The following is a 144,179-nucleotide window of genomic DNA, read 5'->3' on the forward strand; positions in this document are numbered from 1 at the left end:
ATAACTTTACAGGACCATTACAGTGTTTTGTATGTTTTATCCTGTTGTAGCCTCCATTAGATACCATTTTCCAAACTGCCATTCATTTCTGCATTGTACATGAATGGGAGCATGAATCTCATTTAGGATAGGTCACATGTGTTGAAAATCTAATTCATCTGTTAATTTCTGTTAATGCAGTGAAGAAATCTGCATTTCTGCATTACCATGAAGTAACAATATTGGGTAACGCTTTATATTAAGGTCCTTGTAATAACCATTAATTAACAAGTAATAAGGCCCTTGTAAGTCCTTACAAGATGCTTATTAACATTATTGTGTATATAAGCTTATATAAGTGTTAATAATGGCATTACGAACACCCATAACCCACCCATTATGTCTTTGCCATGCCTTTATTAATCTTATTTTGTTTCCTTATTGATATTACAATATACTTTATTGCTCATCTATTATAAGTTAACTATAAGTTAACTGCTTTTTCAACTACTGGATCTAAAGTGAGAACAATGCCTTATTACTTGTTAATTAATGGTTATTAAGGACCTTTTTATAAACAGGACAAGCAGACACAGTAATGGATTACTTTACTCAAGCAAGTTTCTGATCTAATAAATGGAAATCTGTTTAGTATTTTATTTTGCCTTCATGTGTTTCCTGTTTTATTTTGATTACTCACCCCTTTTTCTGGTCCAGGTTCCTGCCCTGATTGTGTCTCCCACACCTGTTTCCCATCACTCCCCATTAGCCCTGTATGTAACCCCCTTTGTTTCGTGTTTTGTTGCCAGTTCATTGTTCTTCATAGTTCACTTACCCGCATTCTTCACAGTCATAGTCATGCCGTTTTTTGATACCTTGCTTGTCTTTGGATTCTGCCTTTTTGCCTGTTGTTTTTTGGATACCTTTGCCTGTTTGACTGTCTGCCTGTGTACCGACCTCACTTCTTAATAAACGCCTTTTGATTATTGGAACCTTTTCTCAGTCGTGCATTTGAGTCCTCCTTTCTTTCTTCACGTCCCTTGACAGGTTCCACACATACAGAAAAAACAACAACTGGAAAACTATAAAACACTATAGTATGTTTTGGAAAAGCAGTTAGTAGAGGTGTAGTGTATGTTCATTTTAGTAAGTGGTCTTAAATGTGCAAATATATATAGATGTATATATGCTATTACAATTCACTGCCACTTCCATATGCTTGAACTATTAGTTTTGGCATACCACTAGTGGGTCTTTGTTGTTATTTTTATTCTATTCTATTTATTTATATTTTAATTTTTTTTTTTTTCTATTCTAATTTATCTTAATCTGTTTACTCTGTACTTGTTGCTGCTGCAACACATGAATTTCCCCGATGGGGATCAATAAAGGAATATCTTATCTTAAAAAAACAGCAGAATGCTCCTTCAATACCAAAGCAGAACAAGATCATTTTGGAGGATTCTTTCTTTATTGTTTCTGCTATTTATCAAAATAGAAAATAAATTAGACACAGATGAAAGTAAAAGAAACATTGGTGATTTATCATATAAATTCCTTATTGTCTTTCCCTGTCACTGGCACACCACCTTATTTATTTCCATGTTCACACTCGATCTGTCTGTGTGTATTTGCATAATACGGAGGACAGACACACTGCTCCTCCTGCAAAGATGAGATGCATTTATGTGAAATCTTCTGACTCCAGTGGATACATGACTGGAGGGTCTGACGTCACTCTGCTCTTTGACGCCGCTGTCGCAGGGAAGATCTCTGTAAATCTCAATCTTCTATGGTCACTGGTGTCAGCTGGAGCCCACACGGAGCTACCACGATTACATAATGCCCCTTATTCTTTCTCTGCAATCAACATTGCTGTCTTCTTGAAAGCTCGATGGGCAGTTTTCAATGCCCAATCACCTCATCTCCCACACCTCGTGCCCCTTTATGGGCCTCAGATCAGCCTGATTGTGGCTGCTATAAGGGAGCAAGACGGATTACGGTTTCAAACATGCATGGCTGCTTAATCCATGCCTTCTGCTGTTTCTCACACCTGATGCCAGACTGTAGTATTTCAAAAAAAGATTTCAGAAAGATTCTCACACTGTCAACAAGAAAAACCCCTGCAATCCATAACTGCTGCAGCTTCTTTTGCACCTGATTCTGTCTTATTTACACCACTGACTCCATGTGAGCTCTGTAAGGTGAAGGGGAATGAATTCTCCTCCTAATTGGCACCTGACATTATACTGACCTTAAGTTAGAAGACTGCAGGGTTTTTTTTCCAGATTTGCTCTCTGCACTGTAGTTTTGCTCTACTTAATTATTACATATGCAGCAAGCCGACAAGAGGAAACCTTTGAAAAGCATTTTGTATCTGTGTGCTTTTGCTGTATGCTTTATTAGTTGTGTGCTTCCCTCTTTCCTGTGTAAAACAATCATTTATTTGCAAGAAACCCAAGAATCGTGCAAAGATTCTCGAGGAAGTGATGAAAAATAAAGTTCACTTAAACCCTTGAATGAAGCATACAGTTTTACTTTCTTATAGGCTTAAACATGGTCATTTAAATGCACCACTTTGTAGAAATACCAGACCATATCATTGGGTTTTTTTCTTGCTCTTAGGCCATTTTTGTGAAAAGATGTGATAAAATATTTTCAGACATACAGTGCAAAACAATAGAAAGATATTAGCTGAAGGAACCAAGGTTAGAGATGGGGAGGTGTAATAATAACTAGAGGACTGATACAAATAACAATAGAAAAAAATACAGCGACTGATTGAAATTATATAGCTGGACTGTTTGGTCAAGCATATACTGTTTGAGTCGGCTCTGAAATTATCAATGACGTTGGTAAGGTAAGAAAGCAAGTCCTGGACAGTTAATTATAGTGCTTTTATAATCACAGTGTGTTAAATACCATATTTAATAAGTTTTCCACTGCTGTTAAATGGCAAATTACCATATGAATAGTGAAATTACTGAAACTCTGGAATAGTTTGTATTCTCATATACATGCAGCCTATTGTTCCACAGTGATATTATATTTCGGTGCTACGTTAAAGTTGACATGCATTGTGTAACAAATTTTGTGAACATCTATCTAATAGTTGTTTCACTGAAAGCCATAAATGTTAACTTCATGGTGGCATTAGAGGAAGGGTCAGGGGATCACAGGCAAAAAGTTAGAAGAAGTTATTATCTGTGGACGTTTGTACAAAATTTCAAGTCAATCCGTAATTCACCGATTCAGAATATTGTGCTGGCAGATGAGGAGAGTGCTGTGATTGCACTAATTCCCACATCAGAAGGAGAAATCTCAACGACACAGTGGCAGACAAGATCAGAATGGATCACTTGAACCAGCACACCAGGTCAGCGATCAAAATTTGAGTTGTTGAATGATTTTAAAGGTCACATATTCAGGGGTTTCATATGATTGCCTTAAATCCTTTGCAGTGTGGTTCATGTGATATCCTACAAAAATGCGATGTGTGACGTTCACTTCATGTTCACGATGTTTTAAACATTACAGTTGCTGTTTTAAACACGTTGATGGCGTTAAACAGTTGTGATGGGAATTTACCTCTTATGCAGTGGCGGTTCTACACAGGGGCCTCCAGGGGCCACTGCCCCTGTGAAGAAGCCCTTGGCCCCTGCTGAGGCCCCTGTGTCAAATTAATATTTAAATGATCAATTTATAACGATAAACGACGGAACAATTATCACCTATTTCATGTTCAAACAATATCTCATTGTACACAAAAGGAACCCAGAATGTTACATTGTATAATAGTTTAATTGTGCAATAAAAGCTTGTGTATACATATAAAAAAAGATAATTCTCACTATACTGCACTTTCAAAATAAAAAAAAGTAACTGTGCACAAAAATGAGAAATGTCATTGAAGTGCAAAAATAATTATTGTTGGTAAGTCTCATTCTTTCAGTCAGTGTATTTGCATCTTCCAAATATACTTAAATGAGATTTTTAAATGAGCTAAAATAAAGGTTTTGAATGCTTAAATATAATCTTTGCCGTTTTTTAATGGGCCCCTCTGATTAAACACTGGCCCCTGCTTGGCCCCTGCTTGGCCCCCACAGTAAAACTGGTCTAGAACCGCCACTGCTCTTATGATTTCAAACCATCTGATAAGTTTAAAGTCACATGTGTATGTTAACCCACAGCAGGTTTCCCCAATTCACGTATACCTCCCTTTGATGATGGTCACAACTTCAACTTCTTGACCCTAAATCTGTTTTGGCCTTCGGGGTGGGGTGAGTCAGGTGTCATGTGATGTTTTATGACTTACAGCTGTGTAATCTTAGAGTGAGCATGTATTGTAAAAAAGGATGCCAGAGAAGAGACTTTTTAGGCAACTCTCAGTCTGCTGGTTGTTGTGTCCACTTGAACAAGTTTTGTTGTTTTTTTTCAATGAGGAGCAGAATTTAATGTTTTTAACAGGAATCTAGTTATTACAAACGGTTTATTTTTGGTGACATTTTAAACTTTGTTAAATTTTCAGTGAAAAAACAAAACACAAACATATAATTATACGCACAGAACAGGTACATCAGACAGGGTCATCCATAGCAAAATACAATGGCAGGTTTTGTTCTAAACAAAGGGCTGGCAGAAATCAGGCTGATGAATCGGGTCTAGAGGCTTTAAGGCACCCACAGTTCTTTAGTCTCTCTCGGTCCAGGAGACAAAATACCTCCGTCTGTGCTGTCCACAAGGTCACCGGTACAAAAAATAAAATATAAAAGAACCCCATAACAAGCGGAAATGGAATATATATATATATACATATTTATACTAGGGGAGAAATGCTCCTGACCCAGGGGAAAAATACAATAATATAAAATAAAAATATTTTCCCACACAGAATATGCAATCACCTATCATATATGTAGTCCGTCCATTTCTTCCAGTATTGGTCATCCTTTTCAGTACTGTATCTCAGGGAAAATGTTAACCTTTCCATATTATAGATTTCTTCAACTATTCCTATCCAGTCTGAAATTGTCAGACACTCCTTGCTTAGCCATTTCCTGGTTATTGCCTTTTTGCTACTAGCCAATAATAGTTGTAATAGGTATCGGTCCTGTTTATTTATCTCAGTTGGTATGTTTCCTAACACTTGAACAAGTTTTAATGAACCACAAAGACTGCTCTCTTGTTATCAGTCCTGAGTTCTTCACAAATTGCAGCTGCACAGTTTTAAGGTTAGGAGAGAAGAATAGGTTTTGGCCTAAAAAAAAACAAAAAACAATGGGCTGGGCGTCCCGGTGGCTCACACCAGTAGATCGCTTACCATGTAGGCTGAGTCCTTGCTGCGGCGGAGCTGGGTTCGAATCCGGCCTGAGCTCCCTTTGCCGCATGTCTTCCCCTCTATCACCCCCTTTCACTCTATCACTTTCAATAAAGCAAAAAATGCCAAAAAAAAAACAATGGGCTACCAACACAGTTCTCCTGGTTGAAAGCCTGAAGTTTTGGCTGTCCTGCCCACCTGAAAGTCAAGCTTCATGGATTTGAACATACCTATAGATTCCAGTGCATTCACTTTTCGTAAGAAATGTTAAGAATGGGTTGTCCTGGTGGCTCCCTTGTAGAGTGCATAAGACTGAGACTGAGTCCCTGTCGCAGCGGTCCTAGGTTCGAATCTTGTGCAAGGTCCCTTTGCTGCATGTCTTCCCCTCTATCTCCCCCCTTCATTCTCTCTGTCACTGTCAAATAAAGCATGAAAACACATCATATGAACTGATCATGCGGAGAGCCTGGTTGAGGAGATCAAAGGACCTTTGGAGCCAACTGGTGACTGGCATTTTGGATCCATGGGTGCTAACTGCTTAGACAGTAAAACCCAATAAAGAAACAGCAGAGAGAGGGACTTTTAAAGCCTTTGCAAAGCCAGTTCTCACAATACCTCTGCAAAATTATCATTCAAATTCCAGAGGAAGTTATTGATGAGCCTGGATACCTGTGATGCTAAAAGTCGTAAGCAGATACCTGAAGTTATTATTAGGCTTGTAAGCCTTTTTTTGTCTCATCTCATTTGCTTATGTAGACCAGGTGGTAGATGTGTTAATGAGTTGATGTCGTGCAGCTCCAGCATGGGAGAAGATGTAAATATGTATTCTACAGCGTGTAGAAATAAATCTATATATAGACTGTGTAGGCATCCACATAATGTGTTTGTGATTATTTTTTCAAATGTGTTACATGAGTGATGAGAGTTGTTGGCAGTGTTCCAGCCGCTCTGGCATTGTCTCATTTTTAACACAACCTTGGTCTGATACATGAAAGGTGCCTTATTCCACCAGTACATGCACCTGGCTCTGGGTCCATGGCCCCTTGGGAACAGTGGCCATTGCGCCCATTTGATAGCCCACCCATGGTAAATGCAGTACCAGATGGGAGGAAACTATTATTTGCACAGCATCATCAAAAATCCTCCGTCTTCATGTAGCTATGAATGGTGTCTGTAGTGAAATGTGGAGACTGCTATCATGAATCTCACTATGAAAGAACATATCAGACTCTTTGACTTAACGCATGTTGCAGATGCATAATCTTAGTGTCATTTTAGGGAGAATCGGATATAAATGAGCTGAGGCTGCACTGTAAACAATTGTCTTGTAAATTAACAGTAAAATACTGGCAGCAGGGTTGCCAGCATTCTAGTGTTAATTCTACAGTTCCCTTACTGTTATCTACTTTAAATCCACATAGTGAATTACAGAAAAATGCTGCATTTCATTGATTTTTACAGTAGACTAAAACACAGTATAGTCCTGAAGCTAGTTGAAATAGTGTTGCAGTATACAATGCAGTCATTTTTTGTAAATAGAGCATATTACTGTCTGAAAGCCAATTACTATGAAATGAGCGCTGTCTTCACTGTAACCTCAGTAATTTTAATATATATATATATATATATATATATATATATATATATATATGTATATATATATTTAATATATCATATACTGAATGAGCTAGAATGAGACTTAGAAAATATAAAATATGTATATCACATATTTTATGGGAAATAGCAAGCTACCTACAATCATTGCCCAGAATGCATTGTTTTCTACAGTATAATACCTTTTTAATGGAAAACAGTATGTAACTGTCACAATTTGGCTGTTTTCTTACAGCTATCTGTAACAGTGTGGCCTACTTTTCATGTCAAAATGGTCCAAAGCAAAAAATAAAGCTTTGTATTTTATTCCTCCCTGTTTAAAACCTTTCAATAGATGTGTAAGGAGTTCACCCTTCATGTATCCAAATTTACCTTTTCAAGCACTTACATGTGCAAAAAAATATTTAATAAGCGGATTGTTCAAAACTTGGTTTATAGCTAAATATTATCTAAAAACGTTCCCATCATTCTCAGCTGTACTTCGTTTTAGTGGTAATATAGCATCTGTTAGCATTCTAACACGCTAAATTTCGATGGTGAATATATAGATCCGGACATTTCTCAAAGACACATAATACACAACTACACAGTTGGAACGACTACATACTCAATTTTACTTAAGTAAGTATGCAATTTTGAACAAGCCCTCTGTTTATTGTCTCAACACCAGGATAAAAAGGTGTGATTCTTTTTTTCTTTTTTTTCCCCAATAATGATTTAATCCAGAGAAATCTATCATTTTAGTCAAGGTTACGCTCTGTGTATTTTTGGTCAACTGTCATTATTTCCTTTTTCATTGTCTATTTGCTTTAACTTTTTTTTTTTTTTTGTCAATTTTATTAATGCAAAGTTTTGCCACATATATATTCAGACACATACAGTACAAGAAACATAGAAAAACCCAACAGAGAAAAAAATAAATAAAATAAAAGTAAACAAACAGATAAAACAAAACAGAAGCAACAGACAGCCAGCCACCACTTATCATTAATTTTAAAAGAAAAAGAAGGTATGATTCTTAACTTTATCTTGTCTGAAGTTTAAATAAACTTCAACTTTCTTGTCTACTTCAAATATTAACACCTTTCAAAAAAGGCCATCTCGGTAATAAACCTCATCACAAAGACTCAACAAGCCGAACTCAAGGTGTGAACATGCTCCAGTAGTGACGACACACCACCATTGTCCTTACGTTTATAATTAGCCTGCTCAGGCAGCATCTTTTTCTTTTGCAACTAAATGAAATATGGATGTGTGAAGATATAAAGGTACGAAGATGAATAGAGCTGAGGAAATTACGGGTGATGATGACAATAATAAACATTATGTGTCTACAAAAAACAGCTTGTATTTGCAGCTCATCTTGGCCTCACATTTCCTGGTGCTAACATTTTCCATTAGTTAATTTACTATCTGAGTGGCACTCAAGTGTCGCTCTAATGGGTTTGCTCCATAGACCCTGCACAGCAGCAAATCTCCATTCAAATACTTTGTGGGAGAAAATGTTAATTTAAGTGCTCCTATTGAATTAATCTACAGGACATATAATAAGTAATCATTGGGATAAATACAGACCAGATATAGTGTATTAATGACATTGTGAAAGTCCTTTTCATTTTATTCTGAGTTGGTTTTGTAAATATTCTCATTTATCCAAAAGACACCATTTTTACAAAAGACCATTTGTATTTCTTCAGGTGATTATTCATTTTTTTTTATAGATGTATAATTTAATATTGAACACAGGTTTTGTTATCAATAACTAAAGGTAATAAATGGTACGCAGTGGTGGAAGAACTATTCAAATAATTTACTTCAGTAAAAGTAACAATAAAACACTTTAAATATACAGTGCTGCTCATAAAGTTGTAATAAAATATTTTTTTTATATCTTCCCATGAAATGATTTTGACAATGTGATTTATTGTTGACATATAAAGTGTATATCTTCTCAAAACTTAATTAATCAAACTCTTTTAAACAAATCACAATGAAAATGAAATCACAATTAACAGAGGATTGTGTCTGAAAACAAAATTATTCCAACTTTATAGGCAGCAGTGTTCTTCATTGAAAGTAAAAGTTCTGCATTTAAAAGGTTTCTTTAAACATGTAGATTTATGTTGATCATATGATTTAGATAACTATTAATCTGAAAAAGTGTAGGACTAACTTCAAGGAGGAATATGTAACATTATGGTCAAAACGTAGGGAAACGAAATAATAAATTATCGAAAAACCCCACTTTGTATAGAGAGAGAGCAAAAACTGCTCAGTGTTGACCAATTATTCCTAAACATTTAATCCAAATGGCTATAATTTTATGGTTTGATTCTGCAAACTGTCTTTTTAATTTAGAATTTCCTGAAATTTGTGTTCTATACAGCTTAGATTACATTTGATCTATCTGATTACAATAAGCTATTGAAGATAAAGATATTAGTAAATGTTCAGAATACTTAATTGCATGTACATGCAAGAATTGCATGATTAACTAATTGCAGTCACTGTGTAATGTTATTGTTGGAAATGCAATAAACTTCAAAATGTCCTCAGAAATGTTTAGCAAACTTTTCAAACTAAAAGGAAAACCTACACCTGAACTGAGATTCTGTTCTATTCTCTCCTATTATCAGGGAGAGTCTAGCTCAGGGGTGGGCAATTAATTTCCCCAAGGGGCCACATGACCAATACCACGAAGGTTGCAGGGGCCGGACCAAAACTCTGAACTAAATTCTGCTCAATATTAATTTAATCGTTTTATAAAATACAGTAAATTATCTGGTTTTGGGCTGCTACTGATGTTATGATAAGACTGTTTATAATGTGGAGTAAATGACCTTTAGCAAGGTTCCTATTGGTGTTTTTGTGTTATATAGCATATAACATATATTCAAACCACAAAAGCAATATAGAGCATGTATGTTATGCAGTAAACCAGTAATTTATTAACTGTATGCAAAAAGCAATACGTGTTTTTGACAAGGTACCGAGGTAACTCGGGTAACTCAGATATACGTAAATCGCCTTCAAATCTGGGCAGAGAGGACGCAGACAGGTGTCAGAGCACGCCAGGACTGGACCAAAGGAAGGAAGTGAACCCAAACACAATGCATTCTGGGTCGCATTGGGCAGACGTTCAGAATCAACATCAGGCAAGGTGGTAGCAGGCTTGAAAAATGTCACATGGACAGATGTGGTCTAATGGTGAAGTAAAGGCCCCTATCCATATATGGTCAGACGATCACAGAACACACAAAAACAACAAAATCCTCAAATCTTTTAGCAACAGAATGGTGGCGAATGGTTTCAAATACAAAGTGGATCAATGCAGAATAAAAGTGAAAAAGACCACACCAACAATACATTAAAGTGGGAAAGTGAACTAAGTGAACCAAACTAAATAAAAAATGTAACAATGTTGTAACTGCTTCACAGCGTCCTCCAGACTTTACTTACTACTTCTCAGTAGCAGAAATGTTTTTAAATCCCACTTAAAAACCCACCTCTTTTCTCTTGCCTTCTATTAAAGCTTTTTCCTCCGGCAAGTGCTAGGGAATGGTGTCCCCTAGTAATCCCACAGTGCTTTTAAAAATATCCCATCTTCTTTTAATTTATTTTTAATTTAATTTTGTTTTGTTTTTGTCTTTTTTTTACCTTTGTCAATTCTGTATTTTATTGCACTTTTTGCACTTTTATGTGAAGCACTTTGGTGCGGCTCAGCCATCTGTAAATGCGCTACATAAATAAATTTGACTTTGACTTTGAAAACAACCTTAAACGCAGAATCTCAGTTCGGGTGTAGGCCTTAACTTTAGTTTTAGGTGTAATGGAGTAGCTGTATCTACTTCTTCATACTCAATAAGTATAATAATTATAATAATAAGTTCTATTACAAGAGAGGATGGGTCGGGGCTAGCTGGTTAGCGTGCTAATTTCAGTAGATTTCTCTGCTACACAACACATGGACATCTTTGACATAACATCAAAAAACTGTTTTTATTTTTTTAAACGTTTTATGCCATATTCTACACATTGCACCTTTAAGTTGTCGGATAAATATAGTCAAGTAAAAAGTACAATATTTCCAGTAGAAGTAGAAAGTAACAAAAATGATATACTTGTCCTTTATGTATTTTGGGTGGTTTTCTGACTAATGCTGATTACTTTATTTCACATCATGTAAAGTAGCTTTGTGTGTGTGTGTGTGTGTGTGTGTGTGTGAATGATATTTGAGATTTTTGTTCGTCTGCTTGGATATTTATTAAAGTTTGCATACGAATGCATTTTTGTACAGTGCATGATATAAGTTTAATATTACAGAAAACAAGTAATTTACATCACTATCCTTCATTTATTTTGTTTTTCACATAGAAGCTAATATGGGATAACTGTTGACAGATATTAACATCAATATTTATAAACTCACAAATGTTCACACTTTAACTTACTGTAATACTAGTCTATTTACAAGTGTTGGCCTACTGAGAGAAATGCCCTTCATCCACCGGGAGCAATACAGTGCTTTAAAAATTTACAAGAGGACAGACAGAGTTGAAGAACAGGTTTGTCAGAGAGTGTTCTCTGTCAAAGGTTGTTCCAGTTGGTGCATGCTGATGCACTGAGGTCATTTCCCTTAGAAGTGGAGAGAAGGGAATGGAAGCGCCACAGTACTTCTTCTTCTGTGTGTTATGACACTCAGTGAGGCCTGTTTGACGAGAAAACATCTGACAGCTTAACAGAAAGCCGAGCGGCCACAGGTATGTGGCTGTGGAAAGCCATTCCCTTTCTCTGCTGCTCCGGCCACTCGCTCCTCAATACCAGTACAAGTCCTTCTTGTCCAGACGGCGTCCTGACAGAGAGGAGACACAATTATTTTAGGCAGCTGTAATGGATGTACAAGAACATGTTTGCAATCAAGCATTCTGAGTAAAAAATATGTCAATATCCATTTGTTTACTATGTCATTAGATGCACAAATTCCTGAGTAGGTAACAAGAAAAGAGTCAGGAAGTAGAACAGGTAATTAACAAATTCCTTACAAAAAGTTCCTTAATAAGTCTAAATAGCATTAGATGATAAGAGGTTGTCTTTAATGTAATTAAAGACTCCTACTAATTTGTAAACCTGACACGCAATCACTCTACTAACTACTATTTTCAGATTTTCAGGTCAGGAGTGAAAATATAAATATAGCTGTGCTCTGAATATGACAACTAAAGTTAATTAAAAAGTATTTAAAAGAAGTAAGTAAAGAAGACTTTTGATTAATTTGTAATTGTTGCCTTTACCTGAAGGGACACAAAATAGAAACTCATACTACAGAACTGGGAAGTAATGGTTAGTTATTGATTATAAGTCGGTGGATAAAATAGTCACAGAAGGTTAAAAGTGATACAGTAGAAGCTGACATATATTTTAGCCTCTGGTATGTGTCCAGATCCAAAAATGCTCTGAACTGAATTTCCCATTAAGCAAATCTGTACCGTCAATTTATTTGCCTACATCCAAACTGCATGGTTTGTTGGTGATACATGCTATAGTTCATAGCTATCCCCATTAAATTCCATCTGCAAACGAGGCAATGTAAGTGAAAAGCCATATGGAAATCCTTTTAAAGTGGGTAGCATGGCCCAAAAAAAATTTGCGACTTTTAACTAAAAATCATTTTAAAAAAAAACCCATTCATGAGAAGTCATTTAATAATTTGACATTTCCAAGTCCAAGTCAAGATGACCCTGATGACATCACCAGGGGCATTTTCAGACTTTTGAAAGCTTATTCAGAGCCATTAGCATACTATCTTATAGTTTATTTATCAATAACCCTATAATTCTATGCTAGACTTTTATTTTTATTTTAATTTTTAAACATTTTTATATTGCAGCTGAAGGCCTACCAGGTTCAAATCCTACACCAGGGTCCACGGAGTCTCTAAATCCTTGAGGCACTGTCCAGTTGGGATGCAGCTCCGGCTTGGAGCTTGAGGCCATGCTGGGTCCCACCTCCCCTCGGTCACTGTGCAGTAGGTTGAGCAGGGACGTGGCGTATTGCTGTCCGGTAAGACTCAACCCTTCTGGGGACAGAGAGTAGGTGATGGACGGCAACCCCGGGCCCTCTCCGGCCCTGGAAGTGAATGAGTGCCAGGGGCCAGGAGCGTTGTCTGCAGGGCTGAAGTTCAGGAGACATCCTGCTACAGGAGGGACCTGCGGCTCTGAGTAACAGTCAACAGGTGTCCCCTGACAGGGGCTGCTGTCCTCTGCAGGGACAAAGAAAGAAGCCACATAATGAGTATTCAAAGGACTCATGTTTTAGCTCATACACTCAATGCAAAAAAGCCGACTTGTATTTTTTGGCCTAAAACAGTGATTTAAGTTGGTAAAACTTGGAAATATAAATTACTGACATTTAGGGCAATAATGTAAGTTAGCACAACAAAGGAAGCCAGTTGTCTGCTCAAAAACAAGTTGGTGAGTTGTTGTTACTTATATCTTTAAGTTGGGGTACACAACAAGGGACAATAGTTCTGCTAACTCTTATTTCTTTGGTGTGAAATTTGGTCATTAGCGAAAGCTAGCGGTTAACTGATGCTAGCGGCTAACTGATGCTAGCGGCGCTGCTTGTTACAGCTACAAGAGTAGCCATTAGCGTATCAATGCTAACTCAAAATTGTGGTCACAACATTAGCTGACATTTCATAGCGGCGTTACAATCGTGCCAGAGAAATTCAGAGTTGAGCAAACTCAAAAACAAAACTTAAAATATTTAGTTTAATTGTCCAACTTAAAATTTTATCGAAGTTTGTTGCCTTGAAATTTTGAGTTCACCCAACGTTTATTTTTTTGCAGTGCTCTTGATTTTGTGCGCTTACCCATTTTAATAGTTTTACGGGTTTTCTTTGTCTTTGCTGGTGCCTTGGCCTTGCAGACTTTGCTGAGAGCTCGGCTGAAGTGAGCGTCCACCATGCTGTTGATGTCTCCCTGGAAGTAGGTCAGGATGACACACCGAGAGTGCTCCTCCACCTTGACTGCTATGTTGTCTGTTCCGTCCTCCATGGGTCAGCTGTGACTGAGACAAAACAGGTTGTTTACTCAACAACAAACATGAACCAACAGATTTTATAGTTCTGTGATATTTATTTCACACAGAAGACAATCAATTATGCAGCACTAAGTCTTTCTCTCTATAAAGTGGTGTTTTTTTCTTGGATTCAAGCTATTGGAAGCAATTTAAACTTAATTTGCCCTGGATGACTCACTGCTAACACGTCCTTGAGTCATACTGATTGTAATTTCCCATAAAATATACAACCAATTCACACCAGTCATTGTGGTCCATTTTATGGCTCAGTATTACCATAATACACCCACAATGCATGAAAATCACTTGATGGTGCACACTACCTCGATCCCAGCACCAAGTGATCAATTAAGGGAAACATGTAAACATCTGGAAGACATCTAAGTCTGTTATTTGACAGAAAATGTACACTTAAAAAAAAAACAAAAAAAAAGCCTAAGAGTTTATTTACAAAATGGGATAAAATCCAACATCATTTTAATTGATTTTCCCTTAATTGCACAACAAAAATACACAATTTAACAAAATGAAAAAAGTTTGAGATGCCTTATTGAAACAACCCAATGGCAGTTTGATTGATGTTTCATGGATTAATTATTTATTATTTATCAATTAAATCTAAACGGGGAAATCTGTTTTTGCCAAATTAACTCTTTAAATATATAGCATGGAATAACAGGGATGAACTGCAAAGAGAAAAACATTTTGTCAGCCACTGTAACTGAAAACTATTTCAAGGAGTGTAAATAATCAGATTACATCGACCCTGAGGTGAAAAAGAAAAAACCTCAACTGAACTGTTGTCTGTGGATAATGAACCAAAACACTGTGTCGGTTATATTTTAAATAGCTTGCTCCTCTTACCTGACCTGATGACTGATTAAAGATGACCACAGAGTGCGTCCTTGCATTGACTGGATGATCAAAGCTGATGTGTTCACCTACATGAGCAGCCGCCGAAATTGTTGGAAAAAATGTCCCTGGGCTCAAGTTTAAACATCAGAGACATCGATTAGATTCGAAGACACCAGTGTCAACATTTGTCTCCTGTTCGGACAAAATACTTTGTGAGCTTCCAAAGTAACATGGTGTGTTAACTGGGAGGGTGTGTGGTGCTTCCTGAAGGCAGACAGATATGAACAGAATGTCATCCAGCGAGTTCGTCCAGAACTTCGACTGAACTTATTAAAACATTCCTCAGTCGCACTGTTGAAAAGTTAGACGCAGTTTAACAACAGCACTGAAGTCAGAGCATCTAATTCTCATCTTCATAATAGACCCCCACATCTGAAGAACACATGACCTTTAAGGCTTCTGTGGTTGACTTGTGCTTCACTTTGTTCCCACTGCAATGTTTCAGTGCTAGACCCTGATAGTTTCGGTCGGTACATGCTCTGGCTCTATTAATACCTGCTGTTAAAACAAAAGATCAAGCTGTGTTGCACAGAAGAGCTGTTTGGTGTCTGTGGCTGCCACTTAAACCTGAGGGGAGAAAACTAAATCAAATTTGTGTTAAGTTAATTATTTACATCAATACAATTATTTTTTGTAGCACGAGTTGTCTAAAATGTGTAATTGTGCTGTGTGTGAGTCTGAGTGTGTGTTTGTGTGCGTGCATGACTAAATGCGTGTATGTGTGTGTGTGCATGTTTGTGTGTATATACTTACGGATGTGTATGTGGGGGAGGGAGGGGTGGGTTTTGTCTTTTTTATTGTTTGTTTTTATTCTTATTTTTTTGTAAAGCACTTTGTGTGCTGCATTTTTATGTATGAAAAGAGCTATATAAATAAAGTTTGATTTGATTTGATAATTAGATATGCAAAATATGGATTACATCATTAACTATGTACTAATTGGCATATATTTCTAAAACAGAAATCTGAACATTGGATGAAGTCTGTTTTTTTTTTGTTTTTTTTACAGAGGGAGTGTTTCACAGTGAATTAGCGTGGGATCATGTCAACATCATCATTGCTGTCACTGCAGTCAGCTTGCTCAATGTTCCTTCAGTGTTCATCATTTACAAGGTTTTTATTTGATTAACCGTGGAGGTCTCCTGCTCTCCAGAACAAACTGACCATGTGATTTAAAACCCCCAGTAAAAACACTAACAAAGCAGTTTCAGTTTAGCAGCTTTAAAAATCCAGACGTCTGATGACAAAAAGTCTTGATCCAGCTAAAACATGTAGTTTAAAATGACCGAAATCTAAAAAGTTTATTGGAAAATGTGGATTAAAAAGTCAATTTATGGCCGCTTCTTGCAGACAACCAAAACAGACTTGATTAAAATAGGTGTGAAAACTGTTTGGGATCATGTAAATACACAACAAAATATACAGCATATTGCAGTTTTTTAATGACAACTAAATAAGTAAAAGTTACATAATATACCTTTAAATGGGAAATAACTGCTTCCTGTGCAACATTCACTTTACTAATTACTTTTCCTTCTCAAAAGTTGTACAAACACAAAACATTTCTTTCCAGCTATTGGCCCTTTAACTCGGCAGTGAAAGCAATGCTGTGAAGGTAAAGATGTACATTAAAAGTTAACAGTTTTCAGAGCACATAACTTTGCTGTACTTTGAACTGACAGTCAGCAAAGTATTATCATAATTTCATGGTTGATTAAGGTGCGGGAGTGTCCAAGGAGTCATTGTAGCTTGCTGAACCGGTGGCTTATTTGATCTTTCCCTGCCCATAACAGACACATTTTATTTTCTGCTATCAGTGTTTGTGATTGTCCAAAGAAGAGCTGCACAGAAAAAAACAGAGGCCCGCTCACGCCCCCTGGTGCTGGTTTGGAGCTGATCCTGTAGAGGAGTCTGAGACCTTCCTGATGGTGGAAGTGTTGTCAGAAGCGCCTGAGTCAGAATTAACAAGATGATTCTTTTTGTGGCGACCGCCCACGGTCACAGAGCGGCTCCAGTCTGAACACACAGTGATAAAAGAGAAAGAAACAATGCATCATCCACCCTGAAAATACTTCACCCTCAGCCATCTGGTCGTTACACGCTGCAATATGTCCCACGTCCACAAACAATATGTACCTGAGTAATCACTGAGTCTGAAGCGGCCACAGCACAAGTGGATTCTCCACTGTTTCCTCACATTTTCCTTCATCAAACAGTGGAACAAGAACAGAAAGAACCCTGGTGCAAAAGAGCAGAGAGAGAAGACAACTGAAAAATAATGCAACATAATGACAGTAGGTGGTTATTGTTGACGTTTTATTTTTTAAATGTATTACTATTTTTTTTTTTTGTGTGTTTGTTCATGTTGTCTCATTATGACTACATGGGTGTATGTGTACTTATGTGTTTGTAAGTTAATAACAAGTTATGTGTGTTAATAATGGTAATAATGAGTTTATAAACTACATTACTATGTGTTATACATACATATATATAAATATTATTGTTGTTATATAACTGAATATAGTAAATTAACATAGGGAGGAGTATTTAATAAGCTTTGGCTTCTTTCCACTCCTTTTGAACACAAATAAGTGTTGAGTCTTGTTGTTGTTTCATTTTGTGTTGTTGTCTTGTATTTATTGTTGTTCGTTTGTTTTTAAATGTTCATCTTTTATTTTGTGTTCAAATAAATCCTCAATCAATCAATAATATTTGACATGATAGTGTTTTTGTTTATCTATTTTCATTAGCACTGTTTGTATTCTATTATCATTTTCCAAAACCAAGGACAAAAACTATAAAAATGCATGGTGCTAAATGGGAAAAAAACCTGAAGATAAAGAGTAATTGTAAAATGACTCACTCTTCTGTAACTAACAACTATTTATGACCACTGCTCATATTTACCCTGCAGGGAGTTGAAGATGGAGAACAGGTACATCATGACCACTTTGCCTGGCCCAAATGAAAAAAAGCCCATCAACCACGTCAGGCCTAACAGGACGGTGAGGCTGGCCACCGCCCTCAAGTCATGCAGAGAGTTGAGGCTGTTTGTCGAATGCTTATTGGCTCTCATCCGTCTGATCTGGAGCAGAACCACAATGAACACCGAGATGTTGCACAGCAGGATCAGTAAGATAAATGCCACCACCGTCACGTAGAAGAAGACGTCATTCTGCAGCCAGCAGCTGGAGAAAGAGAGAGGGTGCGTCATTATGTCATTTACACTGGGATTTATGATAAATGTCATCAACCACATGCTTTATTTCTTTAAATAAACAAGAGTTTTCTAGCCTGTTTGATGTTGTTTTGGCATTTTCCCATTTTTATCAATAAATGCGTCATTTTATGACTTTTATGACTCACACATTTAATCTATTCTCACAGTTTTCATCAGACATGTTGTCCCCATTATAGAGATGATTCACCCTGGTCACAGCTCAGTGCTTTTACTTACAACTGGTCAGTGTACTGAAGCACGGCTGCAGTCTCCTGAGGCAGAGCACTGCCGTAAGCATCTTTATCTATGGCCAGCACCAGGCTGACTATGACCAGAGGAACACCTGCAAGAACAGAAAAAATACAAGTTAAATCCAGTGGTGGCATATGTATTCAGATCCCTTAAGTAATACTCATACCACACTGTGAAATAAGTCCACTGCAAGTAAAAATTATACAGAATAGACCCACTCAGATTGTCATATATACTCCAAATATATTATTGGATCATTGTTATTGATGCAGCATTTTAACTTTCTCAAAATATGACCAATTTTAACTTAATATACTGTTATGAGGTTTTGTTTAAAGCATGTCTAATCAGTTAAAATTTCTCATTTCTCATATTATCTTGAAAAGTAACTAAAGCTGTAAGATAAATGTAGTGGAGTAAAAAGTAGAATATTTGCCTCTAAAATGTAGTGAAGTAGAAGTGTAAAGTTAATTTAATTTAATTTGCTTTTTAATTAAATTTTTTTCTAACGGCCTGTCCTTATGAAGAAGAACACTAAACAAATATCAATATTTTAGCTAAAAATAAAATGCCGCTCTGACCCGCTACACACTCAGCAGGGACATTTATATGGTTTCATTTGAGTGACTAATAGTACTAGAGTACTATTTTTATAGTATCGGCGTTAAACAGCACCACCTTTAAATCGTGCGTCACTTGTTACGGGTTTAACCCTTTGATGCACAGCATGGGTCAAAAATGACTCATTCATCCAAATTTGATTTAAAATGAAATGACCTGATACTATAATAATAGTAATTTGTTTCAAATACTTACTTTCCACATTCATATATTTAATATATTTAACATGTGTATGTATCATTTTGTCACACATACAGTGTATCTGGTAGGTATTCACAGCGCTTCACTTTTTCCACATTTTTTTATTTTTCAGCCTTATTCCAAAATTGATTAAATTCATTTTTCCTTAAAATTATACACACAATACCCCATAATGAAATTTTTGACCCATGTTGTGCATTAGAAGCGTAGTGATACAAAAAGGGTTTGTATTCAAAAAGTAAGAAATAAAAACAAAAAATGAGGATGTATGATGATCAAAAAAAAGTTGATTTAGGAAAACCTGGAATACTGAATGATGAAATTAATTTATTGCAAAGATATAGAACATAAAAACTTAGTCGGGTCACTTTAGACCCATGTTGTGCATCAAAGGGTTAATATTGATCCTGGAGACATGCTGACGTCACCTGTCGCTCAATGTTCGTATTAACTCCCCGCTGTGCAGAGGTTGTTTTTTTTTATGTGCTGAGAGTAGGGACAGAATCATCAGAAGACTTTGTTCATTTTTTCATTCCTTGGTGATTCAGTGACCAATTAGTTGTGGACTTATCTGTGCAGGTCTGCTAGTTGCTCTGAGGACTTTTATCATTCTGGATTTGTTTTGAAGTTGTGCTGTCTTATCAGTCATTAGCTGAATTTGATACATGCACTTTTCACTTTAAATCAGTTGTCTACTGATCTGTACCTCCTTAGCTTTGTAGTACTGTCTATAAGAAAATATATAGACACATGTTATGACAATTATGTATCTATCTTATATACATTGTATACGTTTACGGATTGACTGATGTATTCCACCAAAACGGAGTGCAAATTAGGAGAAGACCTGTCTTACTTCCAAAACCTTGTTACTGCTAAAATGAGCACTTAGTTTTAGAGAAAATCTGACTCCTCTGAAAGAACAGATGGTCTCACTCTAGCCGTGGTGGTTAAAATGGACCAGAACCACTTTTGAAAACAAAGGTAATCCCATAAATTCTTTACTAAACCCTTAAACAGTCAGAACAACAAATGTCATCCTTTACCGTTTTGATCACAAACTTTATTTTCATTTTTATTTATTAAGTCTGTTGCTGTGTTGCTCATGTCTTACCCACACCTCTTTATCTGTGTTGATGTTAGAGTTGATTGATCCAGTGCATGGAGGTTTAAGTGTTAATATATATCAAACTGAATCAATTTGGGGGGTTTCCCATATAAGGACTAGTGAATCTTTAAGGCCACAAGAGGACAAAGCAGCTTACAGCTTGTGCTGGTATTAAGTTGTGCTTTATTATCCAAAATATGAAGTAACTTATATATAATAATATCCTATTGTGTTTTGCTTAAGCTGCTTTTAAAATGAATTGTGTTGAATGACTCCTATTATTTCCAGTAAATAGTCAAATCTACCAACATGCATAGTATTTGCTTTATTATAAATACATCAAAAAATGACAAGTGAATTGGAGATGATTACATTTTAAAGGATATGAGTCGATGTTTATGGTGGATAAAGATTTTAATGAGTAGCAATAAGGACATCCTTCTTTCACTATAATAAATGACAGTTGACAAATTGCCAACATTATAAATCTGTTACATAAAGTGCTTCCAACTCAACCCTCACCCTGACTTTCTCTACTGAGGCAATGAGCACTTTAGGTTCAGTCTTACCCCATCCGACAGCACAGAACTTGAGGATGTAGGAGGGAATGTAGATGTTGAAGACCTTGACCAGTGCGAGGTACATGTGCACTGCCTCCAGGCCCATCCAAGTGAAAGAGGCCAGCAGGAAGTAGTGCAGCGTAGCAGCAGTGGCGATGCACAGACCGTAGCTGGAGAAGGAGGAGAGCCAGGAGTCCAGCAGGAAGAGCATGCTCAGGCCCAGCAGGGCGACTGACAGGTTGATCAGGATCTTAGATGGATTGTCTCGACGCAGCTTCCTAAAGTATACCAGAGTGCAAATTAGGCATGAAATAAGATTTTTAACCCATAAGAACCCATGGTGACACGCGTGTAACAAACACTTTAAATCTTCTAGAATCTCCCATATTCAGCTTTATGCTTCACCTTAGCTCATTAAGTCCCTAAGAGACGTATACTGTGTGACTGGAAACAGAAATGTGTAAAAGTAGCTCATTTTAAAAAGCTTATTTTTTGTTACTAGGCTTAGTTTAAACCAATTTAACAATTCTAATCCATAAATAGGGCGTCCTGTGTTGCATTTAACTTGTTCTGACCATATTTCCTGAACAAATTAAAGTCACAATTTTGATAAATGTTATGGAGATGCAAAATAAAACGGTAAATTTGTGTCTCTGTAAGCAGAAAATGTGTCTAGTTTTTCTCTATTTTAAAACAAAAAATATAAACATAAATACCATAAACGCCCATTGTACCGTATATGTCACATCACACATTTTTGAGATTTAGGGGTAGTATTTTTATTTTTAAAACATCAGAAATCTGTTCTATGTGGTCCACTTATAGAACACATCCTTTAAGGATAACTGGGTCTGGGTTCTTATGGGTTAAGACTGACCAACCTATCTGCATGGGTTTCTGTATTAACATCATGAGACAGAGGGACTGTGGGGTGTACTAGCTAATTCTTGTGAAAAGCAGTAGGTGCTGCTCTGTCGAGGCCGTGCCTGGCAAAGGCAGGGAGGTTGGGGAAGGCCACTATGCAGCGGGAGATTTGTTGCCGTCCACAAATTTTCGTTCTTAAATCGGAATTGGGCAGCCAGAGCATTCAGACGGAGACAGGTCTTCAAGGCAATGCATATCAAATCTTGTATGATGTTTGGGGGAAAAAAACTTTATTTTTAATAATAATCTGGATACAATCTGAATATGCAAAAAGTGGATTTGGACTGACAGTCTGAACAAGACACAGGGAACTGATAATGCTGGTGAGCAAATTTAGTATATATATATGAGTATATATATATATATGCATATATATATATATATATATCTTACAATGTCAGCTCATGCAACTTCTTCCTTCAGCCTCTAGCTGGTTATTACAACTGTAACCCTTAGTTCTTGATTTGTGTTTTCTTGTATGATGTTTGGAAAAAAAACGCGTTATTTTTTGCTACCCAGACTTTAATATATATAAAAAATAATCTGGATACAATCTGAATATGCAAAAAGTGGATTTGGACTGACACAGCCTTAACAGACTTAACAAGACACAGGGAACTGAAAATGCTGGTGAGCAAATTTAGTATATATATATATATATATATATATATATATATGTATATACCTCTCTGGCTGGTGGGTAATGAGTCTGCTACAATATCTCTTGTTTACTTATTCTTTAATTTTCTTTATTAAAGACCAATATCAGCATAACAATGTACACCCAGATGAACTTTCTCTGGGTTCACAGCAGACTCAGACTGTGTTATTGCATCAGCTTAAATAAAGTCCAAGTCATAAATACACTCATATCTTAACTTATCTTAACTATGCCCCTCACATACAACTGTCTGTCTGAAAAAAAGGGCAGGTAGGAACTAATTCACCTTATTTAATATCAACTTAAATATCATGCATGAAAATATGTAAAGAAAATAAAAGTTAAAGTGCCATAAATGATAAGGAAGTAATTATTGTATATTACAATAAACTTAAATAATTAAAAATAACCCAAAGATGACTCACTCAAAAGCGAGGTAGGTGAGAAGAGTGATGCCCAGAAAGATGGATGATATACCACAACCAAGATATGAGATCACTGTCAGAATCTGATTGTCAGCGTCACTGATAGGTGTTCTGGACACATCCTAAAACACAATGCACAAACAGGACAATATATATTATTTATATATTTATATTTAAAGCCCATTAGTGGCCAAGTTCAAACGGACACTACGGGAAGCAACAGCGCCAGATGTTAGAGCTCATCCTGTCTTAATTATAATGATACGGTTATAAAGAAAATCCACACAATGCGTTTGTAAACATCAGCTTCTTGCATCATTAGCAGAAAAATATGCAACCAGTCAGCAACTGGGCAGATTGTTCGCAGTGAGCTGGTGGTTGTGGGAGTTGTTTGATTTATAAAAAGCAGAGCTGTGACTCACCAGGAGCACAGCGAAGTGTGTGAGGTGATCACAGAGACAGCTGGTCTGATGAGCAGAAATACTCAGAGTCTCACAACCACTGCTGTTCCAACCACCCTGACCACCTGACAGAGAGAGAGAGAGAGAGAGAGAGACACACACACACACACACACACACACACAGGATTAAAGCTACTTATCAACAGATGCACATCTTCCTGCGTTTAGCAGCTTTTATTGATGTCACTAGTTCCTAAAAAGTACCAAGAGGCTAAATTACTGTAAATCATCTAAATCCAACTATAAACATATAAAGTAGAGCCTGACAGATATTATTGGCCTATTAAAGGCATATCTGTATCTTGTAAATGTTTTTTCACAGCCACACCTGTGATTGATTGCTGATTAGGTGTTAAATAGAATGAATCCTGGAGCAGACGCGGCTGGTGGGCCATTGTCGCGCTGTGATTTTGCAGGTTGTGGAAGTGTTGGCTGTTTTTGGTGAAAACCCTGAGTGCTGCCTGGAAGCTGGGGAAGGAGAACCCAGTTGGTCCTTGTATCTTTGGTTTGTGTCCTCAGAGTGTTTAGTGTGACATTTAGGTTATTGTCGCTGTCCGTTGGATAGTAGTTTTGTGTTCGCCGTGTATAAATAAATTATACTTTTCTATAACTCAGCTTGCCTGGTTTTTCCCTTGTTTTTTTTTTAATATACAACATCAATGGTTACTCCCGAACCTCAATTTGGGACATAACAGTCTGCCCTGTGATAGTATGGCGACCTGTCCAGGGTGAACCCCGCCTATCGCCCAATGACAGCTGGGATCGGCTCCAGCCCCCTGCGACCTGAGTGCGGATAAGCAGTTAACAAGAATCTAAAACAATGTTAAATATTATTTAATATACATTTATGTTTGAGAAAGTAGCTCTCTGGGAGCCTTTGCAGAGTGGTGTAAAATTGGTGCACAATCCACATAAAAAAGAATGGAATTTTTTTTCCAGCTCCAAAAAAATTACTATTAATTGATTAAGAATTGATTAAGATTATTGATTCATTTTCCCTATGAAATCCATATCGGCATCTGTCTAAAAAGTCCCATATCGATCAGGCTCTAATATAAAGTACAATAAATAATCACAAACTCACCGTTTCTCTGGAAGTCCCAAAACATACACTTCACCTTGTCCTCTGGCTGTAAATAAAAAAACAAAAAAACAGAAAAGTGATGCAGGTTTTAGATAAGAGCTTCTTCTTTCTGATAAATATGTTTTCATATCTCGCCTGTTTGGGTTTCTGATTGCTGAGGGTCACCACCACTCGATCCTTTAGGTTGCTGACGTGTTTGCTGTTATTGATGCTGGCAGATACGATGAAGGAGTTCAGTGTCCACTTGCTGTGTGTTGCATTGGTTGTTTCAGGGTCCTGTTAAAATTAAATGTTCGTCACATTAAGAGGCAAATCAAGAATGAGGTCACCGGCTAATAGAACGTGCTATATATTTTATAATATTTTAGTGCCATATTTGTTTGTTGTTTCTTACATAAGTGATTTAAATTGCTTAATTGTTTTTGTAGCAAGGGTTAAAGGAGTAGTGTGCAGGATTTGTAGTATTTTTTTTTACTTGTATTTTTGTATGACCTAGTTTTTTTACTTTGCAGTGTTTGTACATTGCATTTAAAAATATTTTTTTCATATACTTTATTGTAAATATTTTCTATAGCTTCTATAGCATTTAATTGTACTTGTACTTGCACTTGTTGTATATATATATATATATATTTTATTTTATTATTATTTTTTTTTATATATTTTATATACTATTTATATATTTTTATATAATAAATTGAATATAAAATGTGTAATTATGCCTCTAGTTACGTAGTTTTGTTGTAAATATTTTCTATTGCTTCTATAGCATTTAATTGTATGATCATGAAACTACAGGCGTAATTACAAATTTTTACAATTTATGGCAATATATATATATATATATATATATATATATATATATATGATCCCATATATTTCATGATTCCACAGACATGAGAGTGGTGTCGATCTCAAGAAAGCTAACAGGCTTATTTCCCAAAATGCACAACTATTCCTGTAAAATTATTATTTAGCACTATGTGGTCGGTTTCTTAAAGTATAGAAGAAGAGGAGGAAAAGAGGAAAGGACAGTTAGAAATGGTAACAAGAGAAAAATTCAAACCAAAGTACCTGAAAAAGCTCATCTGTTGCATAAAACTGAAACTGGACACGATTTCTTTTTCCGGGATTGAAAAAGTTGAGGAGTTCGGAGGGCAACGAGATAGTTGCATCTGTGTTCGGGAGCGGGTTGCTCTCAAAGCTCTGGTTGACAAAAATCTGTGGAAAAAAACCCCCAACACCTGTCAATCTCTTGTCACTTGCTTTCTTGTTAAAGCTCAATCTGCCACAGCTGCTTGAGGCCACACGGTTTGCTGATTAACACTGTTTCCAGGACATTAACACATTAAGAAATTCTCTTTAAGCAGCCAGATGGAACAGGAAAAACTAAAATACAAGGCATTTCTTTGCTTGTGAATATCTTTCGGTAACACTTTACAATAACCATCTAAGTGATGTTTATAGATGGTTTGTAAACCAATTAGTATTAACCATTTACAAAATTCTATACATATTTAATCTTAAATGTTTTCAAGCAATTTCTTAAAGGTATAAGTTAAAGGTATATAATAATTTACATATTTAATATGGTGTTAAAAATGTTATAATGAGTGTAAAGCTATTAATAAACTAATAATTATGTTTGTTTATGGTAAAGTAATCTATTTGGCATTTATAAATTATAGTTCAACATTATTACATTTTCTATTCACCATTCTAAATGGCCTATATACGGTTTATAAATGATGATTAAACATTAATAAACTATCTGTTTACCATTTATAAATGGTCTATTTACCATCTATAAATGTTGGTTATTGTAAAGTGTTACCTATCTTTCTTTTACAAAAATTTGCTGTCCCCTTCATTGAATATTATAACATTTATATGTCTCACCTCTGGATTCAGGATTGAAGAAACAGAGGACACACCAAAAGTGAGGCCGCTGAATTCATTTGGATCTACGTTGACCATGGACATGGCCAGCGAGGGTGCTTTTAGACTGACAGATTCATCTTGGAAATCTATCGTGTTTCCCATTCTCTCTGTCAGATCAAGGACACTTTTTCCAGCAGAAAAATTAATTTACGTGCATGTTTTCAAAGGTTTATATCACATTTACTGAGAGACACACTTACATGCTCGCCACAGGAGTGACGTCAGTTTTGGAAAGTAGGATGTCTGCCACAATATTGAAGATGTTTTCACCAACTGCAGGTTCAATGCTGCTGACGTCAACCACCTCGCTGAGCTTCGTCACCACCGTGTCCAGCTCTGAGGAGGAGAGCTCCGTGCTGTTCCCTAACCTAACATCCACAAGGTCCTGAATCATGTCCACGACCTCAGCCGCGTTACCTAGTAATCAGTGAAGTCATTAACATTAAACATTTGAGGAAAAAGGGACATATAAAAAAACTCACTTTTTTAGTGCTTGTGCACAAACAGTTGGTTACATGGAAGGTTCACCAACACACAAAGTGTGAAATAAGACAACCAAGTCAGGTTTTTGTATACTGCCATTCAGACTTTGCTTCCCTTTCTATGTCCCATGCAGGCTTATTAGTGATGTGCGGATCGATACTGAAATATCAATACTTCCGATACCAGATCTGTATGCTCTAAAATCAATTCTCTAATAAAAATATCGATACTTTTGATACTTCAGTCATTTGTGGTAATGTATATCATTAACAGGAATACGGTGGAAAGTAACTAAACTATTCAGATCTTGTCTAAATGACACGCTGCTGGTAGGAACTACTTTTTCTTCCGCCTGGGTAAGAGCCTAAAACGTAAGCGCAGTGGCACGCTGCTGCTCACTGGTATCTCACTCAGTGTGTGTGTGTGTGTGTGTGTGTGTGTGTGTGTGTGTGTAATTCAATGGCAGAGCGGAAAATAAGCTATATTGTGAGTGAGGCTGCTACCTCAGTATACTTCTGAATTTAAAATAAATAGCTAAAGTGACTCTGATATCTTGTATTCTTAAGCCATTTGAAATACACTCCTTTTTTAGATTTACCAGGCACATTAGGTGTATTTGCACAAAGTATCGGTAATGGATCGGTATCGCCGATACCAGCCTGAATTTTACTCAGTATTGAATCGGAAAGGAAATCGGTGGTATCGAACATCACTAAGGCTTATTACAATAAACCAAACCCCCCATGTGAGAATCTCTCCAGCTTGAGAACTATTTGCAGAGGTGCGCCATTTTGCAAGCCAACCAGAACAGACTGGGCTTTTTTTTTTAACATTAAAAGCATGTAAACATGTTATAGCAGTAACCAAAAATATAAGTTTGAACCTGAAAGAGCAACAAGATCTCCAACCAGAATGGGTCATTTGTCAATACCACCCAAAACGACCCATATGAGTGTTTTGTGGTTCGTGGTACAAAGCGTTCTAAAAATAGAGCACACGTCATTATACATACAAGTATGGTTTGTGGTTGTAATAAAAAAAAGCCTGCAGTTGTTTTAATTTAGGCTACAAAACCACTTTTCTATGTTTAGGGCAAAAAACTTGCTGGTTAGGTGTTATTAAAGACAGTTTAAAAGGTGTCTGCCATTTAAATTCTGCATTCGCATGGGTCGTGTTTAGGGTCATTTTTGAGAGGAGAACAATTGAAAAGTATGTTTTCTTTAAAAGAGCACCAAAAATACCCCGTTTATTGTATGGAGAGAAAAAAAAAGTGAAAACAGGCAGCATCGTCAGATTTTGAAATTAATTTTGTGTATATATAAATCAAATTTTATTCCAATTTTCAAAAAATAATTTATCATAGAAATTCAACTTGATTTTTTTCTTCTTTTTTTTATGATTTATGTCATTACACTTGTGTTATTCTGCACAAAAGACATGTTTGAGTTCCCACTCTTAGCTATGGTTGTGCTGTGAAATACAAGGCCAGAGTGAGTAAAATGGGAAAAGATCATTAAAACACCCTGAAAGGGCTCTTCAAGCAGTCGTAAGGTATCCTTTTAAATATTATATTATTATAAGCAACAGAAATGAACCAGACTGTTTGTGTGACTGATCGTCTTACCAGTAGTGACAGTAACATTGTCGAGGTCTGATATGTCCACAAGCTGTTTGCAGTTTTTCATATTGGGATCAGCCCAGCTGGTCGTGTCAGTTTCAATGTCTAACTTACTATAAAGGGAGTGAGAAGAAACAGAAATAACAGAATAAATTAATATAATTTCCAGCCAGTTTCTGATTGTTTTAATTAAACCTGTACACTGTGTCTCTTTGCATCCTCAGGTGTTTCAGACAAAGAATAAATAAAAGCCACCTGTCCACTGCTGATGATTATGTTAACACCTTAATAAGCATCAACGGTTTCACTAAGAGACCATAAAACTGATTAACCATATCTCCCCTTGAGTGATATTTATATAAAGGGATCGAGGATCAAAGCCCTTCATTACACTAATAATTCACTTATAGGAAATTGATTTTGCTGCAGGAGCTGCAGCCTGGCAGGGATCCATCAGTGTTACATGTGTGGGGGTCAGAACGTGTGTGCAGAGTGGGAGGGCTGCTCAGAGCTGGACACAATCGTAATTGAGGGAATTTTCTTGTCTCGCTGAGCTGTCTCTATGGAAACAGGTTGTTTCGAGCAAGACAAACAGGATCTGTACGAGTAAATAGAGCGATATCCAAATAAAATGATGGCTAAGGAGAAGACTCCGGTGTGAATAAACGTCTGAACATTATTACACTTTGTCTCAACTGTAAATCATTGCTTTGTTTATTATGCTTTATAGACGTTTATGTAATGATGTCTGTCTGTATGAGTCACTAAAACATTAAATCACTTTTTACAGCATGATGATTGTTTAGGATTAGTGTTTTGCCATAATGCAAATCTTACAAACTAACTATTAAATGTTTCATTGTCTCCATCACATCCACTGCACAGAGGGAAGTATCTAAGATAATATTTTACTGTAAGTAATCCAGTTTTGTTTCACTCTAAAGAAGAGATCGGCTCATGCAAGTGTTATTTGTCATGCTTTTATTTTGCCTTTTCTTATGTCTTAAGCATATGTCACTTTATTTACTTTTTTGATTAATATTTTGAAAGGACAAAAAATGAATTCCTGTCGGTAAAATAAAGGTAATGCAAGTGAGGAGATACCCAAAAGAGAACGCACAAAAAGGTTAAATGCACTATTGCACGTAAGGACTTGGACTTTTTAAAACATTGTCACTTAGATATATATTTTATTTATACATATATTGCTGACAGCATTGATAATGTTGATAATGTTGTGTTTTTGTTTGAAGTATTTTTCTATATTGATATTTTGTACTGTGCAACTGGAGGAGGACTGCTCCAAACAATGTACAATGACAATAAAGTTCTATTCTATTCTATTCAATTCTATTCTATTCTATGTTTTATGTTTTTAACCCCCGAAGAGGCATAAGCTGTTATGTTGCTTTTTGTTTTTTTAATAAAGCATGAAATAATCAGTTGAAGTGTCTGACCATCTTTGGGAGGGATGTGCTACACTTACCAAAGCCTGAATGCTAGCTTTGATTTTGGCTTTCTGCATCTCATCTCTTGGGTGTCTTGTGGGAAAGCTTCAGGCCAAATATATTCTCCATATATTGTTGAAGTAGTTTCTTCTAAACAGTTTGCAGGCACTGAAAAAAAAAAATACAGGTCAGTCTTATTCCATGACTGAACTCCTCTTTCTCTTTTCATTCCTGTTCGGAAATCCAACCCACCTATGTGCTTGATCGACACATCTGAAGTTTTAATAATCACGGAGCCGGTTTCATACTTTGATGTCAGTGCAGCATTGATAAATATTTCAACTTCTGCTACACTGTTTTTGTTGTGTTCCTGAACATGGAAGGTGCAGTAATATCTGTCGATGAAACATGACTTTTAAAGCATATGAAACAGACAGTACAGGCAGCTATTTATCTTCTTTTAGTCACTTACTGTTTCTGTTGGCTGAGGACAATCTAAAAGAAAGAACCCCAGAGAGTTAAATTGTAAATATGAGTTGTTGCGGTGTTTGAGATATTATTGTTGTTATTTAATTACCCAAAACTGCTAAATAAATTTCACTTTTATCATTTTTATTAGTCTTGGAGTGCATTCTCACCATTAGTCCATCGTTCTGCTCCATGTCCCTATTAAATATAACAGATGAATAATAAGTCAACAAGGGCTTTCATTGAATAAATCTTAAACACAGGGTAAAAGTTATGCCACAGTGCATGAACTCAATGGGACTCACCTGCCAGAATTCTCCTTTATGATGAGATTCAGCACAATCATGGTTTTATTCACCTCCAGCTGACCTTTCACCTGTTGCCAGAACAGTATATTTCAGCATCCATCTGTTGTTTTTTTGTTCCCTTTTTTAATTTTTTAATTATGTGAACCTCTTACCCATTTCTTAATATTATTCTCTGGATTTGTCGGGCTGCCAGTCATACCTAATGTGAGATTAACTCTGAAGAATTTGTCCGCTACCACTGCAGGAGAGAAGAGACAATGTGTTTTTTCCACAGTTTGAATTGAATTACTCACATAAATCTTTTCTATGACATTTTAATTTATTGAAATGCACCTGTAATCTTTACATGTATATTTTGGCACTACTCTCACTGTTCAAAAACAAATGAACAATATGTACAAACATGACTCGTCTGAGTGATTCAGTGAACTGACCAGCAGTCTCGTTAAGATCCAGAGGATCTCCGGTCGTTGACATGTTGGCGGGTCGAGCCGGCAGACTTTGAGTTGTTTCTGTGAAGTTAACACGACACGACAAGAACAATTTTGCTATATATGATTGGCTTTTAAACTAATCAAATCAAATCAAATCAAACTTTATTTATATAGCGCTTTTCATACATAAAAATGCAACACAAAGTGCTTTACAAAAAATAAGAATAAAAACAGACAACAAAAATTGACAAAACCCACCCCTCCCTCCCCCACTTACACATCTGTATGTACACATACACAAACATGCACACACACACACACACACATGTAGACACGCACGCACAGAAACACACACTCAGACTCACACACAGCACATATTGATTGACAGTGTAGAGACATGGAAAGGCACCGAGGATCCAGATGAGGAAAAAGCAACCTGTGGTTAGCATCCACACTGAGAGGTGGCAGAGCCCAGGATAGGATAAAAACTAAAAGACTAAAAGACAACAGGACAGGATAAAAACTAAAAGACTAAAAGACAACAGGACAGGATAAAAACTAAAAGACTAAAGACAACAGGACAGGATAAAAACATAAAGACTAAAGACAACAGGACAGGATAAAAACAAAAAGACTAAAGACAACAGGACAGGATAAAAACATAAAGACTAAAGACAACAGGACAGGATAAAAACAAAAAGACTAAAAGACAACAGGACAGGATAGAAACTAAAAGACTAAAAGACAACAGGACAGGATAAAAACTAAAATACTAAAAGACAACAGGACAGGATAAAAACTAAAAGACTAAAGACAACAGGACAGGATAAAAACATAAAGACTAAAGACAACAGGACAGGATAAAAACAAAAAGACTAAAAGACAACAGGACAGGATAAAAACTAAAAGACTAAAAGACAACAGGACAGGATAAAAACTAAAATACTAAAAGACAACAGGACAGGATAAAAACTAAAAGACTAAAGACGACAGGACAGGATAAAAACATAAAGACTAAAGACAACAGGACAGGATAAAAACAAAAAGACTAAAAGACAACAGGACAGGATAAAAACTAAAAGACTAAAAGACAACAGGACAGGATAAAAACTAAAAGACTAAAAGACAACAGGATAAAAACTAAAAGACTAAAAAACAACAGGAGAGGATAAAAACTAAAATACAACGGGAAAGAAAATATAAACAACGTGATGAACAACTAGATAGGTAAATAGATACCTAAATAGGAGAATAAATAGATAAATAGTAAAATAATCTGCACTTGACTTAAAACAAATGACTAATATCATTACAGATAAACCAGTTCGTCAAAGACTGCTCACCTGATGGAGGAGCACCAGTGCTGAATGTTGGCAGAGGTTCTGACACTACAGGGGGCAACTCTAAAAGACAAGATAAATAATTTATTACAAAGAGTTATACATATTCAAATTAAAAAATATATAAATAGCACAATGTCTAATGGAAATCAAATTATAGAAATGCTGAATTATTATCACTAAAAGTCTCTGTTAGGTATTTTTAGAAACAGAAAAAAATCCTCCAGCTTTAATATATTGCTGCAGTTGTAATTAGTGTATCTGCAGCATCCTTTTAATTGAGCCACATCACAAGCAAAGTCATGACAGATTAAATCAATTTAATAGATTTTTTCATCTTAATGCACTAAGTGAACGTTTCCAGTTAAAGCCAGACTCTGCTCTGTGTCTATAAAAAACAAGAACTGAACAAATATTATACAATTATGTGCGTAAATACACCTCCAATAAAAACGGTCAACTTCATGTGACATGAACATACATCCTATTTGAAGACAATAATAATGGTCATAAAATCTGTGTTTGGTTAATGTTTGACTGATGCAGTGGTCCAATAAAACGCAACAGGGAGTGTGTTTAGTGAAGTGCACTATACAGACTATACATACCCAGAGGCAGTATGCTGATGCTGCTGGCTGTTAGGTTGAAGGTGTCGTTAGAGAAGGTCGAGCTCAGCAACAACGTAATGTTCTCCTGAACGACTGCCACATTAGCAGCAGGATCCACATTCACATAGACTCTACAGCTGAAACTTTGCATGAATTCAAATGTTACGACAAGTTAAATCTGATTCAGGGGTTTGGAGAATATTTGGCTTGTGCTTCTTTATGTATATACTGTAGTTATTATAATCCTTTTGACGTTCTGGTTTGAGTTATACAATTTTCTACACTGAGAATAATGTCAATATAATGTGCAATATTACTTTTTCAATATCATGTATAACATCACTTAAAAATCATAAATTATAATCTTTCAATATCATGCGCAATATCACTTAAATATTAAGTGCAATGTTTTTCAGTGTCATGTGCAATATTACCCTTTAGTATCATGTGCAATATTTTTCTATATCGTGCAACATTTTTCAATTTCATGTGCAATATCTTTCAGTATCATGTGCAATATCTTCCAGTATCATGTGCAATATTTTCCAATATCATGTGCAATATCTTCCAATATCATGTGCAATATCTTCCAGTATCATGTGCAATATTTTCCAAAATCATATGCAATATTACCTTCCAATATCATGTGCAATATATTCCAATATCATGTGCAATATCTTCCAGTATCATGTGCAATATCTTCCAATATCTATATAACTCCTTATTGATTTTACATTAATTACTCTACTGTTACTGTTTTATACTTATGTATGAATGCTTTATGTCTTTATGCATGTTATATTATGTCTTGAATTCATCTTACCACTGGTCACAGGTGGAGTTTGATGCTCTTGAACCCTGAAAACAAAGATTTTTTTCACATCTTAATTAAAAGGTTTTACTTATTTTACACAGTCTTATACAGGTTTTACTTACTTGCCCACACCTGCCCTGCCTCTGAACTGACCTCAGTGCTCACATGCGTCATTCATTTCTTTGGAAAAATCACATTGTGCCAAAAAGCCCTTCATTTGTTCCCTAATCAACTGTTCTTTGAGGATATTGCTGCTTCTTCCCGTGGAAAATCAAACTGTGGGCTGTTAATAGTGGTGTACCTGAGGCTGCGGCGCAGGTCGAGCAGCAGAATTATTAACCACATGACAGGTACGGCTGTATGGGAACACAGATAACAGCAAATTACAGACAGGAATGTTGACAAGGATTGCAACCGTGAACACAGTAGATTTACAATGCACCAATCACTTCTATCATCCACTGCACACACAAACAGCTATTGTGTCTCAGTGAGAAAACGCTGGCAGTGGTGGAAAGAAATATATACATTTAATCAAGAACTGTGCTTGAGTTCAAATATATATTCTACTTGAATGTTTTAATATTATTAGTCTATATTATTGTATTTCCTTTTTATGGTACTTTATACTACTATCCCACTACAATTCAAAATATTTAAAAAAGATTGCACTTTTTACTCCACTATATTCATTTGACAGAGTTTACAAAAACGATGCACTGTTAGAGATTAATGTTCAACAGCATGTAAAGGTATTGTAAATAGTGAAATGTCATTTTTGATTACTAAGCAGATATAGTTGCTGTATAAATACTGTGAAAGAATGTAAACATATTCTAATGAACCACAAATACAAGAATGAACCTGAAAATTAACATATGTCCCCTTTTAAAATTAGTTTAATCTAAACCAAATACAACAGTAAATTACAATGTCCTAATTAATGCAACTGTAAAAATATGAATCCAATAATATAGTTTTTAGTTTTCTTTTGTTGCATTCAGTAATTTGACCATAGAAAATTCAACTGAGTATTTTGTTGATATTTCCAATGCAGGACTTTTACCTTAAACTAACAGTCTTTGCATTGCAGCGTTGCTGCTTTTACTGAAGCAAATAATCTGACCGCTCTCTCTACCACTGCAGGAGTGTTTGTTTAACAGAAGGAGTGTTACCTTGAGGATGACACAAAGACGTCACGGACAGAAATGTTTGGAGGGAAAACGCTATCCAACTGATAAGAGATGACAAGAAAGATGAATTACTGTACAACCTTGATTGGAACAAAGCTGGGATGTTGTCTAAAACAGAATGTGATCATTTACTACTTCTATCTGACATATACTCAATTTAAAACTGTATAAAGACTATGTGTCATGTTCAAACTGATACGCTGTTGTTTTTTTTGGTACACTGAATTTGGAATTTGATGCATTCTGTTTTTACACAGTCTAAATTATATTAAAATTGGGATTGTATAGGACAAATGTGACTGGTTTGTAAAAAAAGTAATTCTTTGTGAAAGTCTATGAAATATTCATATGCTCTTCATACCCAGCTTCTTGTGACTTCCTCCAGTGACATTGAACAGTTTCCAGGCGTTGTAGAGTAAACTATGGATGTCCACATTTTGATTTCATAATGTGACCATGCTGAAAAAGGAAAGAAAAGAAAGAAAATGGCTGCAATATTTTTTTTACATTACATTACATGTCATTTAGCTGACGCTTTTGTCCAAAGCGACTTACAATAAGTGCATTCAACCTGATGGTACTAGACATAGACCACAGGAATCAAGTAAGTACATAACTTTAAGAGCTAACTGTCATCGCTACAGGAGTGATATATGTTAAAGAAGAAAAGAATAGAAAAGAAGAAGAAGAAGAAGAGCATTTTTCTATTTTTTTATTTCTAAAGGAAAGTGTCAGACATATTAACAGGTTTGCGATCCAGTTACTGCTCAACTCAGGACTGTGTGTTTTACCTTTTCTTTGACCTTTACAGTGTTGTTACTGAACAGCAAAGTGTTATATCTGCCCACTCAGTCAACTCTCACCTACAATTGATTGCATTGTTGTGTGGATAGGTGAGGAAGCCCTGACAGCTCAAACTGCGTCATCATGAAATGAAAATGCATATTTACCACAGTGTATGGTGCTGTCAGGCACAGCAGGGCAGCCGTGCCTCCAGTGCTGCAGGTCCCACCTCACCACGTCTCCATCCGCACAGCTGGGCCCGCTCAGCTCCACGGCGCTCCATTCTCTGGCCCAAATCCTGAACAGACCAATGTCACCGAGCAGTTCCTTCCCCGTCTCCGGCTTCACTTCACCGCTTGCCGCTACGTAATGAGACACCCCCAGAGTGAGGGTGCCGCCTGGGGCCAGTTTCCGGGGTGTTTTGGGGCTCACGGGGGCCTCAAGCAGCCTGGTTCCATTAATGTAGACCTGCAGCCTCTGAGCCGGGCCAGACCAGGTGACACAGACAGATTGCCATTCATGCAATTTCATATTACTTTTCAAGATTTGTTTTTCTCCAAAAAGCCATACTGTCATCTGTCCGGCCGTGCCCCCGAGGCCCAGCTCTGTGTATATTCCCCCTGGTGCTTTGTAGTCAAAACCTGTCCAGTCTGTGTCATAGGAGCGCCGTATAAGCATGCACACACTCAGCTCGGCGAGGGCTGGTATCACAACATCTGGCTGTAGCTGCCAAATACATGTACGACCCTTTAACTGCACCTTCTTACCCCAAAGGCTGGTGCTGGTAGAGGCAGCTGGAACAACAAAGGAAACCACAGAGATAGGCTTAGAGCATAATATATGCCATCAAAACAATCAGTTGTTCTCATTTGTCCCACAACAGGCAATAAAGGAAATAAACACAATAAAAAAACAAAACAATTGATGACAGTATTTGCTATTTACAGCAATTTCTGTGTGATATTCTATATCACTCTAAACAGTTCACCACAAAAATAAAAAATAAAACATATGTACCCCCTTTGCTGAGCCATAGAGACGTTTGCCTTCTCTTTAACCCTTTATCAGGCAAAGAGCTATATTTGGTAACTTCAGGTAATATTTAGAGAAAAAAAATTGCAAATTTACTAGATTAAAGTGGCAAATTTACTAGATTAAAGTGGCAAATCTACAAAAAAAAAAGTTGCAGATTTAAGAGATTTAAAGTGGCAAAACTGTGTGAAAAAACTCGCAGATTTACGAGAAAAAAGTGGGGAAAAAAGCAACTTTTTCCCCCAGATTCACCACTTTAACCCTAAATAGGGCACTCATTGAAATACTTGCAAATTCCAAATTTCAACCCTAGAGAATATTGGAGGATATTACATACTGCCAGAATGTGTGAGAAAAACATACGAAAATAATATTTTGAGAAAAAAGTTTCCGAGATTAAAGTGACAAATCTATGAGAAAAAAATGCGTAGATTTATGAGATTTAAAGTGGTGAATCTGGGACAAAAAAGTTGCTTTTTTCCCACTTTTTTCTCGTAAATCTGCGACTTTTTTCGCGCAGATTTGCCACTTTAAATCTCTTAAATTTGCCACTTTTTTCTCAAAATATTACCTGACTCTAACTACCAAATATAGTTCTTTGTCTGATAAAGGGTTAATATAATGAAATGAGAAGGAATTTGGTTTGTGGTGCTAAAAAATGTATTTGAAAAACTCAACAGCAGTGTCCCTTTTAAGAAATCCTGGTTATGTTAAATAAAATAATCCACAGATGTTGTTTCATGTAACTATTTTGCTTTAAGTATAGTTCATACATAAAATTGCTTACAACAAGCATGACATGTAAGAAGACAAATGTGCATTTTTGATTTTGGGGTGAACTGTCCCTTTAAATATAGTCAAGCGCTCATTGAACTGGTCTGAAATCTTACTTGAACCCAGAAGCAGCGAAGACAGACAGATGAGAGCTGTGACGGAGTTCATGGCAGCAAAGAAAAAAGGCTTTTGATGTCAATCAAGTGGTCATCTGCTGAAAAGTGACAGTATAAGTACAATACACAGTTCTTTTTTAATTTGGCTTCAATATAAAATAACACAACTGTTATTCAATTCGGTGGCTAAATTAATAACTTAGACTTACCATGGTTATGTCCTCGAGAGCTGACGTTTAGGCTATTTCAGGAGAAATTTAGCAACCAATATCAGTCCACGGGGAGCTGGTTTTCTCTGAGTCTGCTGGTGAACGTCACGTTATTTCTCTATAAGAAGACCTCCACACCCTCACCCTGTAGTTCCCCGAGTTACTCATTAATCACCGGCAATAAACATAACTAACAAGCCCGATAACATCACAATCACAACTTCATGAAACCTCTGTAAAAGTGAACCTCAAAATCCTCCCACGAGCACATTCACGTCCGGTGTGAATGTATTTCCTTTTAGTGTGAGTTTTAATGTTAATAATTATCTTACCAAGGCTTAAAGTTTAAAGAAACACTGCAGGATATAGAGAAATACTTGACTCACACCCTGGTGTGTGGACATGTTGATGATACAGATGTGCTATTATTGTGTGACATTTAAAATAGCTTGTCTCAATACAAAACAAACTTTACATTTTTAATTTTTTAAATCAATTTTACACAATCCTTCTGAGAAATCACAATCACAATCCTTCTTGATTCCAACTGATAATAATGGTCAGACCAGCTAAAAGCAGAAGATTGGCATTAATAACACTTGAAGGACAATGAAGTGTATAAAGAAAATGTAATATTCAACACAGCAGCTACATAGGAAATACAGGGTTTGTTATTTATTTATTTTTTAATTAATATTATTATTTTTGTATCTATTGTTTTTTTGTTTCACTTTGTCTTGTTCTTTGTTTTAGTGGTAATTTGTCTTGTCTATTTTGTTTTGGAAGAATGTGGGCATGTAAACCCTCATTAATGTATGTGTCATGTTAATTCTAAAAACCCAATAAATATAATTTTCAAAAAAAAAAAAAGAAGATTGGCATTAATATATATTATATTTTTCAGGTTAAATGGGCCTCATGAAAAAAAACATTTCATTACTTTATGATTTATATAGAATATAGAAAGTAATAAAATCTACTATCCGTTTGTGAAAAAAACTGCATGACTAATACCACTAATCAATTGCATTTTTGGCTTAAAGAAAAGTCTAAATTATGAGAAAATTGGTGAATGCTGCAAGTTCTCCTTAATCACTCAAACAAGCCACTTGAGTATGAATCTGTTTGTCTTGCACAAAGCCCACTATGTTCATAATTATGACTGGGACATCAGGCGTCTGTGTGAATGTGTGTGTTCTGTATGTCCTGTCTGCAAACAGTCAAAGTAATATTCTTGCTCTGCTCTTGTGCTTTACAAGTATCCTCAAGTGATAACTGCTCAAACAAATCTAATTGGCTCTCTGTGTGACGTATGATGGCTGTCTGCCTTGTTCTCAGCTCTACGGACCTGAAAGTAAAGCAGGTCCAATGTACAGCCTTCCTTTAAGGCTAAGCAATTTAAACGAGCAATATATGTCAATAACTCCTCCTTTTTTTTTACACCCATTATATACTGTCAGAGTGGTGAAATACTTTTTTTTTTTTTTAAACATTTGTTTATTGATTTTTCAGTGACATAACAAAATCAAGAGATGACATTACGAGAGTCAAAACAGTGTCAAGTGTAACAAGTAAAATAATAATAATAATAATAATAATAACAAAAATAATACATAAAATAAATATAAAATAATAAAATAAAATAAAATAAAAATAAATAATAAAATAAATAAAAATGGAAGCGAACAACAAATACACAGAACAAAACAAAAACACAAATAGGTCACCCACAGCTAAATAAAAGTCTAATAATATGTTCACTTAAGCAGAGATAAATATGGTGAAATACTTAAATACTGGATGGCATTTTTGTCAGTCTGATGGCTCCATACTACCACTAAGTGGTCAAATAGTATATTGCAACTGATATTTTTCTGTTTGGGAACTTTTTTATGATTCAGTGGAATTCAGGAGAACAAAGTAAAACTGGCTGTAGTATTAAATATTTTACTGCAGCCTGCAACACATACACACTTTCACAAAGTCTCTTTGTTGGAAACACTTGTGAACAAGGGCCTCATTCATGCTTTTTAATTCCCTCCTCCCATCGTCTGCTTTCCGTCTGAGAGGCCAGAGCCAAAACAAGCGGGTTCCCCAGAGGGAATATGAGAAGAGCAGGTGTGACGTGAGGCGCCCAGGTGGGGGACCTGAAAGTCTTGTATTCATTGGTCCACTGATAGTCTGGTGGGGAACCTCTCCTGCGTCATTCGTGATGTAGATTGAGGGGCATTCCCAAAGAGTTTTCCCATCACTTTACCTCTGCTGCATGTGGAGCAAACCAAACTGCCACGAGTAGATACCTGCATGTAAGTGATTGGAGACACACTGCTTATTGAACTATATCCATCAGTAAGGTAAGTACATTTCTATTTGTTTTACTCTGTTAGCCTCTAACAATGTGTATCTTCTTTATATACTAATATAACCTATATATAATATATGTATACTAATATACTACTATTATTATTATTATACCGGCCTTATTTATTATTATTATTACTATTACTATTATTATATATGTATATATTATATATCATATTATTTTCTTTATAATTATTTTCTTTATTTTTATTTTATATTGTTGCTATTTATTATTACATATTATATTATATATTCTATACTGTACTATTATTATTATTATTATTATATACTGTCTAGTCACTATAGCATTGTTGCCATCATATCATCAGTATAATGTCCTTCTTCTATTCTGTGTTTTTTTCTATTGTTGTCTTTATTTATGCTATCACAGTATTTTATTATATTATATTGTATTTTATTGTATTTTATTGTACTTGAATACTGACTGCTGTGATAACCGAATTTCCCTTTGGGGATGAATAAAGTAATCTATCTATTTATTTATCTATCTATCTATCTATCTATCTATCTATCTATCTATCTATCTATCTATCTATCTATCTATCTATCTATCTATCTATCTATCTATCTATCTATCTATCTATCTATCTATCTATCTATCTATCTATCTATCTATCCATCTATCTATCTTTGTATCAGCTGTCATTATATGTGTCATTTTAAAGTTGTGATGATGAGCGAATATCTACTTTTTTTAGGATTGCAGTTTCAGTGTATCAAGGAAAAGTGTTAATAAACTCCTCAGCATTCAGAGAAGAAACATGCATCGTTTGCCAATGGAGGCTTCTTTCTGTGCTGCTCTGATTATGGTGAGTCTGACCTTTAACATTTCTAAAACTGACTGTCTAATCCTGCATCATCTCCAGACAGTCATCATTTTCAGTGGTCAAAGAACATTTTCTCACGGTACTAAAGCAAGTATTCTACTTGTTTATCCAGTTAATGAAAGAACTGTGATTTTGTTAGTGTATAATGAGCCCTTCATCTCTTCACAAAGAGCAAGTGAGCTCCCAGGAACAACACTAGGCTCTAAAGTCAATTTGAAATAGTGGCAAGACTGTGGAATTACTTCTGGGTCTGTCACATGATGCAGTGGGGCCTAAAGAGAGCGTCTTTTTGCATTTTTACGTTATCTGAAGGCCACTGTAGTTCTCTGACTAAACACCGATCCTTTGAATGCAGGACTTTTACTGTAATGGTGTTGTTGCTACTTTTACTTTGGTAAAGGCCGTGAACATTTTTCCCACCAATAGCTATTTTAATTTCCTCAGGTTTGGTGTGTGCTGGTTCAAACTGAGCCCAGCTGCAATCAGACAGAGTTCTTACACACTAACGGCACTTGTGTTGCGTGTCCTGTATGTGGGCCGGGAGAGCAGCTCTCAGAGGTAAAACACAGAACACATAACAGTGGCAGCACCATTTTTGTTCCATCATATATCCTTATTCTTTTGCTACTTATTACTACTACTTACTTATATTATTTTATTTTATAATTATATTATTTTACTTATAATTACTTTATTTATATTTTTAATTTTATTTTATATTGTTTATTATTTATTATATTATATGATATGATATGATATGATATTATATCATATTATATTATATATATTATATATTATATACTGTACTATTATTATTATTATTATTATATACCATCTAGTCACTATAGCGTTGTTGCCATCTTATCATCAGTACTTATTGTAAGTCGCTTTGGACAAAAGCGTCTGCTAAATGACATGTAATGTAATGTAATCAGTATAATTACCTTCATCTTGTCAACCATCCTACCAACTGATCTGCTTTTTTTTTTAACTTTTTTTAAGTGTCCTTGTTCTGTTCTATTCTGTGTTTTTCTCTATTGTTGTTTTTATTTATGCTACCTCAGTATTTTATTTTATTCTATTGTATTATATTTTTATTGTACTTGAATACCGGACTGCTGTGACAACCGAAATCTATCTATCTATCTATCTATCTATCTATCTATCTATCTATCTATCTATCTATCTATCTATCTATCTATCTATCTATCTATCTATCTATCTATCTATCTATCTATCTATCTATCTATCTATCTATCTATCTATCTATCTATCTATCTATCTATCTATCTTCTCAGGACTGTGGTTTTGGAGATGGGGGTGAAGGAGTCTGTATTGTGTGTGAAGAAGGGGCGTTCAGTGCAGATACAGGTGTCGCTCCCTGCATCCGATGCACCCAGTGCAACCTGCTGAACCGCCTGAAGAAAACAGCGTGCTCACCTACCAGTGACGCCCAGTGCAGCCACTGCCTCCCAGCGTGAGTTACACCAACACTGCCAGCTTTAACACGTAATAAGCAACATGGTCTCACGCTCAAATTTCCGTGAAACTGACACGGATTTCGCTACAATGCAAGTTAATGACAGTCATATCCCGTGGCTATTCCAACATACAAAGTGATTATGTACATTCACTGAGTGAATATTTAGAAAATAAAACATATATTTCTCGCTAGAAATGTGATCAAAATCCATTTTTATGCAGAAACAAAGTCAAAATATTAATTTTTTCACTAAAAATGAGAGAACTGTCCGCCATGTTTTTTGTTCTGACCACCGGAACCTTGAAAGTCACGTGACTTGGAACAAACCAATAGGAAAAAATATCAATGGGATGGCCACGGGATATGACTGTCTTTAACTTGCATTGTAGCGAAATCCTTGTCAGTTTCACGGAAATTTGAGCGATTCCGTGGCTATTCCACGGATTTTGAGTTAAGCGAATCCATGGCTATTTCACGGATTCCTGTGAGACCAGGTTCTAATAAGTGCAAGCATTTGTTTCTGTGCTAAGTGTATGACGCTGTGTGTGTACAGGTATTATGAACTCAGGAGCAGGACAGGGGAAGTGGAGCTGTCCTGTGTGCCTTGTTACAGTCATGACACAGTCCATAAAGAGTGTTTGCTTTTGACGGCTCGCAGCTCTAAAGGAGGTAAGAACCAGAGATAAACCCTGCAGACGGACTGACAAGGTTAATAAGCCTGGATAAATAGTTTTATTGACCGGTGACTATCCAGAGACGTTGTCAAGGAAAAGTAATAACTGTTGTTCTCCGGCAGAGAGTGCCGTCACTGCACCCAGGGGGAACGTCAAAGAACCTGAAGAGAAGAGTGAGTAACCCAGTATCTCGAATGTGTACCAGCACTACAACCTGTGAAATATGACTATTCAACACATTTTGTGGGCTGCCTCTCAGCACAAATGTGATTCAACAACCCATTGAGATTTGGCTCCCATTCTTATGTCACATGTACATTCATTAGAATAAAGTTTTCAGTTGCAATTTGGTTATGTTCATTCAATTCAATTCAAACAACTTTATTTATCCCAAATAGGGCAATTCAGTTTGCAGTCTCCAGTCAGACAGCGCACGAGACAAAGCAAAAACAAAACAACAAACAAAACAAACAAACAAAACAAAAGCAGGACAGCGCATAAACCAAACAATTCCCTCTGTCAGTGGCAACAAATCAGTGTGAGGGTAGCAGCAATATCCAGTCCCCAATGGACCAAAGTGCAAACAATCTCAGGACAAAATGAGGGGAAGAGTAATAAATAAATAAATACATGTTTGGGCAACAAAACTACTTGATTAGGATTAGCTCATTAGGATAAGATCATGGTTTGACTGGATCACATGTTGCTGTCACAAAGAAAGAACATCTTGCAGAAACAGAGACCATTCAGAGCAGACTGAAGACTTTTATGGAGGGTTTCAGACAGAGGGTGGGAGGATTTTTTTATTTTTTACAATAAGCATCTTAACATGTTATCATAGAAAGTAAAATGCAAGATTTTGAATGTGACTGATTGTCTGATGAATGAAGGAGTAAAAGAAGAAACCCTTTCAATGGCCCTGATTGGTTCAGCTTCAGCTTCCTCCATCTTCCTCCTCGCTCTGCTGTTCTGGGCCGTCCTCCTGACTGCCGAGAGATTCAGTGAGTTTGTTCACCATCTCCATAATTCGTCTCTACATCTGCCCATTGTTTTTAATTGTCTATGTTTTAACCATATTTGCTGGTATAATCAGAGCAGGCTCCTGTGTACTGTCCTGGGCCTGAAGGGCTTTTATCTGTAGATGACCTTCAGTACACACCTTCATCCAGCCCCACAGAGAGAGCAGCAGGACAATCAGAGGGCCCTTCACAGACACTTGTTTCAGCTCAAGACCCTCTAAGGTGCTTCGCAAATTCAACATACTCTTGATAATTTATTCAACTGACCTCTATCAGTCTCTGTCAGTGGCGGTTCTACACAGGGGCCTCCAGGCAAATTAATAATAAAATGATCAATTTATAACTCACTGTACTTCACTTTCAAAATAAAAAAAGTAATTGTGCACAGAAATGAGAAATGTCATTGTCGGACAAAAATAGTTATTATTGTTGGTAAATCTCATTGTTTCAATCAATGTTTTTGTATCTTCCAAATATACTTAAATGAGATTTTTAAATAAGCTAAAATAAAGGTTTTGAATGCTTAAATATAATCTCTGCTGTTTTTTAATGTGCCCCTCTGATTAAACTATGGCCCCTGCTTGGCCCCCACAGTAAAACTGGTCTAGAACCGCCACTGGTTTCTGTGTAATTATTTACGTTGATTTCATCTCTTCCCAGAGGCCTGAGCGCGCTGAGCCATGAGAATGAGGTGCATCCTACTTCTATTGTGATTAATGTCACCACCAACATTAAGCCCTCCAGTCAGAAAGAGGAGAACGCCCCACAGGAGGAGAGGCAAAGAAGCTGCTCCTCCATAGAGGAGGTAACGTGGTTATATAAGTCTTAAGAGTCATGGTGCCAAGGTGAGCAGAAGATGAGCATACTGAATTCATATAAAATGTGCTGTTGTTGATAAAAACTCACTGCAAGAGAATTTTAGTTTGACAGTTTATTTGTTATTTATTATTATCGGTTTAAGTCCATGTGGTCAGTTTTGCAGCACAAAAAAGAGGAAATGACCCATTGTGGCATCTAGCCATGGACATAGTTTTGGTTTTATTTGTTGAGGTTTTTACATTTTCCCCATTGAGATTTCTGCCAACACCCCAGTACGAATGGAATCGAATTCAACAAAGTATATGGCATAAAAAACAACAGCAACATGTTTCTTCTTCCAGCCACAATTCTGTGAGAGAGTTGGTATGATGCCCTCAAGTGTAAGACATGTAAATCAAAAACAGTGCAATAACAAGCTCACTCTAAGATATTAATCATACAAATCAGGGCTGATTCTTCACTTCTGTAAAAATGTCCCCTTTTCTATTTCAACATCAGATGGAGAAAAAACTGCAGACAATATGGGAAGTGGCTCAAGGTATGTATGTTTTTTCTGCCCTACATAATGAAGAAGTTATCTAATATTTATATATATATATATATATATATATATATATATATATATATATACTCAGACCAAGAGGGGGACATATGTATATTATATATACCTGTCATATGTATATTTCGGTCTCTAAAGTGTCTCTAAAGTGATCCTATAAATGTTACTCTGTCTCGTTTTTAAAAAAAATTATTTTATTGAATAATTTACTTAGAATTGTTTCCATTTCCCCCTCTCTTTGCAAGGTTATATTGTCACGTCGTCGTATTGTTGTGCTTCTTATTTTTTTAATTAATTTTGCAAGTATTAAATTAACATTTAAAAAAGTAAGTGGCCCCTCTTTTTAAAAAATATGACATGTGTCCATGATAAATATTTTGTCCGGAGGTTTTCTAGCAGCATCAGTTGTTGGCCCTCATGTCTCGAGTCCATGTTTGGGATTCTGCTCTGACTCTTTCCAGGTCAGAGTATCGATATGCTGGACTACGACTCAGTCCAGGACTTGTCCCTGCTGATTGACTCTGCTGACAGTAGGAATGTGCTGAGGAGATTGGGCCGGTCTTTGGGTGTCCCACCTCAGGTGAACGCTCATCTACAAGGCTTCCAGGACCTCTTCCAGTACCTGCGCACCTCCACCTACACGCTGCTGCCCCAGCTGGCCCAGGCTGCTGCACTCCTGCCTCATTCTGAAGTTGTTGCTAGGATACACAGAGCGGTGACACACAAATGACCACTCAGACCCGAAGGATGTCTTACCATGACTTCACAGTATTTCTGGGCCGCTTTGCATAATGACATTGTTACATGTGGATCAGCCAATGAGCTTTATTGTTGGGACACAAAGACGTTCTTCTTACTGGAATGTATTATTTCTAAGTGGAAATACTGCTGTGTCATTTTGCTGTATCAAGTTCCATCTGAATCAATGCTTCATTTTTAATAGTTGTCACTTGTATGAAGTCAATTACTGATAGGAAGTCGTTATCTGTGCTTTAAAGTGTTAAATAACACAATATCCAGGTCATTGCAACTGAGCCCTACATGTGGTGTTTCTTCTTGTTTACCATGTAAAATAGATGAGAGGCCCTCTGGCTAAAGCATGTGAGACAGACCAGGACAGAGGGTACAGTGTTCATGGCAGGAGGAAGAACACAGAGCCCTGAGAAAATGTGTTTTTCTCTCATTGGGAGAAGTTTACCGACTGATCGTTTTTCCTTCATCTCTAGCTCTGTAGATTCTTCAGCACACTCAATCTGGTAAGGTTAAAAAAATCCTTCACTATTTTTTTCAAATGCAAATGATAAAAAGATTTTCAGTTAGGTTTAGTGTCTTATTTAACATCTTCTGCTCTGATATTTTCTGAATTTCAGAACCACATAGAAAACATGTTTTATATCCCAAAAGTGCAGTATTTGTTTAATTAAACCTCCGTGTTTCATAAAAGTTTCACTCGTATTCTATTAATTGGCTCCAAAAAGTTATTGTTGGTGTAGACACTATACAGTACAGGCCAAAAGTTTGGACACACCTTCTTATTCAATATGTTTCCTTTATTTTCATGACTATTGACATTTAAATTCATCAAAACTATTAATGAACACATGTGGAATTATGTACTTAACAAAAAAGTGTGAAATAACTGAAAACATGTCTTATATTCTAGTAAGCAAAGGGTGGTTACTTTGAGGAATCTAAAATACAAGACATGTTTTCAGTTATTTCACACTTTTTTTGTTAAGTACATAATTCCATGTGTTCATTCATAGTTTTGATGCCTTCAGTGAGAATCTACAATGTCAATAGTCATGAAAATTAAGAAAAACGCATTGAATGAGAAGGTGTGTGTCCAAACTTTTGGCCTGTACTGTATATTGTGTATTAACTTTCAATTTATTAGTATGCAATAGCTGCCACATAAACGACAGGGGACGCTATTTGGTGTCATGACAAATGTGGCTAGTATTTTAATCGCAACCCTTATAGATCGTCTATTGAAAAGATAAACCACTACCAGTCACAAATAATAACAAACCTTCAGTTTGCACAACGTACTGTTTATAATTAGAATCAGCTTTATTTGCTAATTATTATAGTACTTGATGGTCTCTATGAATTTGACTCGTTGAAAGTGATTCAGAACAAAGCTCTTGCAGCCTCTTCCTAGAAATGCAACGTTATGCTTGGAAGTGAAAGTGGAGGAGTTCACATGACAAACACAATAAACACAACAAAAATATGTAGGCCTACAGGATGAATACTGGTGAAGTGGGACAATTTCTGATAATTTAACTTCTGCATCAATTTTAATGTTTTCCTTTTGATTGTAATAGTATGTCAAACAGACATTTTTCAAGGCGCTACTGCAAACATGGGACACCTTTATTGTCAAACTTGGACACTTTGAACACATTTAAATATTATTCAAGTGGAGGCCCAATTAATTAAAACACAATCATGATGAAGCTTAGCTGTCCCACTTTCCCAGTATTCAGCCTAATATTAAAATATATGACTCAAATAACAGTAATAAGTGGTAAACTGATTTAACATTTGAATACTGTTAATGTATGAATAATATGGATTGGAAAACAATGATTAAAAAAAGAAAACATCTAAAAACGTATTATTCACAAAGCAGCATTTCGCCATACTGTTAAAATAAATCGGCTAAGTAATTTTTTGTCAAAATTGGGTTTTTTTTGCCTAAATGACGCCGGCCACCTATGGTAAAATCACCTACATCCTCAGTTGATCAGATCATGTGATTTTACCCTTTTAAGATAATGGCCTATGTCAAGTGTGTGACTTAAGCGGATTTATTATGTCTAAGTCAAAATAAAATGTGACTTAGGCAATTTTTTTGAACATGCCTTTGTGACTTAAGCAAGATATGGTAACACTTTATTTTGAAGGTGTCTACATAAGAGTGACATGAGTGTGTCATAAACATGACATGGGATGTGTCATGAACATTAATGACACTTTGAAGTAACATTAATACTCATGATACTTGTCATGTCATGTTTCTGACAGGCTTGTGTGACTCTTATGTAGACACCTTCAAAATAAAGTGTTACCATATCTTGCTTAAGTCACAAAGGCATGTTCAAAAATGGCCTATGTCATTTATTTCTCTTAAGTTACATACTTTACACACAGTGTTATTACTATGCCAATAGCCATCATTTGTTACATCCTTTTTGAGTGAAATGATCAATAAATGTTTTTTTTTGTTTCCTGCAAAACTTGAAAAAATTATTTAGGCGAATATTTTAACAGGGTGACGATATCTAAAAACGTGTTATTCACAAAGCAGCATTTGGAAGCTTTTGTTCATCCGGGCTTTTTTTGGTTTCCGGGAACGCGTCAGAGTGAGACCTCTTTGCGCCTCAGCCGGTCTTTGATGTCCACGTCCCCGTGGTGTCCGAGTCCTACCGGCTGCGATGTGTTACGCGCCCCTGCTTTAGAAAAAAACAGAGAAGGAAAACTTCGTAGAAATGGCGGAGGGTACTACGACTCTCAAAGGCTTGCGAGCCCAAATGGGTAAGAAAAACTCTTGTCAGTCGTGGTTATTTTCGTGACCCAGTTGTGTCTTAAAGTGTAGTTATCAGTTTGTAACGTTTGCTAACAGGCTGATCTGAAAGCGGCTAGAAACGTTAGCTTGCTACCCGGTTATCTGCTGACAATGGATGCGGAAAAATATGCAACTCCTTCCCGCATAAAATGTTATAAGTTTGATTAAAGTCACCGATCCTAGCAGATGGCTAACTATAGGCTAAGTTTCGGGGAAAGTTAAACGCCATAAAGTAGCTGTAGTTAATGTTAGCTAACTTAAGTTGTAATGCTATATTTTGTAGGCAGTTTTGAGCCGGTTGACATATCGCGACTTTACTTAGCTCACCTAGCTTTGCTTTAGCTTTGTCGCATTTTAATCACGTTGTCTAACCAACGGCTGTTTGAATATATTAGAATGTGTTTATGATCAGTTAACGAAGCTAACTGCTCTGTAACTGACACGCGCCTAGTTTAGATTACGTTGTTCATCACGTGGGGATTATTGTCAAAAGTGATCGCCTGCTATCAATCAGTAGTTCAGGAAGCGCTCTGCTAAAATAATACTGCATATTACTTAGTTCAATCAGTGCAACATTTTTACACTTAATAATATTAAGTTGATTTGAAAGCTCTCAAGTTGGTTAAACAAAACATGAGTAATTAATAAATTTAAGTAATATTTTCAAGTACGTCTGAATGAATTGACTTGGCTCAATTACCACATAAATTGAGTAAATGTAACTGAAATATTATGTTAACCATATCGTTAGCCTCATAGCATAATTACCTAAGTCATTTTTTGGCCAAATTGTGATATCTGCCTAACTTAACTCTCCTACCACTGCTGCATCTTTCTGCCTTATTGCCTATGTTCTCAACCTATCAGAACACTTGTTAAAGTGTTCTGATAGGTTGAGAACATAGGCAATAATCACTTTCTGCCTTAGTCATCTCCTTGACTTACATACAAACCAAACTACATTATTTATATGTAAGAGAAAAATTAGTCAGGGCATATTCTGCCTCAGTCACTTTTATCTGTTATGAAATCGATGTGTTTAATTTTTTATGCAAACTTGTTCACACTTCTATTTGAACTTACTGTTACAATATCAATTAAAAATACCAATGGGCTTACTAAAAATTGTTTTTTCTTGTTTCCCGAAAACGTTCAAATATGACTTAGGCAAATATGCTATGAGGCTAACGATATGTAAAATATTTAAACCATGTAATCTGTGTGTCAAATATTAATTTATTTTGAAGAAGTAAACTTAATTTATATGTGGATGTTTTACACAAAGATTCCTGTTGGAGTTCTACTTATGAATTTTGATGTAGTCAACTCAAATACTCATCATGATGATATTCAGCATTTTTATTTAGTATGCATACCTACATATTACTGTCACATTCACAGGCTCTTTGAATAATTTCTTAGCATGGGGCTTTAAAGTTGGCAGTGATCTGATTCCTGCAGTGGAAATCAACAGACAGCTTTTTCCTAGTCAAGGACCAGCCGGTTCACACCATCAGTTTGTAGCTTCCTGCTTAAACATCTTATTCAATTGTGGTCTTTTCTCCCATGTATCCATGGGACAGTTGTGCCCATTTGTTGACATATGGCATAACCCCCTCCACTCTCCAGGGAGGGCAACTATAACAATGTCTGACCTGAATTTGAGATAAAGCTGGAGTGTCTGACACTGTCAGACACTCCAGCTCTGATAAGAGAATAAGGCTGCATAGTTGCTTTTAGAAAAATGTCTTGATGAAGAGATAAAGGAGTTGTGTTTCAAGCAACAGCCTTATGTCACAAACAGCTCTGTTAAGCAAAAGGCATGTTGCTTTTTAGCAAATAGTACTATGTGGGCCAACTGCAGCAGCAAAGTCTCTATCAATGCTTCTCATCCATGCCTCAGCTGGCCCCCTCCTGACGTAGACATGGATGTTTTCTGTGTCTGCATCTGGGGGCATGAATGCACAGTTTGTTATGACTCGTGCTGCAGTTGAACTGACAGTTTTTTAGTGTTTTTTGGGGGGTAAGAGGGAGTTTTCTGCATACCCAGTGTGGGTGTAGGCATGTTTTACTCCTGGCAACAACCGGACCGTATTTAGCCCATATTCTTCCTGTTTCCCTTCACTTTTCCATTCAGTATTCTCAATCTGGAATTCACATCCACCCAATTCTGTGGTTTTATCAAAATATCCACAAAGTTTTGAGTGATGTGATATGTAGGAATCCTGGCATTGTGAGGAGTAAGGATGTCAGTTTTGCTCGGCCTTCAGTCAGACGGACAATAATAAAGTAATGTGAGGAATCTAGTTCATCTGCATGGTCATTTTCCACAAGAATGTGAGCAAGGATAAAATGCACCCTGCTATTATAAAGGGAGATCACACTACTGCAAGTCACACTGCAAGGTTATCCTGATCCTGGCTCAGCAATTGCCGCTGCAGAATTAAAAGCATGAGAAATATTTCTCGACTGGTCAGACCTAACCAAAGGAGGAAATGTTTCTTGGATCTGGCCACTTGTAGCAAAAACGCCCCACCTTTGTTTTATTCCATCCTTTTAAATTGACTGACAGGATGTGTTACAGTACTAGTGTGTGCACAGACCAAAAATTTGAATAGCAAAACATGTTAATTTGTATAGACTGTAAATAAGGTCAGTCTTATCAGAATGTTTTTTTCCATAATGCATCAGATGGTAAATTTGTACATAACAATAACTGCTAGTTTCCTTATGATTTCTTCCTTATTTTCTTTCATTTCACGTTAATAAAAGACTTGAATGTAATACAGCAGCATGCAATCGCATATGGTCCCTGCCAAATTTTCCTAGAGATTTGGGGGTTTGTGAATAAATTCCTGTTTGCAACCAGTTCCACATTGTCCAATTATTGAAAGTAGATTTTTTTTCTTCTTTTTTTGATCTAAAACAACTTCACAACACTGGGATGCATATTGTCTGAGACATGGTGTCAACATTTGTTTTAATGTGGGACTTGAGCTTCAGACTGCAAAGAAGATAAGTTGCGTGAATTAGTGCTGTAACATGTAACACTCTTGGCTTCAACTTGTTTTTGATTTGGCTAGACCAGTTAACCTGTTAATTACTTGTGTAATAGACTAATAAGGCTTTTTTCTCAGTACTCTGTTAAGGCCTCCAATACCTTTTATTATACAGAAATGGAGAAAAGAGCCAAGCAAGAACTGGATTGATAATGCATTTGGATATGATCAGATCCTGTCAGTTCCCGTCTCGACAAGAGAATTTGGTCCACCTGGAAGAGGAGACTCCCCAGGAAACTGGGATGTGTCATCATTATCCTGCCAGTACTGCAAATAGCCAAGGCTTACCTTTGCATGAACAGGTCCTGGCTAATCCCACAGAAAAACCTGCTGTGTTTGTGTGTGCATGCACGGGTGTGCACGTGTGTGAGCGTGCATCAGCAGAGTTATCTGAGGGCCTGAATTCTTGAGCCGGCGATGGCAAGCTCTGTGGGCCAAAAAGGTTGATACTTTTATTGAATCAAAGTACTACCCAAGACGGTTTAAACAATTTTTGGACAAAATTAACAGAAAAAATGGAACTAATTGCCGGTTCAAGTTGTTTTGGTCAGTGCATTCAGCTCTGATTAATGTGTTTGGCTGGAGTTAGAGGTCCCTGCGTACTTTTAGCACTCAGTGGAGGCTTATGGTTGTCCACTCAGGAGGGCAAACACTTCCTGTGCAACAAGCTTCTTAATTGGAGCATACAGCAGGGCTCATTAAAGGCTGCAGTTGGAAGGAGGGACAGAAGAGCTTGCTTGGCCACGACACCAACATTGTGTCTGTGACACAGCGTGTAAAAATATGTTTAAACAATAAATCTTACTTGGTATTTAGAGAGCCATCGTTGCATCCATGTTAGCATTTGACTGGATTTGTCATGATCTAATGCAGGCTATCCTGTTTCCTGTTAAGCGTTTCTGGCCTGCAGGGCCGGGTCACCCCAGCCCCCCTGGTGGTCTTTACTGCCGCCATTACAACCCAGCAGCCTGGAGGTTGGACCACATCCAATCAATTTGTATATGTGCTACACTCAGAATGATTTTCCAGCGTATACTGAATGTCACAATATTACAGTGCAGTACAGTGAAGACTGGTACTTTCAATCTAATTTGTTGCCCTACACTACCGCCTATATTTACCAAAACAATTGATTATCTACCTCTGATAACACCATCGATCACTGTGGTGTATAATTAGAGGCCAGGTGTGTTGTTTTGTCCACCTATTGAAGCGTTTGCTGCAGCAGTGATGTATGATAATGAGTGCAAGTCTCCATAGTGATGAAGTGTTGAGAGACGGCTCCTCTGATTGGCTCTGTTCATTTCTATGAGCACACCTGGCTCTCCTGAGGTCTGTTGGGAAAACAGGATCTCTTTCTCTATCTCATTTAAGCACTTTCATCAACACTTTAATGTATGTGCTTTTTATAGAGAGGCTTATTATAACACTATAACCAATGCTTTTCTGCATCAGTAGCAGTCCTAAATAAAAAGTCTGCATGGTTTTTGCATAACAGCTGCTACAGACTCAGCCCATTTTCTTTCCTGTCTACTTTTACTTCCCTCTAAAGACCAGAGCATGCACAATGTCTAAATCCTGTCACGTCATGTAAGAAGATCTCACCATAAGACTTAATATTTGTGTTCACAGCTAAATTGTTTGCAGTATTTTGTGCAAGTTAATATGGTCTATTTTGCCCCTTCATAGATGTTATCCTAAATCTACTGGTTATGGGTTACAATATCAGCTTTGGGGCTGGATCGAATAGACTGAAGCTTGATTCATAATGTTAACATTTTAATTCTCAATCAACATTTGAATGCTGTGCATATCTATTATGTTTCAAATCTGTATTTCTGCACAGTTGCAGATAACGTTATGGCTATACTAATATTTTTACTAAAGAATTAGATTAGTTTGTAACATTTTTACCCAAGCCTACAGTGTGTCGGTCACATTGAACTTCTGCACCAGAGTATTCAGATTTTGAGTAAAAAAAGTGCAGTTATTGCCTTAACCGTTATAGCATAAGTCTAAGATTATTATTATGTCATTATTTTAGGCCTTTATTGCCTCAGGTCCATTCAAGAAAGCTGATTTAATAATGATAATAAAAAAGACTAGCTCATTCAATCTGATGAATCACTTTGTTTAAATTGAATATTATGTTCGAGGATTTTTTTTTCAGTGTAATGATGTCATGAAATATGATGACAGGTATTTGAAACTTGATTTGAAAAGAAAAGGAGAGAGAGAGAGATTGAGACATTAGTTCCAGCCCTAATGGACACCATGTCATTCACAAGGTGTTACTGTTGATATACTGTATATTGTACAGCCCAGCTAAGCAATTGTTGCCTGTAAACTGACACTTTAGTCGCTCTGCTGTCTTTATTTAGCTATGAATCATCTAATTTCAGGGTCAATGCCTGCATTGATACAGGCCTAAGCATGGTTGAAAAGCTCTTCATCCATCCCAAGCTGCTGTGTGTCACTTAGCAACAGTTACCCTGTTGCACATGGTACTTGGCATTTATTTATTGAATATTCTATTGCCTTTTGTATGAGTGTGGAGAGAAACAGGGAAGGATTCATAGCCAGGACATTTAAGTTGCATATTCTGCACAATTGATGGCCTAGCCATGGAGAATCAATAGTGAGCATCTTATTTTTCTCGAGAGATAAATGTGTTTTCACTTTGTATTTGTGTTTCATTTATGCCCTAAAATAAGCTTGCCTTTTCCGCTGAATATAGATTGGCTCCTTTAGCCCACAGTGCCACGTCTGTTTTTCCTGTCTATTCTCTTGAGTAAAGGAGAATGTTTGTGTTGTTGGAAGGTTATTAGCAGTTTCATCAGTGTCACAAAATCCATATGGTAACCTATAGTGTCAGCTAAACACACAGCGTGGTACTGTTTACACACCTCAGCATGCTAATTAAAGTCTTCTCTTCGAGGTCAGGGGTCTTTTTGTTGATTGTTTAATTCCCACCACATAATCATTTTAATAACACAGAGTAGAAACTGATTTAGTTAGTGCATTAAGAGTGTTAAGTTACTCTTTTTTATCATAAAAGATGTTAAAAGTGGATTCAAATCACAGCCATTTTTTCTTAACTCACCCACCTTCATTTAGCCTACTCGCCAATGGGGTTAAGGAAGGGAGTCTGAGAGCAGAAGTGACCAGTACACTTCCACTGGGCACTAGCAGCAGACTTTGACCCTCATAAGCTTCTTTGGCTGGAGAGCATTGATGCTGCTTCAGAATACAGATAATCAGTGCATGACTACTCACCCTGTCAGCTGTCCTTGCTTTGTCCAGCTGCTGGTAAGTCTGATATCTGTTTTGTTCCAGCTACTTCAGGAGGATTGTTTGGTTGAAAACTCTGTGACAGTTGCATAATCAACCTTAAATGAACTGTCCAGTGTACACATACCCTGTCATTTCTTTTTTGTCTGCACTTCTAAAGCTTTCTTTGGTTCAAAGGCGGGCTAAACGATGGTGCAGTGGTTAGCACTCTTGCCTGTTTGACCCCGGCCTGCGGCTCTTCAGTGTGGAGTTTGCATGTTCTCCCTGTGTCAGCGTGGGTTGTCTCCTGGTCCTCCAGCTTCCTCCCACAGTCCAAAAACATGCACTAAGGTTTAATTGGTGACTCTAAATTGCCAGTAGGTGTGAATGAGAGGGTGATTGTCTGTCTATGTGTCAGCCCTGTGATAGTCTGGCGACCCGTCCAGTAGGGATGGGCGATATGGCCCTAAAAGAATATCACGATATTTGAGGCTATTTTTGCGATAACGATATTCTTGACGATATTACGAAATACTTAAAAATATATAGAAAATATGATTATATGATATTTTAGTCTGTATAAATAAACAAAAATCTAAAATGTAGTGTGAAGTGCAAATCTCAACAGTTGCCAAATATAAAAAAAAATTACTCTTGACTCTTGAGTATGAGCAAATAATAAAAAATAACCATTTAGGGGCTCCGGGGGCATATTTTAATGACATTTTGTAAAGGAGAATAAAGGTTCTTGTATGTTTTATTTAAGGCATCTTATTTTGACAGTCTTCTTGTAAGTTCTGTGGTGGATTCTGTTAACACACTGTGCTCTTATTTTGAAAGCTGCATGTGTTTAGCGACAGGGAGTAAGTAGCTTTTTGTGATTAAAACAACTTTAACCACTACATCAAGAGGTAGGAATGTTGCCAATATCATGATATGGATTTTTTTTAACCATAAAAAAAATATACCAATATTATCGTGAACGATACGATATGGCACACCCCTACCGTCCAGGGTGAACCCTGCTTCTCGCCCAATGACAGCTGGGATTGGCCGCAGCCCCCCGCGACTCGAGTGCGGTTAAGGATAATGAATGAATGAATGAATGGTTCAAAAGCATAAACAAACCATATTTGATATGAATATGCAAATTGGTAGACAATTTTGGTAAAACTTCTTGTAAGAAGGTTAAAGAGAAATGTCTATAGCGGCTGCATTTCCTATTGCTGCTTTATAAAGAAATGCCTTCCAGTGACTTGCTGTTGGAAAATGTTTGATGGGAAGTACAAGAAAATCTTAAGGACTTTTCCAATCCGGGGTTGGAGATGTAACAATATTATGAGATAATATACATTTGTCTACTATTAGAGTTGTATCAAGATATATACATTGCTTCTTCAAAACTTTATTTATTTATTGAGTTTTTTCCCAAAAAGTAATACACAATGAACACAACAACGAACATACAGTCATAAAACCCCATCCCTCCCACTCATAACCAACAGTACCGTAATCTCGGAGGAAAAAAAAAACTTGAGTTAATAAAAATAAATAAGTAAATAAATAAAATAAATGTATTTATCAATAATAAATAAATTAAATTAAATCATATTAATAAATAAATAGAATTAATTTTAAAAAAAGGGGGCGGAAATAAATAAATAATAATAAAACAATAATACACAATCATAATAATCATGAAAGTATGATATATACATTGCTATTGTATAATAAAATTACACATATGGCAAAGACGAGCATATGTGAAAACAGTGCAACTGCTCCATGTTAGAAAGAAAAACTGGCTTGTTGGAGAGATGAGACTGTCTTACAGTAGTTGTTGGTGCAGTTATGTGCTGCTTGGAGGGCACATATGACCATGACTCGACACATTATGCCACAAGCAACGGAGGTGGGGCATTTTATCTTGTCTCATATCTGTAAAAAGTGGGAGAACAGCTCTTTTGTATATTAAGTACATTTGGTCAACACTAGTTTTACTTTTCTGTGTCACTACATCCGACATCCGTAACGTTTTTTTTTTCCAGCCCCTAAGCCAAATAAACAGGAAAAACATAACCGAGACACATTTTGCTCTCATACTGCTTCTGTCCTCTCTTCGGCTGTCTATGTGGATGTGTTTTTCTCTCACACACTCAAAAGGTCATTGCTATTCAAAAGGATCTTCTCACATTATCATGCTATTATATCATTATTTTATCAGTGGCTTTAAATTGTGTTAAAATGACAACAGTATTGTTTATAGCAATTATTTCTGGGACAATATATCTTCCAACAAAATGTGGTTATCCAGATAGGTCTAATTTATAGTACGATAAATAGGCCAAAACTTATAGAAGCAGTCTTGTCCTTTTTAAAGAGACGTGTTTATAGATGTCATGAAACAATTCTAAAAGTAATTTTGCCTGAAAGCTTAATCAGTATTCTTATATACATATTGCAATTATTAGTAGTAGTGGTTTTGGCAGCAGTAAGATTTTATGTTTGTGATGGAGACTTTATGGGTACAGTTAGAAGTGTTCATCAGTAATGTGAATATCACATGACTGACAATCGTTTTGCCTCTTTGTCAGCAGTTCTGTAATGCTCAACCCACACAGGAGGAAAGAGAGTGGAGAAAAGGCTGATACCAGGGCGCATTAAGCTTGATCATGTCCTAACTGTTTCCTTCCTTCCTTGCCCTTGTGTCTCCTGAGCAAGATTTTCCTGTTAATAGTTTTGGCTGAAGAACGTGCTATTGACCCGTTGTTGGTCTGAGGGGGAAAGTTCATATATTTGCTACTGTACAAGCATGTTTGTAATTCATACCTTACTTGATCCTCTGTGGGTATTGTTCCATGTTCTCTTTGTGGTGTGGAAACTCCCCAAAGAAAATAATTTGTTGTAATTAATTGTAAAACAGTTTCATGCGAATACGCAGTAACTTAAATTTTGTCCTATAAAATTTTGATTTTTTAAATAAATGTTTATGTTTTTGGCAGAGGTTGTGTTCAAAACCCTCAGAATTTTAGCTGTATACTAGGCAGGAAGTCCACAAAGGTTTGATTCCAGACATGTTTCTCGTATCAGACCATCCCTCCGAGCTTGTCACAGAGAGCTGTGTATGGCTGGCTACAGGGTGACCATGAGCGGGGGGTTATGTCAGTCGGTTGAATAGCTGAATTGTTCTGCAGCTTCAAATCCGTTGGATCTCTCTAGAACTGGCATTCCTATAGAAAACAAAGCACAGAGAAAAATGGCTCATTTAAACCTGATTGGTTTGGAAAACCCAAAGCAATTCTGTTTCCGTCATTTTATGCGATGTAATCTGCTTTGTCTGACATGTAATGATTTGACTCTAGTTCTGTGGGTGTCTGTGTGTTTTTCTACATACAGCTGCAGCTGCACAGGCACAAGCCGAGGAGCGGCGCAGCCTGTCAGGGAACAGCCCAGGACCTACAACCAACACAGCAGCAGCAGCTAAACCTCAGGGGAGTAGGCCAGGTAAATGACACCACACCTTGACACAGAAACAGATTGGTTCCCACAGATACTGCCCTGTCACCACTCCATTGTCTTCCATAATCTGAACCATTAGATGCAACATAATCCACTTCCACCACCCTGTCACTGTAGCTTACTGCAGGTAAACCTGAGTCATCATGTTATTACTGTAACAGTTGACAAAGCGCATTAATACAGTCACATGCACACATCAGCCTTTGTAACTGCATGCTGCATTATAATCCCCTCTTCTGTTCTCTGAATGTGCATTGCTGCATGTGCTTTACCTTTTAACCACATATAAAAATGTATGCATTTGAAGTCATCGACGGTGCCGCGCTTCGAATAGACGACCGACTGCGAGTAGCAAAAGAAAGGCGAGAGGAGGCAGAAAGACAACAGGGTAAGAGGGCGATGCCACTTTCTGTGTTAAATTATTTTAGCCTAAGCCAAGGACAACATACAAGGACAACATACTCATAAATGACTGTTTTTCCTGCATGCTTGCACATGCTGTTTGCTTTGTGCGGTCAGCTTTGCGAGACTCTCAGATCATGGAGCGGGAGCGCAAGTCCAAGATGCAAGTTGAGCGTCAGTTGGAGGAGCGTCAGAAAAAGGTTGATGAAGCGCGAAGGAAAGAGGAGCAGAAACGATTGGCTGTGGAGGAGAAAAGGAAGCTGAAACAGGAAGAGGAAAAGGTAGCTGCAGCAGAGGTGGAGTCAGAGCACTTCTTGTTATTACTCAGTTGATTTGACTCTGATGATTAAAAGAATTTACACAGAAACACAGTTTTATGTTGCATTGTTTCCTTTATAGATGTATTATATAGGGTATTATATAGGTATTATATATTGTATAGGGATAAAAGCACAGTCATGCATTCATTGTATTACTGTTATAACATCGTCAGGTCTTGTCCTCTCAGCTTCTGGTTTAAGGATGAATGTTGCACTGCTGTAAATGACTTGCATTTTTTTCTTCCCCCTGCCCCGTGACGCTGCAGGAGCACTATGAGGCAGTGATGCGGCGGACACTGGAGCGTAGTCAGCGAGTGGAGCAGAGGCAGAAAAGATGGTCCTGGGGAGGACTGTCCACAGACTCAGATGGACGAACAGGTAGGTGCCATTGCATCACCTCAAAAGTTCCCCCTTTCCTTTTTGACTTTCATCATCCACTTGACATAGTGCAGCAAGGAGCCAGTTAGGATACACCAAAAGCTCCCCACTTCTTCAAAACAAGACATGAAAGTGGCATCAGGTGTCACCACATTTCAGGGGAAATCCATCCAAACTGTACATAAAAAAAGGCCATTTAGGGCTTTTTTTGTGCCAGGAACCGATGACATTGCCAGATGACACTCTCTGGTAAAAGGGCTCTTAAACTGGCATTGATACGCATGATTCTCTGTCAAATGTGTTAATTCAGAGACAGGCACGGTATTCTGTCATTTCGTTTTTTAAAAATACAGAGACACCTATCGACTATCTTTTTAAAATGTTTCACCACAAAATATAGCTACTGTAGGAGATTTAAAGAGATGCACATCTCTTTAAGTAATTTTCAGGGGCAGCAAGCATTAACGCATAACATAGAAAACATAAGCTTTTCAACTTAATAGCTCCAAATCTGGACCCATAAGTAGGGATGTCCTGATCCAAGACTTATTTCATACTGTGTAAATAATTAAGAATAAAATGGAGGAAAGCAATTTAAGAGGGGATTTTTTTTTCTTTCTTTTTCCAAGGCAGAGCTATTCAGTTGTCAAGATTCACTGTAATTGCTTTAATGTGAGCTGTCTGTAGCTGTATTATCTAGGAAAAAAGAAGTATTGAGTTGGGACTCTGTATCAGCAGATGCTCAATGTTAAATGACTTGGATCGGGATCAAGGGCAATAAAAATTTGATCGGGACATCCTTTCCCACAAGCAATAAAGATGCTCCTTTCAGCCTCTAAAAGTGGAGAGCTTTCAACAATCGGATTCAGTTAAATTTGAAAATATAATCGAATATTGCCAACAGTACTGTTGGATGTTGATAGCTGTCAGCAATTATGCAAGCCCTGCTTTGTTATAAGTCATAAAATCAAATTTATTGATTGAGATTTAATAAACTGTCGTCTCACACTGTCACTACTTGCATGTGATGTCGCTTAAGCCCTCTGTGTCATCACTTCACAAAGAGAACATTTGTAACTTTGAAATACTTTTTGAATTACATTTTGTTTATACTGTTGAGGTACTAACCGAAGACTCTTTGGTGTGCCCCATTTAAAAAAATATATATTCAGGCAAGTGTATTTATTACTTTAGGCTCTGGGTGCCAAGATGAGGCTGATGGCTAGCAGCCAGGTTTCACCTCTTGTCTCTTTGCTCGTGTGAAGGATGTTCCTCAGCATCATGTGTTTTATCGCTCCTCTCCGGGAGCTGTCTTTTCCCACAGGAGACTCTGATGCCAGCGCCTCATCTCCAGTAACTATAGTTGTCTCCCCTGCCTCGCCAGAAAAGCCACCAAGGAGTCGACAAGGTTTTGTTTGTTGATAATTTGCTCACCGACACAGCATGGACTGGCACTGGCACTCTAGACGGCTCTGTTACCTTCTATGCTTTCCACCAACCCCCTACCTGCAGTCTAACTGGCAGCTTTTCACTAACAGTTTTTGTACCAGGCCTGTTTTCTGAATGTGCCTTGTACTGGGTGGATACCTGGAGGTGTAGCTTTTAGATTTGTCACTCACTGTTGAGCACTTTTGGGTCACATGGGCAACTTTGCATGGAAGCCCAATTGAATGGCACACAACACAACAGGACTTACAGCCCCTCTGGATTCTCTGGCACGGATCATGTAATGTTGGTGATGCTCTCCTCTTTGGAGTGTTTCAACATGAGCATCTGTTGTTCACTAACCATCATGCCTGGCTCCGAAACCACAACAATGTTGTTATGGTTTGTTAAAAATGTACATTTTCATGTTAAACATGATATTTACCTGCAAATAGCTGCATATCATGTGTATGTCACTAAATATTCACTGCATTAGTAGCACATTAGATCACTGGGTAAAAATGAATATATATTTATTTTTCGTTTAGACATATTATTAGAATGAGACTGTTAAGTGTTTCACCCTTGCATATTAGAAGAATTAGGACCTGGCAGAACCCTGTACTCCCTTGTGTGTTCCCAAATGCCCTCCTCCATTGTCCAGCCTCCAGTGTAAACCCTGCCTCCCTTGTCTCTCTCCTCCTCCCTCCTAGTGGACAAGCGCTCCACATCCACCATGAACTTGAAACAGCCGTATGAGGCTGGCATCAGCAAACGCCTATCCTCCTCCTCTGCCACCCTTATCAAATCTCCCGACAAACGTAAGTCTCCTTCATTCCCTGCAGCCTTCCCTTTTCCTCTCCTCCTCATTTCCTCCTCCCTCCCTCCCTCCCCTCACCCTCCCTGCTTTTCTGTGCTGTGTATTAACCAATGTTCTATGTTGTAAACAATCGATTATCATCTAGGTAAACATATATTTTATGATAATTTACGTATTAAGACCTATCAAGTGAAAAATAGAAGATTATCTGAAAAAAAAGTCTCCTCCAACTCTTAAGCCTGACGTGAACTCTGACCCCTGTGCTCTCTATGTCCAGGCTTTTACACACAGGCTCGCTGGAGCACTGACAGATTGGTAAAAATGGACTCTGACTCTGGTTGCAGCTAATGATAAAGTAGCATGGCCTCTCACTTCATTCACTATGCACCTCTATGAAGCACTAAATCAAATGTTCAGAATCAGATGGGGTCCCAAGCACCAACTGGTGATGCATTCATAAATATTCCCATAGTGGTATAAAAGCCTGTCACAATATTCCTAAGAATATTTTGATTTACAAGACGTTGATTTGATTTGTTTTAGAAAATAATCAACACAATCTGATTATTTTGATTATATTTCTCCACAGCTTCAACTGGGCTGCCAGTGCCATTTCATCTTTCTAATATTGTTGATTTCTCTCTACCTCTCAACTTGTTAAATATTTATGTTTTTCCTTTCTCAGGCCCATGAGTATATTCTAAAAGGTCTGGGAAACATTGTACCATTGACGAGAGCATTGTGTAAATCCACCATTGGGTGTTTCATCATTGTCTCTCAGGTATTAAGCAGAGGAGTTCATCTTGTAACCGGTTGCCTAACAGTGGCAACGCTGCTCAGGCCAGTAAGGAAGACGGCAAAAAGCTTCAGGTGGAACAGACAGGTGCAAAAGATCTCCTATCCATCCCACACTATGCTTTCATTACAAACATGGTGTACAGTTAAACATTTGCTGAACCACCACATGTTATAGAGTAAATATATTCAATAAGTTCTATTATAACGTAAGCTCTGTCACAGCTATGACAACCACATAACAAGCTGACTCGGTACATGCCAATAGTTTAAAACGCAGAAATAGAATAAGAGTAGAATTACAGTTTTCATTCAAGTCAACATAGCAGTATGGTCAGGCAGACATTTTTATGTGTACCATTGTCATTGAAATGGGCTAACTTCCATATAAACTGAGGTGAGGTATGGCGGTAACTGCCAAACAAGCAGAGGAGTATTGCAATGCAACCAAAGCAGGCAAACACACTGCTATTGCCCGGTGAGTGAAAACTTGGTTAAGCTCAATTTCTTTAACCAGTGTAGCACTAAAGCTAGCTGAGCCACCCGCTAATTTGCAGGCTAGCTTGCCAATTCATACCAGTCATTCAGTCGGCATTCTCTAAACTGCCGAGGCAGCTTACAACATTCACCATTTTGTTTTGTACCAGCCAAATGACCACTTCAATTCTGCCCTTATTCTATTTCTATGGTTGAAACACACAACTATTAAAGCTTCAACAGGAGACCTAAACTATTATCAGATTGGGAAGTTACAACTCTCCTCTGTGTACTGAGACATTACACCTCAAATCAGCTGCTGTTTGCCCTAGCCTGGTGACTCACACAAGGCCAAATGAAGTGCACATGACTTGTAAACTATCTTTGGGGATTCCTTATTGACTGTCCCAGTGCCTGCATGGGTATAACTCACTCTCATGTCCGTAGGCCGTTCCCTCAAGACGAGAAGTTCCTCCCTCACACGAGTAAGTGTGGGCAGATCACAGACCCCTGCCAAGCCAGATAAGGGGACAACGGACGATCAAGGTGGCTAGCATGAACAATCAGCAGTCATTTTTTCCATGCCCCTTTCTGCATCACTAAGGCCTCCATTTTCTGAATAACAAGCATGTTGCTATGATGTTAACGGCTTGCTTATTCTAAATATGCACGGTTTTAAAACTTTATGGAAACTGACGGCTACTAAGAGGTTTTGGGGATAACTTTTTGCTCAATGCAGCGTCATCGGCTACACGGGTCTATAAACTGGCCGACTCCTCTTTCTATGCGTTCCTTCATTCTGTCTCTCTAAGTTAAGTCTTTCTCACTGGCTGCTGAATTACCCCAAGGCAGCTGCTAAGCCTCTCTAAACTGTTGTGTGTCTGTGATTTACTGGGAACACTGTGCTCATTCCATGTGTGCTCTAACCTTTCTGCTGTCTTAACCTACCAGATCTTGTTCTGTGCCACGTTTCTGACTGACAGCTTATCTTGTTTTAACCTTTTTTATTGTTGTCTTTTCAAGTAACAACCCAGGAATGGTTTCGTTGTGTATTGTTTTGTTGTCACAAAGTGTTGATTGTTTTCTTCCTCCAAGGTGACGTCATAGCTGGATTTAAGTCACTAGGCTCATGCTTCACTGTGGTGTTTGTCAGTGCCATCCCACTGTAGCACCCCCAGAGCACAGAAATAACCAACTCACTGCAGTCTGTGTATTGCCATTAACCACCAATGCTTTTGTTTGTCCTATAGCCATGTCAGCATCCATGCAGATGATCACATATAAAAATGTTCCTGTGCTGTATACATGTTTGTTCTGTGTGGTTAACCTAGACAATAATACAACACGGCTACCATCATTCATACTGACTCAATACTTCCAATCTGCAAAAAAAAAAGGTTATTTAACCCCAAAGCTCCACCGCCTAACACATATTTCCTAACTAGAACCTTATCTAAGACTAATAACCCAGATTCTTAATTCCTGGGTGCGGAGCAGCGAGCCGTGCTTCAGGAGCTAGCACTCGTCAGCTAACAAACACGTCTGTCTGCAACAGATGTCTCCTCAGTAAGGGTCTCAGAAGGGAAGTGTGTGACTCTGTACTCTTCTTTTGATGAGCTAGCATTTAGGGACATGTGGCAAAACCAACCCGTCAGCACTTTAACTCTCTTCTAGTATGATTTCTACGTGGTAACGTAGGTAGCAACCACGGCCTAAATGGGAGAATTGTTAAGTCTTTCATTTCATGGAAGCAAGAGCTCTTTGTTTCTGCTGTGAAATCAATGTCTACCATAGTGCTTTTTATAACATACTGACTTCTTCAGTACTTGCAACCGTATTCAACTTCTTAATTTTAATCAAATTGGATGCCTTCTTCTTATTAACCATAGAGTAAGTTTGCACAGCAGAAGCTAAAGAGCCTTTGCCTGGTCACAGCCACTTGCCCTATCACTTATAGGTTTGTTTCACTTCTCATCTTCCTACCCAATAGTATTTCTCTACTGTCTTTTGAAGTTCACTAATGGATTGTTTTTTCCCATCAGCACACCTCCCTTTACCTCAAGGGACCATTGATTTGACCTTGTTGTCTACTTTGATTACTGTTTTTAACTGATCTTCAGTTACCAGACAATCAGTCCTTGGTCTGTCTCAGCACTCTTCCATGGCATCCTTTCCTCACTGTCTCTCACTGACTCATTGAATATCACTGAAAGTTAACAAGATAAAGACAGTTAACCCATTGAGGCCTGAAAAACCGCTGGGCGATTTTAAAATAAGCCTCTAATTTTCTGGAAATTCTGGAAAAATTCTGCCTCTGTAGCAGATAGAAATGAAATTCAAAAAGTATTTGAGAGCTTATACAAATACTACAAAACGACGTAAACGCTTTCCAGGCTTCAATGGGTTAAAAAGGAGCCCATGTAAGATTTTTGAGACATAACCTTTGGTTGTTGATGTTGATTCTTTCCTGTTGGTTAAATCACATGGTGACCTTTCTCATTGACCCCCCCCTCCCCTCCTACCCCTCTTTGTTTTGCCTTCATCCCCCATTCTCATCCACTCTTTCCTTCTTGGCCTCTCTGTTCTCCTCTGTTTTTCGGGTGATTTTTCGGCCGTGTAGCCCGCAGGCCACCGGCCGGCACTGTGGACGGAGGGGTCCTTAGTCGCCTGCTCACCCCCACCCAGGCCTCACTAGCTAGGAGCAAGAGCGCCGCCGCCCTGTCCGCTGAAGGAACAGATGCTCCAGGTAACCTCGGAAATCCTGAAAGAGAGGAAGGAAGGCTAGACACAGACCCCAGTCCTCTCTGCTTAGTCTCATTTTTATCAGTAGCAACTTGGCCCAGTCACTCCCAGTATCACTTCAGTAGATCAGAGCTCATATCCCAGTGCTCTGCTGCAGACCCTCATGCTTCGGAACAATCCTTTCAAAGTGAACGGTGGCTTTTTGGCGGTAGTGGAATTACAGAAGTCACAGCACAGCTCGCTGGGTTTAAAAGACACTATTGTAACGATCAGCTGTTTATGCTATGTATATACAGTAATTATTTGCAGCAAAGTACACTCATGTGAGAGAGCATAGTTACACAGTAAATATTTACACACACACACACACACTGGTCCAGCTCACATGCGCTCTCAGATCTGATACAATTGACTGTTGTGTGCTGAGCTGAGCTGAGCGGTGCTGACTTGGCTGGGAGCATTTCTCTGCATCTGAGGAGCCTCAGGGTCCATGCTGGGAGATTTGCTCTAAGCTGCTTACCTGTTGGTTCTTGTTACGTCAGAATGAGACTGTTGTGCTGCTGCATGTGTTCTGGTAGTGGCACCAGAGTGCTGGGGACTCCAGCACATGTTGCTGGAGTAGTAATTACTGGCATTTCCATAGAATGTATAGGCTTGAAGTCACACTTTAGAAAATAATAAGATGGCACTAGGTTTTTAGCTGACATTTTGTAGTAAAATGTGTTTTGAAGCCAACTAGGTGAGGTTTTGTGTCCCACCGGATGACCCACATGCCTTACATTTTAAGAGAAACTGCTTCTGTGGAATTCTATGATGGGAGTGACTTCCAGTACATATGGTAGCGGTTGAGGATATACATAGCTGCAGACTTGGCTGAGACATCCTGGAATGAATCTCCTGACACACACTGATGAATACTGCATTTTTCTTGTTGAATATTTTCTTTAAGATAGAAAGAGCCATCCTGTAAAGCACTGACTCATTCCAAAGCTGCAACTGTATTCCCCGTGTTGGTTTTGGGTTGTGGTGTTTATTGACCGGCCATTACAAACCCATTAGCAGCTATAGATCTTCTGCTAAGTATAGTCCCAGTAGAAACATGACACATCTGCATTAGCAGCAGCAGCAACAGTAGCCAATGGCAGGGTAAATTTCATAGTCACGATAGCGTGTTACGACTAGGGGGGGAAAGTAGCCACTGGGGAAGTCTCAGGCCGCACCCTCTGAAAAGTCTGCGTGTTTCGACTACAAGTTAGCCCCCAGAGGGATTTATGAGACTCTGGTGCACAACATAGCTAATTATGCACAGAGTCTCCGCTGATCATAAACATAGTGATTGTGAATTAACGACATGGCTAACTGTGCACAGAGTGTCCGGTGCTTGTTGTAAACAAACAGAGATCCCTAAGTGAACACCTCCTGCAGCAGCACATACACACTGTATGCTACAGAGCTAACTGTAGCTAACTGCAGCTAACGGCGACTCTTCTTAACAAGCCGGCCTCCGGCTTGTTAGTGGCTCTTTAAGAAGAGTAAGAAGGAGTCGCTGGATTTGTCTCCAGTCACTTTCTTGAAAAATAGTTGCTTAGGGGCTGTGTTGTTGTCGTGTAGAATGCTACCTTACATCCCGCTTAGCAATCTATCCAATCAGTAACCAGGCTGTTTTCAGGGGTGAATAAAGACCCTGCTCTTCAACAGGGACTAAAAAAGTCCGGACAAAAGCCGTCTCCGGACTGCTCGTGTTCAAATTAGGGGCGTTTCAGCAAGTGAGACCCGCCTCATTCCGGGTATTGTCCGGGTATTGCTCGGTAGTGGAAACAGCCCTTATAGTTGATTAGTGTGCTGTCAGAATGCAACACATTTGTTAGCAAGCAGTAGCAGGGAGAGTTCTCTAGGTCTCAGGATTATCATGGCTAATCCCTCAAACTGACACAGCAAGCTCATAGCCAGTAGTCAACAGTCTCCTTGCTAACTACAGACGACACTTAAACCCCGTGGTCAGAGCAGTTGTGGTTATTAAGCAGCTCGGCATCAACATTTCAGATTAGTTGACACTGTTTACATACAATTTAGATTTGTTTGTGTGTTGAATTCTGTAGAAATTGTTAGGTCGTGCTTGTGCCGGAGACGACTTTGACCAATGACCAAAGTGTTCAATATCTGAGTTACATTATGACGGCAGGATGGAGTCAAAGACTGCACACTACTCTCGTTATTTTAAGTAACTGTAACAGAACACAACAAACAACACTATCAACATTCACTGTGCGTTTAGTGTACTAATGAATCTGTGTGATGTGTCTTTGCAGTGTCAGTGTTTGTGTTTACTGTGTTGGTGGTAGGTTTTGTGTAGCGTGTGCTGTGCTGTGGTGCTTGGTGTTCAGGTTTGTTCATGTTGTGTCCAGAGGCTTTGGAACCTGTCTGGGATTTTTGTGAGAATGTTGCCCTCTGTTTCCCATGTCTCATGTAATCTCCAGCCCAATCAAGGCTTCAGAAAATCAAGCTTCTTGCCTAAAGTGCTTTATCTAACAAATCGCTTTTTTTTTTTTGTGCTCTTGTCCCCTTATAAAAACACTGTCCTGCTTATCTTTCAACCATCATCTACCCTCCCTTCCTCTCTCTCTTTCTCTCCCTCTTTTCCTCCGCTCTCTTTCATTCTTCTTTCATTTTGCTGCTTTGCTGCCCAACTCGGCCGCTTTTCACGCCTCCCATTGGTTTTGCTCTCCTGGCCCTGCGATGACTGTGTCCTTTACCAGAGTGTCACCTGTGTCCTCGCTCAGCTTCTGCCAGTCCCCTGCACCCGCCGCGGGGACCCGTGCGAAGCCGCAGCATTGACCGACAGAAGAGCGGCATGACCACCTCTGTGTCTGCTGACGGAGCCCTCGACCCTTCACTGGTGAGAATACCTCTTGACGTTAATGTGACTAACTGTGTAAACTGGCCTTTAAACAAAACGTACTAAAACAAATGCTGTTAATTATCTGAAGTGGAAACGTTCAGAGCAGATAGTCATGATTTCCTGAATGTCCTCTCTGTGCTGTTCTCCTTGAGCTGCACTTTTGTGATGTCATTAAATAAGTCTATCTCATATGCCTCTACCAGTGGAGATACTTGACATTTGTGTGTGTCAAATCACATGCTTGAGGTAGCTCAGGGAATGATATTCTTTCCCAGAGGAGGGCAGTTTGCTTTTACTGTATTTGAAGAATGGAAGTTGCTGACGACAATTTGATGTTTCTTTTTTTTTTATTATTATTTTTTTTATTATCTTTTTTATTGATTCCACATATCAACATTCCATCGACATTTTACATGTGCTGTACAATTTTCCAACAGTAGTAGAATATTCGCATACTTCTCCACCACAGAGAAGAGACATAGTTTGACACAAATTATCAAGTAAAGTTACAGTAGAAGTAAAATGTAACCTTTTTCCACTACTCTCCTTATTTTCATACCTCTCTTGCATTGTCCCTTTTTCTCCCGTTGGAGGGTAAACAAATCAAATAAACATATGAACAATGAACAAGTTTTTAGCCTGAAACAAGGGGGTCTATAATCTACAATACACAGTGCCCTTACTGTACAAAGTCTGCTCTCAATGGAGACACAAAATCAACCCAGTTTTTCCAGTATATTGTAATTAAGATGCCATTTTTAAAACCTGGTGTCAAATGACATCTGTAATAGATTTTAACTGTCACAGCCATGTCTCAATTTTTAAAAAAATGTTTTTGCTACTGTTTGGTCGGAAGTCATTCAATTTGCGTTCACTGACGGTAACCTTGATGTGTCTCTTAAGATTATATCTGTAATTCTCTCTTTATATATTTAAATACAGCATGATAATAGTTAGTACATGTGTGGACCATGGTTGTAGAAATGAGTTTGATACTGCATACTTTCAAAAAACAAAATCACAAATATTATACATTCAGGGACTGTTAACGCATATTAACGCAGACAACCCTGGCTCCCCAGCATAGACTGTAGGCCTATAAATCCAATCATACACTAACCTCACTAAATGTTTATATCTGTTGTCATTTTTACCTGTCTGCCAAAGTGGTAAACAGTCTGATGATTTTATATGTGAGATTAGCGGGTGCTAATTTCAGACCCCGTATACAGTAGAAGGTAGGGCTGCAACAATTTTTTTTTTTTATTAATTAATTTAGTGATTATGTTCTTGATTAATTGACTATTTGTTTGGTCTATAAAATGTCTAATGTAAATGTATCATTCTCAAAGTCTGTGTTTTTTTTCGTCAGTCCAGAACCAAAAAAAAATTCAGTTTAATATAGTCAACTAGTCATTGCAGTTCTCGTAGGTAGGTAGGTAATTGCTAGGATATAGTGTTATGTTGTCTATGTTTTTATTTCCATGGGAAAGTCATTTAATTTGACTTGGAAATTATGGGTAGACCATAAGAAATTGAAGTAGATGACACATGATTTTATTATCTATAGTGCTGGAAGATGGCGACACCTTTTGACAGCACACAGGTGTCTTATGTAATGACAACGAACGCATTCTCAGCTGCATTGAAACGACGCTGCTCAGAGAAATAGGCAGACGACACTAAAGAATCTCCCATTTATATGCACATATCCGGCTACATTTGCCTGTCAAAGTACTTCTGCAGAATGCTAACCATAGGGAAATGTTGTTACTCCAGCTGGTCTTTGACCTTTCCTGCTCACTCATAATATCAACTTGTTCATACATTGACAACATGTTATCCTACTTACTGCTGCTGCTAAGTAATGTCTCAGATGTTCTCACTTGGTGACCCATAGTGCCTCTCTCTCTCTCGCTCTCTTTCTCTCTCTCTCTCTCTCTCTCTCTCTCTCTCTCTCTCTCTCTCCCTCTCCCTCTCCCTCTCCCTCTCTCTCTCTCTCTCTCTCTCTCTCTCTCTCTCTCTCTGTCTCTGTCTCTCTCTGTCTCTCTCTCTCTCTCTCTCTCTCTCTCTCTCTCTCTCTCTCTCTCTCTCTCTCTCTCTCAATTCAATTGGCTTTATTGGCATGACGTAACAATGTATATATTGCCAAAGCAAGCATCAGAAAAAAAGATAACAAGATAAGGAAAGCAATATTTACAATAAATTATTATAATTCTGTTATTCATTTTAAAAGAAAAGAAAAACTAATAACAATAAAAGAAAGCAATATTTACAATCATTGAATTACAATCAACATATAATTTATACAATCTAACTGTCCCAGCAAAAAAAGAAGAAAAAATAAAACAAAAAACAAAACAACCATGTCACATGTCTCTCTCTCTCTCTCTCTCTCTCTCTGTCTCTCTCTCTCTCTCTCTCTCTCTCTCTCTCTGTCTCTCTCTGTGTCTCTCCCTCTCTCTCTCTCTCTCTCTCTGTCTCTCTCTGTCTCTCTCTCTCTCTCTCTCTCTCTGTCTGTCTCTCTCTGTCTCTCTCTCTCTGTCTCTCTCTCTCTCTCTCTCTCTCTCTCTCTCTCTCTCTCTCTCTCTCTCTCCTCTCTCTCTCTCTCTCTCTAACCTGCCTGTCCTCCTCTGTGGCTGTGAAGGCCTGCATTGTCGTAGCATGAGACAAAGGGATCAACAGTGGCCTGATTAAGGACAGATCAGGCCATGCAAAGCAGACCCCACCCTGGCCCTGGGGTTTAAAGTCAAAGGCCTCTGATTTTCCTCACCATTATATTGTCTCCTCTCCTCCACATGCAGAGATTGATGTGGAGATAATTGAAATTCACAGCCACAGTCATTTAGGCATTTTGAGCCACTTTGGTTAAATAGTGTCTCTCAAATCAACTGAGTTAGGCTGCAGACATTGGGGATTCTTTTATTAAAAAGTTTATAAGAAAAAAACTTTAATGGTTGATAAAAACACTTTACGCTTTACGTAATGAGAGGTTAAGGGTTGTCATGGTTTAAGTTCAGTAAATGGCTGATACTGCTGTTTGTGTCCTTTGAACGAAGACACTGTGCCCATATACCGTTCTTGCTCCACTGTTATATTGACATAAATAGGAAATGAATATCTTGTCCCTGTTTTTGAAACTGCACCAATCACATGTTTACCCTCCTGCTCTCTCTCCCCATCCTCTCAAGAGGACGGTTGTCAAGCTTTGTGATCAGAGCTTATAGTTTAATATAAGGGCAATTTCTTACAAGGATACATGAAATGCATTGTATCTATTTTTTTCTTACTTATAATTCAGAAAATAAAGGCTTCAGGAAGTGTTTTTGTCAGATTCTTGACCTCGCTGTGCCCTCTGTCATCATGGTTTACAGCCAAACAGAGCACATGAGCATTAAAAATAGAATAATTAAAACCTGACCCATGGCTTCTTGACAACAGCTTTGCATCACTGTTTTAAATGCAAACATTTTTTATTCTAGTTACAGTTACTTACTTATTTCTTTATACAAGCTCCTGATTCAATCCAATTATAAAGATTAATTTGCATTTATCAGTTGCCACAACCAAACCACAAATAAAGAAAAAATAAAGACTTTAAAAAAATATATTTCCCTGTTTTTTTTTTCAGCGCTTACAATTTATGTCCACACAGGGCTTTTAGTGTGGTTTTTAAAGTAACAACTTTTTGCCCTCTCTTTAAGAAAAAAAACCAAAAAACTATTTAGTCGTACGTCAGCTTTATAATGAAAATGTGACAAAAAAGAAAAAAAGCTTCATTACTTTAACTGAACAAAATTCTTATTGTTATATAGTATATTTTATCTGATACTATCAGTCTTCAGTGTTAACATGTCCACCCTTCATTACTGCTTCATTAAATACTAGTAGTGCAGCTGTTGTAATGTTCTTCACATATCATTCTGCAGTACTAATACAACATATACAACAATAATGTTTTCGTTTATGATGCAGTGATATTTAAATTACTTAAAGAGGTAAATGTGTTTGTAAGGATTAATACTGAGATCTTTGCATGATCTTTTTTCTGTGGTTGTCATGAATGACTTGCTCACTTCTTTCTGTCCCATCTCTAACTACAGAAGGACAAGCAGTTAACATCACCTGCAGGGCGACGTCCCGCCTCCCCCTCTACCCCCCTGGGGCGTAACCGTTCACCATCCCCAGCCCCCAACCCCGCCCCAAAGAGGACCCCCTCCCCAGCAGCATCCAAGTAAGACTACAAGCATTCTCCTGTACAGATTAAGTGATTTTTTACACTTTTTTTGTTGTATTGGCGATATTTTTTGAGAGTCTTTCATTTAGATTTTATAACAAAACAAACACCTCACACTTTATTTTTACAGGCAAACTCCCAAGTCACGCCCACCCTCACCTGGTGCAATGAAACAACGGCCCCCATCCCCCCAGCCTGCTACAGCAAAACCACCACCTATCCAGAAACCGGCTCTCACTCCAACAGGGCCCCCCACCTTGCGAAAGAGGGGCTCCAAGTCCAGTGATCTGCTTCCTCTCCAGGCTACGTCTCCACAATCCTCTGATTCCAGCAAGACCAAAGAGAAAGATGGTGAGCCTGTTGTATTGTACACTAAAACAGGTTTTTCATGTTGGTACCAAACATGAAGAACTGGTCCACATAAAGGCAGACCTTACACTCATGGGCAGCGGACAGGTTTTAATTAGTCAGTACCAATATTTGCAGAGGCTAATCTTTATTCTGGCAACCAGGATGTTTGCACTGGTGCATCGAGACATTCTGTCAATTTCACGGAGGGAAGCGATCCGGCGAGACATCTTTTTCATCTTAACTATGTAAATATTGCTGAAGCTCTCAGCCATGTGGGTCCAAGCCTACTTACACTCCCAAAAAAAGATCAAAGTAATTTCTTCATTGACATTTAACTGAGGCACATCTTGTTCCAGATAATAACCTATGAATAATTTGGTGTCCCTCAATCTGTTGCAAGTTAAACATCGTTCCTACACAACAGCTTCTTGCTGGTCACCCTCCACATATTCTTTGTCCAATCACCTGTTCCTTTTGGACTTTACATAATTTATACTGAAATAAAGGGTTCTAATGGGATTCAAAGGAGTAATAATAATAACTGGGAAAAAAATCAAAATTGTTAGAGCTGCAGAAAATGTGTAAGAGTATTGTTCTAATTTTAATCAAACATTATCATCTTTATCAAATGTCAGCCAGCTTGCAGAGGAAACAGAGTATAGATATCAGAGATGGGGATTATCTCTTTATATATTATCATCTGTGTGCGTACTGATGTGACGAACTGACGTGGCAGCAGCTCAGTTTGCAATAAATCTCAGAGGAGCAGGAGACCTATTAAGTTCCAGCTGGAGTCACATCCTGTTACAGATCTGGAGTTGTTGCTGCTGCCATCTCCTGGAGAGACTCATGCTCTGCAAGATAAAATATCTTCATAATGATTTAATACAAATGCAATCAGACAAAGACTGTCATTGTGCATGAGAGCAGAATTGTTGTAGTTGGCCCAGTTTAGGTATGTATGTAGAAGAGACTGTCACGGTACTGTAGAGATCTCCAAATCACAATTATTACAATAGGCAGTTTGGTGATGTCATGAAGTAAGGTTGGATCACGGGAGCTGTTGTCTTCACCACCAACACAGTCAGTTTTTCTGGGTTAGGATTCCTTCAGTGTTCATCTTTAAGGAGGTTTCACTGGAAGCCACATTATCTGCAGAGGTCTCCTCCTCTCCAAAACAAACTGACCCAGTCAATAAAATCAGTAAAAACATTGAATAAAGCAGTTAAAAATCTGTTTCTCTGACACCCTTTGGCCAACAGCTGCAGCTAACCCCAGTCTGTGGACACCTTTAAAAAAGGGCTTAAAACTTTTCTGTTCAGGGAGGCATTTTTAGGTTGTCCCTAGATGTTTTTATTTTGTCTCTGCATAATGTACTTTATTACCCGTGTCTTTTTTTTATCTACTGCTGATTTTAATGAGTTTTCTCTTTCTTGTTTCTGTAGCACTTTGAGATTTCTGTATGAAAAGTGCTATACAAATAAAATGTATTATTATTATTATTATTATTATTAACATCTGCTCAACTTGTTTCTAATATAATTAAAAACCCAGATATCCGATGAGTAAATTATTCATCTTTTTAAAACATATAGTCTAAAACAACCAATATCTTAATATTGTATTGTAAAAATGTGGCTTAAAAAAAATTATAATATTCCCATCGAAGCAGTCCTGCTCATTGATTTGCACCATTACCTGCTATTGACTAATACACTTAGATACTTTTTAAGGAATAAATTCTGCAATATAAATGGAATGGTGTAATCTATAGACAATAGACAAAGTGATCCAGAGTCATGGTATGTATGATCATATAACTCAGCCCTGTGTACTGTATGTAACTGTATTCCCAGGGTTTTCTTTCAGAGAGCACAGAGATGATCATGTGAAAGTCACACAACTCTGTATCAGGTGGTTTGTTTCTCTATTCTGCTCCTGTCTTTCTCTGTGACGGCCAACCTCCTGCAGCATTCTGCTTTCAATCTGGTCCCAGTCATCACTCATCCTCACTCATTGGTTCTGTGGAGGGCCAGATGCTGTGCCCTCAGCTCTGCACTGCGTTGAGAAATGGGTGACAGGGTGACATAAAGTGCTAAACGTATTTTTCTATAGTCTTTCCAACTGTCAGACGCTAAAGCCAACTCCGCTGCTGAGGCGTCCAAGATCCTGGCGGAGAATCGCAGACTGATGCGAGAGCAGAAAGAGAAAGAGGAGCAGCTCAGGATACAGAGGGAGGAAGAGGAGAAGTAAGATTTTTTTAATTTAATCTGTTATTCCCACCTCCTGAAAAAAACATGTGTCATTATTTAGCATACGACAGCAAAGTACTGGCATCAAACAAAGTTGATTTTTTTTTTTTTTTCTCCACAATATTTTTATTGAATTTTACACATTTATAGACAGCAGTGGAACATGATCACAGAGTTACATTTCTCATAAAAAAAGATACATCACATTTCACATATTCCACATAACACAAGTAAATTGACAAACAAAACCAGACAAAACAAAACAAAAGAGAGAAAAACAACAACAACAACAACAACCAAACAAAAAAACTACAAAAAACAGCAACACAGCAACAACTCAGTAAGGGTCTCCACACTTTTTCAAATTCCTCCGCCTTTCCTCTGGTTATATAAGTCAGTCTTTCCAGGACCACAGAGGATGCCATCTCCTTCACCCACACGTTAATTGACAAAGTTGATTTTAATGGAATTGTTGTTTTTATAAAGGGAAACCGAATAGTTACGAGCATATGAATACAGTTTACAGAAAAGTACAGAAAATCTGGAAAGATCACTCATTGCAACCAGTAAAACATTGCAGGTTATTTCATAATATCAGGATGATTAATACCCATATAAGCACTTTTTAGGCTAACAATAATTGAAATAAGCTTTCAAACCCTTTGCTGTTGCTTCTTCTTCACCAAACCAGGCTGAGAAAGGAAGAAGAGATGCGTTTAGCAGAGGAGGCTCGACTGAAACGCCTGGAGGAGGAGAAGATTCTTGCAGAGGAGAGGAAAATTCAAGAGGAGGAAGATGCTCGCCTGGCAGAGGAGGAGCGGGTGAAAATGGCAGAGGAGGAGGCCGTGAAACAGGCCGAACTCCAGAAGGAGCGGGAGGAGGCCGAGGCCAAGGCCCTGGAGGAGGCGGAGAGAGTCCGTCAGGAGAGAGACCGCATCATGCAGCAGAACCAGCAGGAACGAATGGAGAGGAAGAAGGTATGGAGAGACTATGTTGCTTTTTTTATTGAGACCTAGTTCAAAATCTCCTCTGACCAAAAAAAGCAACATATTATTTTAAGTCATAGGAAACAAATGATTTCCAAAAACATGCTATATTTTTCCATTTCAGAGAATTGAAGAGATAATGAAGAGAACAAGGAAAGGAGAACAAAGTGATTCTAAGGTGAGCTCACATTCATTCAGCTCATGGTCTTCACTGAGTCTATCACTGAGTGCATGTCAAGGTTATAATAGTTTTGGATTTTTCATTAGTTTTAATTTCGTTGTGAATTTTTGTTTTCAAATTCAGTTAGTTTTAATTAGTTTTTAGAGTGAGTTTGCTAGTTTTAGTTTAGTTTTTATTTTTTGAAAATGCTTAGTTTTAGTTTAGTTTTTATTAGTTTTAGTGTTAGTTTTAGTTTTTTTGTAATGGGTATGTGCCTTCATTTCCTTTGGTTTATCCATCTCAGCCCCAATAAGGTTATTAACTCTTACAGTTCCGGGTGTTTTGTATTTGGGTTGGAGTGTAGACATCCCAGTCTCAGTAAACATATTTACCATGTGTTCCTTCATGTTGAAATAGAAACACTGAATTATGTATGAAAAAAGTTGACAAAGATGAAAACTAAGGACATTTTCACGATAATTTCAGTTAGTTTTAGTTAGTTTTGTAACCACACAATACAGTTTTAGTTAGTTTTTTTTTTTTTAAAAACTCTTGTTTTTATTTTTATTTCAGTTAACGAAAATGTTTTTTTAATTTTAGTTTTCGTTATTTCGTTAACTATAAAAACCTTGGTGCATGTTAACACGCTGTTTGTGTCTTGTGCATAGAGAGAGGGAGGAGATGATGATGATAAACAGGACGATGACGATGACAGAGATGACTGCGACAGCCAGAGTAAGTGTTGTCATTCCTGAGCTTTCACATTGAAGGCAGGTTCAGGATCAGATGTCAGATCTTACGCATCACTGCATGTTTGAATGTGGTAGTTTGTCACGGAGAGCAAAGGCGAGTCTTACCCTCTGTGTGTTTCTTTGCATGAACTTTACATAAATGGCTTGTTTGTATGAATTTACATAATTCTCGACGTGACTTTTGACTCCATCCAACTCTGCTTTCTCTGTTGACATCATAGGTCAGACAGATGATATGGGCATGGAGGATGACAAAGACAGTGAGTGTGGTATGTCCTCTGGTGAGCCGGGGATGCAGCGAGAGGAGCCTCTGGGCAGCGTGAATGGAAAACCAGAGACGGACGACAAGGAGAATAACAATGGCATAAGCACAGATGACACTCAGGCAGTGAGGTAAAGATAATGAACCCCTCATAGAAACTGTCCAGTGTAGAACTGACATTATAATGATTAACTGCCACAAGTTAACTCCAGAAAAACATATGTTTTGCCACATTTGTTTGCTTTATAATTTGTTAAAATACTACACTGCCCAGCTGTTCTATCCGGAGACATTAACAAATCTCTGCTCCAGTGTCTCCCTCTTCCCTCACAAACAAAGATGGAATCTTACTCCGTTTCCCCTCCTGGTTCCCTTACATTCAAGATGTAGATTAGATAACTAAAGACATATTTATTCATGTTGGATCATGCCTAACTTTAGTGGATTATAACATATGTGGTATGGAATTAATTGGCTAATGTCTAGTTCAAAAATGAAACTAAACTTTTTTTTTTTGAGACACAATGAACAAAGGCCAAAATGTGGCCTGATGAGGTTTTTTTTTAGCCTAGACGATTACTGGAAATGCCTTTTTGCTAATTTGTTTCAACGCTTGTGGCTCACCACCACAATCACAAGAGGTCCTTGAGTCACAAATATGCAGGAGAACTTATGCTGATAGGTCCAGTATTATATGATTGTGGGCAGACAGATCGCACGATCCCCTCCAGACTAAAAATGAAATGATATTTGTGACTAGTTTTTAAGGATTTCCTTCTTTTTTTTTTTTTTTTAGATTATTTTTTTGGCATTTTTGCTTTATTGAAAGTGATAGATAGAAATGGGGAGACAGAGGGGAGGACATGCGGCAAAGGGACCTCAGGCCGGATTCGAACCCGGGTCCGCCGCAGGAAGGACTCAGCCTTAATGGTACGCGCTCTACTAGTGTGAGCCACCGGATTTCCTTCTTGTGTGGGAAAGATTGGGCTTGGACTGGGAGGGGAAGTTGCAAAGTGCTGAACGATGGATATGTTGCCTTTCACTGGATTTGTTTGTTAGTTTGTTGAAATACACTACTGGTCAAAAGTTTTAGAACACACCAACTTTTCCAGAATTTAATTGAAAATGATGCAGTTTAATGTCTCAGTGTACTCTGACATTAATGCACATTTGCAACATTTAAAATTCTTTATTGAGCATGATAGTGTTTTGAAAGTAAAAAAAAGATTCAAAATCACATTTTATGTTGGACTAAAGGACTAAAAAAAGACACAAAATGACAAAAAAAAGACACAAAATGACAAAAAAGACACCTAAAGACACAAAATGACAAAAAAAAGACACAAAAAGACACAAAATGACTTACAAAGACATGAAAAGAATTTAAAAAATGGACAAAATAGCCCAAGACTCCATAGAGTTAAGTTGTTAACCCATTTCTTGTTCCCTGACAAAAGGCCTACTTGTATAATTCTGAAATGTACATTATTTTTCAGTTTTGGTTAACCTTACCTTTTTTTATTTACCTCTGGCAGTTCACCACTTACCTTTGTACCCTTTCAAGCTGTTCATTTGACTTGAACTGCTTGAATTTCAATAAAAAACTGGAAAAATTGGGGTGTTCTAAAACTTTTGACCGGTAGTGTATATAAAATAACACAAACCTTATCCTTAATCAACTGGATTTCTTTCTGCCATCTCTTTATGTCTCCATCTCTCACTCTGATCTGAAATCTGTCATTCTAACTCTTGTCCTAACCACTTCTCTCGTCCTCTTTCCTCCATACAGTCCGGTCCCTAAGGGCCGCCTCGTCGAGGGCTCGGAGTTCCTGAACGAGCAGGACTCTGAGAAGGTGGGGTTGGTCTCAGGTCTTAATGGTAAATCAAACCAGTGGAGCTTTGAGGAACTCATCGATCTCAACGTCCACTCCAAGGACTGTAACCAGGTCTTGATCAACTGTGACGGGAACTCAGAAGGGACCAGGGTAGCCTTCGAGGACAAGGGAACCCCCGTCAACACCCTGCATTCCTCTAATCAACCCATAGAAGCCCTGTCAGGTGAGGACTCACTTACATTTATTCATCTATTGGAAAAAAAAATGTTTTACATAGGTTTTATTTTATTTTATTTTATTTTATTTTATTTTATTTTATTTTATTTATTTATTTATTTTTAATTAATTTAGACAAAACACAACACAAATCACCAATGAACAAACAGAGAAAAACAAGAACAAAACAAAAAACACAACAACAACAAAATCACAAAACCAACCCAAATAAATAAATAAAACCACAATAATAAACAAGAACCTTAACACATCAAAACTAAAACAAGACACAAATATATATCAAACATAATTACCACATAAAACACACAGTATATCAGTAAACTTGATAACCTAAGAGAAAATAAAAAAGGGTTAAGTTAAATTAAATGCCAGCCTTCCACTTCAATAAATCTTTCCCACCTTACCAAATACCATCCAACATCACCATTCCTATTAGCAATATAACCTTCCAAAACAAAATAACGTTTAATAAGCATCCTAAATTGATTAATATTCAAAGAATCTGCATTGACAGCTTTAAAAATAAATCTTTTTATTTATTTAGGTTTTATTTTATTTGCACAGTTAGAATAACATAAAATGACAAAGATAACATATAATGTAAAGTGCAGGGAGAGGCAGAAAACCCACATGGGCTTATTTAAAGCCTCCACCTAAAATGTCATAGTTATTAGAAAGTAAAAACTGATAATAGAAAAAACAAATGTATAACATCAACAAGTTATAATGACAATAACAAAAACAATTTAAAAACAGAAATTAACATGTTAAAGTGTATTTGTGTGTGAATTCGAATTTTAAAACAGCAGTTAAATGAGCTTTTAGACATCTTTTGAAGCATTTTACAGAGATGGAGTCCTTTGCCAGATGGGAAAAGGTATTCCATAATTTGGTCCCTAAATTGAACAATAAATTGACCTCTGCATGTCAGAAATCTTGGAGGATGAAGATCTAAAGATTGACGCGTTGAATAAGAGTGAATCTGATAATTAAATTTAAAATAAGTCTTAAAGTGCTTTGGAAGGTTTTCATGATCTGAATATACCTTAAAAATAAAAACACATATTTGAGAAATATTGATGTCATGAACAGTAAGTATTTAATCTCCTGATTGACTCTAACTCTTTCCTCCTGTGTCTCTGTAGAGATTTGATGCTGCAGACATCGTTGAGAAGCCTCTTACTGTTGCACTCGTAAAGTTCCTGTCCACCTGAGCTCCTTTTAAAAACAAAAAAAAGTCCTCTACCAGTTCCAAACAGCTTCCTCCTCCTCCTCCTCCTCCTCCTCCTCCTCCTCCTCCTCCTCCTCCTCTTCCAGAGGGAGGAGCACAAGGTGAAGCGGAAAGACCAGCCCAAGTGCTACAATTGTCACCCCACATTATGAGGAAACAAATATATTAAAATTATATATATACAAAAATGCTTCAGGGAAATTCCATATATTCCTTCAACATGCTTGCTTCAGGTCTCTTTCCTCTTCCTCTTGTGCTTAGGTTTCCAGATTATTATTTTTTTCAATGTTGTGTCCAAATTTAAAGATGTTTTTTAAGAGTTTTGTCTTTGTCAGGGGTGCATTTGTTGTAATTTATTAATTGTGGCTTCTTTGTTAATGTAATTATTGTTATCATATGTTTAGTCTTTTTTGTTTTCTCTTGTATGAGAATATTCCAGGACACATGCACATTAAGCTGTGTGAATATCGTGAGTTAAAGGAAGGAACATTAAGGTTTCTGTTCTGTCGGGGTTTTTTTGGGGATAGCATCCCAAGTCTCGCATGTGATTTATCTAAATTTACTTGACCGGCTGCTTATAGCAGCATCCAGCAATATGGCCTTACCATTTTTCCCCCAACTTCTAATTTTTAAGTGTGAGTGAAGTGACTAAATTGCTTGCGCTGAAGCTCTTAAACGCAGTGTTTAGTCCGTTGTGCGCTTACACTTAGGAGTGAGTTCTGTGTTCATACTTCCCCTCTCAGAGCTTGGTCCTCTCAGCCCTATTTTTCTCTCCACTTAATATGTTTCCTTCTTCAGCCACTAGAGGGCGCCAGAAGCACAACTCCAACTGTTACATTTAAATAGTGTTGAGATTAATTCACAACACTCTAGTGAATTCACCTGTTCAGTGAAACTTCTGCAGTTTGTTCATTTAGGGCTTGTTTAGGTTTTGTCAATTTTTACATATGTATATAGAATGTATGTTTACTAACAAATTTATTATAATTTACATCAGAATCTTGAGATGCATCCAGTTCCGGTTTCATCTCCACCGGCTGCATCTGCACCACACGTTTGAATAACCATAGCTGCAACATGCTATCTTAATAGGTAAAGTCTGAACTGAACTTGAATGTTTGGCTACAACTAAAAATCAGGTTTTCAATTATCTGCTTTGGACTTGAGCTTTACCAACACATCCATGCACACGTTTCCATCCATCCTTCTGTTTGTGCAGCTCTTTCATCAGTTTGTTTACCATCTTTGAGAATTCCCAACACACAAGCTGCTACATCCGACAAAATGCATTTCAATTCGTTTTTTTTTTTTTTATAATATAAAATTTGGCTGTTTGTTTATATATGAAAACACATTTCTACATATATTTAAGTGTTATTGTCTTGTGTATATAATCAGTATTAGGCAAATGAAGCCATGTTTAGGATGGAGTGGCGTCAGGATGTGGATAATTGAAGTCTCTGTGTGACTGTGCTATACGTTAGGTTTATGTTTGACTCGTGCCCTGTGACAGGGTTGTTAGGTCACGTTTAGGCAGCCTGGAAAAATCTTCATAAAGCCCTCTTCCACATGAGCGCTGCAAAAAAAAAAAAAACAAGGGGCCAAGCTAGGACCCCACTATCTGTTTCTCAAAATATGCTATATGTATTTGTTTGTATTTTTGAGAGCTTTCATCCCCAAGTCCTGATTCTAATTATTGCCTCACAGAGACTAAACAAGTTGACATTTTGGCGGCCAGTTGTTCCAGCCCTCAGCACCATGTGTGACCCATGATCAGAGTCAAGGCTGTGCCTCTTTATGATGCTTTTAATGTCATCAAAATATGATTTATATGATGTCAAAGCATGCTGTTGGACAGTTATTGGAGGCATATCAGCTTAGCTCGCAGCTATTCTTTGTATTAAGAGGCAGGGCGCATCTACCAAACAAAGCATGACATGGGTCAGACTTTTTCTGTCTCTTCTGGATTTTTTTGATGAACTGTATTGAAATCTTGAAATTCCCTATGCTTGAACAGTCCAAGCACGAGGTTTTGGGGACCTTGATTTCTGCCTTGTTCTCTGCTGGCTGACTAACATCTCTTTGTACATAAAGACTAGGGGCTTTTAGATCTTAGCTTTGATTAATAAGCTCAAAGAATGTAACAGACTCCATAAACCGTCCTTCATTATTTATCATCAGAGCTGCCCGCTTTTTGGCTTTCATCCATTATTCATCTAAAAAAACATGAGACTCTGTGCACTGTCACAAATTACTTGCTATGTTGAGATAATGGTTACTGACGAGTGGATTTACTGTACAGACTTGTAGGAGAGTTGTGTGATATTCTGGAAGAAAAGAAAGTAATTTGTTCCTTCCCAGATGTTCTTAGAAGTCTCATTCGTAACCCAAAACTTGCCTCTATCCAAACTCCCCCCAAACCTCTCCTACTCCTCTTTTCCACTCGTGAGTAGCACCTGTTGGGGGGTGTTGTAGCTGCTGCTTAACACATACTGTATTCCTGCTGCATCTTTGGGGGCTTGATTACAGAGCTGAGTGCTCTAAGTCCTCAACAATGTCTGTAACAATAGGATAGAACGGTGCCTTAGATTGAGATTTAGTATTTTTATTGTATCACAGTTAACTAAGAAAGCTTGTCCTTACCTCGGCCTCGACAATCAGTCTACCCAACCAGGGCGACTTTGTGAATATGAATATTTCTCTGGAAGATTTACAAACCTAACAACGCCCTGTCCACAAGTAAGATTTGTACTGTAAATATATCTAAAGTGTACTGAGATGATACAAACCTGTTAAAACAAATAAAGTCTTGCAAAATTACTCTTGTCACGTTTTTCATTTCCTGCTGTTTAGAAATAAGAGATGTCAAATCACTTCCTCCTTTTATTCTTGTTTTACATTTGAATTCACTCAAAATGTCATAATATAGTTGCCCATATTGTAAAAAAAATTGTATCTCATACTATACTATAGTATGTTGAAAATGTTTGTTTTTTTAACTGTCGTAATGTGACTTGTCCAAATATGCATAAAAACCTATTTTATACAGTCTATGATAAAAACGCTTTCGTATAGTACATTACATAATAATATAATATGGCAAAATATACAAACCCCCACCATATTATAGAATGCTGAAAAACTTAAGTATATTACCGTATGACAAAAAAAGTTTTAAAAAACAGTTCAGCCTGTAGTTTGTCCTAAAATGCCTAAAACTGCTTTATAATAGCACACTGATCATGATTATAAGATAGTATGTCCAAAAATATCATAAAAACACCATATTACATAATGTCCAAAAACTGGACCCCAAAAAAGTGGCATACTTATAACATGTTGGAAAAATGTAAAAAAAACTGATCATCCTGAGGTTTGTCCAAAAATGCCTAAAACACTAATAGCATGTTAATCACTTGATTTAATACGCAAGCAAGCATTCATCAGGCAAAGAACTATATTCGGTAATTTCAGGTAATATTTCGAGAAAAAAGTTGCAAATTTACTAGATTAAAGTGGCAAATCTACAAGAAAAAAAGTCGCAGATTTAAGAGATTTAAAGTGGCAAATCTGCGAGAAAAAAGTCGCAGATTTACGAGAAAAAAGTGGAAAAAAACTACTTTTTTCTCCCAGATTCACCACTTTAACCCTTAATAGGGCACTCATTGAAATACTTGCAAATTCCAAATTTCAACCCTAGAGAATATTGGAGGATATTACATACTGCCAGAATGTGTAAAGAAACCATACGAAAATAATATTTTGAGAAAAAAGTTTACGAGGTTAAAGTGGCAAATCTACGAGAAAAAAATGTGCAGATTTATGAGATTTAAAGCGGTGAATCTGGGAGAAAAAAGTTGTTTTTTCCCACTTTTTTCTTGTAAATCTGCCACTTTTTTTCTTGTAGATTTGCCACTTTAATCTAGTAAATTTGCAACTTTTTTCTCGAAATATTACCTGAAGTTACCAAATATAGTTCTTTGCCTGATAAAGGGTTAATTGTCTCAACTGCTAATTTCAAGTTATCTCCAATACAGCATGGTGGTCAGTTTTTGAATATTGGCCCCCATTCAGAGTCAAATAGATGGCCAACCTTATGATTGACAGGTCACTACACAGTGCAGTGTGTGTTTTCTTCTTAGAGATTTTACCCTTTCCTAGTGTGTTTTATTAAAGTAACTAAACACTAAAGTAACTTAATACCAGAACTAAGTACCTAACTATAAATATATCTAAAATGTACTGAGATTATACATCCTGTTAAAACAAATGAAGTGCAAAATGCTCCTTTGTCATGTTTTTGCTGTTGTTAAGAAATAGGACACATCAACACCACTTTCTCCTTTTATTCTTGTTTTACATCTGTGTTCACGCATAAAGTCTTGAATACATGAGCAGTCTATATTTCAGCATCAATCTCAAAGACCTATTTGTAAATTCACTCTTAACATTTTTGAGAATTTTCTTGATCTATTCGGACTTGAAAGTAAAAGATTATTACTCAAAGCTGGTATTGTATGTATTAGCAGCATGTAAAAAGCATATTATTCTCTCTGAAAGATTCCAGTAAGGCACTGAAAAGGCTTTTGTCTCATAAAGCTGAACAGAATGTGGATTAGATTAGACTACAGAACGTCACAATCCCACCGAAGAAATTCTGTTGTCATGTTAGTATACAACACTGAAACAAGTTGCATAATGAATATGTAAATAAAATACTCAAGCTTAGTGCATATTTAGTTGAAATAAACTCCATAGTATGTCAGCCTCAAAGAGGAGTTGCACCAAAATTGACAGTTTTTATGATAATTCAGACACAATGTTATTTTTAGAGCCAATTTTACTTGTTCTTTGACCAATTAGCAGTCAAAAAGTCAGTTTTTGGTGCAATTCCACTTTAAGCTGCGACCCCCTGCACAGCTGACTGAGCAGTTCACAGCTTCTTAGCACAGTCGGGGCAGTAGATGTGATCTCCGTTGATGACGAAGCGCTTGTTGGCCAGTGAGAGGCAGCACTTCTTGCAGTTGAAGCAATACTCGTGCCAGGAGTATCCCTCATAGTTCACCACATTGGTGCCATGGCCGAACCCTGTGGAGACAGAGAGTAAGTGACATATGTCTGTCAGCAGTGCAGGAAAGATCACAGAAGCAAAACATAGATTTCTTCTTTAGAATATTTCTCGCATTTGTCCTCATATTGAGCACAGATTGGGTTTAAATTATGACAAAATTGCTTTTGCAAGGATGTGATTTTGATTTTTGATTTTATTTATATATTTTTTTTTTCTTTTTAATTTCTTTTATTTTTTTAAAACAATTTCTTTCTTTTTATGTTTTGATAAAAAGACTTGACATGTTTACAAGATGTAGAGCAACATGTATGTGCTGTTTTGTTTTTCTTCAAATAAAAAGTTTAATAACAAAAAAAAAATTATGACAAAATTGAGTTCTTGAGTCTGAAATTACTTTTCAGGTATGTTTGGCATCTTTAGTCCTCTGAACCCCAAAGAATGTTTTTTTTAAAGAATTGCTAAAAAAAATTTTTTTTACCGTTTATCGTAGACATATCGTAGAAATTGTGAAAACATGCATTATCGTCGGAATTCAAACTTTCCGGAAGTCCATAAATGAATCATTGGTTATGAACTTTTCTGTTAGAAAAAGTAACCAAAACCAAGCTTAAAATTGTGATATTTCAGTCAAAATGCCTTTATTCTGTCTCATTTAACAAATGTTACCAAAAAATAAACTGTTTGGAATAAATAGATTATGTTATAAACATTAAATTCTACACTTCTCATTGCAACTGTGAAGCCATGATTGATTCTGCTGAGCCGAACGGTTGTGATAAATATTTACTGAAATTGGACAGAACTGCGGGGTGTTTACACAGAGCAGAGAGGACAGGACAGGAGAAGTTGTAAGCAGATAATTGTTGCATATAAAAATTTAATTTCATTCCTATTATTAAAAAAATAATTTATCAGAGAAATGTCATTATTATTGTGACAATTTGCAAAAACAACTTTTTTGTTGTTGTTCCTACTTCTAGCCATGCGTGTGCTGATTCCACAGACGTGCAGGACTTATATATTGCAGGAAAATTCAAGGCCACAGACAGTAAAATGTAAATGACAGCTTTTTGAGGTTCAGAGGGTTAAATAAGAAAGTTTTTAATTCCACTTTACTGTCCTGGAACAATTCAGAACAACTAGTATGGTGGCTGGCAGAATATAAAAAGTAAGGTTAAAGGTTAAATCTAATATGGAAAAAAGTTAAGAGGAGCAGGAAAAAAGGAGTGAGAGAAAAAAAAATCAGTAACACTTAATTTTGCATGCCTGTAATATCCCAATGTCCGATAAAATATTTATGTAATTATGTAGTGATTATAGAGATAAAATTCAAGATTTAAACAAATGTATTTGTAGTTTAGGTAACGCTTTATATTAAGGTCCTTGTTATAACCATTAATTAACAAGTAATAAGGCCCTTGTAAGTCCTTACAAGATGCTTATTACAAACACCCATAACCCACCCATTATGTCTTTGCCATGCCTTTATTAATCTTATTTTGTTTGCTTATTGATATTAAAATATACTTTATTGCTCATCTATTATAAGTTAACTATAAGTTAACTATGCTTTTTGCAACTAAAGTGAGAACAATGCCTTATTACTTGTCAATTAATCGTTATTAAGGACCTTATTATAAAGCGTTACCGTTTATTATTAGAAACTCAATGCTCCTATTTGTTAAATTGTAGTAAAGGAAACTACACAATTATCCTAGCAACAACAGCATGTGTTCATGTTTTCCTGACCTGTAATTGGGTTCTTGCAGCCGTGGCACTTCTTGGCCACATCGGTCTTGAAGCAGTCCACGCAGTAAACATGGTTCTCATGGGAAGTGAAGCGAGCTGCTGCCAGAGGCTTACGGCAGGTCTCGCACACGAAACACTCGGAGTGCCAGGGATGGTCCTGGTAGCTGATCCCTCCAGAGGTGATGGGCTTAGAGAGACAGAGGAACACTCTGGTCAGAATCTCAAACATCATTCATTCTGCTGAAGGGCAACCGTCTACACCACAGTTTTATTTTTATTTAGACAGAACAGCATACTGTAGGTCACAGTTTATCAAAGTGCGACGTTTGGGCCAATGGTGGCACTCGAAAACATTTTGGGCAGCCCCAGAATGTGACATGAAACAGATGCATTACATTATATAGTATTTGAGTTCAAAAACAATAGTAGTTAATGGAACATTATGGTATCTGGTATATGGTGTATAGTATGTGGTATATGGTGTATAGTATATATATATATATACTATTTTTCGAGAAAATATACATTTTTTCGAGTGCCACCATTGGCCCAAACGTCGCACTTTGTGTGTGTATGTAGTATACTTAACGACTTAAAAGAAAACAATTAAAATCAATTAAAAAACTCAAAGTAGAATATGTCAAAATATGATAGCATGTATTTCTTTAAAAAAAAAAGTCATACAATTCTTCAAAAAGAAAGTCACAGCATAATATAAGAAAAATTAAATAAATAAATAAATGTTTTTTTATTACAGTATAATATGTTTTAAAATATATAATGTTATAGTATATTTTGTAGTATAGTATATTTGTTTTTAAAATTCATTTTAAGAGTTCATAGTATAGTGTGACTTCAAAAATGTGACAGTATATAATATGTCATAAGAAAACATCATAAAAATGTGATAGTATAGGTTTTTTTTTTAAGTAATTGTATAGTTTGCAATAAGAAATGTCATAATATAGTATGTCCTAAAAATGTCATTTAAATGTCATATTACAGAATGTATTTTGTTTGTACCTGCTTGCAGTGGAAGCACTTCTTGGCGAACTTCTTGTCGTGGCAGGGAGCGCAGTAGATGTCATCACCTTTGGTCAGGAAGCTCTGCGTGCGGATCGGCTGGCTGCATTCAAAGCACTTGAAGCATTCCTCGTGCCACACCTTGTTCTTATACTCCACGTTCTGAGATCCTAAAACACAAACACAAAATGAAACCAACCATTTAGGCTGAAAGTGTACACTGTCTGCAAAAAAAAGAAAAGTTAGGTGAACTCAAAATGTCAAGGCAATAAACTTCGATAAAATTTTAAGTTGGACAATTAAACTAAATATTTTAAGTTTTGTTTTTGAGTTTGCTCAACTCTGAATTCAGATTTTTGTCAACTCAACTGTAAGTTTTACTAACTTAGAATTTTACATTGTAATAACTTTTAATCCTTACTTCTGCTAACTTCTGCAATGTGCTGAAGTGGCAGGATTGTAACGCCGCTATGAAATGTCAGCTGATGTTGCAACCACAATTTTGAGTTAGCATTGATACGCTAATGGCTACTCTTGTAGAAGTAACAAGCAGCGCCGCTAGCATCAGTTAGCCGCTAGCTTTCGCTAATGAATTTCACCGATTTCCCACATTTCACAACAAAGAAATAAGAGTTATCAGAACTATTGTCCCTTGTTGTGAACCCCAACTTAAAGATATAACAACAACTCACAAACTTGTTTTTGAGCAGACAACTGGCTTCCTTTGTTGTGCTAACTTACATTATTGCCATAAATGTCAGTAATTTATATTTCCAAGTTTTACCAACTTAAATCACTGTTTTAGGCAAAAAAAAAATACAAGATGGCTTTTTTGCAGTGTATGGAATGTAGTTTCTTACAAGATAGTTTTGTTTGCTTGTTTCCTTGTATGAAGTATCATGATTTTTTTTTTTTAATCTTTCAGTTTTAAACTCTCTGATATTAGCATAGGCCTATGTTGTATCAGCTTGTCCCATTTCTTCATTGAATATGTATGATGTTTATACATGAAATATTAAACCATCAAGGTAAATCTCTGTGTTTTTACTATTGCACCTAACCATCAAATAGAAAAATTAATGTCGGTATCTCTGCTTTATTGAAATAAAGTTCTGTGTGTTTGAGTTCTGTGTGTTTTCATGGTGCCTGAAGTTTTCAGGCACAGTATAAGTTAGTGTTGAGTGCTTGTTGGAAAATGAATGAATACTGAGAAGCACAAATGAGGAAGCTGTCTATTCTAGGAAGGTAACGGAAAAATAATAATAATTATTATTCATGCAGCACTTGATTCAATTACACAGTGCTTTAAATAGAAAAACAATATCAAAGAGAGGCATGAATAAAGATCACAGATTTTATAAGCCTGAACTTCCTTCTTCAAAGCCCTTAAAATGGTTACAGATTCTACTTATTCCCCTGTATCATAAAAATTAGTGACAAAATAAGCAACAATCTAGGTAAAAGTTTAGAATAAATGAAAATTTGTTATTTATTAAGAAAATCCTACTTGAAAATGCATTAATCGGCTTCATCAGGACTGTGCGAGTGTTTGGATCAGATTTAACTGAGAGTGTTTGGCAACGTGCAATAAAAAAAGCCCTCAGATATCAGCCAAGTTTGATTCAAATGCTGCTAAATCCTAAATGACACACATGGCAGTTTTCCAGCTGAGCCCCACTTACTTCAAAACCAGTAAGAAAACCACAGATGAAAAAACGCAAAAGCAGAAGTAAAACAAGCAAAACATTTCTAATTTTGCACATTTAGAACCACTTCTGTAACAGCAAACACACCTGGCAGGACCACCTTGTAGCAGCCCTGGCAACGGTTGCCGTCCTCCCTGGAGCCACACTTGCCACACATGATTTTGCCATCATCCCGGGCGTTGAACGGCTCGGTGGCCAGTGGCTTGTAGCACTTGGCACAACGGAAACAGTCCTCATGCCAGTAACGGTTCTTATGGTGCAGCTCCTGAAACACACAGAGTGGAAGCTGGAGGTGAGCGGAGCAGAGGTGTCCTCTCACTGAGTCCTCACACAGACCTCATTAAAATGGAGATTGTTTGCTCATCATGTGGACTGAGGCCCAGGGCCAGGACAGAGCACAAGAACATGTGGGAGGCGGTAAAGTTGATGTGAAGTGAACTGGTGAACCATCAAGGAGTTAGATGGGGCGGCTGTGGCTCAGTTGGTAGAGTGGTTGCCCCCCAACCGAAGGGTTGGTGGTTCAATCCCCAACCACGGCAGCCTACATGTCGAAGTATCCTTGAGCAAGATACTGAACCCCAAATTGCTCCCGATGCTGCGTTCATCGGTGTGTTCATGGTGGCAGGTGGCACCATTTAGGGTAGCCTCTGCCACCAGTATGAATGTGTATGTGAAAGGGTGAATGAGCGCAGTCTGTAGTGTAAAGCGATTTGAGTGGTCGCAAAGCGACTATAAAAGCGCGATAGTGCAGGTCCATTTATCATTTAGATGGTGGAAATGTGACATAAAGTATTTAGATGTAATGACACATTCAACTGCCTGTGACTGCTGGATGAACACAAACATCCTCACTTGTATTAAGCCAAAAACATCCTTTTTCTGTTTAATTTAATTACAGTTTACTTTATGTATTTGCATGTTAATGTACAGTACCAGTCAAAAGTTTGGACACACCTTCTTATTCAATGGTCTTTATTTTCTACACGGTAGATTAATATTAAAGACATCAAAACTATGGTGGAACACATATGGAATTATGTAGTAAACAAAAAACTGTGAAACAAACCAGAATATGTTTTTCTTAAAAGTAGCCACCTTTTGCGTTGATGGTCTCAAACACATTAAGAATAATCAATCAATCAATCATCAAGAAATTAACTCTTGGCTTTAATTCTCTTTTCATGGTTTGTTCAACCAATTTAAACTTTAATAAGGCGTAAAAATAAATAATCTTGCAGAAAGCACGAACTGAAGAAGCAAAGCAGCAAGCAACACTCTCTCACAGACACACACACACACACACACACACACACACACTGCCGGTAGACTGTGAGCAGCCAGAGTCAGAACATGCTGCAGAAAAACGTTGCAGAAGCAGAATTGAGCATTTCAGTCTCAAAGTAGAAATGGGCTAGTCTGGCTATGTAAACATCAATTTCTGTCGCTCTACATACGTCATCTGGTATAACTGATACGATTGGCTAAGAGCTACGTAAAGACGCTTTTGATAGACATTCGTAGCGCCCAATAAACGGCTCTGGAGGATCGTAAACCACGCCTCCTCTATGGAGAAATGAATTGCTGGTGGCCAGACTATCATCATTTGTGACATAGTCTGGCGTTAGCCAAGCTAGAAAATAATTTAAAAAATAAAGAAAAACCATTGAACGAAAAGGTGTGTCCAAACTTTTCTCTGGTACTATATATTATGTGACATTTGTTTTAAACAGATTTTGAATGGTGAATAAAGGTCATATGAGAGAACAGAACAGTGGCTTCTGTGCTCCTTATTTTGTTTTGATGCTTCAGTCACTCAGTGCGTGCTCACCTTGGCGTCAGCCCCGATGGGGCGTTTGCACTCTGCGCAGGTGTTGGCGCAGAGCTTATCGAAGCACTTGGTGCACACATGCTTCTCGTCCTTCTTCACATACTTCTTCCCGTGCAGGTTGTCCCGGCAGTAGTAGCAGTCGAAGCGGTCAGTCATGGTGGAGCTCATATAACTCCTGGGACCTCCTGGAAATACCAAGACAATGTTAGACTCACACAGCTTCTGTCCTCCCCGGCTGTTTCCTTTAGACACCAGATGGGGACAGTGTTGCCTTTATTTTTTTAAAAGCCTCATGACTCTGAACAATACAACTCGATGAATACATTCATTTATACAGCACTTACAACACTGTAGAATTGATTACAAGAAAAACCCCCAAAATAAATTAGGTACAATAACCAGCATTTAATGGCGGGTTTGGTTAGCAGCAGAATTATGCTCAAGGTGGTCTCTGTAAATCTGACCTCTGTACCAGGGACATGGGAGTACCAGGGGTTATTTCAGGTCTTGCTCAGTGCCACTTTCATGTAATACCACCTGTCTTTGGGCACTTCACAAGAGCCAGAAAATTGTGAACAATGTTTTCCAAGCCATCTTTCCAAGCTGTATTTATTTATGATAAAATGTTCTGATTTCCCAGGAGTTCCCCTCTGGTTCTCTATCCCTCCAGGAGCCAACTCATTTATAAAATCCTGCATGATCTACTGCTAGCGGTGTACAGTGAAGTCATTATCTGTATCTGTTTTCATTTAACCAGCAAAATGATCTGTCCCTGTATCTGTGTTCGTATAAAGGACAGAGAGTGAATGTGGGTTATATCCGATTTTGTATACCTATAATCTCAAAAAACATAATTACTGATGCACAGTTCTGTCAATGATGTTTTTTCCCCCCAGAATAAAACTAGTATAGATATATGTTTCTAGGATATAAAAACTGTTTCCATGAGATTATTTGTTCAAAATAAAATATTCAGATTGGGGTAAACCCCTAGCACCTGCTCTGTACTTCAAAATGCAAAAACAAATCTTTGCAGAAATCAGATAAAATGGGTTTTATGTGTTTTCCCTCTAACAGTGGTAAGACACAGTGGGATGCAGCTCTCACAGCAGCATACCAAACTGATGAGAGAAGTGTGAGTGACGGTAAGAAAGCAGCCCACAGATGTCTGCTTGCTTTCTGGCCTGTAGACTTTTTTATCAAGCTCTCCCTGGAAAGCTTAGATCATATTTTTAGACGGTCTGACGCGCTCTAAAGACGCCCCTATGAGCCCAGCCCACACTCTCTTTTGTCTGCATTTTTGGTCAGGTCATTTTATTGGCTGTTAGCGTAAACACCAGGTTTACTCTCCAGTCATCAACATTCCTGCGTTCCCATCACAGGCAGCGTCCTCTGGGAGTAGACTGAGTCGTTTCCTGGAACAACTGTGTGTAGTTGGAGTGTGTAGATGCTTTATCTGCATAACTTTAAAGCTTCTCTCTCTCACAGGATGTCAGGGAGAGCAGCTGAGCTGTGTGTGAACTTTAGTGAAAGTGATTTATATATCGTTTTAATCCTGTAAGTACAAACGGAGGAAACAATGGGTGGAATGGCATTTTTGTCCTGGTAACCATAGGAACAAGGAAAATATTTATGAAAGGGGACTGCGGCTATTTAAGTGGGATGTGGTAAACAGCCTCCTGGAGCATGGTATGTGCCCCCGGTGTGTGTGGAGAGATAGATTGGAGAGGAATATCTATCTGCAGCTGTGCTCCGGGGATAAAGTCGGGACTGAGCCCTCACACGCCCCAATCCGCCTACGCTCACCTCCATGCGGCATTTCATGGAACCAAAGCAGGAAAAACCCACCCACTCCAACACTGTCAAATCACACACACAATGAACGGGTCTCACTTCTGAGCCCAGCCAGCTAAAAGGTCTATTTTAGACATGTCCTCTCTATTTTAAGCACTTTGACCTTCCAGCAGGGACAAATGGAGACGCTTGCAGAGTGATGACTACTGGGACTATGCAGCTATTGTGGCCCCAGTTGACACTGGTCCAGTAACTTTAATCTTTTATCACAGACAGTGTGACAGCTGCCCCCTGTCAAGAAGGCATGGTATGTGCGGACCCTCAGCTGTGGAGGGGAGTGAAGTAAACCACTGTGGTCCCATCGGGGAGCAGGAAAGGTCAATGTGAGCTTAGTTTGAGAGGTGAGTCAGAGAGGTGGGAGATGATCAAAGGCAGACTGGATATAAGCCAAATCAACAGCTATACTCTCAAAACTCTAAGTTCTCTCATGAAAGTAGGCCTCCTAAAAATAAGGCAATTTTATAAAAAGCATATCCGGCTATCGTGGAGAACAAAAATGACTGCAAAACAAATAGAATAAAGTACAATGCAAACCCTTAACCGCTTACTGCATGTTCATTAGCCATTGTCCAACATGCATTAATAAAATGAAAATTGGAGAGGTCCACATAACAGATTTCTACTACAAGCTTTCTACTATCTCATGATACTAAATACTGCGTTCATTTGACATCCATCTGACTACAGAAAGATCAATTCAATCATTCACTCCATGAACGAAAAGGGCTTTAATGGACTTTGAGACTCTTCTGCAATTATATCTCCCATCGAAAAAAGATTGGGAGTCTGGGAAAAAAATCAATAAAAACAGAATGCAATGATTTGCAAATCCTGGGCAACCTACATTAAAATAAAATGAAAAAAACATTACAAAGACAAGATATCTAAGGCTCAAACTGATAAATAATTGAACAGCTAGAACAGCCTGATAAGTTCAGAAAATTACATCATGTTATGATTTCCAGAATCCAAGATGATATCTTTTCATATCAAAATATTAATATAATATCGATATATTGGGCGGCCTTCGTTGGAATACTGTAAACCAGGTAATATATTGCTATTTTTTAAATCTAATTTTACAAAAACCGAAGAGCAGACCACCGTATGCATAAAATCTAAGTTTGAAAAAACATTGCTTTTTTATGCAGTTATGGTGCCTGTTGCATCCAAAATCATAGCATTATTTCTGCTACAAATCATTAATTAGAAATCTTTACTGTTTTTGGAGGATCAATCCAGTATCCCATAAACATAACATTACAATACTTAACGGCATTATTATTTTAATTTCACCCCTGTCAAGCATTATATATGTTAATTTTGTTGGTGAAAGCTGGTTTGAACATGTTACACATCAACAAAGCACATAAACATAAAATCTCTAAAAGCCTGAGCTGACCTTTGAGTTTATATTTATAGTGTTAAGAGGTTCATTGTGCTATACTGTATTGTACAAGGACAGTAATAAAATACTGAAAACGTGTTGATTTTTTTGTAGTTGTTGAATAGATGAACTGAAAGATTAAGTGTTCCTTTGTCAGTAAAGAAATGTATTCTCCTTCTCAAGCTAAATTAATAATTTAAAATGCATTGGATTTAAAAAAAAAAAAATGCATTGTCACAAAGCTGGAAATAGAGTTGTTTTTCTCATAAAAAGTCAATGTCACAGGACAGCATCATCATGTTAAAAATGCTTTACAAATTCAAACAAATACATATTATGGAAAAATGCCAGCAAACAGTTTTACTATTGTGCACCTAATTACACACATTGAACAACTTTTTAATTTAGCATCATTTTTTTTTTACCTGAGTGTTTGTAGAAAGTCATGATTCCAGTGAGGTGGCACAAAAGAAGGAGGAAAGAAGGACAATACAGAGACAGGAGGAGACGGTAGCATCCACAGAGGGTCAAACCAGGAGACCATAGACCTTATAACGTTATGGGGGGTTGTTTATACCCCTCTGTGACCCAAACAAACCCCAACCCCACGTCCAAATCCAACCCTAACCCTAACCTCCACTCCTTTTTAGGCTATGGATTAGAGAATAGAGCGGATGAGAGAGAGTATGGAGGGATAGATTAGGTGATAGAGATTGGAATCCACTGCTGTAACATCAGAAGGTAAAAAAAAAAAAAAGTTTTGAGTGATGGCCATGAGAGACAACAGATACTCCCACTGCCTCTGTATAAAATGTTTTGTTAGAGCGATCAGGACATGTACAGATGACGTGCTGGATCACTTAACATCCTAACTCAAAGGATGAGTCACAGCAGGAGATGATGTTATTGACTGAGCCGAGGAGAGACAAAGTGTGGTGGAGGGTTATGTAAGTATCTCTTCTTCTATCTTCATGTCTAAGTGTTCGTGTGTCTGTGTAAATACATACTGTACATCACATTTCCCAGAAGATAATGTGGTATGTTCAGACTTAACTGTGAAGTGAGTCAGAGCAGAATATTTTACGATGTGGGAAGAAAAAATGACTGTTAGTGATGATTTTTATTCTCACCGTTATCTTTCTTTTCGTGATTCTTATTCCAAGACAGAATATTTCTTTTAAAGCTGCAGGAAACACCCAGTGCATTCCTGATAAAAGAGCAAAAAGATATCAAGAATACGCTTGTCTCTCAAAAACGAATGCTCTAACTGTGGAAAAATGTGCTCATCCATCACTATTTTATCAAATTTAGAGTGACAGCAGCTATAGCTGCTGAACGTTAAAATCAACCCTGTTCCAAAGTCATTATCATATATTGCAGTTAAATATTAATTTTAGAAAGCTGCTTCATTTGGAAGATTCCTACTAAAAAAGTCCAGGTATTTAATGCATGTAATTAAACCAGCAATAACAGAATTATTGGCCACTTTGGGGCAGCAGAAACAAAATGCCAACACATATTTCGGGTTGACCCAAAAACTAAAATCTGGTACTGAAAATGTACTTTTCATGCTAGGTTGTTCAGGTCCATGTCGTCTCCCTCCAGCAAGCTGACGGATTATTTAGTTTCTTGCAATAAAATAAGGAGGTATCTAATAGATTAATTTCAGGTTTTTGAGTTACTCGTCCATTGCAGCCCTTTCAATGCGAATAATAGGAATAAATAGACACATCGAATCCGACAAAAGTTAATCTCAAACGGAGAGCTGGGTTGCTCAGGGATAGTTAGGACATTTCAAAAGAAAACACCCTTTTATTTGTCTTTTGTATCTCTAACTCTGTTTTGGATTGAGTTTTTATTACTATTTTATTCTATTTTATTTTATTGTTTTACTCTTTTTAGTATTTTATTCTTTTTATTGTTTTTATTTATACCCAGTTGTGTATGATTTATTCTATTTTAATAACTGTACAGCACTTTGGTCAACTGAGGTTGTTTTTAAATGTGCTCTATAAATAAACTTTGACTTGACTTGACTTGACAGCAATCAAGCTGATTTTGACACTAAAACTTACTCACATGGTGTTCAGTTAGGATATAATGAGGCACACATATCGTGGGCTGACCCTGATTTTAGCCGAGGGTTTGTGGGCCTTTTCTGGAGCAGAATTAGCTTCAACTTTGCAGAATCATCCCTTGCATACACTGTAACAAATTATTCTGCAGTCATTTTATTTTACGTAATATATTTGATAAAATGTATTAAATATAAATGCGTCCTTGATTTTGAGGCAGTTGTTTAAGTAACTTTAATATAAAAATGTTTGAGATAGAATCTACTTATTTTGATCACATTAAATACAATCTTTATGTGTATGTAATTCTAAATCAAGAGAATTTTGAATGAATTCAAGACAATAGAATTAGTCCATTTTTAATTGACAGGCACTTCCTGTTAGGTTGTTATTAACTCAACTTGTAACGTAGTTAGATTTAATTAATAATATTGCAACATGGTCTCACAGGAATCCGTGAAATAGCCACGGATTGCTTAACTCAAAATCTGTGGAATAGCCACGGAATCACTCAAATTTCCGTGAAACTGACACGGATTTCTCTATAATGCAAGTTAATGACAGTCATATCCCGTGGCTATTCCACGGATTTTGAGTTAAGCGAATCCGTGGCTATTTCACGGATTCCTGTGAGACCAGGTTCTAATATTGCCTGCAATCTGTTGCCTCAATTTTATTGAGTAGCTATTGTTTATCTTTTTTTACAGTGTATCGCCTAAACAGGAGGCTAAAAGTTGTGCGAAACAGTATAATTCTAAACATGAGTCACACTTGACGGTGTATATTTAAACCAGGGCTCATAGAGGTGCAGTGTGTATCGTATAGCTCTGGGTTTATAATTAATCCTGGATTAACAAAGTGTGTGTGTGAGAAATAATCCCAGGTTGACCGAGCAAAATCAGGGCTAAACCTGCTCTGGAGCTGGACCGAGGCTAAAGTCATAGACTGTATATAATAAATATATATATAATATATAAAGTCCAGGTTAGCTGATTTTCCAGGATTGTGCCAGTGTGAAAGCTTGTTTAGCTCCAGGCTAACAGCTCCCTCAGTGGCTGAGTGGCTGTTTGAAAAGCCCCCTTGTGGATTCATCATGAACAGCAACACCTTTGACATTATATGTATTCAATTAAGCCAGGGGTGTCAAACTCTGGCCCGCGGGCCAAATTTGGCCCGCAGTGTAATTTTATTTGGTCCGCGAGGCAATACCAAATTATTATATTATTATTTAAAAATTAATGACATTGATGTGTTTTTTATTTGAAATTTGATTTTGCATGTCTGCACTATTTAGTTATATATTGTATGTATATAAGCGTTGCTGGTTCCATATTTAATGTTAAAGCAAAACATGTTTGGTATATATTAAAAGGTTTATTTGTTCAATGTTGGCCCGTGATTTTATTCAAGTTTTAAATTTTGGCCCATTGTGTATTTGAGTTTGACACCCCTGATTTAAGCCATCCACCCATTCATCCATTGTTATTATATAAATTCTGATTATAGCTGCTTTAAATTCTGTTAAATATCATCATTACATTACTGCCAACCAGCTATCATGATCAAACCCATCATCAGCATCATCATCATCTGTTCTGCAGCGGAGCAAATGCTCCACAGATGGCACTTTACTCTGATTAGTTTGGGCCTTTAGAGTCAGCTTAAATACAGAAAAATACGATCATAATGGGAACGAGAGGAGACTGAGAGCCTCTAGAGACAGGAGATAAATGAGTTAGACTCAGGCCTCAGCTAGGAGCCATAATACTTTCATTTTAAAACTAATTTCTTCACTTTATTAAATAAACTTCTTCATATGTCAGGCACAAAACAAATCAATGCAGTCGTCTTGTGTTTGTGTTTGTGTGCTTGTTGTATAAAGGGCATCTGGTTGTAATTACAGATTTGATTTGGATTATTATCATGAAGCACACCATTCTGTTTGTCCTTTTTTAATCTGTCACCTAATTATTCTAAACCCACAAAGACTAATTATTGAGCAGGAAGGCGCCGTGACTACCGGTCTTCAATAACCTCCCCTGCACAACGGAAACTCTGTTCCTCCTCCTCTTCTGTTTATCTACAGTTAGACTTTCCTAAATATCTCCTCTCCAGTCACATCTTTCAGTCTTGTCATGATGCCTTTCTCTCTGGTTCCTTCTTTAGTAGTGTTGAATGATGACATTGGATTTTGACTGTGGGAGGTGGGGCAAAATGCTCAAATGGAATAAAGACGACGATGATGATGATGAACACAAAGAATAACGAGGAGGATAATTATGGGAAAAAATGCATGAACTTCTTATAATGATGTACCCTATTATTGTGCAGCAGCATTTAACAAATAAATAAACCTTGCATAATGCAGAATAAAGTGCTTAAGAGTTTTAGAAACTATCATAATTACTCTGATTTAGCAAAATACTTCTGGAGCCAATGAAAGCATAATTAGCATCATCTGAACAAAGGGGGTTTCTGAAAGTTGTTGAATGTGCAGGATGATTGTGTAAAAACGCAGTATTTATCATTTATGAACAACAAATGCTGTACAGCAAACTAAAACAAATACTATTACAAGCAAAACAAATTGGCTAACAACATAGTTTACAGTCTGATGGACACTTAATGCTTTTATCTTATATAAACTGCACATATAAAGGCTCTATGAGAAGTTATCAAGCATGACATTTGTATATAACATGGAAATATATTTTGCCATCACTTGTCAAATATCAGGTGTTATTTGAGGAGATGTGACTAACACATATTAATGTTATAAATATAATTATAAATATCATGAATGTTACATATAAAAGTTTGTCGTTGGCGTTATTTGTTTCCTCTGATATCAGAAACAGCTAAATCAGTCCGTCTTAGTCGAGCATTTACTGCTTTTAAACACAAAAACCTCATTGATGGAAAATACATTTTTCACTTTTAATGTTTATTCCATGTTTGTCAGACTTTTGTTTAAATACAAGCTGCTAAATGAGTGTTTTTAAGCTGCAGGACATGTTTGTTTATCCATTTTCTTCCTGTTTTGATTCCCTGACAGCACTAATATAAAGTACATCTGGTTTCACACAGTCTGCTTCATGATCACCGTCTCTTTTTGTGATGGTGTTAACTCCACCTGGTGACTGTTGTCCTGACAGACAATAGAGCTGGAATGCAGCATGCTGCTCCCCACCTGCCACCCCCAAAGCCTCCGCTTGTAATGGAGTCAAAATAACTGCTCATCATCTGGAACAACAATAAAAAAAACTATAAATATTCAAACTTTCCAAATAAGTTTATCCTGGTTAAAGGCAGTGCCAAGAAACACTGAGTAAACTCCTTTGATTTCTTTAATTTTTGCAAGTCTTCAAAGTCACAATAATGGAGAAACTACCTGAAAACATGAAAACAATAGCAGGTTTTTGTGTATCTTCGCTCTATTTAATGCACTTTAGCATGCATGTTGCACATAACAGCTAACCACGTAATACATGTTCAACTCCTTGTTGGGAAATGTGACTTGCAGCAACTTTTTAGGGGTTATTTGTGACAGGGTTCACCTACAATTTCGTATTTGGATATTTAATATTGACATTATGTACTAACTGTGTTAATTTGCATAGAGTATATTTGTCTACAACAGTGACTTTGATGAACACCAGACAACATTTTATGGATGAATTATGCATGCATGTTTAATTACAAAGACTTCAATTCTTTTTTTTTTTTTTTGGCCCTGTATTAAACTGGTTAGTCTAATTTAATATGTCGGAAAAAATACATCCACTAACTGAAACAGACTATATTATGCTCACTCACATGCATGCTATCGTGAGATTAAAATGCATGTCATGAATTCTTTGCTAGGTGTTGCCTCTTGGCTACAAGCCCATCACCTCTTTAAGTGGTACACTTACACTTGTGGTCACAAAGAAACAGGAAATCTGACCTGTACTTCCTGAACAAATGAGAGCAAATCACTCAGTGCGATGGGAACAAACGCCCATACAAACTCTCTTCACCGTTACCAACAGCAACAAAAACCAAATCAATATGTCAGAGAGCTCGTCTCTCAACATGACCTCTGGCCCAGGACACCCATGTGTCTCAGTCACCCTCCAAATCTGGTTAGCAGGCAGACAGAGCCGTGACAGACTATCACTGTCAGGGGAACAGTGACTCACCATGCACACACAAACACAAACACACGGACAAGACAACGGGACAGGATCACGCTCTCATTTGTCCACACTCACAGCTGTGTTACAGCACGAACAAAAGGTCAGCGAGCGGCTGAAGGAATCAGGGCGTGGCTGCAAGACCCAGACACATCGAGGTCAAATACGTGTGGATGAAAGGCCACGAGGGGAACTCTATCAACACAGTAACACTCCCGTCCAACGGATACACACACACACACACACACACACTTTGAGATAAAGCCTTCACTGTGGGCCAGCGAGCACTTCAGCTCTCATCGGTCTCACATGACTCGCGCCTCTAAACACAGAAGAAGAAGTCAGTCCCTCTTGCTGGTGTGTGGAGAAATGTTTCCAAGTGATCTAAATGTGTGTTTGACTGTGGACTCAATATGTCAGTAAGGATACCCATGAAACATCATAAAACATAAATTCTTCATGCATAGTTCATGTCAACTTCTGAGACACATCAGGTTGTTGCATCACTGCAGTTACATTTTCAGCTTGTACATGAAAATGGTCAAAACACAGAAAGATTGATCTTTATCCTCCCACTGAGGCTTTTTTTTTTAGAAATAAATCTTACTTTACTTTCAACGGCAAGAAAAATAAACTGTAGCTTTTCTGTCTGTGATTAAATGCTGTGCCACGTTGAATATTAATGCAGTGTCCTTCATTTTACAGAGCCTTGATTTGGAGTGCTACGCATATCTACATCACAAATGCTAAAAAAAAAGTCCCTTACTCACCATCGCATTTTTTATGATTTAGAGAAGGAGAATGGACCGACTAAAAAAGTGTACAATATATTTAGAAAATATTCACCAATTTACCATGCCTTCAGACAGCCCTGTTTGAGTTTATAGGGGGGAACTGCAGCCATTATATGCTCTTGTCAAGGCCACCAGACTCCATTGACAAAAACAGTAATTGAACATCACAGAAGACAAGAGTTGCTGGTCTGCTGCTGCCCCCATTAGTTAATGTTTTTTTATTGTGTAACTTTGGCAAATTCAAACTAACCCTTTATACAAACACAAAAGTCACATAATAACACAAAAAACTCAGAAACGACGGAGGCTTTGGTAGACCAGCTGCCTTCAGTGTTCTGTGAGGTAAAATGACAGTTTTTGTCAAAGGAGTCTGGTGGCTTTGACGAGCACATACACAAAGTGGCTTCAGTTACCCATACATATAAATAAACACGGCTTTCTCATGTCACAGTAAAGTGGGGTAAATAAAATATCAGTTTAACTGTTAACCCTTAACAGGGCACTCATTGAAATACTTGCAAATTCCAAATTTCAACCCTAGAGAATAATGGAGGATATTACATACTGCCAGAATGTGTGAAAAAAACCATACGTAAATAATATTTTGAGAAAAAAGTTCACGAGATTAAAGTGGCAAATCTACGAGAAAAAATGCGTAGATTTATGAGATTTAAAGTGGTGAATCTGGGAGAAAAAAGTTGCTTTTTCCCCACTTTTTTGCTCGTAAATCTGCAAGTTTTTTTGCGCAGATTTGCCACTTTAAATCTCTTAAATCTGCGACTTTTTTTCTTGTAGATTTGCCACTTTAATCTAGTAAATTTGCAACTTTTTTCTCGAGATATTACCTGAAGTTACCAAATATAGTTCTTTGCCTGATAAAGGGTTAATGATTTGTTTAGGTGGCTAACATATTCGTTTTGCTGCCCCCTTCCACAGCAGAACATTGCTTAGCTTCACTTTCGGTACTCCGACTGCTTCTCCAAACTACTGTAGGTGATACACTGACTATGGATTAGTACCCATACCTAACCCCAAGAAATCCGAACTATCCCTTTAATTAAAGGATCTGAGCACTCTTATTATTCTCTTATAAAGATCTTACATGAGGCACCCAACCTCTCACTCTCTTTCATTCTCTCTTTTTGTGACTCTCTCATCATTTATTTCTGACTTTCCTGCTCTTTTATACAAAACTCTGACTTTTCTCTCCTTCTAAATGGGGATAAAGGGTGAGGACAGCAGTGCAAGACGAGCAGTCCGACATCCACAAGAGACTGATTGCCTCCACTCAGCTCGCTCAGCCCACAGAGACAAACAAGCAGCATTGCCTATTTAGGAGTAGGGCTGGTGAGAGAGCTGTTTCATGTGTTTCATCAACTCGGTCATCTATACTCACACCCTCCCTCCCTTCCTCTCTCTCTCTCTCTGCTCCATTTGCAAGAATAAAAGACTTGATGTAACTGCGTGTCTCTGCCTGAATAAACTGCAGGCACCAAAGCTTTCAGTCATGTTCGTGTGGCAAATGTCCCGCTGCTGGTCTGACGGAGAGGAGACCTCACAGGCACCGACATTAAGCAGCTTCACAGGAGAATCATATAAATTATACACAAAATACCAGGCGTTATGAATGAATAATCTGTAACTGCGCTGCTGGATTTGTACATTGCTCTTTGTGCTGATTTTTCATCAAACATTAAGATACATCAGATAGTCTTAAAAGTGATTTGTAAATTGCAGTCTTCTCAAGTTAAAAGTAGGTTAACAGGGTGAAATACAAAGTTTTTATGGCTTTTGAAGGGTGGTGAAGTCATACTTCAGCCACAAGGAGGTCCAGTGTTCCAGAGAAAGGACCGTAATCTCCAGGTCCTTAAATGACATCATGCATTTGGTTTGGCAGCAGATGCACAAACCAGAAAGGGAGGAGACGGTAGGCTGATGTATGTTTTAACAGTTTCAGGCTACACAGAGTTCCTCTGGGCTCTGCTGATCATTATACAGATGCCAGCAGTAACAATAACACCATATCACACTGTTTGATCTGCAAGTAGCTGTAAATCTGATGCTTCTATTAGCTCCTGTTTGAGCTGCAGTGCATTACATTTTACGTGTTAAATAAATTCATTAGAGTGTGATGCAGGAAGCGGTGTCAAAATATTAGGTACAGCTGCCATTACAGGAAACATTATTAGTTACAATGTCTTCATAAAGGTCAGGGATGGAGAAAGTATTCAGATCATTAACCATTATTAAAGTAACAGTAGCACTACCATGCTATAAAAATATTTAATTACAAGTAAAAGTCACACATTTCATCAGATTTTCAATACAGGATTATCATGGCCAAAAAGATAATGATAACGATATTAGTATCATTTCTATAGGACATTTGAAAATAATAATAAACTAACAATGATATCATCTTTAACTTTGTTTATCATGGGTTGACAAGAGTCTGTAACCATAACAACATAACAAAGCAAGAACAGAAAGAAACAAAAATGAAGTGAGAGGTGCTGGATTATTGGCATCGTGTATTATTAACAAACATTTTCCTTTTCATAATTTTACTAAATAGGCTATCATGGTTATCCCAACACCCCTAAAATGTTTAATACATCTTTATAATTGGATCAAAATTATTGGTAACGCTTTATAATAAGGTCCTTAATAACCAATAATTAACAAGTAATAAGGCATTGTTCTCGCTTTAGATCCGGTAGTTGCAAAAAGCATAGTTAACTTATAGTTAACTTATAGTAGATGAGCAATAAAGTATATTTTAATATCAATAAGCAAACCAAATAAGATTAATAAAGGCATGGCAAAGACATAATGGGTGGGTCATGGGTGTTTGTAATGCCATTATTAACACTTATATAAGCTTATAAACACACAATAATGTTAATAAGCATCTTGTAAGGACTTACAAGGGCCTTATTACTTGTTAATTAACCTTAATATAAAGCCTTACCAAAGTATTAATGCATTAACTTGATAATAGGATTATGTTATGTTATTATTATAATGTTGTAGTTTCGTGGGTTAGTTGCTAATCTAACTGCTTAGATATACTTAATAGTCCTAGTTTTCTTTTTTTAGATTCTTGATATGAAAAGTAGTATTTTACGGCCGTAAATAGAATTAAAAGTATAATATTTCTATATGAAATGTAAAGTGTAGTATCATGCAGTAGCATCAAATGAAAATAGCCTCCTCTGTACTTAGAGGTACTTAACCTCATCAACTTTCCGCTACAGTTGCAATATCGATTTCCTCTTAAAGGAAATAGGACTCCCTGACACAGACATACAGGGTTTGGTCCTGGAATTAAAACCTTAAAAATATACTTTTCTCCAAAATAACATGAACATAGGCTACATTACGGAAAATGAGAGATATATGCGGAAATATACGTCCTAAATAAGCGCAGTGCCAAACAAAGCGCATCACCTGTTGCGCAGAGCAGCAGCGCCGTGCCCAATAATACAGAGAAGCGCACTACAAGAAAATAGTCGCACATTTACGCATTTTCCAGTCAGGACTCTTTGTTTGTAAGTGAGAATGTAACTGACTTCGATTATGTCGCAAACCTCCATCCGATAATGTAAACGCAGCAATTACACATTTAAAGTAACTGCTCTTAAATGGACCAAATCTCCGCCTGATGATAAACTTCTTATCATAACACATAATCTAAAGTGATCTGAGCAGCAGCTGCCTGATAATCTGAGTGAATCGCAGCTGTGATTGTGTACTCACCTTTCCAAAGCGAACAGATGAGCGTGTCTTTCGGTCACCAGCTGCAGTGTGTGTGTGCGTGTGTGTGTGTGTGTGTGTTTGTCCGGTGGGTTTGGCCGAGAGGTGAAGTCTGCGGAGGCAACGCTGCTTTAAAAGACAGAGGGAGCTGAGAAAAAAAACACTTGAGGACATGAGCCAAACCTCTGTAAGCTCTCATAAACAATGACCTCAACCAGGAATTTACAAGCTCTCTTTGTAAAGTTCTCATTGGCCTGCACACGAAGAAAATGGGATCATGAAGAAAATAGTCATACCTTTAATGCATCAGCGAGCACTGAGACACAACACTGGCCTTTCTGTGTTAAAGGCAGGCTATGCACTGCAATAACCTCCATTCATTCTATGCACCATCCTTACTATATTTTATAATTTCTGCTGTTTGCACAAGATGCACTGACTTGTTCAGCTGACACAGTTTCTGTATTGTGCTCACTCGTCTCCTTCTTTGGTAATGAATAGAGGAATTACATCAAGATGACTCATTCTTAACCTCAAAGTAAATACATGCAGCATGTAAACGCAACCCTCAAAGTTAATCCACTGCAATTATAAATGGATGATGACATGCCCAAAAGGTGTTCCTCTTACACAACACAGATGCCAGCTTTCACATCTGTGGTGTCACTGAGAATGAACAGAGATAAACAAGGTGAGAGTGAGGATGCTTTTGTTTGCACAATCAAGATGAAGATATTAAGAGAGGGCTTTAAGGTCAAGTCTGTTCTGTTTAAAGGTGCACTGTAACAAATTGCTGTAAGAAAACAGCCAAATTGTGACAATAACATACTTTTTTTTCCATTAAAAAGGTATTATACTGTAGAAAACAATGCATTCTGGGCAATATTTGTAGGTAGTTTCCCATAAAATACTGTAATATACCATAAATAGCATTGCATTCTGGGAGTTATGGTAGAATCAACAGCGGTGAGGCTGAGGAAATACGGAAAGCTACTGTATTATAGATATTATATTATATATATATTATTATTATTATATAGAGGAGACATTCAGCCAACTTTGGTCTTTCCTTTCTTGGAACATCCATTTTAATCCTGCATTTCTTGAGCAAATCACAGGGTAAGTTGAACTGAAATGTTTTATTTGTTAGATGATGTTTACAGTATCAGTATTTTACTGTCAAATCAAGGAGATACAGGATTGTACTGTAATTCAGTGTGTGGATTTATCAAAGTAACATACTGTAAAGTAAAAAACAGTAAGGGAACTGTAAAATTAACATAATTTACAAGACAATTGTTTACAGTGTGATCAGGACAATAATAAATATGTCTTCTTCCTCTACTAAAGCTCAAGCTTTTTAATTCATACTGTGAAGACATATTTGCCCTGTTGCTGTGATCAACAAACATAATTAAGACTGTTTTTACCTTCGAGAGCCACATGTTTGGTCTGTGCAGCTCCGGCTGTCATAAACATGTGGATGGAGATGTTTTACTGTGTGCATTTGCAAAATTTAAGAAGATATCATTATTTCACAGGTTATATCATTTTATGAAAGGTGGAATTTAACTAAATAAACAAGAATCCATGCAGTATTTACTGGATGAGTACAACATAAGTAGAAAAGTGTACTTTTTTCTTAAAACAAGTAAGGTCTTTTGCTTGATGAGAAGCAATTATACAATTTAATATACATCTGTCTCAAGTATGATTATCATCAAGATATCTGTCACTATTAAAAAACATAAACAACTGTGTGGAAATCAGGTTTCTAGGCAACAGTTCTGCTGAGAGACATTCTTTATCTAGCCGAGCTGAAGCTAAGTGGCTCTTAAAACTGCTATTTCCTCCCAGCACTGTTACTCTACTATACAGACATTCTTGAGCAGACTGGAGGGAGTTGTGCCCATATTAGGAACATGTTACCTGATATCTGGCACAAATCGGGCCTGGGAGAATAAAATGCCATCAGTCTTGGCTGTGCAGGGTGCGGCTTTCATATTGACACAACTCTGACCCTTTATTGAGGCTGGATGATAGAAATGTGCCATGTCAATATGTTTAAGGGGTAATAATATTTTTAATAATTGACATTATATGGTGGATCAGTTCATGATTATCTGTAAGCTTGGTGAGGGCTTGATACATTTGGGAGAACAAGATGTAGTTATTAGAGCAAAGTGCATATTTTATGTGCTGAGAATGAAAGCTTTTTAATTTATTCATTCAACAAATACAGAATGAGATGAGTCATTTAGCTCTAACGTCACACACTAGAGAAGGTCTGAAACATCCAGGGTCAAAACAGAAATTACAATAACAGAACAAAGAAAAGAACGATGACTTCAGACCATGAAACTTCAAGTAAACAAGTCAAAGTGCAGTTACTGCTCATCACCATAGGTGTCGCTAAAGAGAACAAAGAGATCTTTGCAATTGTAATCTTAACCTACAACAAGTTAGCCTGACACGTTTAGACTAATTCACAAGTGCATATTAGTCTGGAACCTCTCAGTTTATTTTTAACCCTTTATAGGCCTCTCCTGGAAATTGAAAATGTCAACCCTGAAGTGTTATTGGAGGATATAACAAGACTTTTTGCAAAATGTTTAATTCTTATATTGCAAATCGAGGTCCATTGAGGCATTATTATTATTATATTTATTATATTCTCTTTCCCACAGCAACCCTAAATAGACAATAAAACATCATTTGCATCCATCACCACTTTATCTTTTACCTTTAAACAATTTATTATTTTTTTAGACTACTTATTACATATGCATAATGTCTGAATGTCTTTTTTAAAGCACCTTATATATGAGAACGTATACGTCACACGTAGATTTAGTTGTATACTTTTTTAATACAATAACAATAAAGGAAAGCTTGTATCTTGTATGATTTACTGATTGGTCAGTGATGTAGAAATCCATGTGGTTCTTTGAGCTCACAGAGAGCGAGGAGACCTGTTATAAATGTCCGCTCAAGTTACCAAATATGGTTCTTTGCCTGATAAAGGGTTAAATTGCAAGATGCGTTCTACGGGCGCTAATAAGAGCAACAAAGCGTGTGACGTAGCGATCAGGGATACATGCAAGTTAGTGCATGCGGTGCTTGGTCTTTTCAAGGAGAAAAAAAAAAATGCCTGGTCAAAATTTGCTGAAATGACGGCTAAACATTCAATTAAAACGTGTCTCAGAAAACATTTGAGGCGGAAAAAAGGCAGCGCAGTACACTGCAAAAAAGCCAACTTGTATTTTTTTGCCTAAAAAAGTGATTTAAGTTGGTAAAACTTGGAAATATAAATTATTGACATTTAGGGCAATAATGTAAGTTAGCACAACAAAGGAAGCCAGTTGTCTGCTCAAAAACAAGTTTGTGAGTTGTTGTTACTTATATCTTAAAGTTGGGGTTCACAACAAGGGACAATAGTTCTGATAACTCTTATTTCTTTGTTGTGAAATGAGGGAAAGTGGTGAAATTCGGTCATTATCGAAAGCTAGCGGCTAACTGATGCTAGCGCTAACTGATGCTAGCGGCGCTGCTTGTTACAGCTACAAGAGTAGCCTTTAGCGTATCAATGCTAACTCAAAATTGTGGTCGCAACATTAGCTGACATTTCATAGCGGCGTTACAATCCTGCCAATTCAGTAGTAAGGATTAAAGTAGGTATTAAGTAAGGATTAAAAGTTATTACAATGTAAAATTATAAGTTAGTAAAATTTACAGTTGAGTTGACAAAAATCTGAATTCAGAGTTGAGCAAACTCAAAAACAAAACTTAAAATATTTAGTTCAATTGTCCAACTTAAAATTTTATCGAAGTTTGTTGCCTTGAAATTTTAAGTTCACCCAACTTTTCTTTTTTTACAGTGTAACAGAATCTTAGTTTATATTGTGCTGACAGTGTGTTCAGAAATGTGTGAATTGTGCTGGACGTCAGCCATCATATCAGACATCAGGTCGTGATTGGCCTGACGGGAGCCTGGCCGGCTGGAAATCTGTCGAACTGAAAAGGCAACCAGACGCATCAACCAGAGCAACGATGACAAGGAATAATCCACGTACATTTATCATCAGTTCTATCAGCGTGAGAGTTGAAGTGATTTCCAGCCTTTTAAGCATTCTTCAAAATAAAAAGTGAGTCATTGTATAAAAAAAAAACATCTTCAAGTGTTTTTCTTCTTGGATTGTTTCTATTGAACTTTTAGAGGCTTAAGGAGATAAGCTATCCAGTGTTATATAAGGGGGAAAAAAGAGTCAAGTCTGGAAAATATGCTTTTTTAAAGATGAAATACTGCAATTATTTTCCTTTCCTGCTTCTCATCTCACAAAAGTTTATCTTGTGACCCTTTGATGGCTGTCGAGAACATGTGCACCCTAAATGTTTTTGGTTTGAGACCAGCTATCCCCAGTCTAAACTCTATCCCACTGGGATGTTCGTCTATTTTTAATAGCTTGTAGTCTTGGCACACGTCAAAGCTATGAAGATTATAAACACGTTCTTAGCTTAATGTGAAAATCCCAGATTTATGCAACTCAAATAAAATCACTTGTGGCACTAATCTTCTTTCATATTTCTTGAGGATGGGATGATCTCTGGAGTGCGACAGCTGCATTCCTACACAACCCAGACAATATACCCAATAAAAAAATAAAAAAAGGAAACAAGGTAAATGAGGAGGCCATTAGAGCGAGAACTTTAATCAAAAGCACAGGCTTCTGTTTATTGACCGTTGCACGCACATAAACAGGTGAGAGTATATTTACACAGATGTAAACAGTCAGTACCTGCAACACATAGGAGAGAATACAGCGTCTCACTCTCTCACACATATACAGTACAGGCCAAAAGTTTGGACACACCTTCTCATTCAATGCGTTTCCTTTATTTTCATGACTACTGACATTGTAAATTCATCAAAACTATTAATGAACACATGCGGAATTATGTACTTAACAAAAAAGTGTGAAATAACTGAAAACATGTCTTATATTCTAGTAAGCAAAGGGTGGCTACTTTGAGGAATCTAAAATACAAGACATGTTTTCAGTTATTTCACACTTTTTTTGGGTAACACTTTACTTGAAGGTATTGTCATAATAGTGACATGATACTGTCATAACTGTGACATGACACCATCATAAATGTGTCATAAACATTATGTCAATGTCATAAACGTTTATGACTGCTGTCATTAAGTGTCATTCGGTTTTTGTCATGACAAGTTGACATTCCTTGGGTTGTCTTGATTATGACAACTTGACTTTAATCAAAGTGACATTACCAGAAAATATCTTTGTCATGGCAACTTGACATGAACAAAATATGTTTCTATATTTGTGTTTATGGCAAGTTGGCATAATGATTATTATAATGTGCAAGGTTACAGACCAATTCTAGCAGTTTTGGGTATCTTGTCGGTATTCTGTCAAACATCTATGACCAAGTGCTAGAATTGGTCTGTAACCTTGCACATCTAATTATAATAATCATATAATCAATCACAAATATAGAAACATATTTTGTTTATGTCAAGTTGCCATGACAAAGATATTTTCTGGTAATGTCACTTTGATTAAAGTCAAGTTGTCATAATCAAGAAACCCCAAGGAATGTCAACTTGTCATGACCAAAACCGAATGACACTTAATGACAGCAGTCATAAACGTTTATGACATTGACATAATGTTTATGACACGTTTATGATGGTGTCATGTCACAGTTATGACAGTATCATGTCACTATTATGACGATACCTTCAAGTAAAGTGTTACGCTTTTTGGTTTAGTACATAATTCTATATGTGTTCGTTCATAGTTTTGATGCCTTCAGTGAGAATCTACAATGTAAATAGTCATGAAAATAAAGAAAACACATTGAATGAGAAGGTGTGTGTCCAAACTTTTGGCCTGTACTGTACACACACACATACACACACACACACACACATACACGGACATGCATCCATACACACTTGTAGGGATGGACACACAGTCGCACACGCACACACAAGAGAGTTGCAGTATAAAGATAGAGTGGACTGACTGAAAACACAAAGCACAGCAGGCCTCTTTGGTCAGCTACTTCAGACAGGGTTTCCAATGATCAAAGCCAATCACATGTCACCATTCAGAGAACAGAGAGAGAACACACGCTGGCAGAGCAGTAGGCAAACACCAAAACCTATATCAGCTTTTGCAGATTTCACATTATTTCATGTGTCAGTTGAAGAACAGTTGCACACAATTCTGCTTGAATATATTTTTCGATTTCTTTTTTTTTTTCTCACTATCAGCTCAAGATGAATGATTCATGCTCTGTAGAGGTCATGGCAATAGCATTTCGAACATACACACATACACACACACACACACACACACAAAGGTCCTGAATGGTGAGGTGGTGAGATGGAACAGCAGTATGAAAGGATTTTTAACCATCTCGGCCGCCACTGCGATGTAGAATTAAATCTTTACAAAGAAACATTAATGAACTTCTACTGAACATTCATCCAAGATCCATGATGTGGATCTGATCATTTTTTTTCCAACAACTTTCCAAACAAAAAGGTAAATCATATAAAAGCAGCTGTTCGATAAAATATTACAGCAAAAAAAATAAAACATTCCTAATGGATGAGTGCAAATTCTCTCCCCCTCCCCTCCACAAAATAAAACAGCAAACAAAAAGTATAAAACGATAGAAAGAATAAATCATTTCCTGGACGATGTGGAGTCAAGAGGCTTGCCTGATTAAAAAAAAACCCTTTACCAACAAGTTCCTGCACAGCAGAAGATAACCATGGAAGGAAAAGAGATATCCAAATGCCCGCCCTTCTTTCGACCTCTGTATCGTCCCCGACACACCAACACACATACAAACAGGCCTAATGATCTCTTTTTTCATCTATTTCTTTCAGTCTTTTCTGCAACCCTGTAATCATCATCCTCTTGCATCCATTTATCGTACACCCAATTTTTTTTCTTGAACCACAAAAACCGTTGTGTTCAACTAAGTCACCATGTCCGGAGTGTTTTCTGGCTCCCGTCAACGTCAACAAAGTGTTTCCACAGCGACGCCCTATCAACGCTTCCTGTTAAACCAACAGCAGCATCAACAGCTGCTGTAAGGAGCTCCCGAAACTCTTTTGTCCTCTTTTTGCACCAACACTGACATTAGACTACATGTTACATGTAACACATCCATCAATAAGTACCTTTTTAATAGTATTTTAATGCACCAAAATGTTTTATATACTGAGTTAATGCTCAAATATAACCATTAAATCTTAAACCCTCAGGGACACTGTTGTGCACAGCAGACAAAGACATCCAGCAAATCAACAACTACTGTTGTTTTCTTCTGGCTGTTCTCATAAAAATGAGCTGCCAAAGTGCAAAGTTCAATTTCTATAATTTTCAGGGTTGAAGGGATAATAATTATAAAAATAATCACAATCAAATAATCATAGAATATTCCTCAGATGTCTTGCTTCTTAATGCCTTATTATTCATTCATGTGTATGCTTGTATTTAATTATTATTATTTTCTTTCTTATTATAATTTTTCTTTCCACTTTACCTTCTTTTATTTTGGACTTTTTTTTTTAAGTGTGTTTTTGTAAAGTATGCCTGGGTGAATTGAAAAGCTTGTTTAAATAAAATGTAATATTATTATTATTATTATAATTATTTATTATTTTTAATTGGACATGAATGTATAAAATTTTGCGCTGTGACAATCAGTTGATTAATCGTTACGTCAGATGACGTTTTATCATTTAAACATTTAAGTTTCTTTGATTTTTATCCAAAAATGTCTCACAATCACCGCTTCCAGCTTCTCAAATATTAATACTTTCTTTACTTTTTCTTGATTATTAAGTGACTATCTTTGGGTTTTCAAGTGTTGATCAGAAAAAAACAACATTTAAATATGTCCCAAGCTCTGGGAAATTGTGATTGGCATTTTACATTTTATAGACCAAGAGATGAATTAATTACAATAAAAATATCTGTCAGATTGATTCATAATAAAAATAATTATTATAGGTAACAGCCTACCAAAAAATCATACAGAAAGATTCATTTCTCTGATTGGCCAAAATCCTACTCACAAAATCACTTATGTGCCTACAGAGAAGTTCATTAAGTGTCAAATTCATCCATAAGTCATTTTCAGGTTCATTTAAAGAGAAAATTTCATCCAAATTTACAGCAGTAACGCACGATTGTAATAGAAAATGTACGCACAAAGCTAAATGTATATGACAAATGTGACTCAGCTCTAAGTTCTTCAGCTCTTTTTGCAAAAATAATACAAAACACTTTAAGGTCGTCTGCATTCAGTTTTTTCACAAAATGTCCAAATGCAGGACAGAAATGGCACTAAACTTTCTCCGTTAAAACTAATTTGGATCTTGTTTTCGGAACAACAGCCCTTCATTCTGCTGTGAGCGACATCAGCTTCTAAAATAAGGTGTAAAGTCCGTCTCTATGTCACAGTCAAAGGTCATTGGGAGAGATCCACGACTTTCACTGCCAGGTGACGCTGCATCAGTGGCATCACATTGTTTCACACTATTTACAGGCGAGTAGCACAAACTGACAGCCCACTGAGTATATTGCTACCTTATGGACAGAGGTGTCTGTTTAGTTTTTTTTGGATGTATTTTTTCTTTTTTAAAAAGGAAAACTACAACTGCAGGACGGCCCATCCTGAACTGGCTCTGCTTCCAAGAGTTGATCCAGTATGGGCTGCCAGGCTTAAGACTACAATTCCCAGGCACTTGATTGTAACAAAATGTACAGTAAAGTTGTCCACTGGGTCAGCATGCCTCTGATGCGGCAGAGAGAAGGCAGCAACATTCAAAGTCAGACCCAAAACACGAAAACCCTCAAACTCCCATACGAAGAAAACACCAAGCATCCTCAGCATGCATATCAAAGTTATAGTACTCTTGTGATATACTGTACATCGACAAATTAGCTAGTGGTTGGTACTTGCATTTACACACTAACACATGCTGCTAGACCTCTGAGCAATGCTACAGTAAGGTGACTGACACACAGCTTGAAGCTAAAGACTTTCAATTGAATACCAGAAAAAAAACCCTGCAAATAAATAAAGACTATATTACAGTAATGGCAGATGCCAGAGAGGTGTGGGAACGAGCAGAGCAAGAATGAGGTAGAGACAGTGATTTGCCGCTAGGAAGAGGAAAAATGTAACATTGAGGAAATGTGTGTGAAAAAAAGAGGAATGAGGCAAGAGCAAAAAAGAGTAGGAGGAGTTGAAGGAGGAGTGTCAGGTACTGGTCTTTTGCTTGACGGCTCGGGTCGGAGAGAGTTGGACGGCGTGTCTGGGTCTGCGGCAAAATGCTTCCTTCACATCCGCAAGCGGTGGTGGGGGTCTGTAAAGGGCGGCTCAGAGTCGTCCATGGGCAGCACCAGGCGCGTGCCCCTCATCACCAGCTCGTGATCTCCGTACGTTAACTCCCTGTCCAAGTCATCGGAGGTGGCGCCGCCAGCAAAGGCCGGGCCGCCGCTCGTGTGGGAGCCTGAGGCGTCCGTGCTGACTGTGATGTCGCCGTAGGTCAGGTTTATATCGCCGTCTGTCAGGATGAGGTCGGAGTCGTCGTCCTTCAGCTGGCACTCGTTCTGGTGGGAGGGAAGAGGAACGATGGCAGATATTTACACAAACTGGAATAAAGCACAAGATAACACTCTAGAACTACTATGTAATGTAAACTTTTACTTAAAAAATGGTTGTGAATCTGATTAACCCTTTATCAGGCAAAGAACTATATTTGGTAACTTCAGGAAATATTTTGAGAAAAAAGTCGCAAATTTACTAAAGTGGCAAATCTGCGCGAAAAAAGTCGCAGATTTACGAGAAAAAAGTGGGGGGAAAAAAGTTGGGGGTTTTTTCTCGTAGATTTGCCAATTTAGTCTCGTAAACTTTTTTCTCAAAATGTTATTTTGTATATATATATATTTTTTTTTTACACATTCTGGCTGTATGTAATATCCTCCAATATTCTCTAGAGTTGAAATTTGGAATTTGCAAGTATACCAATGCGTGCCCTATTAAGGGTTAAAGTGGTGAATCTGGGAGAAAAAAGTTGCTTTTTTTCCACTTTAAATCTCTTAAATCTGCAACTTTTTTTGTTGTAGATTTGCCACTTTAATCTAGTAAATTTGCAACTTTTTTCTCGAAATATTACCTGAAGTTACCAAATATAGTTCTTTGCCTGATAAAGGGTTAAAAATTATATTGTTTCCTTGTCTGTACAACCTACAGTAGATGGTGATCCCATAGCTAAAGAAATTCTGAATATTATATATATATATTGTCTTTTTTTAGGTAGCTAAAATACATTTTGTCACAAAGTCATAAAATAATACTAACAAACAGTAACAGATGGAGGCAGCATTAGACCAGCTACTCCCTTTTTCTGTGAGTTAAAATTACTGTTTTTGTCGAATGAGTCTGGTGGCTTCAAAGACAGCATAGACAAGAATACACTGACTATGTTCAAAAATCTCACATCATCCCACTTCAAAACATCCGAACTACCCCTTTAACCCATAAGAACCCATGGTGACACCAGTGTAACAACCACTTTAAATCTTCTAGAATCTCCCATATTCAGCTTTATGCTTCACCTTAACTCATTAAATCCCTAAGCGACGTATACTCAACACCCTGGTGTGGTGGTTATGTGACTGTGTCAAAAAGTGACTTCTCCAAAATATGGCTGTAACTGGAAATAGAAATGTGAAAAAGTAGCTAACTTTAAAAAGCTTATTTTTTGTTATGAGGCTATAACCCATTTAACAATTCTAATCCGTTAATAGGGTGTCCTGTATTGCATTAAACTTGTTCTGACCATATTTCTTGAACAAATTAAAGTCACAATTTTGATATTCGTTATGGAGATGCAAAAGAAAAAAGGCAAATTTGTGTCTCCGAAGCAGAAAATGTGTCTAGTTTTAAAATAAGAAATATCATAATCATAAATACCATAAACACCTATTGTAACGTATCAGTCACATCACAGATCTTTGACATTTAGGGGTAGTATTTAAAAAAAAAAAAACAACAGAAATGTCCTTTAAGGATAACTGGGTCTGGGTTCTTATGGGTTAAGTTTCAAACCGGCCCTCCGAGCTTCATGACTCATCCAAATAACTTTTTTTTTCATCTGTTAATACAAGATAAATCTTAACAAACACAGTTCAGCCAGAAATAGCTCCTGTGTGTCTGACCTCATAGGCCTGAGGGCTGGTGAGGAAGCGGGCGAGGGGGCCGCAGCAAGGAGGCAACGTGGCTGTGAGAGGGGGGCCGCTGTGAGTCAGGATGGGCTTCAGGTAGCTGGAGAGAGGGCTCCAGTCAAGGACATGTTACATAAAAAACAAGAACTGAGAGAGAGTGGTAGGACAAGAAGAACAGAGGATTCTTGTACAGTTGATTAATGAATGCTCACGAACTGTATACACAACATAATCAGCTCTCTTGTTCAAGCTAAAAGCTAATAAAATAGATAATTTGTCTTCAAGTCTGTACATGGTGCTCCCTCTGCTGACGGACACTGTGAACTACATTAATAACATGTTTGATGTCATATATATATTTTTTTTCCTTATCCAACATTCAAAGTTTTAAAAAAAAAATAGTTTTTGTACTGTATATATTTTTCTTATATTTTCTGATATTGTGAAGATTTATGCTGTTATTGTAATATTCTGTTGTGTTATTTATTTATTTATTTTAAAGGTTTCTGTGTCAAAAGGTGCAGTTTTCTTCAGAGGCCATTCATGTGTCTAAAACATGCAAAACTATAATCACCACCTCAAACAAACAGTCAAGTTGCAGTTCACATCCATGTATGTCCAGACTCATATAATATATGTCTTGAAGACTTTAAAGGAATTTAATAAAAGGCATTTAGTGAATCTAAATTAAAACTACATCCCACTGACCACAGTACAAAGAAGAGACATTAAAGCTCAAACTAGGAAACTTTCTTGTAAATATACACACATATATATATATATATATATATATATATATAAATATTTAAACTTTCTTGTAAATATATATATATATATGTATTTATATATATACATATATATGTATATATATATATATATATATATATATATATATATATATATATATATATATATATATATATATATATATATATATATATATGTATATGTATGTGTATATGTATATATATATATATATATATATATATATATATATATGTCTCATTCTGAATCTGATGCATTCTGTTTAAATTAATGTTTTACACAGCGTCCTAACTTTGTGGGGATCAGGGTTGTATGATTCCAGTGAATAACTTCCAGTGAGAAACATGCTGTCTTCACTTATAGACTATGTTTTACAGGAGTACAGAGGAGTGATAGAGAGCTCCATCACATGGGCCAACAACAGTCACTTATTAACAAAATGAATGAGCTGGTGGCGAACTATCAGAGGAACAGGATAGAACAGAACAGAGAGTTGTAGCCATGACAGGAGACTATACTTTGCTGCAAAAAAAGCTAAAAATTCTAAAACAGATCCATCGCACATCTTCACAGAGAGGATCTATACAATCACTACAATGTCAAGGTAGATACCCAAGATGATGGTCACCAATTCAGTATCAAACTAAATGTCTCCCCCTCTGTTCCTGAGTTTTGGTGTTGAACAATATTAGGATGTCACATTAAAAAGCTGAAATTTGACCTTCTGGTTCAGAAATGTCATCACTTGATCATTTCATCCTATTAAACGTGTGAAAGTTTGTCGAAATTTAACACATATATTCTTAAGTTATGGACAAAAAAGTATTTTGTGAGGTCACAGTAACTTTGAGTTTTTACCACCATAATCAAATTAGTTTATTCTTGAATACAAGTGGACATTTGTGCCAAATTATTGATGAGGATGGGAAGGATAGAGAGACAGATGAGTAGATGGATGGATATCTGAGGAAATAATGCCACTGGCCAGTTATCGCCAGTGCAGAGGCATAATAAAAATACATTTCTGATATTTATGACTTTGATAATCACTAATCATTTACTGCCAAAGGATACTTGTGGTCAAAGTTGTACCAAATTCTGAAAAGCCAGGCACTTTCCTGTTTGGTGCTCCTTCTCTCTGAACCTTCAGTGATGCTCATCTGTGCAAACACAGAAAATGTGGTTTAGCAGTTTTCTTTCAGTCACATTATAGCAGAAAGTATTTTAAAACAGCCACACTTACAGAGTTATCTTGATCAGAGTCCACTCCCACTCTGTCAAAGAAACAAACACAAGTTAATCAGCTGCAGTTAAAAACCGTTAGAGCAGAACAGCGTGTTCCCCCCGTTCAGCAAGTTCCTGAGCAGCAAGGTTGCACAAAAAGGTGGGCGTACTATAAAAAGCCTCAAGCATTCACCGGAGCAGAGACAAAGATTACACCGATTGATTCTGGGAGTTTTTAACCTGATGAACCAGTTAAACATGGAGGACATAAAGTCTGGAGAAATATATATATATATATACACTACCGGTCAAAAGTTTTAGAACACCACAATTTCAAGTCCAATGAACAGCTTGAAAGGGTACAAAGGTAAGTGGTGAACTGCCAGAGGTAAATAAAAAAGGTAAGCTAAACCAAAACTGAAAAATAATGTACATTTCAGAATTATACAAAAACGCCTTTTTCAGGGAACAAGAAATGGATTAAAAACTTAAAGCAGTTCTGCAGCAACGGAGGTTGATCAAGCCTTTAAAGTTGCTAAGTTGCTACCAATTCCTACAGGTGTCCCAACTTTTCTTGATCACTTACAACCTACAAGTTGCTCCACATTTAAGGGAACTTCTGCAACAGAGTTGGGAAGAACTTTCTGAAGAATATTTGATTTCCATTGAGTGTGTTCAGCTGTTCTATCTGTTAAGGTGGATACTTAAAGTTAAAGTTTAGAATACATTTTCCTTTCTAAATTGATTCTCTGATTTCTTTCTTAACTTCAATTGTGTATTTGTTATATGCATTAATTTCAGAGTACACTGAGACATTAAACTGCATTATTTTCAATAAAATTCTGGAAAAGTTGGGGTGTTCTAAAACTTTTGACCAGTAGTGTATATATAATATACATATAATATAAAAAGCGGTACAAACACATGGTTTTCACAAGGTACAGGGAGGAAGAAGGGCTTTAACAACCGGGTGTTTTCATAAATGATAAATTATTCATGTATTTGTTTATTTAATCTATTTATTTCTATTTTTTTGTAAATATGTATTATTTAAATATGTATGTTTAGGAAAAAAAGAAGAAAAAAAGTGTTAATTGAGTAGTGGAGAAGGTTTAAATAAGCATATGCTTCATCCTACTCCTTTTCGGACATGTTGCATTCACATTATAGCTTTTGTTTTGACTATTGCTATTTTTTTTGTTTTGATTATTCTCATTGGATTTATTTGTTTTTGAGTTTACTTTGTTGTGTTACTTGCACATGTTCGAAATGAAAGCTGAACTGAACTGAACTGAAAAAAAAAACCTGTCAACAAATGCTGATCCGGTCTGACCCCGGGATGTATTGAAAGAGAAACCTACCGTATGCGCTGGCAGGAGAGCATCTGGGTGGTGCCACCTCCACAAACCCAAACCGTGAAGAAGACCACGAGCAGATTGGTGGAAAACATCATCTGACGGGCGTATGTCGCCGTGTCCCTGATGGAGAGGGCGAAGGTCATCGCGCCTCGCAGTCCTGAAGAAATCATTTATGGGGGATATATGGAAATAAATTCAATTTCTGTAACTACTATGTCAGACAAACACAAGCCTTTTCATACATAATAAATTAATTTGCCGGATAAACATGTACAACCACCTGTACATGTGATGGAGCTAATGAATGTAGAGCATGGATACAACTCAATTAAATGGGCGTTCTGGGTTTTTTGCGTGTAATTCATCCCAAATAAGTTCACTATTAAAAAAGGTATAGTTTTTAAATTAAAATAAAGGCTGCATAAATGATCAAAATTTGATTAAAATTGCAGTACAGACTACTGAAAATACCCCACACTTTTTGTTAAAGGCAAAATAAATATTAATAATAATTCTTCTTCTAATTCTAATATTAATTCTCTAGACTTAAGAAAAAATCATGGTTTGGTACAAATTGTCGCAAGAAATTACGCTACTGCAAAAATCACCAATTCCCTTCAATATCAGGAATCGTATTGCTATTTCAACATCAGTCAAAACAATCACGATTAGATCTTTTTCCAACTGAAACTGTGCAAAAATTCCCAAATTCCCAAGTTTAACTTCGCTTGGAAATCTTCCAGAAATATATTAATAAATCCAACCCTTTGCTAGCCTACACTGCAAAAAAAGAAAAGTTGGGTGAACTCAAAATTTCAAGGCAACAAACTTCGATAAAATTTTAAGTTGGGCAATTAAACTAAATATTTTAAGTTTTGTTTTTGAGTTTGCTCAACTCTGAATTCAGATTTTTGTCAACTCAACTGTAAGTCTTACTAACTTATAATTTTACATTGTAATAACTTTTAATCCTTACTTCTGCAATGTGCTGAAGTGGCATGATTGTAACACCGCTATGAAATGTCAGCTAATGTTGCGACCACAAGTTTGAGTTAGCATTGATACGCTAATGGCTACTCTTGTAGCTGTAACAAGCAGCGCTGCTAGCATCAGTTAGCCGCTAGCTTTCGCTAATGAATTTCACCACTTTCCCGCATTTCACACCAAAGAAATAAGAGTTATCAGAACTATTGTCCCTTGTTTTGAACCCCAACTTAAAGATATAAGTAACAACAACTCACAAACTTGTTTTTGAGCAGACAACTGGCTTCCTTTGTTGTGCTAACTTACATTATTGCCCTAAATGTCAGTAATTTATATTTCAAAGTTTTACCAACTTAAATCACTGTTTTAGGCAAAAAAAAAAGTTGACTTTTTTGCAATGTAAATGTGTAACACACACAGTACATATGTTCCCGTACAAGACAAGTCAGGAAACTTCATTCACAAGTTGTTGTTTTTTATCTGCTCACAGTGAGTAAGCTGCAAGAAACTAAAATATTTCAGTGCACAGCCATAAAAGGCCTAAAAAAGAATCTCCTTCTTACACATTTTCACAGCGGTTGCAATATAGACAGTTAAAGTTGCTTCTTTTATCTTATCACTGACCCGCAAACATCATCATGTGCTGGAAGTTGGATCTGATCTTGTTGCGTCGTCCCAGATTAAGAAGCAGCGATAGAGGATAGATGTTGGCTGCTCTCCCCAGGAACACGGACACCTGGGTGGGAACGAGGTTAAGGAGAGGACACGACAAGAAGTCTCCTCACTCTGTGCCAGGCTTATTTAACTGCCACTTTAAATTAATTACCGTTTGCTCTTTGGTGCTTGGTGTCAGCTCCAGATTCCTACAGTAATACTTACATGTGAGTGTGCTACAGATTTTTTTTCCTTTATGCAAAAGATACAAAAGCTCCAACGATGAACATGGGATTAAAGACGTGGTTCTGGAAGGTGAACAGCGTCAGACCCATGTAGGAGAAAATGAAGTTCTCTGCCAGGAAATTTAGCAGCTCGAACAGCTGCAAGACAAGAGAAACATTTATAAATGCGGTTATTTTGTGTCATTATTCTTGAAAGAAGTACACTTTTAATTTTGGATTCCCTTTTCATCAGTAATGCCCTAGTTATCTCTTTCATTCAAGTATTTTTGGTAACGCTTTATATTAAGGTCTTTGTAATAACCATTAATTAACAAGTAATAAGGCTCTTGTAAGTCCTTTCAAGATGCTTATTAACATTATTGTGTTTATAAGGTTATATAAGTGTTAATAATGGCATTACAAACACCCATGACCCACCCATTATGTCTTTGCCATGCCTTTATTAACCCATTGAAGCCTGGAAAGTGGATACGTCGTTCTGTAGTATTTGTATAAGCTCTCAAATACTTTTTGAATTTCATTTCTATCTGCTACAGAGGCTGACAAATCTATTATTTAGTAGAAGCGTTGACACTTTGGTTGAATTTCCAGAAAACTTCAGGTTTTAGGGGCTTATTTTAAAATCGCCCAGAGGTTTTCCAGGCGTTTTAGGCCTCAATGGGTTAATCTTATTTTGTTTGCTTATTGATATTAAAATATACTTTATTGCTCATCTATTATAAGTTAACTATAAGTTAACTATGCTTTTTGCAAAGACCGGATCTAAAGTGAGAACAATGCCTTATTACTTGTTAATTAATGGTTATTAAGGACAAAAAGAAAGAGAATGAGTGGTGGTGTGTTTATAGTCCAGGTCTGACCTGTTTGGTCCTGTCCTGGGAGTCAGGAGACAGGTTGTTGAAGGTGTAGTGAGCCTGAGTGATCCCACAGAAAAGCACTGCGACCACACCTGCAGCCACCAGGGACCGAGACACAGAAACCGTTAGAAGATCAACAAACACTGATGATTACCAATCACATTTTATATTTGCTCCACAGAGAATTTAAATGTAAATGCAGCTGCAGCTCAGTCTCTCCAGCTTAATTGCAAAACAGAATTTTATCATTTAATTTATTTATTTAACCTTTATTTAACCCTTTATCAGGCAAAGAACTATATTTGGTAACTTCAGGTAATATTTAGAGAAAAAAGTTGCAAATTTACTAGATTAAAGTGGCAAATCTACAAGAAAAAAATACTTTTTTTCTCCCAGATTCAACACTTTAAATCTCATAAATCTACGCATTTTTTTTCTTGTAGATTTGCCACTTTAATCTCGTAAACTTTTTTCTCAAAATAATATTTTCATATGTTTTTTTTTACACATTCTGGCAGTATGTAATATCCTCCAATATTCTCTAGGGTTGAAATTTGGAATTTGCAATTATTTCAATGAGTGCCCTATTAAGGGTTAAAACATTGAAAATACAAATATTTTTTAAGAGTGTCCAGACAAAGACAGGCAGCAGCACAAGTAACACAGTTTCAGACACAAAACAAACTTATAACAATTTAACAAATTAAATTATATAGGATATCACAAAATATTCTTCATCATCCATAACACCCAAAGCCAGAGGCATCACACTGTACAATAACAAATAATAGTCTGGTTCATTACATACTGTCTATGCACTTCATGTGTTTTTATGCACACTGTTCATTGCACCTTATTTGTTTCACAGCACCAACATTTTATACTGCATATTCATATTTATTCTGCACTGGAATTCTACTCCTTAATACATACTCCTTCTTTAGACACTTTATTTTTTAATGTATTTTTATATTTTATTGCTTGAGGTATGCCTAGGTTGTTCTTATTTAATTGTGTTGTTATTGTCTCTGTGTGTAATGCTGCTGCTACACTGTAATTTCCCAGCTTGGGATAAATAATCTCAATCTCTATCTATCTATCTATCTATCTATCTATCTCTCTATCTCTCTATCTCTCTATCTATCTGTATATCTATCTATCTATCTATCTATCTGTATATCTATCTGTATATCTATCTATCTATCTATCTATCTATCTATTTATCTATCTATCTGTATATCTATCTATCTATCTATCTATCTATCTATCTATCTGTATATCTATCTATCTATCTATCTGTATATCTATCTATCTATCCATCTATCTATCAGAGCAACACATTCTCATATCAATTTGTCAGAGAGAAACGTTCGTTTTGGCACAGCCCTCTGCACCATGGCTGTTTTAGTGCCATGTTTAAATGTTTAAGTGTGTGTGTGTGTGTGTGTGTGTGTGTGAGTGTGTGAGTGTGTGAGTGTGTGTGTGTGTGTGTGTGTGTGTGTGTGTTACCTGTGAAGCCACAGGCCTCAGCCAGCAGGAACGTGCTCCATGACATGAGGAAGAACAGAGCCGTCTCCAGCAGCGAGAAATCCCTCAGTTTAGTGAACTTGGTCACGTACAGACGACAAGTCAAGGAGTTTAACAAAGACACTGCAAAATAAAAGCAATTTAATAACATCTGAGAACTGATTTGTTTTTCTTTTAACAGGAGCCCTTGAAAAAATCTGACATTATAATAATTTTACTTTTCAAAGCAGAGTGATTTCTTCAAATTGACTCACAGCTTTAAACGGAGCAATTGCAGACAATTCAAAATACTGTCACCAATTTCAAGTGGATTCTTCAAACGAGAAAAATAAATTGTAAAAAGTCCCATTATCAACTCACTTTTATTATCTTCTTCTTTTTTTTTCTGTTGTTTTACAAAAAACAGGGCTGCACCATTCTGTGTTCGATAAATTAATAATAAAATTAACAATTGAGTAAATAATTCAGATTTAGTTAAACATTTAACTGTTTATGCTTGTTAGAGCCATTTTGTATATTGTGGAAAAGCTGGTAAATAATTCAGATTTGTAGTTCATAGTTCTTCATTGAGATTGTAAGAATGCCTATTGGTTCGTATGAATTGCACTCTTCTTATTGGCTGAGATGTGTGTAACGTCATAATTGCATTCTTTGTTTTAATTAGGATTATGGAGACGAGGAGAGCACACTAGTTTTTGACCATGCTCATAATTATTATTATTGTTTTTTGATTGCTGCACTTTATTGTTTGTAATGCTCAAACGAAAGGTTTTCAATAAACCATAAGAAAGAAACTGTGGGATTTTTTCGGCTTAAGACACGCGTCAACTACATCCTCACGCTCCATAATTGAAGTGTGCGTTTCAAGTAAAACTAGACAGAGCCACACTAACAATGCTTTTCAAACATGTCTTAAAAAATGCTATTTCAAATGTATTACTGTGAAATGGTTAAAACCAGACCCTCCAACATACAATATGTGGATTGAGAAGGTCTGGGAAATTTATCACATGGAACAAATAACTTACTGCTTGAGGCTTCAAAAAGATATATTTGTTAACAGATGGAGACTTGCCATGACCATACTAATGCAATAATCTCATGTTACCTTTTTTTTTAATTTTACTTTATTTCACTTAATTTAATTTGATTTATTTCCATTAACACAGTTTATTATTTAATTACTTATTGTTTGTTTGTGTTACTTTGGTTTAACCATGTCATTTATACATATTTGACTTGATGTATATGCTTTAATGCTGTATTAAGCAGATCACAAATGAAAAACAGCAGACTAAATGTGAATTTGTATATATATGTTTGTATATGCTGCAAAAATTGAAATAAAATTTAAGTTTAAAAAAAAAAAAATGCTATTTCTTATACATAAATAACTAAATGACTAAATGACAAAAAAGATATGAGAGCAGTGACGACGCCAGTGGCCACTCCCAGAGAAAAGGAGCCGCTGAAAACTCCGAGGAACATCCCGAAAGACTTGAGCAGCGCCATGGCCTCGAAGGTGTGACTGTTGTCCCCCTGAGGCTGGTACGCCACTATAGACCTGATTTAATAAAGAGAGAGAAAATCATGTCAAACATCAAGATAAATCACTGCGGACTGAAGGTTTATAGAGTTAAACATAAATTTCACAGCTTATCAAGCTAAAGTTATCACCTCTATACAAAAAGTGCAAACGATGATGTCACTCCCTATCTGTAATGCAAATAGTCTTCTTATAGCAAATAATATTTCTGGCAATAACTGCACATTCCACTGCAATAGTGAGGACACTTTTCTGATAACACTTCTGTTTTTTTCTTCTGTTGATAAAGAGGCTTTCACAGCAAAAACATTCACTCGTGTAAGTTTAAATAAAGAGAAAAGCAGAGTAATGTAGAGGTCAGAGAGTTGAAGCCAAAGAGTCGATCTGGATATTTCAGTGTTTACACTCAACTTATAGCAAAGTGGCTTGTTTAGAAGTCTACTGAAGTGATGCTACTGTGTGTTGGCAATGTACTCGTTTCAAAAAAAGGTGCTGGGAAGCATTAAGAGATAGTAACCAGGACTTACATACAAACTTGAGCTTTTTCATACTAGGTTTAAATCTAGCTAATCATAAGATTGAAAGACACCTTTAAAAAAAAGAAAAAAGATCTGCTTCTGATCAATTGGGCGGTAGGGGTGCAACGATTGGTCAACATTGTTGATGAACAAATTAGTTGCGGACAAATTTGATAATTAAATTAATTGTTGACAATTAGTCGACTAACCCTAACCCGTTTTTCAAGCCGCGCTCAGACCTGCTGTCGTTTTCCGGAGGAGAGTTTCTGAGGAGTGACATCATTACTGTCTGTGCCAAACAGTGGATGCACTGGTAACACTTTACAATAACCAACTAAGTGATGTTTATAGATGGTTTATAGACCAATCATTAACCATTTACAAAGTGCTATACATATTTATTTTTTTATTGTTTTAAAACAATTTCTTAAAGGTATATGAATCATTTCAAAATCATTAACATACTTAATATGGTGTTAAAAATGTTATAATGAGTGCAACTAAAACTACTGATAAACTATTAATTATAATTTAATTGTTTGTTAATGGTAAAGTAACTATAAACTTACATTAATATACCATCTATTTGTCATTTATGAATGATGCAGTTAGTTAAACATTAATAAATTATGTATTTACCATTCTGAATGGCCTATATACGGTTTATAAATGATGATTTAACATTAATAAATCTGTTTAATCTGTTTACCATTTATAAATTATGGTTATTGTAAAGTGTTACCGATGCACTCCTTGTCACGCAGTGGGCACATGATCCAGCGTGCGATGGAGCAGAATATCTCAATGCATCGCTGTATTGGCTGCTCTCACCTCTCCTTAAAGTGCATTACTTCTCCAAACCCATTCATATTTACTATTACTATTTTATTCCATTTTTATCTTGTTTTTTATCTTTTGTAGCCTATTAGTAGTGGCTAAATCAGCAGCAGTTTTATAACATAAATATGCTTATACATATAGACACATTTTGAATAAAGAAGTCATATATATTGTCTGTATTGTTAAAAGAACCTACAACTAAAAATTTAAGCTTGATAGCTGAATAGGAGCCATTAAGTAACTGTGCAATAAATTATCCGATTGGTCGACTAATCATTTCAATGATCGATGACTGATCGGATTTCAAAATAGTCGTCAGTTGCAGTTTTATTGGACGGTAGGCTGAGGATTGCTAAATGGAGTAAAATCAGAGAGGACATATTTATCCCATATTATGGAAGCTCCTGGGAATATATTATATGTAATGTCCAATGTCCAACAATTAGTGCATTAATATAAGATGTATTTAACCTGAAGTGTATCACCCTATTCTGAACCAATGCAATTTATTTGTGTTTTTATTGGTGGTGTGGAGGAATGTGTGTGTTAAATCTGCAATTGTTGCACTGGAGATTCTGTTCAGGTGTCCTGTATGTCTGTGTTGCTGTTAAAATCAATAAAGATGGATTAAAAGGGGGATTTTACTTCTGTTAATCTCACCACTAACAGTCACCCGAAGAAAGGGAACTTGTTTCCACAGAATAAAGGAGGTTATTACATGCTGCTAAATACACATTTTTAAATTTCCAAAAAGAAAAAGAGACGGCAGAGCTTTCCTTACTCTTAGTTAACATAAAAATAAACTGCACTCAAGTCTGCTTTGAAAATGGTTTGGACAGAAAAATTAAAATTGTATGATAATGTTCTCACGATGCCAAAGGCAGCAACAGTGTGTCACAGCTGTCCTGCTACTTAAAAGTATGTTTTATTATCAAAGAAGATGAAGTTTTTCATTTTATACTTCAACTTTGTGTCACCTGGTAGTTGGGTATCAACACTGGGGAGGAAAAAAAGGATTTTCAAAATAGCTTTTGAAAATACTTCAGTTTTAAAACTGGAGTTTGAGATAAGAGGGGTTTTATCGCAGCTGAATTATTCACAATTCATCAGCATAGTTGTCAGTGGGAAAAAGCAATTTTTCACATATTTTGCTGAGGTATTTTTGCGATAAAATGTATCGAAAGTGATATATTCGCCCTCTTCCTTCACAGCCCCCACACTCACAGAACAAATCACTCGGCATTTTGTCTATAAGCACTCCTGGCACCCTGCCTTAGTCGAGGCTTTTGTTTACAGTGCCTTCAAAAATAATAGGAATGTGTTTGTTGCTGACTCACAGCTTTAAAAATAGTCCCCCCACCCAAAAAAACAGGAAAAATAAATGAATAAATAATGAAATGTTCTGCATCTTTGGATGAATAAGCCAGAGTCAAAAAACAAATGGCCGGTGATTTGTCATGTTTGTCCCAAGGCACCACAAAGACAAACAATGCCATGCTCTACTTAGTGCACCCGTTCACTGGGCTGGTCAGAGTCTCTCCGCAGGGACCGGCCCCTCCGCTGTGCCTGACATTATCATTTATAATTCTGTGGAAATAATAACAGTCCCATGCAGAGGGGGAGCGTTAGCTTCAGGAACACCTCGTGTTTCTACTGGTGGTAATGAGAAGCTGATATCAGGTTAGTTCAAAAGGTCGCCGGCTGATCGATACAGAAGCACGACGTTCGCTTTCACCATTTTTCTCAGGAGAAATTTAGCAGCTCTGAGCACATTCAGACTGGTTTGGGACAGACGGACGCACTCATTATTCGACTGTGACGTGATTCCAAGATGACTTACGAGGACAGGACCACGGCCACCGCGTCGTTGAGCACACTCTCTCCAAACAGCAACGCGTACAGATCCACGTCGACCTGCAGCTCGTTGAAGATAGCCAGGACCGTCACTGTGAACACAGAGGAACAACTTACAACTGAGCCAAATAACACACACACACACACACACACCACTGAGCAAGACCGAACGGGCTCTCAAGAACTGTATTACAGTTCTGTAATATCCACTAATACAGTAAAAAGTATGTGAGTTATTAATATATAGTTTACTTGGTAATGCTTTATATTAAGGTCCTTGTAATAACCATTAATTAACAAGTAATAAGGCCCTTGTAAGTCCTTACAAGATGCTTATTAACTCAACTCAACATTATTTGTAAAGCACTTTAAAACAACCACAGCCGCAACAAAGTGCTGTACATAAACAAACAGAACAAGAGACAATAAAATAAATAAAACACTAAAATAAATATATTCATTATATTCATTCGTTAAAAAAACAATAAATAAAAGCAAACCAGAAAAACACTAAAAACAAGAGCAGAGTCTCATGCGTGGTTAAAAGCCAAGGAATAAAAATAGGTTTTAAGATGAGTTTTAAAAATGGACAGTGAGGAGGCTTAACATTATTGTGTGTTTATAAGCTTATATAAGTGTTAATAATGGCATTACAAACACCCATGACCCACCCATTATGTCTTTGCCATGCCTTTATTAATCTTATTTTGTTTGCTTATTGATATTAAAATATACTTTATTGCTCATCTATTATAAGTTAACTATAAGTTAACTATGCTTTTTGCAACTACCGGATCTACAGCGAGAACAATGCCTTATTACTTGTTAATTAATGGTTATTAAGGACCTTATTATAAAGTGTTAGCGTTTACTTTACCCAATATTATACTTGTGCGTCAAAGAAATACGAAATAATACAAGACTTGCATTGACAGAATTTAAACAAACATTTTACATACAGTTAAAAAAAATTTTTTTTTAACATTTTCTTTTTTCTTTCTTTTCTGTGCTTTGGCTCAATTCTTCAATGTGAATTACAACTCTGATATCCAAAAAGTAGGGATGCTGTGTAAAATATAAATAAAAACAGAATGCATCAAATTCAGAATAGTGTGCATATTTATACGAAAAAAATCCCCAGTTTGTGCTGTAGTCAACTGAATGTGGGGTTGCTTTTAAAATCTCTGAATTCATTGGTTGTTTTCTTTTTCCATTTTCATTATTTATTTATTATTTTCTTGTTTACAAGAGATTCAAATTTTTCATTCATTCGAGCAAATTTCACACGTTTTGGCACATTTGTGCAAAGAAGAATTGTATACAATTTGCACAATAACTAATTGCACATGGCTTGCTGATCAAAGCAGCTGATTCTCTCTTCACAACTTCTGAACAGTCTTCTCAAGTGATCCAAAATGCGTCAATTAGCTGGCAGGTGACGGTAATGAACCAGGACTCACAAAGAACCAGAGAAACAGGATATTCACCAAGAAGAGGAGAACTTGTGTAATGTACTCTGGGGAAGTACATTTCTTTTGTCTTTTACATGCACATTGTTGGAGGGTTTTTTTGCACGGATTTCATGTTGTTGAAAAATGTTCTGCTCGCTGTAAATTATATCACATGAAAGATCAAAAGTGTAGTGTAGACTGTACAGTGACTTTTCCCAATGAACTTTCTTTTTGAATCTTTAAAAGCTCAGTGCGATACACACACAAAAATATTCAAATTGTTTGTTTTCTGAGCTCCCAATGCGCTTCACAACAGTTTTTACACTATAGATAGATAGATAGATAGATAGATAGATAGATAGATAGAGCAATAAAATATAAAAATACAAAATAAAACAATAAAATGTAATGTAAAAATAAAGTGTCTAAAGAAGGAGTATGTATTAAGGAGTAGAATTCCAGTGCAGAATAAATATGAATATGCAGTATAAAAATGTTGGTGTTAAAAAATAATAATAAATAATAAAAATAATGAATAATAATAAAAATGTTTTACGAGCTGCGATCACATCTGCACCTCAGACTTTGTATTGTGAAAAAAATGGCGTCAGTGAAAACTAAACTCAATAAAAGAAATTAAACTGAGTCAATGTGCATATAACGAATAAGCATACGTACCAGGGTCTGTGGCTGAGACGATGGCTCCAAAGAACAGACAGTCAGTGAAGAAGAAGTCTCCACCGAGCTGCCCCACCTGCTTCATCAGCACCACACAGCCATACATCAGCAACCTGATGGAGGAGCAACACCATGAACAACAACCACTTCAGTGGCATTACGGGCACTTTACCTCTACAGTAATTGACATGCAGTCATGGAAAAACATTTCAAAGCATTGTTTTCTTCAATTTCTTGTTCATTTTAATGCCTGGTACAACTAAAGGTACATTTGTTTGGACAAATGTAATGATAACAACAGAAATAGCTCATAAGAGTTTAATTTAAGAGCCGATATCTAGACATTTTCCATGTTTTTTTAATAATGATTTTGGTTATTATCAAGAAAACAATGGTGGAAAACAACACTGCTCTGTCGTACAATGTCTACAATACAGAATCTTTATAAACTTAATGTTCTCTTTTTGAAAAGTAGCATTCTTACCCAATAATAAAACAGGAAACAACTGTCCCCAGGAAGGCGTAGGCCAGGATGGATCCCATGTTTCGGAAAAAATGTCTCTGAAAGAGAAAACATCTAAACACGTCAACTATATTTTTATACTTTATCTCTAAAGATCAGAAGGAAAAGGGGCATTTTAGTATTTCATATTGAAAAGAGGTTTAAATTATTCACATTTAGTTTTCATGTAACAGTAGAGAGAAATACTACTGTACCCTTTTCAAGCTGTAGCCGGCGTGGAAGATGATTGGTGGCAGGAGAATATTGAAGAACACTTCAGGGTCAAAGGTCACCTGAGGTCACACACACAAAATGAACTATTAAAAATGAGACTTAAAGAGGGACAAACTTGTTTTTAATGAATACTTCTTGGCTGGTGCATTATTGGAAAACTTAAATGAGTTAAATAATCATAAATGACACATCGGGGGCAGCAGGAAATAGCTTCCAGGACAATCAAAAAGTTATTATAATAGTAAAATGACAGGATGGGGAAGAGGGCAGCATTTATACACAGGCAGACTAAACACATTACAGCTAAAACCAGATTATTTTTTGAAAATCTTTATCAGTCCTTATTAAAAGTTGTCTGTATGATTTCCAAGGTTGTAGCACTGAGAAAGGACATTATATCCATTTGTGCAGACATCTTTTACTGGAGAAATGGAAGAAATCATCAGAATCTCTGGGAGTTAGAAACAATCTGGACTTGAGTGGATAATTACTGTGGAGAGAGTCTGAACTGTGGACATTAAGCATGATTCAGCCCATCTATATGATAATTATCATTCAATTTTAACACATTGTGTCTCTTATTATATACTTGCAGTGGCTCATTATGTTCTTTTTTTAAAATTAATGGACCAGCTCTGTTGTAATATGGTTTGTAGGTTTTCTTGGAGAAAATATAATAAAATAAAGCAAAAGAAATTAAATAAAAGAGAATTAAATGAGGAAAAACAGCAACTTTAAGGCAAATCTAACAAACTTCCTCAAAATGAACATGAACCAGTAGGAAAAAATGAATCATCAGGCAGATAATATATAGATAATGTTTACAATATTTCCATGAAATGTAAGTAATGGTGGCACTATAGAAGTTCTTGTGGCCAAACATCAAATTTCCAACATGACTGAGGTCCCGTACCTTTCGCAGCATCTCATTATCTTGCACGTCGTCCACTTCGTTGGCACTGATCTCTCCTTTCAGAGTGTACTCGTAGAACTTGCCACTGACGTTGACCAGCAGAGTGGCGGGGCTGGCGTTAACGTGGCAGCTCATCGTCACGTTGCTGATGTCCCGAGGGACGTGGATGCCATATCGCAGGACCACGCCAACAAGTACACCTGGGGTGAGAAAGAACACACTCACTGCAAAAAAGCCAACTTGTATTTTTTTTGGCCTAAAACAGTGATTTAAGTTGGTAAAACTTGGAAATATAAATTATTGACATTTAGGGCAATAATGTAAGTTAGCACAACAAAGGAAGCCAGTTGTCTGCTCAAAAACAAGTTTGTGAGTTGTTGTTACTTATATCTTTAAGTTGGGGTTCACAACAAGGGACAATAGTTCTGCTAACTCTTATTATTTGTTGTGAAATGCGGGAAAGCGGTGAAATTCGGTCATTAGCGAAAGCTAGCGGCTAACTGATGCTAGCGGCTAACTGATGCTAGCGGCTAACTGATAGTGGCGCTGCTTGTTACAGCTACAAGAGTAGCCATTAGCGTATCAATGCTAACTCAAAATTGTGGTCGCAACATTAGCTGACATTTCATAGCAGCGTTACAATCGTGCCAATTCAGCACATTGCAGAAGTTAGCAGAAGTAAGGATTAAAAGTTATTACAATGTAAAATTATAAGTTAGTACAACTTACAGTTGAGTTGACAAAAATCTGAATTCAGAGTTGAGCAAACTCAAAAACAAAACTTAAAATATTTAGTTTAATTGTCCAACTTAAAATTTTATCGAAGTTTGTTGCCTTGAAATTTTGAGTTCACCCAACTTTTCTTTTTTAGCAGTGCAGAGGGTAGGGGGTAGAGCTGATTAATGTAAGCTGCATACGTATATGTGTTCTGATATGAAAACTTTATGTTATGGAACATATAAAACAGAAATCATTGCTTGGGCTGATTTAGGAATTGAGTCATGAAGCTATTTATTATATTGTGTTATATATTCTTTTCAGTGCTTATAACTAGAACTGGTTGACAATGTCACTGTGCTTATAATGTATAATAATGTTTAATACTCTTTACAAAAGATATTTGTTTAAGAAAGAAGCCTTTGCATACCATTGCATAGTTATTTCAGTGCAAAATCAACATAGAAAAGCTCCGTTTTTTTTCCAGTTTAAAAAAAAAAATCACTATAACTGCTGCCATATCAGTTATTTGTGCATTATTTTCCCTCTGAAATTGGAATCGGTATCGATCTAAAAAAAATGAATCCATATCAGTCAGGCAGTAGCCAAAATTGATAAAGAGATGTGACTAGAGGAGTGAAGGTTAAGGCTGGTGCTGCTTGCAGCTGCAGAGAGCCATCAAATGTTCCAGTAAGAAAGTCTTAGCCTCACAAAGCCAGACTAAATGACAAAAACGGAGCCTTTGCTATGAAATTAAAGTATGAAAACATCCATTTGAGAATAAATTGTCCTGTCAGATATGTGTCAGACAAATTAGGAATACTAAGTGCTGAGATGACAACTCAAAAAGACTCTTGTTAAAGGTGCTACGCAGCCACTCAGGTACTTTCAGTTGCTCTTGCTTATCAGCTGATAAAACCTGTCGTCAGAAGGAAGTTTAAAGAAGCTATGCTGGGAATGGAATGATGTTGCCAAACATCAATTTGTAAGTTGATGCCAGGACGGTGAAACAAAACTAACAAGTCAGTCAAGCACAGTTTGCACATGCCAACTCTTGCTAACAACAGGTTTAATGTTTTCATATCAGACTTATCAAGCAGGAAAAGCTAACACTGCTCATGTTGGCTCCGTGCCATATAAGAACTCCAGTAGGCCAAGCTTTTGACATGTCAGAGAGGTCTGTGGTGAAAAAGGCCTATCAGGCCACGTAAGTGAAAGTATTTTGTGGGTGTAACATGATTCTACCACAGCCTGAAAAACTTCTCATTCATTATAAAGCTGCACAATAGTTTTTGATTTTCTTCGTAATCGTCATTATGATTGTGCATTAACACTTAAGGAAAGACTTTTGTGATTTTGCATTCTGGGATTTTTTTCACTAAGTTGAAAAGGGTATTAGGAGGAAACTGCTCTTTAAATATAGTTCAGATGTTGGGTTGTATGATGTACTTATCCATAATCAGTGTATGAGCTACAATAGATGGAGGCCAGCAGGGCACTTAGCCACCTAAAAAAAGTTTCACAGAAAGGGAAGTATAATTTTAAGCATATGCTATATTAAGCCCATTGTATTATACTGTTCTACCTGCTTCTTCAATATGTTATGTTATTAACCGGGCCAAACTCCCATGCATAACCACATCCGCTGACAGTATAATCTGTCTCCCAGCACCAGACCTTACAGAATGAAACAATAAGGCCAAACGCACATTGCAACCACAATGAACGTGCGACACCACACCCCCCCTCAGCCACCATCTGACCCTACATGTTGTTTTTACCTTTTGACCAACATGCACAGTGCTGTGGAAAATAATTTCCCCTTTTAGGGAGAATAAAGTCTAAGTCTATAAATATTTCCACAACTTTACCTTGCCGTCAAACAACTATTTTCTTTAGCTTTACATTTCCTCAACCGCTGAACTTCTGTATTCCTCGGCATAATCAGTGCTGTGCCTAACACTGTATCACACTGCAGATCAGCTGTTTTGGTCGAATTCTTCATGTTTATGGAAAAAAGACTACAAATAGAAAAATCTATTTAAAATGAGTGATTATGTCAGCAACAAGGAAATGCTGCTCACTGTGGAGACATGAGGTTATGTTTAGGAACCAGAGGAAACAGAAGGAGAACTTTTGCAGACTGAACAACCGACAGAGTGAGAGGAAACTTCTGTGGAAACTAGAGGCAAAGAGAGAGGCTGATTGATGACAAGGCGAAGATTAAATTGACGTTGACTTTTATTGGGAAATAATGTTTTGTTGCTACTCCGTCCATTGCATTACATTTCTCAGCTTCTGTGTTGGTACTCCTGCCTACTTCTCCAAAATAAAGGCGTGCCGACCGCCATCCACTGCAGGTAACACACTGACTATGGAAAAGTACCTCATACATTCCCAGTTCAAAAGATCTGAACTATCCCTTTAAAATAGGTCATTCCTTCTAATTCCCGCTTTGTAGTGTTCAGTTTAATCTTAAATTTGTTTAATAAAAGAACGTTGGAAATAATTTATTTTCTTCTTTTTTTTAAATTCAACCAGCAGTATGTTATGTTATTGTTTGTTTATTGCATTTAACTGAAAGCAGCGAGATGGAATACTGAGCACATTTTAATATCTGTTGTACTGTTTAAGTATGTTGTTCTGCAATAATTAACAATGTTGTTGCATATTTTCCTGATATTATGCATCCCTGATCCATTTATAATTAACCAGTTACTTATCAGCATGCATATAAAGTAGTCATTATAAAGCAGTTATGAATGCCTTTAGAATGGGGTATGTCTTAATTTAGAGTTATATAAATACAGTTTTGAGTTCTGTTACATAACAATACACCATAGTCTCGTATTAAGGGGGAATTACCAGTCCTGTGGTAATACCACATTATAAGGCCAGAGCAAAGCATATTAAGGTCATATGATTCATGTGCAACTCATGTTTGTTGCTTTGGATAAAAACGTCTGCTAAATGATTTTTTAAAATTAAAAATATTGTAACTTCCTTACTCATTATTGATAAGCAGTACTTATGAGGTTGTAAGGGGAAACTCTAGATCTAGAATATGATTACATCATATTATATGAGAATATGAGATAACATCATACAAAGTGTAATGCTTATTTTAGAGGTTGGCTTAAGAATTTTTTTCCAACTCGCAAGAAATGAAAAGCCACCAAAGAGTAATGACAGCTCAGTGAGTGGTGTTTGTCCTGTCATGTGACGCCTATTTCAAGCAAATTCACACTTGGCTTTAACCAGACCGAACTGTAGAGAAGTGACATTTCTGGGCAGCTTTTTTCATGCTAAGACTACTTAGCTGCTTGAATGTAATTTAAGGGGAAACTAAGCTTGTCACCTTACAGAAATGTACTAAAACACATCACAGCGGAGTAACTCATTGCCGGTGTTGTGTCCTTACTGGTTTCCAAACTAACTGGTTTGCGTACTCGTGTGTGCAGCTCTGTACTGCCTCAGTTAGCAGATTCGTCACATATTTTAATAAACATTTAACTGGCGATTTCCAGGTTGCATCTCATATCTACTGTGGATAATATTGTTGTATAAGTGAACACTACATCATAGCCACCTATACACAAAATGAAAGCATGAAAATATAAGTATAATATATGTTTGCAAGATCGGTTAGAGCTGAATTGCAATTCACTAAAACACAATTTTTGAGAACTTGTGGGGTGACATCAAAAATGCTGTTTCTGAAGCAAAACCAAGAAATGTAAATGAATTGTGGAATATTGTTAGAGAATCTTGGAGTGGAATAAAAACTGAAAGGAGCCACAAGTTGGTTGACTCCATCCACACAGATGTGAAACAGTTATAAAAAAAACTGTGGTCATACAACTAAATATTAGTTTAGTGATTCACAGGATTGCTAAATCCCAGAAACCAAAAAATTTGTACAAAATAGTTTTGTGTTTGTAAAGTCAACAGCAGACACTGCTATTTTTTAGAACACACCCCTTTCAACTAATTGCCCAATTGCATAGCCTTAAGAGCTGCATAACACAAATGCTGGGTCTTGTTGGTTTTCTGAGAATCTACTGCACCTACTGGTACCTTGTTTGCCATGTAGCAATAAAAAAAATATACTAAAAACCTGGATTAATCTGGTTAGTCACATTGGACTGCTATTATATTGATCACTACTGTAATTGTTCATGAACCATCACCTGTACAGTCATGGAAAAAATGATTAGACCACCCTTGTTTTCTTCCATTTCTTCTTCATTTTAATGCCTGGTACAACTAAAGGTGCATTTGTTTGGACAAGTATAATGACAACAACAGAAATAGCTCATAAAAGTTCAATTGAAGAGCTGATATCTAGACATTTTCCACGTTTTTATAGATTATAACCAAAATCATTATCAATAAAACCATGTTAAATGTCTAGATATCAGCTCTTCAATTTAAGTTTTATCAGCTATTTTTGTTGTTATCATTATATTTGTCTAAACAAATGTACATTTAGTTGTACCAGACATTAAAATGAACAAGAAAGCAAGAAGAAAACAAGAGCGGGCTAATCATTTTTCCATGACTGTATATGTTTATCAAATATGTGACGAATCTGCTAAATGAGGCAGAAAACAGCTGCACACAACAGTATGGGTACCAGTTAGTTCAGAAACCAGTAAGATGGAAGAATGAGGCGATATGTTGACATGCAAATCTATTCCAGACAGCTCTGCTGTCATAGGGACAGATATAAAAAAATCTTTCCTGCCACATGCCATCACACTGTACAATAACAAATAATAACCTGGTTCATTACATACTGTCTATGCACTTTATGTGTTTTTTATGCACACTGTTCATTGCACCTTATTTGTTTCATAGCACCAACATTTTTATACTGTATATTCATATTTATTCTGCACTGGAATTCTATTCTACTCCTTCTTTAGACACGTTATATTTTATTGTATTTTTATTGTATTTTTATATTTTATTGCTTGAAGTATGCCTAGGTTGTTCTTTTTATTTAATTGTGTTGTTATTGTCTCTGTGTGTAATGCTGCTGCTACACTGTAATTTCCCAGCTTGGGATAAATAAAGTATATCTATCCATCTATCTATCTATCAGTACAGAATAATAGTCATGACACTGCTGACGTCACCAAGTCACGCTGGAGCATCTCACCATAAATCATCGCCAGTCCAGTTTCGTGCAGAAACCTGAAGCGCCGGTGTTTGAACAGCCAGATGGTGAGGATGGTGAGGGTGAGCAGCATGATGAAGATGAGCAGGTCGGCGCTGTCCTGCCTGTGGCTCTCCTCAGCCTTTTTCTCCGTAACGATGTTCTCCATGGCACTGTCCTCCTCCTGAGGAGAAGATGCTCTGCAAACACAGATGCTCACAGACAGACTCACTAGCAGGAGCAGCCACAGCGTCCTCGTTGCCCTCCGGGCGCTGTTGACAGTTACTTTAAACACCATTTCGGCTGTTCGGTGGTCAAATGCTGCAGTGTCGTCGTGGATAAAAAGCAAACTTTGTGCTAATATCATTCACGAACTGGGGGGAGTAGAGAGCAGAAAGACGACAGCAACAGAGGAATCGATTCCGGCCCGGAAGTGAAAACTATTCTTTCCAGAAAGTGTACAATGTTTATTTCGATGTAAAAGCACCAGAACAGAATGTCGCTTGTTAAGATTAACCTTTATGAAGAAAATTCACCTCATTACAGATTGTGTGTAATAGATGAGACTTGTAAATAAACAAAGGTATCGATTCAGCCTTTTTACGGAGTATTTGTACATCTAATGAGACAAGTTCTAAATGAAGACTCTTATTTCGAAATCTCGCCGCTTTTCATCATTTTGAACAGGAAGTGAGATGACCATCGAGATATCTGATTATGCAATAACATTCATTTTATTGAATTAAATAAATGTTATACTAATACACGTAATATATGTATTGGGTCCTATGCATTTAAGATTAAATGTACTGATTAATAAAACTGATTTCATACAAAATGAAAGATTACTATTTTGCTTATGGTATTTTTGTAGTGATGGGCTTTGTTTCACCCACAGTACACATTTAAGCTATGCAAAACAGCGAATAACTATTTTAATTTTTTTTGAAATGTATTTTTTTCAAATAAGTTATATTTGAGTATCACTAATTTTCACCCGAAACTCGTTTTTGTATGAAGTCTCGCGATGCGAATACAAGACGGAAAAACAATGTGACGTTCAAGTTTATAGGAATTTATAATTTTTCGAGGTCTGATAACGACTACATTCATACGACATTATTTATATGGTCGCGGATGTCTTGGTTCCGACTATGTACTGACGATGACGATGAGTTGTACCTTCGGCCAGAGTTTTGAACAGGAAGTGTACTGCACATATTGATTTCTTAAAACATTTCCGAGAAGTACCTGAACACAGCACGAGTCTATACAAGTCTCCATTCTCATGTTTAGTCCTGGCTGTGTGAGCTTCGTGTAGCGAAGTTGAGTAGTTTTTAATCTAAACCAGCATTTTTGGTGCGATTTTTTTCACCATTTAACCACATATATGCAGCTTCACCGTCCTCATAACTAAAACGACGATGACGTCTAAAATTAAAGGTACGTTAAGAGCCTGCGCCTTTGATTTAGCCCAATGCTAACTGCTGAGCTAACGATAGCTAGCCCTCTTTTGTAAACATACTGTCTAGACTCTCTGCTAATGCAAGTTCCTTTCAATCAATTATTTGTAATACGAAATGGCAGGGTGCAATTACGAGAATATTATTGTTGCAAGATGTGGACAATAGTGTTCGCGTTTGATGTTTCATTGATGTTTTGATGTAACCTGCATATTTGAATATTGCACACTATTGCACACCATGTAAATATTTATATTTATATTCTTACATTCTTTAAATTTCTCTATATTTTTTTGTACAGTTATATTTCTATTTTTATTTAAGATTACTTGTTGTAATACTGTTGCATTTATGTACACTATCTGACACCCAGTGCGGGCAACAAAGTAAAGAATTTCATTGTGCAGGGAGACACGTTTCCTTACTGTACACATGACAATAAATCTTTGAATTGAATTGAATCAGGGTTGTCTGTAGCATTATACACAGCTAATGTAGTCCTGCTATATCATCTTAACCCAGGGGTCGGCAACCTTTACTAACTAAAGAGCCATTGTTGGCCAAAAAAAAGAAAAATGTCATAATGGAGCCTCATACCTTACTTTGAGACTTACTATGAAGATGAAACAGCCTAAATGAACCTACCCATAATAACAATAGGTCATAATGTACTGAATATACGTAAGCAAAATATCTTTCAAGTATCATTTCAGAATGCACTATTTACATTTGTGAGTAGGAAATGGACTGTATGATTGTAATGATGAATGTAATACTTGAATTTAATAATTTATTTGAATAATTTCTTATGTTTTTTAATGATGTCTACAACGTTTCATTGTTTTTACATTATCACTGTTAAGTGATTTAAAAAAATAAATAAAAAAATGTTGGACCCCAGGAAGACTAGCTTGTCCCATTTTGGTGAGAGCTAATGGGGATCCTTTCAACAATTAAAAATAAACAATATTGAGCATTTATTAGTATGATTTTGTCAGAATGCAGCCAGGACCCAAGTGCAAATGCGAAGCTGGACACCAAAAATATCTCAGGAGATTTGGAATTGAAGGAAAAACTCAAAACTAGGCTTGATGTTGGCAAAATTCAGAGGTTAAGATGCCGAGCCTTAGACTTTATTCATCTATGGTGCACATTTTAGTTGACTAAAAAAATAACATCAAATGTAATACTTAATGTAAGTAACACATTTTTACAATTCAGGAATACAAATTGCTTTGGGCCTACACCAACAGTCAATGAAAATTAAAATATAAAGAGAATAGAAAATAAATTTCGTTTGGTACAATTGTTTTTGACACAGCCACAGGGAGCCACTGCAGATGGCCTGAAGAGCCACAGGTTGCTTACCCCTGTCTTAACCGTTACATCTACAGTGACGCATTTAATACATAGCTAATTCATGTAATTGCATTAAGCGCAAACTTACTCAACTATTTCAAGAGACGTATTCTGAACAAAGTGCCTTCAAAGCTCATTAAAATGACATGATGTTGGTCAAAAGATCAGACTATCCAAGCAGTAACATACAGTGTTTCTTTTGTCAGTTCAAAATAAGCAAAAAGAGTAGCATCCTTTAATAATTAAATATCAAAATAAGTCAAACATCACTGTGTTTCTATTGTATATTGTACATTGTAGTTTAATTAATTTTATTGAATTAAATTAATGTTATACTAATACACGTAATACATGTATTGGGTCCTATGCATTTAAGGTTAAATGTACTGATTAATAAAACTGATTTCATACAAAATGAAAGATTCCTATTTTGCTTATGGTATTTTTGTAGTGATGGGCTTTGTTTCACCCTCAATACTATATTGAGACTATATATAATAATATATACCAAGTAATGACAAAACTGTTTTACCAAATTGTCCATGCTGGTGTGTTTTGATTCTAGCTGGGAAGGTCGGCTCGAAGAATAAGGAGGATGCTCCTTATGAGTTGGAGAGCCAGTTTGTCCTGAGGCTTCCTTCGGTGAGACATGCTGAAAAAGATTATTTCAATTTGCGTCAATGTTACCATTTGCTAAAAGTGGTGCTGATTCTTCTTTTTCTTTTACAGGAGTACGCCTCAACAGTAAGAAGGATTGCCCAGTCAGGCAGTATGAACATAAAAGACAGGCTCACCATCGAGTTGCACCGTAAGCTGGTTCATCAGTAGAAGGGGTGTCAAGATTTCAAGTCCAAATTGAAAATTGATCGTAATGAGCTTTCAGTTA

At 36.9% G+C, this 144,179-nt stretch overlaps 8 protein-coding genes and 1 long non-coding RNA gene across 17 annotated transcripts in view; 3 read left to right on the forward strand and 6 right to left on the reverse strand.

Annotated features, from left to right (window-relative positions):
- Positions 1-11,182: 11,182 nt before the first annotated feature.
- On the reverse strand, positions 11,183-13,965 carry vgll1 (vestigial like family member 1). Its single transcript, XM_059345715.1, has 3 exons — positions 13,782-13,965; positions 12,810-13,169; positions 11,183-11,762 (listed from the first exon to the last, which is right to left on the reverse strand). The coding sequence occupies exons 1-3, from the start codon at positions 13,963-13,965 to the stop codon at positions 11,725-11,727; spliced, it is 582 nt and encodes a 193-aa protein (XP_059201698.1). The 3' UTR covers positions 11,183-11,724.
- A 2,341-nt stretch (positions 13,966-16,306) lies between these two features.
- Positions 16,307-24,948, reverse strand: LOC131981446 (adhesion G-protein coupled receptor G2-like). The gene is made up of 10 exons (XM_059345716.1): positions 24,931-24,948; positions 24,561-24,701; positions 24,426-24,471; positions 23,303-23,406; positions 22,881-23,002; positions 20,880-21,148; positions 18,366-18,471; positions 17,816-18,096; positions 17,042-17,143; positions 16,307-16,921 (listed from the first exon to the last, which is right to left on the reverse strand). The coding sequence occupies exons 1-10, from the start codon at positions 24,946-24,948 to the stop codon at positions 16,773-16,775; spliced, it is 1,338 nt and encodes a 445-aa protein (XP_059201699.1). The 3' UTR covers positions 16,307-16,772.
- A 1,767-nt stretch (positions 24,949-26,715) lies between these two features.
- On the reverse strand, positions 26,716-30,294 carry LOC131981306 (uncharacterized). Its single transcript, XR_009395296.1, has 4 exons — positions 30,168-30,294; positions 29,954-30,083; positions 28,474-28,580; positions 26,716-26,783 (listed from the first exon to the last, which is right to left on the reverse strand). It is a non-coding gene; the product is annotated as an uncharacterized LOC131981306 (long non-coding RNA).
- A 5,689-nt stretch (positions 30,295-35,983) lies between these two features.
- On the reverse strand, positions 35,984-37,855 carry LOC131981281 (adhesion G-protein coupled receptor G4-like). Its single transcript, XM_059345502.1, has 2 exons — positions 37,786-37,855; positions 35,984-36,657 (listed from the first exon to the last, which is right to left on the reverse strand). Exons 1-2 carry the CDS (start codon positions 37,835-37,837, stop codon positions 35,993-35,995), a joined length of 717 nt encoding a protein of 238 aa, XP_059201485.1. The 5' UTR covers positions 37,838-37,855; the 3' UTR covers positions 35,984-35,992.
- A 3,282-nt stretch (positions 37,856-41,137) lies between these two features.
- On the forward strand, positions 41,138-46,487 carry LOC131981447 (tumor necrosis factor receptor superfamily member EDAR-like). Its single transcript, XM_059345717.1, has 9 exons — positions 41,138-41,185; positions 42,502-42,680; positions 43,240-43,355; positions 43,483-43,533; positions 44,251-44,361; positions 44,454-44,601; positions 45,040-45,184; positions 45,697-45,736; positions 46,219-46,487. The coding sequence occupies exons 1-9, from the start codon at positions 41,138-41,140 to the stop codon at positions 46,485-46,487; spliced, it is 1,107 nt and encodes a 368-aa protein (XP_059201700.1).
- A 2,661-nt stretch (positions 46,488-49,148) lies between these two features.
- On the forward strand, positions 49,149-81,800 carry map7d3 (MAP7 domain containing 3). Of its 8 annotated transcripts, none has more exons than XM_059345761.1 (20): positions 49,149-49,300; positions 59,057-59,164; positions 59,487-59,567; positions 59,699-59,862; positions 60,168-60,279; positions 61,604-61,687; positions 62,418-62,525; positions 63,306-63,407; positions 64,244-64,342; positions 66,417-66,542; positions 69,295-69,434; positions 73,541-73,671; positions 73,805-74,025; positions 76,157-76,274; positions 76,969-77,254; positions 77,388-77,441; positions 78,092-78,158; positions 78,397-78,568; positions 80,227-80,495; positions 81,655-81,800. In XM_059345761.1, the coding sequence occupies exons 1-20, from the start codon at positions 49,255-49,257 to the stop codon at positions 81,660-81,662; spliced, it is 2,496 nt and encodes an 831-aa protein (XP_059201744.1). In that variant the 5' UTR covers positions 49,149-49,254; the 3' UTR covers positions 81,663-81,800. The 8 variants fall into 8 exon arrangements, with proteins under 8 accessions (XP_059201744.1, XP_059201745.1, XP_059201747.1 ...); XM_059345762.1 differs by having other exon boundaries at positions 69,319-69,434; XM_059345764.1 differs by lacking the exon at positions 66,417-66,542 and having other exon boundaries at positions 49,153-49,300.
- Positions 81,801-86,055: 4,255 nt separating this feature from the next.
- fhl1a (four and a half LIM domains 1a) lies at positions 86,056-107,276 on the reverse strand. 2 transcript variants are annotated; one of them, XM_059345779.1, is made up of 6 exons: positions 107,162-107,276; positions 93,118-93,302; positions 91,377-91,554; positions 89,584-89,753; positions 88,561-88,747; positions 86,057-86,828 (listed from the first exon to the last, which is right to left on the reverse strand). In XM_059345779.1, the coding sequence occupies exons 2-6, from the start codon at positions 93,283-93,285 to the stop codon at positions 86,674-86,676; spliced, it is 858 nt and encodes a 285-aa protein (XP_059201762.1). In that variant the 5' UTR covers positions 93,286-93,302; positions 107,162-107,276; the 3' UTR covers positions 86,057-86,673. The 2 variants fall into 2 exon arrangements, with proteins under 2 accessions (XP_059201763.1, XP_059201762.1); XM_059345780.1 differs by lacking the exon at positions 107,162-107,276 and having other exon boundaries at positions 86,056-86,828; positions 93,118-93,298.
- A 6,182-nt stretch (positions 107,277-113,458) lies between these two features.
- slc9a6a (solute carrier family 9 member A6a) lies at positions 113,459-140,914 on the reverse strand. The gene is made up of 16 exons (XM_059345771.1): positions 140,475-140,914; positions 134,594-134,793; positions 133,662-133,739; positions 133,429-133,505; positions 132,945-133,057; positions 130,802-130,907; positions 127,480-127,621; positions 126,040-126,145; positions 124,534-124,622; positions 123,698-123,811; positions 123,399-123,510; positions 121,794-121,947; positions 120,452-120,482; positions 120,283-120,368; positions 118,438-118,543; positions 113,459-116,826 (listed from the first exon to the last, which is right to left on the reverse strand). Exons 1-16 carry the CDS (start codon positions 140,836-140,838, stop codon positions 116,554-116,556), a joined length of 2,151 nt encoding a protein of 716 aa, XP_059201754.1. The 5' UTR covers positions 140,839-140,914; the 3' UTR covers positions 113,459-116,553.
- A 668-nt stretch (positions 140,915-141,582) lies between these two features.
- The window catches only part of taf7 (TAF7 RNA polymerase II, TATA box binding protein (TBP)-associated factor), an 11,301-nt gene continuing 8,704 nt past the window's right edge, over positions 141,583-144,179 (forward strand). The window contains exons 1-3 of the mRNA XM_059345778.1: positions 141,583-141,914; positions 143,859-143,935; positions 144,023-144,101. Coding sequence (XP_059201761.1) covers positions 141,896-141,914; positions 143,859-143,935; positions 144,023-144,101 — 175 coding nt within the window. The 5' untranslated portion in view covers positions 141,583-141,895. The remainder of the gene's footprint in view (positions 141,915-143,858; positions 143,936-144,022; positions 144,102-144,179) is intronic.

Source organism: Centropristis striata, chromosome 12 (genome assembly GCF_030273125.1).
Source record: "Centropristis striata isolate RG_2023a ecotype Rhode Island chromosome 12, C.striata_1.0, whole genome shotgun sequence".
NCBI classification, from domain to species: domain Eukaryota; kingdom Metazoa; phylum Chordata; class Actinopteri; order Perciformes; family Serranidae; genus Centropristis; species Centropristis striata.

Bases quoted from the DNA above. Each gene is read 5' to 3' on its own strand.
- vgll1 (XM_059345715.1), bottom strand. From the start codon at position 13,965: ATGGAGGACGGAACAGACAACATAGCAGTCAAGGTGGAGGAGCACTCT. The intron at 13,170-13,781 runs GTAAGCGCACAA...TTGTCCCTGCAG, and splicing joins CCGTAAAACTATTAAAATGG to AGGACAGCAGCCCCTGTCAG. The intron at 11,763-12,809 runs GTAGGCCTTCAG...CCTCTCTGTCAG, and splicing joins TGGTGTAGGATTTGAACCTG to GACGCCGTCTGGACAAGAAG.
- LOC131981446 (XM_059345716.1), bottom strand. The intron at 23,003-23,302 runs GTGAGTCACAGC...ATTGTGTTTTAG, and splicing joins CACACTTCGCTGTGCTCCTG to GATGTGTCCAGAACACCTAT. The intron at 18,472-20,879 runs GTAAGACTGAAC...CTGTTCTTGCAG, and splicing joins GTTCTGTGCTGTCGGATGGG to GTGTTCCTCTGGTCATAGTC.
- LOC131981281 (XM_059345502.1), bottom strand. From the start codon at position 37,837: ATGAACTCCGTCACAGCTCTCATCTGTCTGTCTTCGCTGCTTCTGGGT. The intron at 36,658-37,785 runs GTAAGATTTCAG...TTGTTGTTCCAG, and splicing joins TTCGCTGCTTCTGGGTTCAA to CTGCCTCTACCAGCACCAGC.
- LOC131981447 (XM_059345717.1), top strand. From the start codon at position 41,138: ATGCATCGTTTGCCAATGGAGGCTTCTTTCTGTGCTGCTCTGATTATG. The intron at 42,681-43,239 runs GTGAGTTACACC...GTGTGTGTACAG, and splicing joins TGCAGCCACTGCCTCCCAGC to GTATTATGAACTCAGGAGCA. The intron at 43,534-44,250 runs GTGAGTAACCCA...TGATGAATGAAG, and splicing joins CAAAGAACCTGAAGAGAAGA to GAGTAAAAGAAGAAACCCTT.
- map7d3 (XM_059345761.1), top strand. From the start codon at position 49,255: ATGGCGGAGGGTACTACGACTCTCAAAGGCTTGCGAGCCCAAATGG. The intron at 49,301-59,056 runs GTAAGAAAAACT...TTCTACATACAG, and splicing joins AGGCTTGCGAGCCCAAATGG to CTGCAGCTGCACAGGCACAA. The intron at 73,672-73,804 runs GTAAGACTACAA...TTATTTTTACAG, and splicing joins CCCTCCCCAGCAGCATCCAA to GCAAACTCCCAAGTCACGCC.
- fhl1a (XM_059345780.1), bottom strand. From the start codon at position 93,285: ATGAGCTCCACCATGACTGACCGCTTCGACTGCTACTACTGCCGGGAC. The intron at 89,754-91,376 runs GTGTGTTTGCTG...TTTGTGTTTTAG, and splicing joins CTACAAGGTGGTCCTGCCAG to GATCTCAGAACGTGGAGTAT. The intron at 86,829-88,560 runs GTCAGGAAAACA...CTGTCTCCACAG, and splicing joins CTGCAAGAACCCAATTACAG to GGTTCGGCCATGGCACCAAT.
- slc9a6a (XM_059345771.1), bottom strand. From the start codon at position 140,838: ATGATATTAGCACAAAGTTTGCTTTTTATCCACGACGACACTGCAGCA. The intron at 134,794-140,474 runs GTGAGATGCTCC...TTCTCACCCCAG, and splicing joins TGGACTGGCGATGATTTATG to GTGTACTTGTTGGCGTGGTC. The intron at 123,812-124,533 runs GTCAGACCTGGA...CTTGTCTTGCAG, and splicing joins CCCAGGACAGGACCAAACAG to CTGTTCGAGCTGCTAAATTT.